This window comes from Scleropages formosus, chromosome 11 (genome assembly GCF_900964775.1).
Source record: "Scleropages formosus chromosome 11, fSclFor1.1, whole genome shotgun sequence".
Classification (NCBI taxonomy): Eukaryota; Metazoa; Chordata; class Actinopteri; order Osteoglossiformes; family Osteoglossidae; genus Scleropages; species Scleropages formosus.
Window position 1 is genome coordinate 27939028 of NC_041816.1, and position 114601 is coordinate 28053628.

The 114601-nt window shown below is 42.3% G+C and overlaps 9 protein-coding genes across 13 annotated transcripts; 6 read left to right on the forward strand and 3 right to left on the reverse strand.

Moving 5' to 3' along the window:
* Nucleotides 1-1634: 1634 nt before the first annotated feature.
* On the reverse strand, nucleotides 1635-7577 carry LOC108930616 (N6-adenosine-methyltransferase subunit METTL3). Its single transcript, XM_029255973.1, has 11 exons — nucleotides 7475-7577; nucleotides 6995-7176; nucleotides 6362-6835; nucleotides 4976-5151; nucleotides 4504-4717; nucleotides 3602-3789; nucleotides 3347-3385; nucleotides 3072-3180; nucleotides 2722-2787; nucleotides 2326-2438; nucleotides 1635-1903 (listed from the first exon to the last, which is right to left on the reverse strand). The coding sequence occupies exons 1-11, from the start codon at nucleotides 7575-7577 to the stop codon at nucleotides 1792-1794; spliced, it is 1776 nt and encodes a 591-aa protein (XP_029111806.1). The 3' UTR covers nucleotides 1635-1791.
* Nucleotides 7578-8419: 842 nt separating this feature from the next.
* LOC108930618 (tetratricopeptide repeat protein 5-like) lies at nucleotides 8420-13248 on the forward strand. Of its 2 annotated transcripts, none has more exons than XM_029255997.1 (10): nucleotides 8420-8478; nucleotides 9745-9877; nucleotides 10030-10241; nucleotides 10462-10612; nucleotides 10895-10986; nucleotides 11201-11257; nucleotides 11469-11615; nucleotides 12260-12474; nucleotides 12668-12812; nucleotides 13042-13248. In XM_029255997.1, exons 2-10 carry the CDS (start codon nucleotides 9841-9843, stop codon nucleotides 13159-13161), a joined length of 1176 nt encoding a protein of 391 aa, XP_029111830.1. In that variant the 5' UTR covers nucleotides 8420-8478; nucleotides 9745-9840; the 3' UTR covers nucleotides 13162-13248. The 2 variants fall into 2 exon arrangements, with proteins under 2 accessions (XP_029111830.1, XP_018601487.2); XM_018745971.2 differs by having other exon boundaries at nucleotides 8426-8544.
* An 855-nt stretch (nucleotides 13249-14103) lies between these two features.
* On the reverse strand, nucleotides 14104-16149 carry LOC114911848 (E3 ubiquitin-protein ligase CCNB1IP1-like). Its single transcript, XM_029256021.1, has 5 exons — nucleotides 16083-16149; nucleotides 15144-15442; nucleotides 14859-15005; nucleotides 14599-14761; nucleotides 14104-14267 (listed from the first exon to the last, which is right to left on the reverse strand). The coding sequence occupies exons 2-5, from the start codon at nucleotides 15438-15440 to the stop codon at nucleotides 14104-14106; spliced, it is 771 nt and encodes a 256-aa protein (XP_029111854.1). The 5' UTR covers nucleotides 15441-15442; nucleotides 16083-16149.
* A 3340-nt stretch (nucleotides 16150-19489) lies between these two features.
* LOC114911839 (Y+L amino acid transporter 2-like) lies at nucleotides 19490-32494 on the forward strand. The gene is made up of 10 exons (XM_029255987.1): nucleotides 19490-19664; nucleotides 22798-23422; nucleotides 27978-28103; nucleotides 28754-28898; nucleotides 30665-30788; nucleotides 30915-31018; nucleotides 31312-31408; nucleotides 31707-31856; nucleotides 31997-32180; nucleotides 32359-32494. The coding sequence occupies exons 2-10, from the start codon at nucleotides 22921-22923 to the stop codon at nucleotides 32433-32435; spliced, it is 1509 nt and encodes a 502-aa protein (XP_029111820.1). The 5' UTR covers nucleotides 19490-19664; nucleotides 22798-22920; the 3' UTR covers nucleotides 32436-32494.
* A 483-nt stretch (nucleotides 32495-32977) lies between these two features.
* LOC108930624 (mitochondrial inner membrane protein OXA1L-like) lies at nucleotides 32978-39762 on the reverse strand. Its single transcript, XM_029256087.1, has 10 exons — nucleotides 39574-39762; nucleotides 39084-39206; nucleotides 38067-38364; nucleotides 35488-35631; nucleotides 35074-35159; nucleotides 34704-34868; nucleotides 34234-34338; nucleotides 33969-34131; nucleotides 33455-33535; nucleotides 32978-33288 (listed from the first exon to the last, which is right to left on the reverse strand). Exons 1-10 carry the CDS (start codon nucleotides 39760-39762, stop codon nucleotides 33149-33151), a joined length of 1494 nt encoding a protein of 497 aa, XP_029111920.1. The 3' UTR covers nucleotides 32978-33148.
* A 3059-nt stretch (nucleotides 39763-42821) lies between these two features.
* On the forward strand, nucleotides 42822-46446 carry LOC108930609 (butyrophilin subfamily 3 member A2-like). 2 transcript variants are annotated; one of them, XM_029256017.1, is made up of 6 exons: nucleotides 42822-42863; nucleotides 44206-44277; nucleotides 44561-44635; nucleotides 44717-45067; nucleotides 45190-45471; nucleotides 45576-46446. In XM_029256017.1, the coding sequence occupies exons 2-6, from the start codon at nucleotides 44265-44267 to the stop codon at nucleotides 45707-45709; spliced, it is 855 nt and encodes a 284-aa protein (XP_029111850.1). In that variant the 5' UTR covers nucleotides 42822-42863; nucleotides 44206-44264; the 3' UTR covers nucleotides 45710-46446. The 2 variants fall into 2 exon arrangements, with proteins under 2 accessions (XP_029111850.1, XP_029111851.1); XM_029256018.1 differs by lacking the exon at nucleotides 44206-44277 and having other exon boundaries at nucleotides 42824-42863.
* An 805-nt stretch (nucleotides 46447-47251) lies between these two features.
* LOC114911866 (E3 ubiquitin-protein ligase TRIM39-like) lies at nucleotides 47252-48799 on the forward strand. The gene is made up of 2 exons (XM_029256089.1): nucleotides 47252-47267; nucleotides 48198-48799. Exons 1-2 carry the CDS (start codon nucleotides 47252-47254, stop codon nucleotides 48731-48733), a joined length of 552 nt encoding a protein of 183 aa, XP_029111922.1. The 3' UTR covers nucleotides 48734-48799.
* Nucleotides 48800-57211: 8412 nt separating this feature from the next.
* On the forward strand, nucleotides 57212-72678 carry LOC108919205 (butyrophilin subfamily 1 member A1-like). Its single transcript, XM_029255988.1, has 10 exons — nucleotides 57212-57254; nucleotides 60370-60517; nucleotides 61438-61534; nucleotides 63616-63690; nucleotides 63788-64138; nucleotides 64266-64547; nucleotides 65007-65132; nucleotides 65878-65898; nucleotides 71501-71527; nucleotides 72035-72678. The coding sequence occupies exons 3-10, from the start codon at nucleotides 61459-61461 to the stop codon at nucleotides 72577-72579; spliced, it is 1503 nt and encodes a 500-aa protein (XP_029111821.1). The 5' UTR covers nucleotides 57212-57254; nucleotides 60370-60517; nucleotides 61438-61458; the 3' UTR covers nucleotides 72580-72678.
* A 16766-nt stretch (nucleotides 72679-89444) lies between these two features.
* LOC114911837 (butyrophilin subfamily 1 member A1-like) lies at nucleotides 89445-101159 on the forward strand. Of its 3 annotated transcripts, XM_029255983.1 has the most exons (12): nucleotides 89445-89460; nucleotides 89689-89809; nucleotides 90727-90823; nucleotides 93117-93191; nucleotides 93273-93623; nucleotides 93823-94104; nucleotides 94544-94669; nucleotides 95398-95418; nucleotides 95719-95739; nucleotides 98513-98533; nucleotides 99523-99549; nucleotides 100345-101159. In XM_029255983.1, exons 3-12 carry the CDS (start codon nucleotides 90748-90750, stop codon nucleotides 100878-100880), a joined length of 1536 nt encoding a protein of 511 aa, XP_029111816.1. In that variant the 5' UTR covers nucleotides 89445-89460; nucleotides 89689-89809; nucleotides 90727-90747; the 3' UTR covers nucleotides 100881-101159. The 3 variants fall into 3 exon arrangements, with proteins under 3 accessions (XP_029111816.1, XP_029111818.1, XP_029111817.1); XM_029255984.1 differs by lacking the exon at nucleotides 89445-89460 and having other exon boundaries at nucleotides 89491-89809; nucleotides 90703-90823; XM_029255985.1 differs by lacking the exons at nucleotides 89445-89460; nucleotides 90727-90823 and having other exon boundaries at nucleotides 89490-89809.
* Nucleotides 101160-114601: the final 13442 nt, after the last annotated feature.

Below are 114601 nucleotides of genomic sequence, written 5' to 3' on the forward strand. Positions count from 1 at the left end.
ACTGTAGTTACTTTTACCAGAATGGCATTTCTTTAATGCCTTGTGCTGCCTCAATTCTTTGTGGCATGGATTCCACAAGATGTTGGAAACATTCGTTTGATATTCTGGTCCATGTTGCACCACGCAATTTCTGCTATACCACATCCCAAAGGTGTTCTATTTAATTCAAAGCCGGTGACTGGGAAGGCCACTGAAGAACACTGAACTCATTGTCATGTTCGTGAAACCAGTTTGAGATAATTTACTTGCTGGAAGTAGCTATTAGAAGATGGGTAAATTGTAGCCATAAAGGGATGCACATGGTCAGCAAAAGATTCATTCAGGTAAGCTGTGGCATTCAAGCAATAACTTATTGGTATTAACTGGCCCAAAGCGTGCCAAGAAAACATTCCCCACACCATTACACCACCACCACTGGCCTGGATTGTTGACACAAGTGAGGTTGGGTCCATGGATTCATGTTGCTGATGCCAAATTCTGACCCTACCATCTGTGTGCCTCAGCAGAAATCGAGATCCATCAGACCAAGCTACATTTTTCCAGTTTTCAGTTTCAACTTCAGTTTCGGTGAGCCTGTGCCCACTGCAGTTCTTGGCTGACAGGAGTGGAAGCTGATGTGGTCTTCTGCTGTTGTAGCCCATCCAACTCAAGGTTTGACATTTTGTGGATTCTGAGATGCATTTCTGCTCATCACAGTTCTAAAGAGTGGTTATCTGTGTTACCATAAGCTTTCTGTCAGTTTGAACCAGTCTGGCCATTCTTTCCTGACCTCTCTCATCAACAAGGTGTTTCTATCCATAAAACTGCTGCTTACTGGATGTTTTTTGTTTTTCACACCATTCTAAGTAAACTCTACAGACTGTTGGGCATGAAAATCCCAGGAGATCAACAGTTACAGAAATACTCCAACCAGCCCAGCTGGCATCAGCAATAACACCATGGTCAAAACCACTGAGATCACAATTTTTCCTCTTTCTGGTGTTGGATATGAACATTAACTGAAGCTCTTGATCTGTATCCACAAGATTTTATGTATTGCGCTGCTGCCACATGACTGGCTGCATAGATAATTGCATGAATAAGCAGGTGTAATAAGGTTCCCACCTTAGTGTTTCAGTAACATTCAATGGATACACCAATAAGCAAAAGCTTGGTGCACTTAGTATCTGTGAATATTATGCTGGACACATAAAGAAGTTCATTGGCTATATTAGCTATATCATAAATTACATTACTGTGGACCATAGCAACAAATGTGAGTACTGCACTTCTTAGCCACAGTCTAGTGGTATTGTTGAGTCTTTTACAGTAATCTTACACAGAACAATTGTACCAGTTGACCTCTAAGAGCTGGTTTGTTACTCAAATTCACACAGGAATCATATCATTCATGATTTACAGAATATTTTTGACTATCAATCCAATGAAAAATAAGAGGAAAACCAAATATATAAATAACTGAAAAAGGGAACAGAAAACCAGTGATGATCCCAAAATCCTGAGTATGTAAAACTTCGTAAACCTTCATGTAGTAAAGTACATGAATGTGTATTTTTACAAACACATGTACTATATATGTATGTTCTAAATAATGTACTCATGATCACAATCACGAAAAGTCACATTTTGCAGCACAGCTTGTTTTATTAAAAATGTATTTCTTATGTACAAAAAAAGTCATTGAACGTGACACTTTTGTGTTCCGCTCCATGCCATGAATCAGTGGATCAGTCCAACTGGTCTTTGAGCAGGTCCACACCTGGCTTGAGATAGGTTGTCCACAGATAGAGTCTACATGTTCTTGGGTTTGGAGATGACCCCATCAGGGTAGCGCTTTTTAAAACGCGCAACCACCTCCGGGTCCAATAGATGGATTCCATCAAGTTGATTTCCTAGGGTCACCCTGGGGTAAAGGAACCAAGAGTTCACAGATTAGAATGAGGCACACAGACTTCGATGAGCCAACACATGTACACATGAAAGGAAGCCGGAACACCCTGGAGGAAAACCACACGGACATGGGGAGAATATGCACACTTCACACAGAGTGAGCTGAAGTAAAATCTATAACTGAACAATCCACACACTGTGAGGCAACAGGGCTACCCACTGCACCACCATGCTGTACCACAGTGCAAAAACATGAGCTTCACTTTAGCTGGTGGCTCTAAATTGCCCATAGTGTGTGCATGAGTGGCTACTCAGCAATGGACTGGCATCCCATCCATTTCCTGGCAGCCATGATTCTGGGATAGGCACCAGACCACTGAAACCCTCTCCCTGAAAAGCAAAAGACCACCTGACTGATGTACACTAGTTCCTCACCAGTTGGGCTGCAGGTTGTGAGGGCGGCCAAACAGCTCAATCTTCCTTGTTCCCGGGGAGAGGCGCTCAATCATCCCATAAATCTCATCTGGCTTGTGGCTAGTGGAACGCACCTGGGAGGGATGGTGAGGCAACTGAAGTTATGGCTCTCCTTCTGATTACTGCTTTTTATACATCACTGCTTGCTTCTTTCTTTGTAAAAATTATATGTCAGATTGAAATGAAATCTTGGATTAGAAACTAACTTAGTGATGAAAAGTGAGTTACATATATAATTGACATTATAAATCTTACAAAAGCACAGTGTGCCTGGAACAAATTAACTACAATTCATTAGACTCCTTACAAAAGACTAATTAAATATCAAATATTCCAAGCATAAACATGACCCCTGACCTCTGCCACTATTACATCACAGTCAAGCCCCCTGTTGAAACCTTGAGGGTTCCCCTTGACTCCCACCTGGGAAGGAAAAAATAGAGCTGGTCACAGCACTCAGTGAGATACAGCCTTTATAAACAACACAGGTATGAGTACTTGTTCTATCCTGTCGCCGAACACAAACATGGAACAAAGTGCTCAATCAGAACACAAAAAAGTACAATAAAACCTGCACAACAGGTATTATGAGAGTGCTAGCCAAGTGAGAGCTGCCCGTTCAATGAAATTCCTGGTATGGGGATGAACTTGTCCTAGTTTCTCTTTCTCTCTCTCTAACACACACACACAGACACACACGCACGCACCAGGCAGTGCTCCTTGCCGTGATTGAGCCAGTGCCCAGTTCTCCCAGTACGAATTATTCTTTGCAGCTGATTTGTTTTCACCCAGATTATCTCATCAACACGCTCATATCTGAAAACGAGGAGGAGCAGTAGAGACAGTATTTCATTATTTAAAATAAAAAAAATAAAAAATAAAAAAAACATGTATGCATGTGTAAAGACTACATTCAAAGTGCATATATCCAAAAAATTCTACACATTCAGGAACTCCCTGATGTGAATGTAGAAACTCTTACCCCCACAAGCTGAGGCACTCCCTTCCCAGCTCCATAGCTCTGAGACAGAAAAAATACACAATTTGCAGTCCAGGATTTAGTCACTGTTATGCCTTCAGTTGACCATGGATCTCATGCTGGACACAAATACATGACAACTACCTGAATCTGAAGTTCACAGATATTTTTATTTCATTATTGGACAGCTTTATAATATCAGTGTTACACCATTACACAACTGAATATTTATTCGAATAGCTAAAATGAAGTACATACCTGCCAGTCACCCACAGGAAAAGGAATCCATCATCTTGTAGGATTGGAATGTTGAGCTTCCTCATCTCGTCGTCAGTCAGAGTCCCGTAGGGCAGCTCCATGTGAATGTCCCACGGGGGATCAGCCATCACCACTGCAAACTTCCCTAGGATGGACACGTCCAAGTAGCGGATATCGCAGCAGATCCACTGAAAGACAAAAGTATTACAGGTCATCCATCAGTTTACAGCTGGATGCTTCACAGATAAGAGTTTTTCTGCCGATGTTACGTGGAAGTCTAATTCAGTGGCCCATGCTTTTACCATGGCTCTAAAATTTGAAATTTGCCTTTAACTTAAGAATACATGTATCTAAGAAAAATGTACTTGGGTATACAACCATTTCAATTCCTCCTTTTATTGTACAGATCAAACTTGTCACAGTATACAGGGTGAGATATGAACAGAAAACGCTGATTTTGTGGCTTTGAGATCACGCAGGTATCAGCAATCACCTTATTTATGCTGCATTTACAGAAACTCACATTTTCGTTAAAACCTTATAAACCACTGGAAAGAATAAGTTCCAAAAGAGGTATTACAAATAAATCATCAAAAACGAGAAACACAGTGGGTACACTTGTAAATTTAACTGGGAACAAGAGTTGGTTAATTACTCAAAAAGTTCACAATGCAAATGTGTCATTAAGCTCATAATCAGTTCCAAATGTAGTTACTTATGTAACGTGCACCAGCAAAAACTGTGTTTTTGACCTAATCGACTGATTTGGTACAGTAGCTCTAGTCACGAAAAATGTGAAAAATTTCTCAAAAAAGTTTGTTACTTCAAAGTTCGTAAGTAGAGGATCCACTATAACATTACATATTAACTATATTTATGACATTTTTAATCAACTCCCTCACCTGTGAAGGAAACAGTTTGCCCACGTTACTGTCTGCATCCCCAGAGTGCAGTCCCAGCTCAGTGGCGCCCGCCTGTGGCCCCAAGGGGCCCGTCTCCACCTCCGGTGGGCAGTCTATTTCATAGTGGACGTACTTGCAGGTATCCATGTGGAAGCAGGTGTTGAGGAAGGAACAATCACCCAGACTCTCATCGGTGTGCTTGTTGATGATGCGCCTGCAGTGAGACCACATAACGAACATCAGCACATACAGAAGTACATTATGAGCACATCAGCAACAGGAAACCCAAATCAACAGACTAATGACAGGTCACAAAGATCCCATGATATACGATTATCAAGAGAAAATGCAATACAGGTATTGCACTGAGTATTAGTTCCCTGTACCTGTTTCATCAGGAGGGACAAACAAACCAACCCAAGAGAGCCACCTATCACACAACTGAGCCATTAATGCAGTTCTAAAAACTGACCGGAAATGCAATTTTGTGCACGGCTGGGGAGTGTCTCCGGAGCGAACGCACTCCTCCTTGGTTCCATGATCACAGAACTCTTGGACCTGGGCTCGCCCACGGGAGCGGAACTTCTCAACTATGGACTGCTCCTTGGCTGAGCTCATGTTCAACAGCTCCAGGATCTCCCTGCTCACCTGTAATGTAGGAGAGAGAACAATTTCACAATCGGCGTTCCTCAATTACAGCAGCAAAACGTGCTCAGAGAGAATAAAGACTCGGGGGGGAATCAGGGAGCTTTCTCCACACATATAATGGGGACACAACACAGTGAACTGGAGGTTGTGGACAACATGCATTTTTATTTTCATTCAGTTTAAACATACCAGGGGCATCCTGTCTCATGTCTGCAGTATAAAGGAACACTGAGACAGCGCACTCTATAGGCTATTGATGAAAAGAGAATATGTCACAGAGTAATTTTTCAGTTGATTTTAGCTTTATGGGATGTTAACAGTGAATTTACTGTTAATTAACAGTAAATTGTTTTACATTTAATTTTAATTTACATTATGAGAAAATTGTTTTACATTTATTAATTTAGCTGAGGATTTTCTCCAAAGTGACTAGTTGTACCATCTGCTACTTACTCATTTATACAGCTGGGAATGTTTTACTGAAACAGTTTAGGGTAAGTACCTTACTGAAGGGTAAAACATTCCCAGCTGTAGGTGGGACTCGAACCTGTGACCTTCACCTCCAAAGGCAGCAGCACTAACACTATCAGCTACCGCCCTGTACGTAACCTGTGTGTAAGTTTAATGATTAAGGTTTATTGCCAACCTTTTGCTCACTGTGACGTACTTGGTGAACTTATGAACAATTGCCGGTTACACACAAAGAATTCCTAACTGGAAGAGATATAACTGGACAGGGAAAAGTGGTAGAGAACCTGGTTCAGCCTGCTAACAACTGAAGCTTGGGAGAAAGTTCAACTTTCCAGGCACAAGGTCAAAGCAACGCTGGAATGGCTCAAAGCCCTCATTTCAGTCCTATCAATAATCTGTGACAATATTTGAAAGCTGCCGCCGACAAGCATCATCCAACCAACCACACCTGCCTGGAACAATGGAACCAAATCACTCCAGAAGAGTGTACACAGGTGGTCCATAATTACATCAAAAGACAGAACTGCTATTGCTGGAAAAAATGACAGTGATTGTAAATATTTTTGAGTGTCAGCATTTTGAAATTTTCAGTTCATTGTACAATTTGCAATTGAGTAAAATTAGAGAACTGGTTAAGGGTCTGAATACTTTTGCAAGACACTTGTTCTACCCACTGGAACAAAAAAAAAAAATCCCCCCACTCTCTGTTTGCTTTGCTGTCCTCCTTCCCTTTCAATACCTTCTTACTCTGCTGTTCCTTAGTGGACTGCTGGTTCAGGAGAAACTCAATTTCCATGTCCAGGTGTGATGTCTGTCCTTTACTCATCCTGCCTTTTTTCTCTGTCCCACCTCCTCCACCAGCTTTCCAATCAGAAGGGCCTCCAAGCTGGGATGAGGAGGCGGCAGCCAGTGAAATGGAGGAGGGCGTAGAGGGCGAGGAAGAGGTCTGTATAGATGGGGATGAGCCCGACGCTCGTTTGTGGTGGGCCTGGTCCTCAGCTTTCCTCTTAACTCCAGTCCTCTGAGCTGGAGCTCCGCCTCCAATCATGGCCCAGATTTTGGTGTGGTCCACAGAGGTGACAAGGGTGGAGGAGGGGATGGAAGAAGAAGAGGTAGAGGGAACGAGTGACGGCTGGCGAACTTCGATCAGCTCCTGGGCGGAGAACTTGAGCAGCAGGCTATGAATGCAGCTGTGAGAAACCGGGGCATCAGACTGATGGGGAACAAGAAAGATGGATGGAAATGAAGTGGAAGAGCAACAGGAAGAGAGACAAATGTTGAATGCAAAAAGATACAAAAACTACTCTCTCTAATGTGACTGATCTCATATTGTACATCCAACCACCCCTCAATCTCTCACACACACACTCACAGTGCTGAGCTGGCTTGTGATGGTGATCGAATCAGTAGGCAGTGAAAGGCTCAGCTCAGACAAGTAGCCCAGGAGCCTCCTTTCCAGTTCGGGATCAGGGGGTCGCTCTGCCTGGGCGGGGGTTTGCAGGGCTGGCCCTGGACTGTCGCTGCGTGCCGCACCCCCCTCAGCTACCCCAACCTCTGCAGGTACACGGAAAAAGAATGGTGACTCCAGAGCAGCCCTAATGACATTTAAAGTATATTTACTCCACTGAAAAGGGTTAGTTTCTCCCACCCTACAAACACCACTTTGGTATCGAAGCACAACGGATCCAGCAGGTGGCACAGTGGTTGGATCACAGGTCCTTCGAAATTGGGTTCATGTATCACCTTCAGTTGTAGTACCCTTGATCAAGCCACTTGCAAAAATTATGCAGATGTATATGGGTACAATAATTTATAGTAGTATGCAAAAACTTTGCAGTGCGGGATCTGGTACCTGAGACCAGCTGTGTGGGGTCTTTGCGTCTCCGCTGTAGTCTTTCCCGCAGGGAGTCCAGCTGCTTCTTGTGCGCCTGTATGTTGCTCCATGTGTCCGACATGCCACACACACACACACACACACACACACACACACACACACACACACACAGTCTCTGTGCGACTCCCTGCTGCCTCCGCCGGTTCACTGACTCAGGCTACTGCACGCGCACAGCACAACCCAACCAAGCTTCTCCTCTTGCTCCGTACTGGGAGAACACCTGAATGCATGCAGGTAAAATTTAACCAAGTTCAGTTGTATATTTTATCCTGCTTTGAACTTTGTTCTGGTCTCAACACTACCGAGGGTGCAGAAAAATGATAGAGAAGTCAGAAGTCTAGCGAGGGATGTCTCGAGCCCGGCGTCTTCTTGTCTCGAAAAGCCTCACTTCCGGTTCCGGTTCAGCTCCGAGCAACGGCTTTTTTTTCCTTTTTATTGCTCTAAATGTTATGTGATAATTCTGACAGATTGTATCTTTATCAGAATATGTATATTGAGACTTTGGTATGATAAATACACTCAACGGATTTGTTGACATTTTTGCAATTTCGTTGAAGTTATGTTTTGTTGGCCGCATTAAAAAATCTTGATTGTTTACTTTAGTATATTGGACATATATTGAATATGTATTTCTTTCTTTGTGATTAAGACACAAATATGTGCTTTCTTTCTCTCGGAGTCAAAAGTCGAAAATGCCTTTATTGTTCCTCCACTCCTATAGATGTCTCGCTCAACTTTGGGTTGTGCAAGTTGTTCAACGTCAATGCAGGGCACGTCGAGAGACCGGAACCACAAGTTAATGTCGTGATTTTATTGGCTGAACTTTTCACGCGACGTAGCATTTGATTGGACTACCGTACGGTCGAGCCAATGAGCGGTGAGGAAATGGGAGGTTCCGGTGTACGAGCCCCGACTGGGCTGTATTTGCATTCGCCTTTTAGCTGCGACTGTCAGTGTGCCCTGTAAATATGGCAGATATCGGCAGGGAAAGCGAGCCGGCTGATAAAGATGACTTACAAATCTTGAAGGTATTTAGAAATTAGGCCGGTATGAAATTGAACGCGGGTTGCAGGCTGTGCATTTCCTTCATACAGGTGCCGGTGGCGTGGTCGTCTGCTGTTGTTGTTCGCCGCCTCACTCACTCACTCACTCACTCACACACACACACACACACACACACACACACACACACACACACACACACACAGTTCTGCCTTTCATGTTGGCTTCTGTCTGGAAAAGAAAATAAATAAATGTCACTCTCCGGCCGAATTCGCAGATGATGGTCATGTTAGATGACTAAATGGACCTGAACCCATGTTGGACTGTTGAGTCTCACTACTCCAGGGCTCTTTCTACCTGGGACCTGTGTGTCCTCCTTGTCCACAGCCCCGTGCCCGTCCCTACTGGGACACTGGACAGGAACACCCAGGTCCTCACGGCAGGAAAAAAAAAAAAAGCTACACTGTAGTGAGACTTAGCTACAGCTGATCTGTGAGTTCAGGGTGAATTCTGTCCATCTCTGTACTTATTGTCTTTCTGTGCTCTGTTGCAGGTCTGCTGTATAACTCACCCCCCCCCCCCCCCCCCCCCCCCCCCCCCCGCTTGAATGTATGTGAACCCCTTGTGTCCTTTAGTTTTACCATGAAACGGTTATTTAATGACAATCAGTGTTTCTCATGTGACATAATAATAGGTGTGTCATGACCAATTTCCGTATGTTGCTTTACAGGAAATCGTGTATGTAGTAGAATCACACAAGTAGTGCAGGTGTAACAATAAGTGAAGCCCAAGTTGAACTAGTTAAACTAAGTGGGTAAGTAGAGTCAGGGGTGTGAATCATAATCATGTATTCAATCCATGAGTTTATTTCAAGATGTTATACAATAATGACCATCCATATAGGGTTCACATACTTTCAAGTGGTACTGTGTGTTCTGTTCTAGACCAGCTTTTTCTGTGTATTAATGATCAGTGTTGCATATTATTATTTTCTGTCCACTCAGTGTTGGATTCATGGTCTGTAACATTAAATTATTTTTTTGTTTTTAGCTGAAACCTTATCCCAAGGTGACTTGCATTGTTAGATTTGAATACTAAGCTACTTGCAAAATGTGGCCATTTAAACAGCTGGTTGTTCGTGGTGTATCTGCTCACGGTCAGTGCCGTTATCGAGAGTAATGCAGCAGGAGGTAGAATTTGAATTTTAACCCTTTTCTGTTTTCCAGGAGCTCGTAGACAAACTGTACTGGTTCCGGGACCACTATTTCGAAACGCACGGTGTGGAAGAGGCTGGGAAGAAGCACAGTGATGTGACCACTGAAATGGAAAAGACACTAAAACAGCTAGAGGAGAAAGAAGGTGAGACAGCGAGAAGGTTTTATTCTCTAATACTTTTTCTGAAATTCGCTGCTCTTATTATAACGTTCAGTTTGAAGTTTGAGATGGAGTATTACCTGGTCCCTGTCTTTCATCCTGGAGTATTGCACAATGACGTGTTCTTTTTACCCCAGAGCAGTACCGGCACAGTGCCCAGTTCCTGCTCCTGCGAGGCCGCTGCCTAACAGCAGCTTCTGGATTTAGTGCAGCCGCCGAGGAGAGCCTCTCTCGGGCTGTGAAGCTGGAACCAGGTCTGGTGGAAGCCTGGAATTGTCTGGGGGAACAATACTGGAGGAAGGGGGACTTGGCAGCTGCAAAGACCTGCTTCACTGGGGCCTTGCAGCAGGTCAGTGTGGGAAAAGGGGAGGGAGAGAGAGGCAGCAGGAGGAAACAAAACTGAGGCTGATTGAAAGTAAAAAATGAGGTCATAATTCTCAAGTATGGACATTTTGCATCCTTTGTTATATGCGAGAGTGAGACTTGAGTTGTCAAGTGGGATATAAAATGAAATGTGAATGTAAATGAGTTAAATGTACTCTCTACTCCTCTTTTTCTTGTCGCTGCAGTGTAAGAACAAGGTGTCACTCCGCAGCCTGTCCATGGTACTGAGGCAACTGCCAGCAGGGGATGCACAGGAGCAGGTTCAACGGGTGCTGGAGAGTGTGGATATGGCACGGCAGGCAGTGCAGATGGATGTCACTGATGGAACATCTTGGTGTGAGTTGGGCTGCAGTGGGGCTAGTTAGCGGGAGGCTGATTGAACATCTATTTATCAAAAAAGGTTGACTTGGGAGGGAGTGATTCAAGTACTTAATGAATTCTGTTAATAATCCATTTGTGATTTTAAGATCTGGTTTGTTTCCCTGGTTGATTGTGTGACCTATAATGCAGCCCAGGATTAAAGAGATGCAGGATATATGATGTGAGAGGAAAAATGAGTGTGGAACAGCTATTCTGGTGAGGAATACCTTGTCTCATGCGAGAGTTTTGTGTTTGCAGATATTCTGGGCAACGCCTACATCTCCCTGTTTTTCACCAGTGGCCAGAACCCCCAAATGTCGCAGCAGGCCCTCAGTGCTTATGCACAGGCTGTGAGTTACCGATTACACACGCACACACACTCGGGTTCACTACTAATAATATCAACCCACGTGTATCGGACAAATGTATGAACGCATTCACACTGTTACCCTTGGTTTTTTGGTTTCAGTTCAAGTATTTTCTGACACCGTATATTAAACTCGAGAGTACAACGATAAAGTGAAATGAGTGCAGAGAGTAGAGACTGCTTCTGTCTTGCTGTAGGAGAAGGTGGACAGCACGGCCTCATGTAACCCTGATCTGCACTTCAACAGAGCCACGGTAAAACTTTCTCTCATCAGTTAAGAGTGAGCAGCCCTCATTTTTCCCCACATGTGCTTATGAAGTTATTGCAGTGAACGCAACCAGGTTATGGTTGATATTTGTCTTGACCCTTTTATGTTCATCAGTCATGATGTCTTTATTGCAATGAGCAGTAAATTTACATAGTCCTTCCGTCAGTAATGATCATCTTTCTTTGTTTACCTTTTAGCTCTTCCAGTATGAGGAGATGTTTGGGTCGGCATTAGCTGGTTTCAGTCGAGCGGCAGTTCTGGACCCTGCCTGGGAGGAACCTCCTGAAAGAGAAAGGCAGCTTTTGGACTACTTGGAGCGAGTCACTGCCCTCATTGAGAACAAGGCAAGCTGGGAGAAAGGGGGTATCTCTGACATTAACATACTGTACTGTGATAGGCAAATATTTTGATGTGTTAGAATGACTGTTGTCTGCTGTCATGTCAGTCTCATTACCTCTGGGATTTTCAGTCTTTTTGGACTGTTCAATTAGCGTACAGTAACTGTTCTAGTCTTTGAGGGTGAATTTACATCTGGCTTTCAGAATAAGAATGAGTTTTATTGGCCAAGTGTGCTGACGGACACAAGGAATTTGCTGTGGTTCTAGGTGCCTCCAGTATTTACAGACAAACAGTAGCTGACACAGAATTACAGAATAAGTAAATAACATATTTACAGAGTGTACAAACATGAGAGTATAAAAAGTATAAATACAAAAAGTAAATAAGACTTAAATTACTGTAATAATAAATAAATGTATTACAGTACATTACTATAATAAATTCGCTGTAAAACGTACATTAGAATTCCTTATGTGCAGAAATGTAGAATCATCGGTTGTGTGGTAGTAAAGACATTTAATTTGAGAGTGAGGCAGTGACTTTCTTTAGGTAGACCTTGAACACAGTGTCAAAGGCTTCAGAACTGAATTATATATGAAGAATTCAGTTTGAGTTTTTTTTTTTTTTGTTTTGTTCCTGTCTTCCTCAGGGTAAGGTGAAGGCACGCAGACTGAGGACCATGCTAGCGTCACTCAACATGTCAGCGCTAGGGCCCTGCTCCTCTCCGCAGTACCGCTCCCCAACAGGCCGTATCGGCAGCCTGGAGCCCAGGAGTCTGTCAGCCCTCTCTCATGGCCACAATGCTGGGGTGGCTGCGCTGGGAAAGGTGGTCTTCAGCCTGGCCTCTGAGGGCCGCATGGCCTTGTGAGTCCTTTGTCTATTTTTTTTGACCGAGTGCACAGAAGATTGGAGTCTCTACATTCTGCATACCTTTGATACTTGATATGTAGTTCAGAGCAAAGTAAATTAATCTGTGTGAAAAATTCCTTACAGTACAGGTGTGAACACAGGTCAGTTTAGGGTGACTAAGGGTGTGGCCCCTCCCTCTCTCCCCCAGTACGTTCGGGATGGTGGACAGCGAAGAGACTTGCTGTGTTGTCATGGTCTACAACACTGCAGACAGCTGGGGGACACTGATTGGTGATTCAGTGGTCGTCCCTGAGCCCCAGGTCAAACGGCACAGTGTCAGCCACAAAGACCAGGTCAGTGGCTGCTGTCTTACTATAAACCAGTGCAGATGGAAAATTGTATATATCTGTGCGTTTGGTTGGACACATCAGTCTTGGATCAGTTCAAATGAAGGTACACTAGGTTACTGGGTGCCTAGTATTTACCGTAAAACATTTATTCTTGGACTTGATTCTATATCCAGCCTGGATGCTTTTGAGAAACTCCGATGTTCTGATGTAACACCTCGCTTTTCCTCTTCAGTCTTTTGATTTTCGCAGTATACGTGTGGATTCACCACTGCTGCTCATCGTCAATGGCAAGGTACAGGCAGCAAAGAGCCAAACGGCTGCCTCTGTCAGCTACCGGCCGCAGAGCGAGTAAGGACTGGGGAGGAGTGAAAGACACACTTCGGCGAGCAGCTGCCTGGTATGAGAGATACAGAGACCACGCTAGACTGGGGCAGAGTGGGGGGAGAATTTGGTGTAAATATTATTATGAGTTACCTCTGTTTCTGTATTCGTTATAAAATGTCATTTTGTAAATACACATTTTTTTTTATTTTGTTGAAATGTGTGTTAAAATGTTGTTTTTGTAAAAATAAATACATAAAAAATAAATTAGTTTTGAGTTTATACAGAAGAAAATTGTGTTTCCCTTTTTCAGAATTTTAAGTGAGAAATGTGATATTTGGTTAACATCAAAAACAGACCACATACTGGTCAACTGTTTACTCTTGAGGTATGAATTTTGAATTATTGTGCAGAAAAGTGTGCATTTTTTTGTAGTAATTCTACACAAGATAAAACATTTAAGCAGCAAAGTCAAAAGCAACTTTAAACACTATTTCCTCAAAATGTAAAGTCTCCATTACATACAAACCACAAGGTGCACGCATCCCATTTCAGTGGGTTTCATTAACACTACAAGTGCGATGAACCTCAAATTATCGTTCAGCATTTGTAATTACTGCAATCATTTTGACCATATTTTTACACCACATATTTTAACTTTCACTGTTTTCATCTTACTAGTACACTACACCAAATAGAGTAAAGAGAACATGCCACAAAATCAGAAGACTAATGTGAACAGTACAGGTATGTCTTACTCCTAACAGCATTCAACCTCTTAAAACTGGATAGGATGTGGAAACTAAGTAACACTCAGTCACTGACTCAGGAATACATAATGGTTATTCAACAATCCTATGTAAATGTTGATCTTGGCTGTACCATTCATATGTGCGCTCTCCTTGTTAATCTGTCTGTCTGCTGTCTAAAGTGTGTTGTTGTGACTTCACTGTGCTACAAGCAGGCAACTCGTTCAGTGCTTCCTCACAAAAGTACGGCTGCGATCTCTACATGGGGAGCCAAACTGGAAGAAGTTCTTGGATAAGTCGGGGTCCAGCGCAGAGAAAATCCTCTCCCCTTCAGTTCCTACACCCAGGAACTGTGGACTGTTCCAGGGTGAATGCTGTGCCCCCAGACCTGTGGGACAATAAACAGAATTGCGTTATGGATATTGTAATCTAAGTACTATTTTGCAGAGACTCGGTTCTTTCATTCTGAAAATGACATGCTAGGGTTGGGCTCCTTTATACTTTCATGAGGAGCACTGTGTTTAAGGCTCTTAAAGTGGAGATACACAAATTGTGGACAAAAAACTATAATGGTCACCTCATGTAACACAATTTCTTCATTGCCTGTTAGTAAAAGTGAAAATCAACCCTTTAATCCTGTCATTTAATTAGACTGTGCAAGCAATTACTTTTTTAAAGGTTAATCTCCCTTAATTCCTGTAATATCTCTTCTTGCTGACCTGTGCCAAATTCAAGAGGCCCCTGTCTGCTTCCCTCTCTCTCCCCCAGCATATTTCTCAGTCGAAGAGAGTCATAGAGGCCCTGCAGTTTCTGGTACTGTCTGTTCCTCTCCATCAGCCTCTCTGACACCTCACTGTACTTCCTCTTGTATTCTTCCATCACCTGGAAGATGTGGTAGCTGAAATGGCCTGATTTATATTGGAAGAGAGCAATAAAAACAGTTCAGGAGACAGCACATTGGTGCAGAGATGCAGAGCACCTTCTTCAGCGAGGAGATCTCTTCCCTCATGGCACTTAGCTCCAGCTCCCTGCTCTGGTTCTGCTGAGTCAGCAACTTCTCAGCCTGCTTCAGCTGACCCTCTGCTCGGGACAAGCTGTACTCCTGGAACAGCCGCTCCTGGTGCACCTGGGAGATAGGGCAGACATGGCCACCATGTTTCTCCAACATACAAAGTCTTTGTCTGACCACATGTATGCACCTTGAGTGTGAAAAAAACAAACAATGAAACACACACAGGCAACTGTTAAATCCAGAATGCCACACCTGGTATGTCCAGAATGCAAGGGCACGAGCACTAATGTCCAGCACGGTCTCGGGCCGCAGGCCAGCCAGGACCATAGCTTTGTACTCCTCAGAGGGCGACAACTCAGTGCGTACAATATCCAGTTTCCCAGAGAGTGCAGACGAACAGGCAGGACAGATGGCGGGTGAGCGACTGAACTCCGCTGATCCATGCTGGTCGCAGAATGCGTGCGAACATGCGGTCACCCATGCGAAGCCACTCAGCTTTGTCCGACATTTCGGAAAGTTGCACAGGAGGAAGTCCTCATAGAGAGACATGGCTGGCAGCAAGAAAATAGTAAACATACAAAAACGTTTGTCTTTTCGTATCTAAAAGCGGAAAAGATGCCATTTACAACTTGTTTTTCATTTTCTGAAAAATCTAAATTTTATTATAAAGTTGGTGATTGAGACTTTTGATTATTTGTATTTCAGTTGGAATTCTACTAAACTTGTCTATCTTGCCATATTGCATAACATTTGATTGTGCTGGAAACAATCTACTTAGTTGTAACACTAAAACACGAAAACAGGCATGATGGACTTCCACCTGTAGAGTGTAAATTTTCTTAGTCACTTTCATATCATTATCTAGCAAGAAGTAGTATTTATAAAGCACAGCTTTCTTGATAAGGGTTTTGATAGATAGCCAGAGAGGAAAATATCAACAGTCCTTAATATGTGGTTTAAAGGGATGTTAAATAACTAGTTTTATATTATTCTCTGTAGGATATTAGTGGTGATAGTTTGTTTTTTTTTTTCTTCTTCTTCACACTCGTCTTATGGTCACCTTTGATCTTTTGTTATCGCAAGTTTCCCAAACTGCAAAGTCCCATGTCTCAAAACGTTTTCTTCCTTTATCATTTTATATTCAATGTAGCAAATTATTACTAAACCCGAACTAATTGTTGAATATTTTACCTGTTTTATATCAAATTAATCTTTGATATTACAAACACTTTCGCTGACGACTTTTAGACTTCCAACGCTTTTCAGACCGGAAGTAGAGGAGGATCTGTAATCTGATTGGTAGGCTCTTTGGTAGGTATGGCTCGTTAACAGGACAAACTTCCGGCATCGATGGTGCGGTATTCCGCCATAATAGGAGTTCGATTCTCAGTTTAACATCGGCAGTGGTGCGACTGTCTGTCACGCGCATATTCTGATTTTAGTGCAAAAGATTTAAGTTTTGATCACCAAAAACTCCCTTTTACCTGCACCAAATACTTATATCTGCCACTAAAAGTCACGTAACAAGGCATTCATTTCAGCCGTGTTGATGAAGTCGATGTGTACAATCTCAGATCTGAAGTTTTCAACTCTGTTCTATAAACATCCTTCCTGCTTGAACGATCATTCACCGAATAATTCATTTTTTTCTCGTCAATGATTGGCGCCGTAGTTTAAAATGTTCTCTCCAGAACTGGACAGGAAAATAATGCAATAAATATCCAAATCAGCCATATTTGTACTTGGCTGAATAGCTACCTTGTTTTGTTTAATTTTGAAATAAGTTTCTGTAGGCAGAGACGACATGTTTTAATAGTCTTTACACTTTTTATGCTTTTATTCCTTTAAACTTAATAATTATGAATATGAAAAGATGCATATTTTATTTAAACTTCCTGGAATGGTTAGTTCTTGGCTATAATAAAGTGTATATATAATAATGTTTAATTATATATATTAATTATATAATAATGTTTAATTATAAGAAACAGACGTTAAAAGGAGATCCAAAAAAGGTCAGGCGATGCAACACAAACGATTTTTGCCAGGTCGTAATTATTTTCACTGTGGATTTAAGAACTCTATGGTTGTGGGATCGAATCCACTCCTTGCTGTTGTTGTTACTCTTTATACAACTTATCTGCTCAAGGTAACTGACATCGATTAAATAAAACAGTGTACAATAAGACACCCATTTATTCCCACTGTATCAATCATCAACATGTTACATGGTAAGTACTACCTGAGCACGCGCAACACCGCGGTATGGGACTGGACCCGAAACCGTTCACACTGCAGGGCTGTAGCCCCAGCCAGGACATGATTCACATTGCTGCCCAACACCACTGAACCGGACAATAAGTCCTTTTCTCGCACACTTTTGGGATCAAAACCCCCGACGTTTATACACACAGGCGCCCAGCGCGGGATTGGAACCTGTAACTACAGGAATTATTGTTAAATACGCTGTTGCAGCAGGTATTGGAGTCTTTAAATACCATGTCCGAGATGATTTCCGACTGCTCTTTCCGCTCAATAGTTCAAAGAGCTGCGGTTCGGCTGAAACAGTGCTCACAGCTCTCCTTCGTGGCTCTGTGGGGGGTATGGTAGGAGGAGGCACGTGTGGAAATTAGTACTAAATTCATCATGTAAAATTAAAAATTGTGTTAATCGTAGTGATAATAGACCAGCCGAATACCCCTTACAGAATCATGTGCTGGGCAGTTATACACACACTGTCTGAAGCTGGCTGTGTGTCCCCCTCCAACCTTGTACCCTGTATTGCCGGGTTGGGCTCGGGAGGGGACACACCCAGGACGGGATGCCAGTCTATCGCAAGGCACCCCAAGCGGGACTCGAACCCCAGACTCAGGAAAGAGCAGGACCCAGTCCAACCCACTACACCACCGCACCCCCCTGGGCTGTTATAATACACCTACTTATTGCAATAATGACAATTGAAACCATTAATATTTCGCGTCTGGTCAGATTTTATTTTATAGCTTCCCATGTTATGTCCTGTTATCATTAATAATTAATCAATAATTATATTATGTATTATTTCATTAAGAAAGATGGCCGAGCTCGATCATGGTCTGTATTATGTCAAAAGTTGGTGCAGTAGTGTTTCCTTAATTGACAGAGACTTTATTTTATTTATTTTTAATAGAATTTTCAAGACTAAATTTGACGATACAGGTTCCAATCACGTTCCGCGCTGGGCGCCTGTGTGTATAAACGTCGGGGGATCGTCAAACGACAGATACTTCAGGATAGGCCCCTGGCCACCACAACCCTATAATCACCAACAGTTATTGATAACAGATGGACAATACACTTAAAGTAACATACTGCACAAAACTGTTATTAAGTTTCTTTAGTCTAATTAATGAAATACATTTACTCATTCAGCTCAAGCCTTTGTTCAAGGCAACTTACAAAGCAATACCCGTGTATCTGTACCACACTACTTACACTTAAATATATTTACCTGTTTATAGAACTAGGTGCTTTTTTTCTGCATCAATTTAAGTTATGAAGCCGGGTTGAAAATTTGACTACTACCGCCTGCTGCCCGATGCACACGTTACCTACAGACATCTTTGTTATATTACAGTCATATAGAGACTGAAGAACATAAAAGTTACATTTCTATCGTTGTCAAAAAATATACACACAATTTATGTTAAGTAACATTTATATTTTGTATAAAATTAATCATGTCAGTCTCTTCTGCATGAACAGTTGTTGTGTTAAGTGCCACTGAGTGGAAGTCAACCACATAAAAGTGTCTCCAGAAAGTCTCTCCTCCACTTGTGTCCTTAGTGTTGAAAGGGGTGTGTCCATTGTCTCCATGACTGAGTCCATCCATCTGGTTGCTGATTTTCCTCTTTCTCCTTTCCTTCAACTTTCTCAAGCATTAGTCTTTCCAGAAAGTCTGATCTTCACATGACAAGTACAATACCGCAGTCTTATCGTTTGTACTTGTAGTGAGAGTTCTGAGTTCATTTGATCAAGTTGATGTGCTTATTTTCCAGGGTGTCCACGGTATCCTTAAAAGTCCCCTCCACTCCAGCACCACAGTTTGAAGGAGTCTCTGCTTTGTGAAGTCTAACTTCAAAATTGCACAAGACCACCAGACTTGAATGTTAACATATCATCATGCAGACCCTTGAAAGGCTGTGTACGTTCCAGTACGTTCTGGGTCAAGGGATCCTCTCTGTGCAGTGGTACACTTGGCTCACCAGAGACCACCATGCATGGAGTTCTTTGTTTGTCACCATTGTGTCAACCGTTGTTATCGTATCATAATGTAAGGTTAAGGTTTGACATTAACGTTATAATATAAAAATAAGGATAGAAACTTGCAGCAGAGAGCGGGACAAAGTGAGACACTCGTGGCCGCCGTGAATGTCGAAGTCTGCGCTCCGATGACTCATGGAGACACGAGAGGAGAATGAAAGGATGACCGCAGTGTCTCGTGCGACCTGTTCATCGCACCCTGGAGAAAAACACCAGTTTGATCAGCTGATCAGAGCGCACTTAAGGCAAAGGGAGCGCGAGGGAGGCAGAGGGAAAAAAAAGAGGCAGATGGGCGGAACCGGAGCGCATTGCAGCGCAGCGCAGCGCCTCGAGCGCGGAAACACGAGCCTTGCCCCGAGACACACACTACTTCACGGCACACACACACACACACACACACACACAGCGATGAAACGGTGAGGGATCAATAAGAACACCTATAAGAAGTCAGTCCTGTGGAACTTCTCAAAGGTAACTCGTCCTTCCTTTATTTAAGTAAATACTACAGGAGCGGAGTATTAAGCAAAAACCATGATGAGTTTGTGTTATTATTAGTCATTTTGTCGGGTGTTCAGTGAAGGTAACATTTTTGGGAGTGCATGTAAGTTATGTAAATTTAAATACTGTGTGTGTAAAACTAGGAGCATTTTATATTCAATTGTCACCGTTTATTCGAACGTATTCACAGGCAGGGCTTTACACTGTTTACCGCGGCGTAATACCGCATTTCGTCAAGTCAAGATCAGCTCAATCACAATGTTTTCTTCCTTATTGTGTGTGTTAGTCACACTTCCTTTCAGCGAAAAGGAAACCCAGTGCCATCTTTTCTTTTTGAAAATTAAATGAAATTGAGGTGGGGGGGGGTAGCTGGGGGTGTAAACGTGGGTTCGAATCCCACCTGCTGCTGTAGTGCCCTTCATTAAGGTACTAACCCTTAGCTGCTTTTTTAGAAACAGCAAGGAGTTTGGTAAACAAGGCTGAGACTGTAAGTCACTTTGGAGAAGTATCAGTGAATACAGTGTCATGAATAACAGCAAGATACATCAATGGCTTTATGCATTTTTTTAATTCAAAATAAAAATAAGAACTTTTGATGTTATTTGGTCTTTTAGAAAGTAGAACAGGTTCAATGGCTCGAACTGGTCCCATCAGCTTTCCATGGTATCATCTAGAGAACTTATCTTTTTTCTTTGAACCTTGGATCCCAAGAGCCTCCCAAGTGCCCTTTTTCAACCTCATATGGTTTTGTGTGTGTGTGTGTGTGTGTGTGTGTGTGTGTGTGTGTGTGTGTGTGCTGTTTTTTTTCTCATTGTGTGTCTTCACATGTTCAATTGTGTATTCTTCCAGCATTCTCTTGCTTCCTGCATCTTCACACGCCTGTCTGTTTGAGCTCTACTTCTGCTTTCCCCCTCCCTGTCTTCCCTAAATTTGAGGAAAGGCAGCAGAAGGTCTCTCTGTATGTGCTCTTTATTTTCTGGTTTCTGATCAGTCATCTTAGTTGGTGGGGTGTCAGTTTTCACTTGCTGTCAGTTGGCATTGATCATTTCAGCCGCTGTTAAAATAGACCCACACACATCTATAGAGCCACAAGTGTCACTGGATGACAGAGTAGCTCCTTTCAGCACTGGATCCCTTATGAGCATTTTCTGAAAACTCTGCTCTCTGTGATGTTCTCATGGTCATTTGGCAGCACAGCCAGGAGGTACAGTGAGTCCATCTGATGCCTTGCAGTTCTCAGGCCATCAGGTCAAATGTGGGTTGAGGACAAGCTCAGTTCCTGCACAATTTGCATCTTCTCCTTGTAATTGTGCAGTTCCCTCCCACAGTCCAAAGACATGTGCTTCAGGTGAATTGGGCAATTTAAATTGTCTTTAGAGCCTGTGGGTGTTTGTGTGTGTGTGTGTGTGTGTGTGTGTGCGTGTGCGCATTACACTGCTCTGCTCTATAAATGGGTGAATGATTATAGGAAGTTTTTATATATGCCTAGTGTAGTATATTGCCTTGGACAAAGGTGACAGCTAAATAGTTACGTTGAATAATAACTACATTGCTTCTTCAGAAAAGTATCTGCTTTTCCCACAAAAGAAATTTGATGCCATTCTGTTTCAGTGGCTTTACTGTGTTTTACTCAAGTACTTCTACTCATTCTCACAGTATTCCTGTCTTAGTGCTTTATGCTGCGCTGTGTTAACGGAGACCACCTCCTGTGGAGATAACTTGTTTCTAGAACTATCCCTTTCAGTCAGGCACAGACAGGTGTTTTTCATCGTTCCTGATCCAGAGGAAGGTTATTAAAAATTCAGAATCGCTAAACTCATATGGAAGTGGCATAGAAGGCAGAAGCATGTGACCACATTAAGCAATTTTGTGACACGTGGGTCACCCACTCTAGTGTCAGCAGAATAAATGACCACTTCACATGCAACAGTGTAGTGCTAAGCATTCTTACTGTGTGTGTGACAAATAGAGGAAAACGTGTGTCTGCATCATCACACTTAGGCTGAAGAATAAACCGGGAATAGACTAAATGACCAAATTTATGCATCCACTGGCATTGAGCAACCAGGTGAATATGACTTGAGTCATCATCCTCATCAAATCTGAAGCCTTTATTCTAAGCATGTTATGGGATAGTTCTTGTAAAAATTCTTTACTCTGTAGGGCACTAGAGCGGGATGCCCTCAGAACTGGATCACTAACTCTGTGACACTTAGAGTTAGTGTCTATAACCATTTTGTCCCCTATTTGTCTCGTAACAGGTTTTCTGAATGTGCCCCAGCGTTACACACTACAAATCTGAAAAGTGACACTTTAAGAAATTTGCCCCAGTTTGCCTAATTTGCCCCTTCCTCACCTTTCCGTTCTTATTCCATCTCTCTGCATACTGTATGTACACTGTCTGTTTACTCATTTAATGGGCTCTTTGCTAATGGACCTTAAACAGCCATTAATAAAAAGTGAGGACAAATCATTCATTTGTGTGTGCACTATGTGCCAGTGAAAGAGTTTAATTCATAGCTCACCTGTGCCTCACGCAAACCGAGCAGGGCAGATAAAATGTGTTTGTGTGTGGGAGAGCTGTTCTGTGAGCGTTACACGAGCAACATTATACCTCATTGTACATACACACATAGACTCAAAGCTATTATTGTGCATCTTTTTACTAAATTCAAATTATTTTTTCACATATTGTACTCTTGGAAGGATGGGTGATACATTTGCCCACACAGTGGCACAGAGATAATTTCTTGTTGTAAATTTCTTCATTTATTCACCTTTTTCTTCAAAGTGACTTACAGCATTAAGCTGCTTGTTGTTTTTTTACCCCATTTATACAGCTGGGCAATTTTACTGGAGCTATTTGGGTACTTTGCTCAAGGATGCTACAGCACTAGGTGGGATGTGAAGCTGAAACCTTTGGATTTAAAGGCATTAGCGCTAACAACTATGCTACCTGATATCCCTTTGAAAGGACAAAATGTAAATATGAATATTTGACCAGTGAAATGCAGAATTTCTCATAACCTGTAAAAATGCACTCGGAAATGTTCAGTGAATTCTGTCAATCATCTCACTAATGAGAAGTGTCTTTCTTTCTCACAAGATGTCGCCATGATCCCTGGACTGTAGAACCGTGGAGATTAGTTTGCGTGAAACACATCTTTCTAAACTCACAGACGCATCGTCAGATTACACTGAAACACACAGAGACACAGAAGCAGGCCCAATGGCATCCTACACCTCCACCCCTAGCCAGGATCCTGCCTCGCAGGGAACTAATGGTGCAGTGGCACTGAAGGCTGGTGGCTCCGAGGAATCCATGAAGCTGAAGAAGGAGATCTCCCTCCTCAATGGAGTGTGCCTAATCGTGGGCAACATGATCGGCTCCGGCATATTTGTGTCCCCGAAGGGTGTCCTCATGTACAGTGCATCCTACGGGCTGTCGCTGGTGGTGTGGGCCATTGGGGGCGTGTTCTCCGTGTTCGGGGCTCTCTGCTACGCCGAGCTCGGCACCACAATCACCAAGTCGGGCGCCAGCTACGCCTACATCCTGGAGGCATTCGGCGGCTTCCTGGCCTTCATCCGGCTGTGGACTTCTCTACTGATAATTGAGCCCACCAGTCAGGCCGTCATCGCCATCACCTTCTCCAACTACATGGTGCAGCCCATCTTCCCCACCTGCATTGCACCCTACATTGCCAACCGTCTGCTGGCTGCCGCATGCATCTGTGAGTAAGGGGTGCAGATAAGAGTAACGACGGGACTCTTGCACTTTAAGTACACTGACTGATACTGTACACTTATTCACCATAATCTGGTCCTAATTTGACCTGAAAACAGAGAAAAAAAGACAATGATATTGAAATAATGAAATTACTTATTGCTTTATTTCTAATGTTTGTTCCAAGTACATCCCAAATTCACCCAAAAATCACTCTAAATGATGCCTAATATTGTAAGCAGTAGAACAAATTAAAATAGATCAAATAACATTTTAAAACAACAGTATATGTAAAATAAATAAATAATAGCATAAATTAATAAGGTAAACTTACCATGATAGTGCGTGTCAACTGGTGTAACGAAGACAAAGGCTCTAAGTCACATTTAAATTGAATAAGCAGAAAATTAAAGCATAATGGTGCAAAGCAGAGAATGCAAACATAAACAGCTGAGTTTGCAAGGTAGACTGTAGAGTGCTAGACCTGAACTGAGAGAGTGGGTACACAGTTCCCACAATGCAGTGCGTCTCAGTCTTTCTCACACCGCCACTTGGTGTAGTTTTCAAATGCTGTCTCAGCTGTGCTTTACCATATGCTGTAGGTCTGGACCCGACGTCACAAATACATAAACATCCAGACTGACTGAGTGGTATTAATCACAGACCGGACCAGTAAAATACCACATTTCGGGAAACGAAATAACGACGGATGAGTGCACTGTTATTACCTACTAAATTATATTTTTTCTTTGATGAGTTTCTCACCTGGTTGGGTTTGTTGGTCAAAAAACAAGAAAACTGTCATACTTGATTTTCCCACTGTAGAATAAGCAGTTAACTGAGGTGGAAAACAGTGTGAAAGGGCGAAGGCAAAGAATAAGGAGGGCAGAGATATCGCGTCCAGATTCTAGACCCTGGGGCACGTGCTCGTCCTGTGGCAGAGAGAGAGAGGGAAAAAGAGAACTTGCAGACGTCATCAGAGTGCCGGGGATGCAGAACGAAGAATATGGACTTCTCAGCAAGATTTCTCGCGTGCACTGATTAACTGCGCACTGAGGAACATGGAGTGCTGATAGCAGTGAGATAAAGTCCACTGTGGAATTAAAACTTCGACCTTTGCATTTATCATTAATGAAAGCCCTGAATGGGATTTTTAGCGGGAAACAACACAAACAGTAGGACGAACAGAAAAGGTTCCCAGTACTGTACTTTTAAACCCTCTGTCAGTTTTTATAGTGCCCCCTGTAGGCGAGGTGTGGAACTCGACTCACCGTCCAAACCAGAATTTCACGGTGTTTTATACAGATTTTCGCTTGATTGCTTTCCAGGAGTCACAGTTAATGTACTTCTCTATGTGTGTGAACAAATACTGGTAAAAGCAGCAAGGAGATAAGGTTAGGTGTACGGCTTGTAAATGGGTGTGTGGGCCTTAGTGACGCCAGATGTCTTCAAGGGTAAAGATTGCTTCCTTAGTGTTATTTGGACATCAAATATCCAGCGAATCGATAACACAGAGAATATTGTGTCATTGCAGAATCACTCAGAATGGCATATTGTTCCATACACTTTAATCATAGTACGTACAACGTCACGTTGTATTGCACATCATTTACTAAGCCACATATTTAAGATAGTTTGGGTGGCATGATGGCACAGTGAGCATTGCTGTTGTTTCACAGTGCCTGGGTGGTGTGAGAGGATGTGGGTTCGATCCCCACTCAGTCTGTCTGGAGCTTGTATGTTCTCCTAATGCCTCTGTGGATTTTCTGCAGGTGCTCTGGTTTCCTCCCCCAGACTAAAGACATGCTGTTCAGGTTTCCCTATGGTATATGAGTGACAGAGAGGGTGTGTTCCCCAGTGTAAGTAGTGTATCTAGCTGTGTAAGTGACCTTGGTGAATAAGGTGTGTGGGTGGATAACACCACATAATATCCATTGGAAGACCCTTTTGAGAAAAGTGTCTGCTAAATAAATAAATTTATTATAGCGTTCTTTCCAGCAGTTTGACTAAGAGAGTGTAACAAAGGCTTAGGGAAAGCCAGAGAGAAACATGGAGCAGGTTGTGGAGGAGGGGTAACTGCTAATCCTGTTGAAAAGGGAAAAAGTGAAGGCAACCCACAGCCCACCCTCCTGGGGACGCGAACACTACGCATTTAGGGAACAATGTCAGTGTTTTGTAAGCACTTTCTGGTGCAGTCAGGTGGTTCTTCATAAACCCACTGTCTGGTCAGCAGTTCAGTGGATCTGACAGTACGGAAAATGAGGGCAAATGTGTCATCCTGGGGAAGATCAATTTATCCATATACATATAATGTCTATATTACATATCTATTACATACATATATATATGTGTACTATTTCACAGATTAACAGATTAATGTACTAATTAATGTACTGTTAATAGGTATAATTTGAATACCCTCAAGGGAATCCCTAATACTGTTTTATGGATTATTCTACAGATTAAGGACATTATTTATACTAAGAATTACAGAAAAGCCTACATTTTATGATCGAAGGCATCATTCTGCGTCTGTAATTATGCCATGAACCCTTTAGATCCCGGAGAGTGAGCAATATCATTTTAATGTCTCTTCCAAATCATACCGGGAATCATTGCTGGAATTTAACAGCTTGGGAAATATGATTATATTTTATGATTCCTGTAATAACTTGTATTGGAGCGTTCTGAATTTGAAGCGTTGTTTAGATTCCCCGAGCATAAAATGGCGAAACAGTTCTGCGGAAAACACATTTATGTTAAGGAGAAAGAGGATCTCCTTAATTTTACAATATTATTCAACATATCGTAATATACATTTATACACACATATGTACTGCGTTGTACTGTAACTCTCATAAAGTACAAGTAGATCATACCATACAGCATGGTGTACGGTACATAATACCACACACCACTTGACTGCACATCATCCCATCTTTGTTCCACACGGTCGTCAGGAGAGCAGGTGTGTGTTTTCCTGGTCAAATCGAGGAGTTACACTAAACTCATCTCCTTCATACCTTTTTCCCTCCAGTATTTATTGCCTGTGCTGAACCCCGGCATCTGTAAAACCTTTTTTTAATGCATGAAGTTGCCATGTCAATGAGCTTTAGGAAGAGCCTCTGATCACCTTGCGATTACTGCCTGCATGGTTTGAAAGGGCAGCGGTGCAATTACCGCGGTAAGGCTCAGTGGAACAGTGACAGCTGGTATTAATGGCTCCTGACATCAGCGGAAGTGTTCTTGAGGACACGGTCTTTGCAATTGTGCCTTTCCCAGTTAGTGTGCAGTAAATACCGTACCCACTTTGTAGGGTACCGGCCAGAACTGAGTAAACTTTCTCCCTTTACTCCACTCACTCGCTCTGTTTCTGCTCCTCTCGGCTCTGTCCGTCTCACAAAAACAGCAGGCAGAAATGCTGCCGTCAGCAGACCTACTTCCTCAAGATTCCCACAGTCCACTGTACTTTACTCCACACAACACTGTGAACCACATGCAGGATAATAATGTATGTGACACACGGTAACTGCTCTCAGTCGTACAGCGCAGTGCACAGAGTTATACAGTAAGTGCTAGATGACACTTTATAACTTACCGTACGTACTGCTGTATGTGCTGTCTGCGCTCTACACTAACACACTTCAGTGCTCAGAAAAAAACACACACACACACACACACACACACACACACACACACACAGACGGCGCCGATCCCCACCATGTGAGTGGGATCCAGGGGTGTCTGGATTATTTACCCTTCCGAGGACTGCAGGGGGGGTTTGACCACAGTGGCCTCTTCACTGAACAGGGGGTCATAATAAGGCAGGGAGGTAGTGCTGTGCTATTTTGTGTAGGAGACCTGATTTAAACTGAGAAACTGTGATGGACGTTGGGTGTGAAAGCTAAAGAAGGAGTAGAAGACATGATAATGTACCTCTGTTTCGCTATAAAACTGGGAAAAGGTGCAGAAAGGAAAACGACTGGATAATAATCAGTGGTACGATTACTTGTTTAGTAAAACTGTTGGAAAATTATCCACCTATAAAAAGGGTCTGCAACTTTAATAAACAGCGGTGCGCCTTTTAACTTTTTAGGGTTTTTTTACTCATAAAATATCTAGCTATACAACTCAGAAAATGTGTAAAACTAAAAAAACCTGAACAATAAACAGGAGTAGTACTAATTTAGTTTTTTTAGTAAATTATCTAGTTATAAAACTGAGAAAAAGTGCACAGCTAAAAAACTGAGTGATATGTATTTTACTAAAAATACGGGTTAAATACCCACCCAAAGGTATAATAGCAGGACCTGTGTTCTATGTACCTGAAACTTTTTTGTCTGAAGTCTAACTCTTTAACTGCAAGGTCTTACTGTTTGAGAAAATTGAGTGAGTGAGTGAGTGTGTGTGTGTGTGTGTGTGTGTGTGTGTGTGTGGTAGGGAAAGTCACTGGAATGTGCTGCCAGGAGAAGGCAGTCCCACACGTGTCAGTGCCATGCATGACACAGTTTGTACACATGTACACCTCCCTGTACACTGACGCGGCACCATGTCCACTGCAGGCCTGCTGACCTTTGTGAACTGCGCCTATGTGAAGTGGGGGACACGCGTCCAGGACTTCTTCACCTACGCGAAGGTCATTGCCCTCATTGCAGTCATCATTGCTGGGCTCGTCAGGATCTTCCAAGGTACGGTCCGGTCGCCACGGTCAGACGGTCACGGTCAGATCCACGGAGCTGCTTACTGCCACACACACACCCTAAGTGGCAGAGACACTGTGGAAATAAGTCTTACAGGTCTTCTTATGACAACCACCCACCCACCTGGGCCAAAATAGAAAATGATAAAAGGAAAAACTAATTGTGCTTTATGATAGGTAATAAATATATTTTTCTTTTTTATTATTGGAATGAAAACAGTTCATGTGAATAATACAGTGCTTCTTGAAAGTATGTGAAGCCCATAGGAATGGTCATTATTCTTGAATAAAATATTAAACTTATAAAATCTAAATCTTAAAGGTATAAAATGAATAAATGACTATTATTCACACCCCTGATTCTTCGTTTAACCTGTTCAACTTGGGCTTCACTTATTTTTACACCTGCACTGCTTTTGTGTTACTACTACACACTCGATTTCCTCTAAAGTAACACATAGAATTGATCATTACACACCTATTACGTCACACATGAGAAAGACTGTATCCCATTAAATACTCATTTCGTGGTAAAACTAAGGTACACAAAGGGTTCACATACTCTTGGTCAACACTGTGTCTTAATGTTTCTAAAAGTCACTTATTTTCTCGGCGTCTCCCCTGTACCTTATGTTTCAGGTCAGACGCAGAATTTCGAGGGCATGTTTGAGGGCTCGTCGCGGGACCCCGGCGATGTGGCTCTGGCCCTCTACTCTGCTCTCTTCTCCTACTCAGGCTGGGACACCCTGAATTTTGTCACAGAAGAGATCAAGAACCCCGAGAGGTGTGTGATGACCCTGTGCTCTGAGCACTGGGGGAACTGGGGATCAATGGAAGGAGGTCAAGGGTTCGAGGAGGAGCCAAGGGGACTGTGTCCCTGTGTCCAAGTGGAATTAAATGAACAGATCCAAGTAGAGGGTGTGACAGCGGGTGGAGCAAAAAGAGCTGAGAGCTTTGGCAGTTTACATTCAGACGCAAGTGACGTGCGCATCTCTTTTCTTGGGAAATCTTCTATTGTTTGCAAGCATCATATTATGCTCACACTCAGATATTTTTTATATCTCATTTTATACATATTATAAATAACGTTATATGCTATAACATTATTACTCACAGCGCCAGGGTGTTGTAAGAGAGCGGGGTTCGATCCCCTCTCAGTTCGTGGGGTGTTTGCGGATTTGCCCTTTGTCCATGTTGGTTTCCTCCAGGTGCTCTGGTTTCCTCCCACAGTCCAAAGACATGCAGTTCAGGTTGATTGGTGAATCTAAACTGCCCTTAATGAGTGACTGTGCAATGGACTGGTGTCCAATCCAAGGTGCTCCCACACTCAGCCTTACACCCACTGCTTCCAAGATAGGCTCCGGTTCGCTGTGACCCCAATCAGGTCAAAGTAGTTATTGAAAGTGGATGGAGAAATATTAGATATTATTTTATAAAATTTATGTAACGGGTATTTGGGGTGCGGTGGCGCAGTGGGTTGGACCACAGTCCTGCTCTCCAGTGGGTCTGGGGTTCGAGTCCTGCTTGGGGTGCCTTGCGATGGACTGGCGTCCTGTCCTGGGTGTGTCCCCTCCCCCTCCGGCCTTACACCCTGTGTTACCAGGTAGGCTCCGGTTCCCCGCAACCCCGTATGGGACAAGCGGTTCTGAAAATGTGTATGTGTGTGTGTGTGTGAGGGGTACCCTGTAATATGCCGCCAAGTCATGCCCAATGATTCTGGGATAGGTGCTGCAACCCTGATGGATAAGTGGTTAACAAAAGTTTATTTTACAACGGAGAAATGTGCAACTATAAATGAGTGATTAAACACTCATTCCTCAACTTAGGAGCACAGCTGGACATTAATTTTGTTCATAGCTCATTTTGTTTGTAACACTGGTGTCAGTTTTACATGTCACAATCTGCAAAATTTTAATAATCCAGATGTACCTTGATTTATTTACAGATCATGTTCTGTAAAAATCTTGGAAACAGCTGAAATAAGTAAAAAACTAAAATAAGTTTTCATTGTCAGCAACATTAACATTAAAACTAATTCGGAAGGACTGAAAATAAAAAAAAATGTAATTTAGGTTATAAATCAATTTGGAAATCAAAACTGAAAATACAGAAACTGGTTACATTTGTGTATCTCAAAAAATTGAAACACCGCTGACTTTGGCTGTGGGTCATGTGTTCAAAAGCATTTTGGGTTCCGGCATGTTCCACATGAACTTCTTTTTCAAGATGAACTCGACCCTCTAGCAGCTTCTGGGTCAGGACTCACAGCAGGTCCTCATGGCTGCTGGAGCTCTGTATGGTTCACAGAATAACTTCCATTAATTGGAGGCCTCCTTGCCCTTCAAGTTCTGGGTGTTGTTACTGTAAAATTAATTAAATAAAGCCGTGAAGCACGGATGTTGAACATGAGCCAACACACCCCGTGGCTCTCAAGGACTGGTACTGCTCAACCCTGCTCTAAGTGCTGACATACGGTGTATCCATTACCCTCTGGTGTGTGTGCTGTGTGTTGTGTGTGTGGTGTGTGTGTGTGGTGTGTGTGATCTGCAGGAACCTGCCCCTGGCCATTGCCATTTCCATGCCAATAGTGACCGTGATCTACATTCTGACCAATGTGGCTTATTACACAGTTCTCGACATCCCTGCCATTCTGGACAGCGACGCTGTGGCCGTGGTAAGATGAATATCCTCATTACTCTCCATTCTTACAGATACATGTTTTAGGTACTTGTCTTTTGTGGAATGCGCTTTTGATCTCAGCGCTTGAATGCTCACATGGTGTCCGTGCCGTGTGTGGCAGACTTTTGCAGATCAGGTGTTTGGGGTATTGAACTGGACCATCCCGCTCGCTGTCGCCCTCTCCTGCTTTGGAGGACTCAATGCGTCCATCCTGGCTGCCTCACGGTGGGAATCTAGATACACCCAAATTTTCTTTGCTCTTCCTCTTCATCATCATCTTCATAATAATGTCATCAAGAGCATGGTGGACAGTCGGAGGGTCACTGAAATCATGAACTTAGGAAGAAGGGATTGGTTGCCCCCAGTATTGAAGCAAACCTGTGTAGATCTCCATTATAGACCCTTTGTTCCCTTAATTCGTATCAAACAGTTGCACCATTGACTGGACTGGTCCACAGACTGCACCTCCACTGATTGCGTGTCTGGTGGTCACGATGTTGTTGCTCCAACCCCAACAGGTTGTTCTTCGTGGGCTCCAGGGAGGGCCATCTCCCCGACTCTCTGTGCATGATCCACGTCCACCGCTTCACCCCCATTCCCGCCTTGCTCTTCAACGTTAGTCCTCACCTCAGTCTACCTCATGCATTGCCATTATGTGTGTGCGTGTTTGTGTGCGTGCCTGGGAAAGTGAACCTGTATACTGACAGAACCGCTCTACTGTAAAGGCGGTGGTATAACCATGTTTTTGGTGAAGGCTCTGCTAGCCAGATGTGTGTCATTGTTCATGCATGTAGTGTGTTCCTGAGTGAACGAATCACGTAATGTGGTGTTATTAAGCCATATGGCTCTAATGTGGACATTATTAATTAATATTAATAAATAATATTATTAATCCTACATTGTTTTTGGCTAGGGGGCCATGGCTTTGATTTACCTGTGTGTGGAGGACATCTTCAAACTCATTAATTACTACAGCTTCAGCTACTGGTTCTTCGTGGGGTTGTCCATCCTGGGTCAACTTTACCTGCGCTGGAAAGAGCCTGATCGAACCCGCCCGCTGAAGGTAGAACACTGTGGATTTACATTTACTCTTTGCAAGCATTTCAGCTTCAGTAGCAGGCAACTGAATGATCTCCAACAGCACTGTGGAATTTCAGCCAAGGTTTCTCTCTCGGAACACTAACGCGTCTCGATCTTTTCCAGCTTAGCATCTTCTTCCCAGTGGTCTTCTGTCTCTTAACCGTGTTCCTGGTGGTGGTGCCACTCTACAGTGACACCATTAACTCCCTGATTGGCATCGCCATTGCCCTTTCGGGAGTGCCCGTTTACTTTTTGTGCTGCAATACACCTGCCCAGCGGAGGCCCCTGTGGCTTCGCAAAGCCATCGGTGAGATTTTTACCGCACCCAAACAATAATGTTACCAATATTGAACACAGCAACCTGCTTTACAACGTAACTGCATCATGCTGTTCAACTTATATAATTTTTTTTTTTTTTTTTTTTATAAATGATTAACATAATTTATCCTTTTTTCCCCTCCCACATTTCACATTGGCATGTTCAGCCTCTTCAGCTCTGCTTGTTCAGAAGGTCTGCTATTCCGTATTGACGGAGATGGACGTTGACGACAAACACCAATAACGCTGTGAAACAGAGACCTTTGATCGACATTAACCAGATGCTGACAGGAGGAACAATCCCACTCATCCGCAGAAAGACAGACTTAAGCGTAATGCAGCATCAAGACTGACACTGGAGCCAATCTGATCATCACATGACCATAAAGACAGGATGACTCCTGAGCGCAGCAATGGGGGATGTCCTTTCAGAGAAGCATCGCCACATTGACAATCCGCTAGTGATGAAAATAAGTTGGTTATTTATATATAAAGTCAAAAACATACATCTAGGTCTAATCTGTCAAGTAGCAGTGGAGAGAATGTTAATTCCGTATGGGTAAAAATATGTCTTCTTTGTATACATAGTTATTAAAACACACTGCTCTCGCACAACTCAACCCCGGCTAAGCCGTGATTGGCTGAAGAGTTCCGGATCTGAGGAGTATAACAGTTCGAATGGCACAGAAGGATGTTGTCAAAGGAAATTAAAGGTTTGGGGATGTGGGGAATAAAATTCAAACATGGAAAGGGAGACAAAAATTCCAAACAGGATGTTGTTTAATAGAGATTACATTAATTATACATCTGCACCCCAACCCAAACAGGAGGTCACACATAAACTCCCTCCATCGGGAGTGAAACATCCAGAGAAGCAGCACAGATCAGGTTACTCCTGATCCCTTCATCTAAAACTATATATACAGCTTGATCACCCAGATTCTCACTCCTTTCCGTTTATCCAATCGTTTCCTCCCATGGCTTCTTCTTGCTGCCTGTGGTCTCTAACCGTGACTTGGGACTGGCTGCTTTTACTGTTGTGCTGGATGCTGCCATCTGCTGCAAGGGATTGTGGGTGAAGGTCTGTCTCAAGGGACCTAGGAAAGAGCAGTGAAATCAAATGGAATTAAAGTACTTAGACATACAACCACCTAAACATACACCATGACAACAGGAAGACAGGTATGGAATAGAAACAGTCACATGTGTACCAACGCAACCAAATGGAGTTTAAAAAAAAAACCTCAAGTGCCTCTCTCGTACCTTTGGCTGCAAGGTCCAGATGGTTCTTTATTCGATTTTCTCTCTCCTCGAGCTGCTGGGCCAGCTGAGCATTTTTCCAGCCTAATATTAACATGGAGGGGCACAGAGAGGAAGGACAGAGACCATTAGCATGTGAAGGAAGTGATGACCAGTGTGACAGTGTGAGGTCACCTCATGCGTACTTTATTTATCGGACTCTTTTCTCCAAAACGACTAAAAATATTAAGCTACTTACAGCTATTGACCCATTCATATAGCTAGAGCTTTAGGGTAAGTACCTTGATCTAGGGCACTACAGTTGAAGGTGGGATTCGAACTTGCAACCTTTGGGTCCACATGCAGCAGCACTACTACACTACCAACTGTTTCTGCACTGAAGAGTTAACAGCTACACAGAAACAATAGTTCCTTCAATTCTGCCCACCCCACTTTGAAACCTGCCCCCCCCCCATTTCCTTCATCGGCCCCTGTGAACCCATCTTCAGATCTCCACTGGTCACCAAGGGGAACGTACCAGTCTTAATGCTCTTGATGAAGCCTTCGTTCTTTGGCAGGGCAGAAGAGGGGTGCTTAATGCGCTCAGGGATATTCAGCTTCCTACGGACTGCAGGGTGCCTTAGCAAGGCCACCTGGCCCAGCGAGAAGAGGTTAGAGGTCAACCAGTAGGTAAACACTGCCTGCAGGGAGAGAGACAGGACTTGAGGTCAGCAATGAATCGTACACAACCAACAAAGAACCAACGTTCAAAACAGACCAGGAACTCCAAATCGCTTTCTGACCGTAGGGAAGTTAATGGTGAGGGGCAGGATGATGAAGGGCATGATCCTGAACACTGTCTTCATTGCCCGCAGGTTGGGGTTGTCCACTCCTGACTCGGCCCCAAGCTAAAAGACAGGAAGAGAGGGTATGTTAATACCTCGAAACACGGGTAGCCTCTACTATATGTAATTATACTTATTGTCCTTTATTTGCTCAGCAAAATATGAGGGGTAAAATAATCCTAGTTTCTGCTGTGATTAATTATCATTCACAAGGAACTTTGTTATTTTCACTGTGTTCTCTTTGCATTAAAACTGATCAAATTTACAGCCACAAACCAATAAAGATATGTTCATGCGTTAAAGAGCTAGTGGAAAACAACGCCAACTCAGACAAGCACCAAGAAGTGGAGCAGAAAGAAGGGAATGAAACAGGACAGTTCTGAGAGGATAGAGGAAAACACTGCAGTGGTGTGTAGGGGAGGCTGCACCTCGAGAATGGCGAACATGGTCCCTGTCACAGCCAGCGGCAGGATATAAAAAGGATCAGCTGCGGTGAGGTCCGGAAACCACCATATCCCGCCGCTTTGCATGCTGGGAACTGGGAGGTAAGCCATCTTCCTGAGGGCGATGAAGAAGGAGATGAAGACAGGGGCCTGGAAGACAGAAGCACTGAAAGTTACAGCTGTGCATTCAATACAAAAACAGCAAGAGTGCTAATATTTCATAATATTTCTGTTTTATATTACATTTGCACATGTTTATCAATCATATAGCAGTAGATGGTAAGTGATGGGCACAGAAACAGGAGGAGCAGATGTGACTCTGGGTAAAGAAAAATTTAATGGAGAAGAAGCAGACCTGCACCAAGGGGACGAGAAACCCGCGGAGAGGATTCACATCGTGCTTCCTCTGGAAGAGCATCATTTCTGAGTAGGACTTGGAGACTGAGGGGGACAGCAATAAAACCACCACATGACAAAAGGTTCACGAGAGGGAATATCAGGTGAGAAGTTTAAACAAGCAAAGGATTTAAGATTCTTTTAAAATCAAACTATGAGTAATTAATATATAGGCCAGATCAAAACACTGGTATGATCATAGCGATCAGTGCTATTCAATTTCAAAGAGAGCGAGTCAAATATTGCTCAGAGGAAAAACTGACAGAAAGTGTGGTTATTTTTACATTTAAAAAAAAAATAAAAAAATTCCAGCAGTAAATAGGCCGGAGGTTGCACTTGAAGGCCCCAAAAAATATGAAGGCAGGGGACTAACACTCAAATTTGTTCCCGCTCATCTTGGCCTCGTTCATGCGGTTGCTCAGCTTGGTCATCTCAGGAAGGACATTGTTGAGCTTCGCCGCCTCTCTCTGGCCCTTCACGATCACCGGGAACACGGCACACCTGGCCAGAATCGTACCTGTGGACGGGAGCAGGGAGACCACGGGGGTGTAAAGTGGGTTTTCTGCCGCTATTACATACACTGCGATAAGTAGCACAGCATTTCCTGTATGAACTCTAGGGCCAGTAAAGCAGCAGAACCCATTTTAACCACATTCCAACTGAGTCCTAACAGCGGATCTACAGCAGGTGTCCTGAGAGCAGCTGTGGAACTGAAATCGCCAAAGCGTTAAAGATGGAAAAATCCATAATGTATTTTATGCTAATATTGTGTGCTCTTCTCCACACACGCACACACGCACTCCCTGAACGGCTTGTCCCACACAGGGTCACGGGGAGGCGTAAGGCTGGAGGGGACACACCCAGGACGGGACGCCAGTCTGTCGCAAGGCACCCCAAGCGGGACTCAAACCCCAGACCCACCAGAGAGCAGGACCTGGTCCAACCCACTGCACCACCACGCCCCCCATTGCTCTTCTCCACCATTATACAAACACTAAGGACTAACATACTGTAAAAGAAGAATAAATTTAATCCCACTGTGATATGTAGCTTCATTCTACACAACTCTTAAATGGCTACTGGTTTCGATGCACTTTACCTCACTTTTTACTGGGCCATGGAGAAATGCAATTTCTTTTTTTTTGCAGGCCAGAAATGCAGAGAATTCAATATTTCACCACCACTGACCCCTTAGGATACCCACAGGGGTCTTTTTTGACCGTTAATGGTCATTTCTCTCTGCAAGACCTTGGGTCATCCTGAACTGAGTCACTTTGGAGAAGACACACACTGTCTGAACCGCTTGTCCCATACGGGGTCGCGGGGAGCCGGAGCCTACCCAGCAACACAGGGCATAAGGCTGGAGGGGGAGGGGACACACCCAGGACGAGATGCCAGTCCATCGCAAGGCACCCCAAGCGGGACTTGAACCCCAGACCCCCCAGAGAGCAGGACCCAGTCCAACCCACTGCGCCACCGCACCCCCCTCATTGGAGAAGAGCGTTTGCTAAATGATGGTACATGTATTTAGGTCTTCGATCACAAACACGTTTGGGTACCTTCTCCAGTGAGACACACATAATACAACGCTGTCAAAACTGTGAGCTGTGTGTGCATTTCCCCAAGAGCTCAACCCCGACATGACTCCACCAAGAATAAAGAACCTTGAAGACTCTCTCGATGCTGCTATCTTTACTCAACTTCAGACCTTCTTCCAAGACTCAGGCATGTGAAGCACTGCAAGGGCCTAGTTTACACTGTTGGTGACCATGATTTAAAATGTTAGTGAGACAAAGTGCTCCTTTTGCAATTCCTGCTCTCGGCCTTGTTGACATCTCTTCTGGAACTGTTCATTAACATAGACAGCCTAGAAGGACCCGTGCAGATTTTTCAATGAGCACCTGTGTAATCAGTTTTCGTATTATTATTTACAGATGTCACTTTGTTGCCATGACAACGACAGGATGAGAGATGAAGAATACTGATTGACTGATTTTTTTTTTTTTTTTTTACTTGGAGAATTTCACTTTCAGAAAGGTAAATTAAGTAAATTCCAGTCCAGTATGTACCCAAACTGGCCTTGCGCCCTGTGCCTCCAGAATGGGCTCCACACCACCACGAACCCAGACCTGGACAAGCACTTACTGAAGTATCAGAAAGGACAAGTAAAATCAGTGTGATCGCAGTGATGTCAAATGTTATATCGATATTATGTTGACCTCCAGTAACTCAGCTGGGTTCTTCTTTCCAAGTTTTAGTGTAATCTCTGTTTCTTTTCCCTTGTAAGAAATTTGTTCCAGTTTTATCTGTCTCTTCTGTTTCTCTGGCATTTCCTTCTTTCTTACAGTTTATGTGGGAAACTGATAACAGTTAGAGCTGCTACCATCTGATGTGAAGGTCACTGGTTCGAATCTCACCAACTGCTGTTGTACCCTAGATCAAGGTGCACACACACACACACACACTGACTGAAACTGCTTTCCCCAAGCGGGGTCACAGCAAGCTGGAGCCTAACCCGGCAGCAGAGGGCGTAAGGCTGGAGGGAGAGGGGACGGCAATCTGTCGCAAGGCACCCCAAGCGGGACTTGAATCCCAGACCCACCAGAGAACAGGGACAGGCCAAACCCGCTGCACCACCATACCCCCCCGAGATCAAGGTACCCTAAATTGGTACAGTAAAATTACCCCGCTGTATAAATGGGGAAGTAAACTGCAGGTTACTCAATACTTTCACTGCTTTAAGTAAGTGTGGGCAAAATGAATAAATGTACATGTTTGTATTGCTGGGAATTAATGGAAAAGTAAACAATGCCAGTCAGAGCTAAGAGTTCATATAGTACTTCTCTGAGGGCGAGAGGCACTCAGTGTCAGTGTGCATTACCTGACACACACACACACACGCACACGCACACGCACGCACTTCTGCCATGGCCCTCCTCCACCACATCTCACCAGCCACGATAGCCCCCCACCAGGGCAAACCGATGTCCACGTGCAGGAACTCGAGGATGTTCTGAATTAGCCCCACGGGAGTGTAGCTCCCCAAGCCCAGCTCTGCGAGGCTCAGCTCCGGACCCCCTCCCTGCAGCACGTCCAGGGCCGTGGGCGCTGTGTCCGCCGCCTGCTCTAGAACCGGCTGCGTGATGATGGGGGCTGTGTCAGGCAGCAGGTTCGGAGAGGCGCTGGAGTCAGCTATGGGGGAGGGTGTGTCCAGCGTTGTGGCTGCTGTGGGTACAGGTTCAACTGTGACCTGAAGTACAAAAAAAAAAAAAAAAAACTATTGTGCAGTTTTACAGTTATTAAATCTCCGCTGTGCTACAGGTACAATTAGAAACAATCCCTAAACAAATTAACGATCCAGTCACACTTTTCCCAGGATGTCTACAGGGTGGCGCAGCAGTGAGAGACACAACCCTGCAAAGTCCCCAGTCCTGCTGCAGTACCCATAATTTGTTCACTTACCCAGAACTGATGCAGTAAAAATTACCCAGTTGTATAAACAGGTAAATAACTAACTACTTAGTGTACAAACCGAAAGTTGAAACTCATTCTGGAGGGGAAGTATCAGTTAAACACTTGAATAAAAATAATAATACATGAATAGGACACATGACACTCAGGCAATAGTCACTGTGGACAATGGTGTCAAATAAAAATACTAATTTAAATAATAATTTAACTTCCAAAATTAACCAAAAATTACTTGGGAGAACTTTTGTTTTGGCTGAATATTTATTATAGCTGGATATTAACTCTGAAGCACGGTTTACAATTCACAGCAGTTATGAGGGAAGTTTCAGTGAGCAGATTTGAACCTATGACTTTTTCTGGTCCATAGCAGACTGATGATAATAATAATAATAATAATAATAATAATAATAATAATAATCAATAGTTAGTTAATACTAAGAATCTGTTGATGTATTGGACTGTGATAACAACAATTATTTCCCTCTTTCCCCAACACACCTGCGAGCTGCTGTGTCTCACTGACACGACACTGACCACCCACAGCTGCCCGTGGGGGTGTCGTCCAGGCGACGGACATGTGACGAAACCCCGATTTACTCTGGCAGGACACAGCAGCCACCTCTGAAACAAAAGCACATGACTCAAGGTAACAAAGAGAGATCATTTTAAACAAGATTATATGTTAGAATACAACCATACTGTTCCACTGAAACTAGGGTGGAAAATAAACATGAATCCTGCCGTGCGCACAATGGCCAGCAGATGGCGCAGTAGTTAGAGCTGTTGTTGTCCGGTACCGTAATCTGACTGTTTCTTGCTACTCTCTGGTCGTACAACTGACCAGGGCACTAAGCCTCGACTACTGCGGTAAAGCAGACCGTACCGTACAACGGTAAATGACGTGTGAAAAGGAGCAACTGACGCGAACACAACCACCGGCGGACAAACCAGCCAATCAATGTTGAATGTCACGACACACAAGACTCACGCGGAAAGTTGCCTGTGGAAAGGAGAACAAAGAACTATCCTCGTTCCCGAAATCGAGACACAGCAAAGTGACACGCACCAGTCTGCGGGTATCCGAAAGTCGCTGCGCACTAGAGACGCTTCTCTCCGCCTTTCTCAGCAGACATTTGGCCAGCGAGCCCGCAGAGCACCAGCCTCTCAGCGCCGCCATCTTGGGTCGAAGGAGGGCGGAGCTGTGAAAGACCGTAGGGTATGGATCGGGTGGCGAGTCAAACTTCGCCGCGCTCTCGTTTCGTAATTCATTTAATTTTGTGTCATTTGTACTACAGTTCGTCTGTGTTTATCTCACGCCTTCCTCCAAGGCGATTTACAACAGTGGGACTTTTAAAGTCACTTTATACGTACAAACTTAGGATGATTTACCCGTTTATTCAGGACGGTATTCTTACTATATCAATTCAGGGTCAGTGAATGTGTTCATTACATTAACAGGAAGAAACACTTAGTTCCGGACGCATGATTCTAAGTACACTTAGTTATTTTCCACCAGGAAAAAAATGTTTATCAGCCTATAGGGTGTAAGTTGACAAAGGTTGCTTAATTGTCATTGGTTAATTCTTAATTGAAGCGGGAATTGTTATAGGCTGCAGTTAGGAGCTTTTGCGCACGGGAGCAGAAAGGGTTCCACAGCCAGAAGTGAGATTGTGACACGAGCTGCTTCCCTTAATAAACTTTTATTTGTGCGCTCAGTGTTCTGCCGTGTTTCCGTAAAACCTCCACAGAACAGTCTACCTTCCTTTCGGACACCACTGGATAAAACTTTATCCAAATGTTGACAATTCCTAATCACCTTCCTAGTAATATTATATATATATTTAAATATACTGTATGGACATTTGCTTTACATAGTAGCTGCGTGAAGATGTATCTGTTGTGTAATAGATGTGATCTCAATGCTATAGAGCATAGACATTTCCACATTACGTGAACTTAAAAGATCATGGGTGAAGTGAGTCCAGAAGGAGTGAGTTTTAAGATGCTTTTTAACTGTGGACAGCGATTCAACAGTTTTTAATGAAGGGGGTCATTCCATCACATCGGAGCCAGAACCGAGAACCTTTGTATGTTTGTTTTTGGACCTTTTGTACTTGGCACCACCAAGTGAACATATGTGGAAGAGAGCGTAGCAGTCTGGTTGGGGTGTAGCAATTGATCAAGTCTTGTAGATATCTGGGAGCAGTTCTATTGATGCATTTGTTAACAATAACCAGGGTCTTAAATTTGATCCGGACAGCTGTAGGAAACCAGTGCAGAGATCAGAGATACAAGTAGAGGAGATACATGGGAACGCTTCGGCAAGTCAAACTCATCTCGTGCAGCAGCAGCAGCAGCAGCATTCTGTATTGGCTGTAGAGGTTTGATGGCAGTAGCTAGGAGGCCAACCAGGAGAGAGTCCCAGTATCGAGATGGGATGTCGCCATGACTTAGTCAAGTACTTGGGCAGACTCTGTTGTGAGAAAAGGGCAGATCCTGTGGATGTTATGCTCAGGGAGCATGTCTCCTGTCCATAAGGTCTGTGGTTCAATCCTGGGAAAGTTAAGTATAGAACACATGCTTCCCTCACTGCCCGTGGCTCCAGCACTGAGGTGTGTGTGTGTAAAAACAAGTGTTTTGCTGGACTTCTGTTATTTATTTATTTTATCACATTTAGTGTAGATTAGTTTGTTGTGTGGGTGCATGTTGTTTTTTAATTCTGCATATGTACTTTATCATTCACCTACTCCACTAAAACAACAATAGGGGAGACGTATTGCGAAAAGGGAATCACCCAAGAACAGTAGGTAAGGTGTATGGTAACACCCTTGGAACAGGCCGGGGGCCACCTCTCTTAAGCAGTGAATGTTACCAGGTAAGTTCCTTTTAATTATTTCTTATGTATGGTTTTAAGCCTTGGGGTATGTTTTTAGTGTTTTAAAGTTCTGTCATGTGGTTTTTATGTTAGCTGGTCTTACTGATTTTTGTTTTATTATTGGCATGGCAGTTTTTAGGATTAATTTATTTATTGAATAAAGATCGGAAATGATGAATGGAGAGATGTATTCCTGTTGAGTTGGACAGTGTGTGGAGCCAGACACCTTTGGTGGGCTGGTGATCCATTGTGATCTGTAAAAAAAAAAAAATTTTTGCTGGACTTCTGAATTACCAGGAGTCCAGCAAAACGCTTTACTCAGTCAACACACTCACACATCACAGAGTGACATAAACACAGTTTATTAACACAATAAGACATTAAAGAAAAGTCCTCATTCTGGCAAAAGTACAAACAGTGACAATGACTGCTGGAAAATGGAACTCAATAAACTTTCTTTCCCAGTTGTAAATAAAAAGAGTGCAAGTCCATGTGAAGACAAAGAGGTGAGACGTGGACCCCCTGGAGACACCTTCTTGGACAGGAAACACAGGAGGAGGTCAAGACTTAAGTTCTTTCTCTTCCAGCTCCAGGAGACATGAGCTCTGGGTTCTGCTGCCGCTCCTCACTGTAAATCCGTGTCCTCATCATTGACAAATGGCACTTTTCTACAATAAATCATAATCCCGACTAACTGCTCATCGGATTCAGCAATAAAGTCAATGATCAACTTCCCTTTGTTGTCTCTTTGTCTCACACTGTCGTAACTGTCCCGTCCACGCCCACAACTCAACCGACAGCACCTGACTCCGGTCCAGCACCTGACTAACTCCCTACTCCTACCCTTTAAAGACACTCCGCAGCTCCCAGACCCTTGCGGAATCTCGTCAGGGAGGGATAACTGTCCTTCCTCATGACGCTTCATTCACAAGCCTCGTTAGCGCTCAGTTCACGTCCTCCGGTTTTTGACTCTTCGCTTCGTTTCCCGACCACGTCCACGGATCCCCGTTCCTGTCCTGTTCGCCGCTCGACCGACCCTTCGTCCGTCCCCGACACTGAGAACTTGCCTCATCCCTCGTCTCCGGACGAACAACGCTGCTGAGTCCAGCCATCCCGGCTCCCCATGTAACATGTTTCGCGTGACAGTAACACAGTTTTTCCCCAAAGTCCCGCAAAATTATCTTTCAATACATCAATATTTATTATAGGAATTGCAGAGTCACACTCAAAGCTCGTTACTTTTCAGCCTTCTGTCATATTTCACTTATATTTGGCAATATTTCAAGATATGACTTCACAGCTCGCTCTTCTGCTTATCAGTATTTTAAACTGGTTTGCTCAGAAACAATTTAAAAGAGAAAGTAAAACTTATGGAAACGCGGAACACCGAGTGACATGAAGAGGTATGTTTCTCTGTGTAAATCTAAATGCACACCTGTATAACTTCAATAATTACACTCATAAATATTGATATTCGCTTAATATTGTCATCAATAACTGTATACCGCTTAACAGATTTTTTACTTCGAAACACACACACACAGTTTCTGAACCGCTTGTCCCATACGGGGTCGCGGGGAACCGGAGCCTACCCGGCCACCCAGGGCGTGAGGGGGAAGGGGACACACCCAGGACGGGACGCCAGTCCGTCGCAAGGCACCCCAAGCGGGACTCGAACCCCAAACCCCCCCGGAGAGCAAGACTGTGGTCCAACCCACTGCACCACCGTACCCCATCTTGAGAGGAAACAGTGAGAATAAATTTAAGTTTTGCTCTTCTGTCAGGAGATAATACCCCTAATAAGAGTAACTCAAGACAGACACGAACCATTGTACCAAACACACATGTTGTGTCCACAACCTGCTAAATGGAAATTAACAACTATTTACAGTGTAGTTCCTCACCGCTCTCACTGGGGGCGCCACTGAGTAACGTGAGTTTCTTCAGTACAGGCACTTAAAATCTTGTTTAGTTTTCAGCCCCACTGTCATTTATATAATTATATGTATGTTGTTCCTGAACTCTGCTAACTAGTACTATACTGTATGTGTCAACATTATCATTATTATCCCAATAAATGACAAGACATTTAACACGTAACAGTTTTACGCAAGGGGGCGTGGTGGTGCAGTCCTGCTCTCCAGTGGGTCTGGGGTTTGAGTCCTGCGTGAGGTGCCTTGCGACGGGCTGGTGTCCCGTCCTGGGTGTGTCCCCTCCCCCTCCAGTCTTATTCCCTGTGTTGGTGGGTTAGGCTCTGGCTCCCCATGACTCTGTAGGGGACAAACAGTTCAGATGGTGTGTGTGTGTGTGTGTGTGTTTTACACAATACTGATGACATCCACTGCTTTTTTTTGTAAAACACATATACACTATGAGAGGGGGTGTGGTGGTGCAGTGGGTTGGGCCCGGTCCTGCTCCCCAGTGGGTCTGGGGTTTGAGTCCCGCTTGGGGTGCCGTGCAACAGACTGGCATCCTGTCCTGCCTGTGTCCCGTCCCCCTCCAGCCTTGCACCTTGTGTTGCCGGGTTAGGTTCCGGCTCCCCACGACCCCGTATGGGACAAGTGGTTTCAGACTCTGTGTGTATGTGTGATATACACTAAGGGGTCTCTTGAGTCTTTTTCGTCTTTTCTGATCTCCAGCTTCATGTAGATTTAATTCAAATGTTTACCTTGATAGACTTGAATTCTGCTTTGACACCTGAAAATAAAATCTCTTTGTGTCACTGACTTGTATCTGGTGTTTCAGTGTCACTCTGATATATATGTGAGATACTGTATGGCCTGGAAAACAATATATAAAGGATAATGAATGAATCGGGTAAGAACATCTGGCGACATTCTAGAAACTAGACTGGTATAACACTGAGCTTCAGTATAAAGCACCTTCACAAAGTACAATAGTTACTACAGTAAATCAGTCATGTTAATATTAGTTATTTTTGTTCTCACACTGATGTCTTCAGACACCCAACCAGCTATGACAAATATTTCTTTATTAATGCACTTGTTCCATATTTCAAATCTGTATGACAATTCATTTTACATTGATGACCTGTGAAAATTCTCATAACTGGTGGTTTCTGTATACCTGTTTCTTCCAGTGATGAACATCAGTTGGTCTCAGTGTCTCTGTTTCATCCTCCTGCTTCTTCAACTCACCACTGTCTCCACACAGGGTACATATTCTCCCGAAAAAGAGTTTCAATCATACTGTGTATCATACTGAATAAATTCTCAGTGTGTGTTGTTCTTCGCAGAGAGTTTTGAGGTTCTTGGTCCAGCTGATCCTGTAGCTGCTGTAGCTGGTGAAGACGTTGTTCTGCCCTGTTACCTCAAACCCAACATCAGTGCTGTTGACCTGAGTATCGAATGGCTCAGAGTTCATACCGAAGACCCAGTTGTACATCTTTACCAGGATCATGAGGACAGAAATGAGAAGCAGATCCCATCTTACAGGGGAAGGACATCACTGTTCCCTGAGGAACTGAGGAAAGGAAACACTTCACTGAAAGTTAAAAATGTGCGAGGATCTGACAATGGAGAGTATAAATGTTTTATTCAGGCTGGGGACTGGTATGATGATTCTTCCATTAATGTTCATATTAAAGGTGAGAAATTAAAGTTTTGTATTTATTGATTTATTTAACTCTTTTACAGTATTTCAACCAATTTCAGTCAATTTTTTCTTCATTTTAATTGAATTTTTGTTTTTGCCACACTGTATCTGTAGCTGTAGGAACCCATCCAGTGATCTCCATCGAGGGATATAAAGAAGGAGGGATCAGTCTGGTGTGTGAATCTAAAGGTTGGTACCCTCAGCCTCAAGTGGTCTGGATGGACAGTGAAGGACACGGTCTCCCTGCTGGACACACAGAGACACACACAGACAGTATGGATCTCTTCACCGTGAGACGACGTGTTATTGTGCAGGAGAGAGAGACCAACAGGTTCACCTGTCGAATTCTACAGCAGCAGATAAATGAAATGAAAGAGACAATAACTGACATCCCTGGTGAGTTACAATATTTTTATTTACTTGTAATGACAGATGAATTCTACTTTCAAGTTCTAACATCAAAGTCTGTTACGATTAATGACAAATGTTTTGTGTTCCAGGTGAGATGTTCCACCGTGCTCATCCCTGGAAGGTGGCCTTTGCTGTGTTCTTCTCCCTGGGAGTTCCTGCTATCATCATATTGGCTGTTTTAATTCCTCGCTATATAAAACAGCAAAGAGAAAAAAGTATTTAACATATTTCTGTTAAAAGAGTTATTTAGAGAAATAACAGAACTCTGTGATGGTGTTTTTTAATCCATGTTTCATTCACACTAACACTGATGTTCATACATTTATAGGGCTCCTCACCAAACGACTGGGTAAGTAACACTTACTTGTATCTTTGTGTTTGTGTTTGTTAAACAAGTGTAAAACCAAAATCATGAGACTGAACTGCACCTGATAGGTTAATATGCAATTATTAGCATAAAGGCACAATGTCACAAAAACTGTATTTGAAAAAGTAAAATAGAAAAATTAAAACAGTTCAGAATTGGTAAAATATAATTTTTTTTTTTTTTTTACTGATATTAACCCTGTTTTTTGTAGGAATGAAATATTTCCCTTTGAACTGAATTTTTTGCAGTTGGAGGACAAAAGTAAAAAGAAACTATAGAACAAACACATACAGCGAGAAAACAGTGTGAATTCAGAATACAACAACTGAAAAACAACAGGGTGCACAAATATAAACAACTCTGTAAATAACAGGTGGAATCAACAGAATCCAGTTAGAAACAATTTTTATACGATGAAAAGCCACTTCCCTTCAGTGAGCCCCTCTCCTGGGCACGGTCATGGTGGTCCAGAGCTTATCCTTTGGACAGAAGTACACCCTTGACAGGGCACTACTCCACTGCAGGGTATCCACACACACTCACAGGAAGGACAATTCAATGTCACCAGTTCACCTGAGCTGCATGTGTTTGGACTGTGTGAGGAAACCAGAGCACCTGGAGGAAACCCACAGAAACATAGAGAGAACATAAATGGGGGAAAAATGATGTGTTCCTGGAATTTCTGGAAATGCACAAATATTTTTACAACTCCCCTCCAAGCACTTAGAGAAAGTCTCAAGAAAGAATAATCAAAACATTAGGCTGGTCAGATATTAAACATGGTCAAGAAGGAAATTAAGAAAGACTAAAACAGGGCAGGAATTCTTTCCTACTAAACTACTTTACAGTAAGTAAATTGTTATTCAGAACAATAAAACAAACAAATACATGTTTATAGAGCCCTTAAGAGATCAGGGGAGAAATGAGTCCAAAAGAGAGTCCAAAAGTGGTCCATGTTGAGAGCACTCTTAAATGTGGAGAAACGTGAACAAGCAAACATTAAAAAAGGAAAACATTTATCAAATTTGTAATAAAATGATTTGAAAAACAATAAAAAATTAAGAAGAGTTTATCATACTGTGTGTTGTTAAGTCTATTTTATTGGCTCATGACTTCTACATCATAGGGGAAAAGTTTTCTTCCAGCACCAGAAAAAAGTACAGCACAAGTAGTCCGTCTGTATAGTGAACATGTGCAACTTTTCTAAATCCGCCATATCAAAAATCTATGAACCGGGAGTCTGTATATCTGTATTTCTCATAACATAATTCATCTTACAGTGTTGTTTAAATATTTCAATATGAAGAAAGTCATATAAACTTAATAATTTCAATGGATTTCTTTGGTTTTTCTTTTTTTAATCTGTTTTTTTTCCCCCCATGTCCAGCTGTAAAAAACATGTTCGTGAGAGCTGGTAAGTAGAGTGGAGCTGAATTGATCCCACAGAAGTGAGTTTGGTTCTTCTGTATGAGACTCTGTCCTGTAAGAATGGACACGAAAGACATTGAGACAAGTCCAGACTGACTGCAGTATCTGCTGTGCCACTAATTCCATGTGTCTCATTTTTATTTCTCTCTCTACAGAACTTGTAAAGGCACAAAGATACGCAGGTGAGTTTCTTCTGCTTCTTCTCCCCATTGCAGCTCTTCTCTTATTTTAAGGGCACAAAGTCATAAATGTGTCTCCACAACCTTTGCATCTTGGACCAGTTTATTTATACAGCATTTGAAGGAGAAACAGGTGTGTTGAGAGCAGGTCGGTGTGACCAGAGCAGATTATATAATTATCATAATAATAATTTTTTACTTCAGTTTTGACTTAATTTAACTAATTTTATTGTATTCAGTAATATTAAGTCAAAACAACTTTTGAAACATAAATTCTCTAACACTCTTTTCTCAAAGGTATACATATTAATTGTTACAATTTCTTACAAAACATCCAAAACATCTGTTACCAAATAATATTAATTAATTCACTCATTCTCGCTAATGGCTTGTTCTGATCGCCGATCGCGCACACACACACACACACACACACACACACACACACACACACACATTTTCAGAACCGCTTGTCCCATACGGGGTCACGGGGAACCGGAGCCTACCCAGCAACACAGGGCGTAAGGCCGGAGGGGGAGGGGACACACCCAGGACAGGACGCCAGTCCGCCGCAAGGCACCCCAAGCGGGACTCGAACCCCAGACCCACCGGACAGCAGGACCGTGGTCCAACCCACTGCGCCACCGCACCCCCTTAATAATATATAATAACGTTTAAAAAGTGTTATTTTTTATCACATTGTGAAATATAATAATTGACCACATCTCCGTCCTCCACAGTTGATGTGACTCTGGACCCTGATACAGCAAACCCCTGGCTCATCTTGTCTGAGGACAGGAAACAAGTGAGATGTGGAGTCATATGGCAGGATCTCCCTGACAACCCAGAGAGGTTTACATACTGGGAAAGTGTCCTGGGAAAAGAGGGTTTTTCTTCAGGGAAACATTACTGGGAGGTAGAGGTTGGGGACAAGACTGACTGGGATTTAGGAGTGGCCAGAGAGTCCATCAACAGGAAGGGAGAAATTACACCGAATCTTAAAAATGGTTTCTGGTCTCTCAGTCTGTCCTGTGGGAATGAGTATAAGGCTCTCACTGACCCCCCTGTGTCCCTCCCCCTGAGTGTGAAGCCCCAGAAGGTGGGGGTGTTTGTGGACTATGAGGAGGGTCAGGTCTCCTTTTACAGAATGGAGGACAAGTCTCATCTCTACACTTTCACTGGATATGAATTCACTGAGAAACTCTATCCATACTTCTGGTCAGGCTTCCAGAGCTCAGCCCCACTCATCATATCTCCTGTCAGTGACACAGACTGAAGAAACAGACTTTTGTTTTTAATGTTTACATCATGATGTCATATTCTGATTTACTTTCCCTTCTCACGCTCATTCAGGGTTTGTAATTAATCCATCTAAACACATCTTTTGTACATTGTGATGCTTTTAAATAAATATTGTTTAACAGCAATTCTGCGTTTTAAAATTCCAACATGTGGAAGTAAACAGAATCATCATGTCATGCAAAATTGAATAATTTCCAAACTGATATCAGCATTAAAAGTAAGGAGTCTCTTCAACACGTTTACATTTATTTATTAATTTATCAGACACTGACTTTTCTCAAAGCGACGTACATCTCTTATAGAAAATGCAATTTATTCATTACAACAGAGACACACTTACTAAGATGCAGATGTGATTCTAACTAAAGTACAGTTTTGTCCAGCCTCTGACTTTCTCTGGAAGCTTGAGTTGATAGCTGTCTGTCGATTTGCGTTTAGACGCGCACTGAGGACAGAATATATACGTTTTTGTTATACTTGTATTACAGGTATTGTGCTACACTCACTGTAGGAAGGTGATCAGGAATCGTCGATTCGGATACAATTTGAATTTGCAGCTACTCGTGTGATGAACATTGTTTCATGGTGGAAAGTAACTTGAATGCCTACTGTTGTCTTCCTTCTCATGAAAGTACAGTTTTTATTTGTAAAACTAAAACAATACAAAAAGCAACACTAATACTTACGTTAATACATATCTTTAAATAACAAATATCCATAAATACACCTAAATAATATCTACACTATTAACATAACGTAAATATTACATTCACGCTAGTATTATTTACTAAAAACGTAAACGCAACTTACAAGCGATGCTTTCCAAGGTAGAAACAAAGAGGGAAGTCACTGAAATTGCAGGCTGACCGCATGACACACGTCGACTGAAGACACTTCCTGCTTCTTAAACTATAGCTATGCTTGTGTCACGTGGCCCATCCATCCAATGAAGTAACAGCAAGAAAAAACGTGAAGAATAACGTTATTCTCCAAAATGACCACTAGGTGGCAGAAACCCAAAACACACACACACACACACACACACACACACACACACACACACACACATTTTCAGAACCGCTTGTCCCATACGGGGTCACGGGGAACCGGAGCCAACCCGGTAACACAGGGCGTAAGGCCGGAGGGGGAAGGGGACACACCCAGGACGGGACGCCAGTCTGTCGCAAGGCACCCCAAGTGGGACTCAAACCCCAGACCCACTAGAGAGCAGGACCTGGTCCAACCCCCTGTACAATATATACTACAATATATACTGAGTAAAACTAATGGAAATTACCATAATTCAAAGAAAAATGTTCCACTTACTTTTATTATGTTTGCTGCGGGAGACAGTAAAAAGGGCAACAAAATGCAGTCGCTGTGCCGGGAGACAGTTCCACTCCAGGCCACACGGTGGCGCCAAACAGAACAGACTGTTAGTGGAACTGAGGTTTTGTGGTTTCCTGTAAAATCCGCCGAGGAAGAAACAGGAAGCTGAGACCGCGCTCGCGCAGAGAAAGTGTGTTTCATAATATTATAAAACCCTTTTTGCACCATTTCCCCACTTCGTGTGTAGCCTTCTGGTAACATTTAGTTAGTTGGAGACCCGAAGAGCATCATTTCTGTGTCCTGTAACAGGAGTGGGCGTGACTCCGTGAGTTCGTTTAATCGCGTCTGGTTGGTTGTTTGTTTTGGTCATTCATTGTGCATTATTTTGTGTTAGAGGCGCGTCGTTGCTGTTCGTGGTGTTTCTGGTAGTTGTAGTTGTTTGCTACCTCTTTTCCCGTCGCGCATTCGTGTCGTGTAGCTGTGCAAGTTGATAGGTATCAAATCTATCATAATCGGTTGTGTGTTTGTGTAGCGTTGCGTGGCACTGTAATTTTGTTTAAGTAGTATTTAGTGGTTTGTTAAGACGACTATTGTCCGGATCATTTCTGTGTCCCGTAGCGGGACTGGGCGTGACTCCGTCCGTGAGTTCGATTAATCGCGTCTGGTTGGTTGTTCGTTTTGGTCGCCATTGTTGGTGTAATTTCGGTTTCGATTAGGAACTCAGCTGATGGGCAGTAGCGCAGTTTAAATAGCAGCTGGTGACACGTAGCGGCAGTGGTTGTGGTAGCCTCTTGGTGTGAAGACTTGGGGTGCAAAGACAAGGGAGTCTACCAAGGCAAGGAAGGCCACCGTTACAGTTGTCCTCAAAGGGGGAACATGCATTCAGCATGTTGTCTATCAAAGTCTTCTATGCTAAGCGAGCTATGTGATTTCGCCGTTGCTGGAGACTGGGCGCTCTCGCTGCTGCAATCTGGTTTATCCTCACCTGTCAAACCTTCCATCTTGCTTCACTTTCTCTATGGGACTCTGGAACTGCCAGTCTGCTGTGAGAAAAGCTGACTTCATACCAGCCTGTGCCTCCCATCTCTCACCTCTAACTGGAACCTGTGTCATCCCAGACAACTCAGCTACACCTGCTGCAGCCCTTGCCATTAACTACTACTCCTCTCACGCCTCTCATTCCTCTGGCAGAGGTGGAGGCAGAGGCCTGCTTATCTCTCCCCGGTGGGAATACTCTATTCTTCCTCTTCACTTGCATGATCTGTTCTCCTTTGAATGGCATGCTGTCTCTATCACTGCTCCAATCACTCTTGTTGTGGTTGTCCTTTATTGCTCTCCTGGCCTTCTTGGCTGCTTCTTGGATGACCTTGACATCTTGTTGAGCCCTCTGCCTGGGGACAACTCTCCACTGATTCTCCTGGGTGACTTCAACCTGCATGTCGATGACATTCATGCAAGCGGCCTTCTGCTGCTCCTACAGTCCTTTGATCTCTCCCTGTCCCAATCCCCTGCTACTCACAAAGCGGGCAACTGTCTTGACTTTCTATTTTCCTGCAACTGTGGCTGTCCTGCCCTCTCTGTCACTCCGCTGCATGTTTCTGACCACTTCTTCATTTTCTTTCAACCCTCCCTCACCACTAACTCTTCGCCTCTTCCTGCACCCGTTGTCACCTTTTGCCGCAACTTAAAATCTCTCACCTTCTTGCTTTGCTTCTGCCACTCTGTCCACTCTCCCTTCTGCTCCACAATTCTCAGGTCTATCTACAGATGATGCCACTAACACTTTCCTCTCTGCTCTGTCTTCCACCCTTGACTCTCTGTCCTCTGCCTTCTAGACCAGCATGCCCCATTACTACCCCATGGCTGTCTGATACGTTACGTGCTAACAGGACCAAACTGCAGGCTGCAGAGCGAAGATGGTGTAAATCCAAAACTCCATGGGACCTGGATGCTTACCAGTCACTCTGAGCTGCTTTTCAGTCTGCTGTCTCTTCAACTGAAACCTCCTCCTTCCACAACAAAATACAGCCTGCATCCAAAAACCACACAGACTCTCATCCCTTCTGTGTCTCCCGCCACCTCCTCCTCCTCCTTCTCTCACTGCTGAAGACTTTGCTTTGTTTTTCAGAGACAAAGTCAAAGCGATCACTGATAAATTCTCACCATTAACCTGCCCGGGTCTGAAGGAGTCTGAAAACCCACCTTTTCCAGATCCACTTCGCCCAAGATCTCTCCAGCTCATCTATGGCGTAACTGTCCTCGCATCATAACTCCAGAAGCATCCCCAGATACAACCTTTATTCAGCCATTATTCTGGTGTTGTACTGCTCATTTGTGTATCTTATATTTATTAAAAAAAAAAAAAAACAATATTGGTGGGAGGGTATCGGGATTTGTCTATCCTCTGTTTTATGCACCTACTCGAACGATGAACCTCGGTGCAGCAAGTGGTAGGGAACGAACTAGGTTTGCTTGAGACTTTCATGTCTGCAGCTATGTCTCCTTCTCTTAATGTAATGCATAAATTGTACTTTTGCTGAGATGTACATTGCTTTGGATAAAAGCGTCTGCTAAATGAATAAATGTAAGTCATTGGAAAATCAATTGTTTCCTGGTGAACACGATAGGAAGTTGGAACAAAGTGAAGATAGACTTTCTGTATATAATAATATATTGTAATATTTGGGTGTTTTTGTTCGGTTTTAATTCTCATCTGGTGATAAACACACACCTAGCCTATTCCAATTTATCTGCCACGCGGTTTCCTGTGCTGTAGTAGTTCTGACTTATGGGTTTGCGATTGTGGTGAAATAAATACTGCACTGAGACCAGTAGGAAAATGTGTAACACATTTTTTAAAACAGTAACTTTGAATATTTGCTAATTTTTAGGCTTTAACGACACTTTGAGTAACTTAATGTGGTTCCCTTACCTGCGGTGGCAACAAGTAAAGTAAACATATGGGGAATTTCACAGTGAACTTCACCTTATAGTGCTGTAAAATTCCTGTGACTCTTACACTAGTGACGGTACATGTTGCAGGTGGTGAATATAGCAGCTCTGTGGGATCTGATTTCTATAGGACTTTTGAAAGATTTTTTTTTAATTATTCAGGGCTATAAATTCTACTCTTTTTATATCACTTACTGTATCAAAGCATGTTCCTAAATACTCTTTGTCACTAGTTGGCTCACTTGTTTGCTTCCTTGGTCATCAAAAACTTGTGAATTACAGTCACGTGTTAATGAAGGAACTGAACATTTAGTGTAATAAAGATGCCCGAATGTGGTCATTTACTCACAGTGTCGTTTTGACACAGAAATGTATGATTGTATGCTCTTATATGCCTCATTGTGTTTAATTTTCCACGTGCAGGTAATTGAAAACATGGTGTTTCTACTAAATGTGTTGCTGATGATAACTAGATGCAAAGAAGTTGTAGTCTAGTTGATATGAAAACGCTTGTTGTTTAGTGAGTGAGGAACATTCTGTTTTGAAAAGTTTTGTAGCAGTGAGCAAAGAACCTGTAGAAAGCAAGTAAACAACCTAGTAGCCGATGAAATGTATACCATGAACAAGTGACACATTGAACATGCATGAAATTTGTTAGTTTTTCTAGATGAGCTCACAGACTCTGTAACATCATATGTCAGTTTCTGCGAGGATATGTGCATCCTTACCAGGACTCGTTTAACATTCAACAGTGACAAACCGTGGTTCACTGCAAAACTCAGACAGCTTCGTCAGGCCAAAGAAGACGCCTACAAGAACGGGGACGGAGTCTTGTATAAACAGGCCAAAAACACACTGGCAAAGGAGATCAGAGTGGCTAAGAGAAACTACTCTGAAAAGCTGAAGAAACAGTTTTCAGCCAACGATCCTGCATCAGTGTGGAAAGGCCTGAACGACATCACAAATTACAAGACACCACCCCCCAGCTCCGTGTCAACTCAACAACTAGCCGATGATTTGAATGAGTTTTATTGCAGGTTTGATAAACCCTCTCTCTCACCCATTCAGACCCTCTCTCCGTGAATCAATTAACACCTCCAGTAACCCCCACCTTCCCCTCTCCTGCATCTTTGATCTGTGAAGAGGAGGTGCGTCGGGTCTTCGTCAAACAGAAGATAAGGAAAGCACCAGGTCCAGATGGTGTCTTACCGGCTTGCCTAAAAACCTGTGCTGACCAGCTGGCCCCTATCTTCACAAAGATCTTCAACAGATCACTGGAGATGTGCGAAGTTCCTTCCTGCTTCTAATGCTCCACCATCATCCCCATCCCAAAGAAACCCTAAATCACAGGACTTAATGACTACAGACCTGTCGCCTTAACGACTGTGGTCATGAAGTCACTTGAAAAACTGGTGTTGGCCTCCCTGAAAGACATCACTGGACCCTTGCTGGACCCCCTGCAGTTTGCTTACCGAGCAAACAGGTCTGTGGATGATGCAGTCAACCTGGGACTGCACTACATCCTGCAACATCTGGAGAAACCAGGGACTTATGCGAAAATCCTGTTCGTGGACTTCAGCTCAGCCTTCAACACCATCATCCCACACCTCCTCCTGTCCAAATTAACCCAACTCTCTGTGCCCACCCCCATCCCCAGTTGGTGGATCACCAACTTTCTGACAGACAGGCAGCAGATAGTGACGCTGGGAAAATGTTCATCCAATACTCGCACGATCAGTACTGGCGCCCCCCAGGGATGTGTGCTCTCCCCACTGCTCTTCTCCCTGTACACCAACGACTGCACCGCTAAAGACCCCTCTGTCAAACTCCTGAAGTTTGCAGATGACACCACACTCATTGGCCTCATCCGGGATGGTGACGAGTCTGCTTACAAACAGGAGATCCAAGAGCTGGCTGTCTGGTGCAGTCATAACAACCTGGAGCTGAACACGCTCAGAACAGTGGAGATGATCGTAGAAACACCCCAGCATTATCCCCACTCACCATCATGAACAGCACTGTGGCAACAGTGGAGTCATTCAGGTTCCTGGGCACCACCATCTCACAGGACCTGAAGTGGGAGCCCCACATAGACTCTATTGTGAAGAAGGCCCAGCAGAGGTTGTACTTCCTTTGCCAGTTGAGGAAGTTCAACCTGCCACAGGAGCAATTCTACTCTGCAGTCATCGAGTCTGTCCTCTGCACCTCTGTAACTGTCTGGTTCGGCTCAGCTACGAAGTCAGACATCAGAAGACTACAGCGGATAGTTCGGACTGCTGGAACAATCATCGGCACATCCTTCTCAGCTCTCCAAGAACTGCACTCGTCTAGAGTTAGTAAAAGGGCTAGAAAAATCATTCTACACCCCTCACATCCAGGCCACTTCCTATTCGAACCCTTGCCGTCTGGCTGGCGCTACAGAGCACTGAGCACCAGGACAGCCCGGCATAAGAAAAGTTTCTTTCCTCAGGCCATCTACCTCATGAACACCTAAATCTCTCCCCTAGAGAGTAAACCAGTGTAATACATAATGCTATTTATTTATATTTATAACTTTTTATCACATTATATCTCATCTCACACTCCCTTGCATTTGTAGCTAGTGACTATTTTTGTATATAATTGGGTACTGTATATTTTTATATATTATTCATCCCCTATTCACATACTCTATCTTCTCATCTGTCTTGTCACTGTCATTCTGTCTGTGCTGTGGAAGTTCCTGACACCAAGACAAATTCCTTGTATGTGCGAACATACTTGGCAATAAAGCTCGTTCTGATTCTGATTCTGTTGTCGGATGTGGCTCCGAACCGCTTCATTCTCTCCAGTGCCAGTAAAAGATCCGCACTGTCTGCTTCTTCTCCTTCTCCGCCACTCAGTAAGTCCCTTCAAAGTGCCCCATTAAAGTGCAGCCCATTTTGATCAGAGAGGAAACTCAACTGGTCACGCAGCTCCACAAGGTCTTGCTCCAGAACATCCGTGTTCCTGTTGCTGAGGATCAAACCGATAAATCAGCGCTACGGTCGAACCCCATCGATCCCAATCACACAGCCAACAGAATGGGGGGGGTGGGAGGTGTGATCCTTCCCTTTACCAGAGGTGTGTTGGGGGCTCATCCTCACGTACCACACTGTACTCAACTCGTACCTGTACTGGTACTTGTACCTGTACTGGTACTTGTACCGGTACCCCACTCACAGCCGCCATCCACGAAAGTGCTTCAGTTCTACATCTCTCCTGCCCCACCCATTCCATGTCCTTAAATAGCAGTTAACATGTCCTCTCCACCTGCACACCTTTATTATTCATACAGTCACCAGGGGTCCAGGAAACACACTTTGACTTTCTTAACACAATGAGACATTAAAGCGAAGTCCGCTTTCTGGCAAAAGTACAGTGACAATGACAGCTGGAAAAGGGGGGGGGGGGGAACGACAAAATTTTTTAAATTGTAAATAAAAAGAGTGTGGGGAGCATGGTGGCACAGCGGGTTGGAGCGGGTCCTGCTCTCTGGTGGGTCTGGGGTTTGAGTCCTGCTTGGGGTGCCTTGCGATGGACTGGTATCCTGTCCTGGATGTGTCCCCCTCACCCCCCAGCCCTTCACCCTGTGTTGCTGGGTTAGGCTCGGGCTCCCCGTGACCCTGTATGGGACCAGCGTTTCAGACAATGTGTGTAAAAAGAGTGTAAGTCCATGTGAAGACAAAGAGGTGAGATGTGAACCCTGGAGACACCTTCTTGGACAGAAAACAGAGAATGAGACAGAGGAGGAGGTCAAGACTGAAGTTCTTTCTCTTCCAGCTCCAGGAGATATGAGCTCTGGGTTCTGCTGCTGCTCCTTACTGTAGATCCGTGTCCTCATCATTGACAAATAGCTCTTTTCTACAAAAAATCATAATTCCAACAAACTGCTCATCAGATTCAGTAATAAAGTCAATGATTAACTTCCCTTTGTTTGGTGTCTCTTTGTCTCACAATCGTAACACAGTTTTCCCCCCAAAGTCCTGCAATATTATCTTTTAATACATTAATATTTATTATAGGAACTACAATAACACTGATCAAAGCTCATTACTTTTCAACCTTCTGTCATATTTCACTTATATTTGGCAATATTTCAATTTATGACTTAACAGCTCCCTCTTCTGCTCAAAAACATCTTAAAAATGAAAGTAAAACCTGTGGAAACACGGAACACTGAGTGACACGAACAGGTATGTTTCTCTGTGTAAAATGAACCGCTGTTTAATTTTATTAATTCCATAATAAATACTATTTATATTTGCTTAATATTACCATTAATAACTGTACACCGCTTAACAGATTTTATACTTCGAATCTTTTTTTATTTCTGGGAAATAAGTCAGGTGGAGTAAAACATGGTAAGGACCGCAGCTGTGAGTGTGGATCACGGACCTGAAACAATGTTTATTAACACTTCATATAATATATATATGATAATTATAATTAATTTTTATTATAACACATAAGGCAATGAGAGGAAACAGTGAGAATAAATTGAAGTTTTGCTCTTCTGCCAGGAGATAATACCCTAATAAGAATAACTCCAGACAGACATGAACCATGGTACCAGACACACAACGTTCTGTCCACAACCTAAATGGAAATTAACAACTATTTACGGTGTAGTTCCCCACAGCTCTCACTGGGGGCGCCACTGAGTAACGTGAGTTTCTTCAGTACAGGCACTTGAAATCATGTTCAGTTTTCAGCCCCACAGTCATTTATATAACTGTATTTATGTTTTTCATGAACTGAAGTCTTACTTCCTCATTTCAACAATCAAAAACTTTAAAACTGTAGTCTTCTGGTTTGATTTTAGCAGACCATCTCCTATCCTCCAACTAACTCAACTTTAACTTTTTTTTTTACATTTGATAGGTTAGGGTGATATTAAATGATTAGAACAGCAACAACCAGTATCAATAACTTTAAAAGCCTTTTTTATTTTAAATTTTGAAATGTTCAGCTTTTCAAGTTTAAAAAAAAGTTTTAAAATACAAAAGTCGTTAAAAAATAAGTTTCAACTTTTAAACTTTTCAAGGTTAAAAAGTTTTCAGTTTTTAGTTCCTCCTCAAAACTTTGCATTTAAAATGGTCACATCTGCAAAAATGTTGAATGCGTTTTGTGGTAAAAAAAAAAATAGCCTGTTAAACATTGTTACCCCATTATACCCAAGTTTTAGTGACCTTTTTCTTCTTCCTTTTCTGCTTTTCCAACTTTTGGATTTCACATCTGAGGGGAGGGGGGAACAGGGGAATAGGGCAGCAGCAGAGCAGGTTTGGCCTGTGTCTGCTCTCCAGTGGGTCTGGGTTTCAAGTCCTGCTTGGGGTGCCTTGCAACAGAATGACATCCTGTCCTGGTTGCATCCCCTCTGGGTTAGGCTCCAGCCTGGTGCCACCCTGCTTGGGACAAGCAATTTCAGATTGTGTGTTTTTCACCTCTGTGTTAAACTCATTTACTTTATTAGTCCATCATTCACACTGAACATGAATCACACACACTGGGTCAGATTTAGCTGCAGATGTTTTTTTTTTTCATTTAATTTGCTGTCCAAGCCTGACAAACAAACAAGCAAAAAACACTAAAACAAAATATGCACTGTAAATTAAAAGTTAATGAAAGTACAACACACATAAATATACATATAAAGGGTAGCATCTGTTGTAATTTGGGCATCTATCTGCAAGCACTATAATAATGTAGAGAAAAGGAAAAAAGACAGTTACCATATCAGTGTGGGGGGGCACAGTGGTACAGTGGGTTGGCCCGGGTCCTGCTCTCCAGTGGGTCTGGGCTTCGAGTCCCACTAGGGGTGCCTTGCGATGGAGTGGCGTCCTGTCCTGGGTGTGTCTCCTCCCCCTCTAGCCTTACGCCTTGAGTTGCTGGGTTAGGCTCCAGCTCTCCGCGATCCCGTATGGGATAAGCGGCTCAGAAAATGTGTGTATGTGTGTGTGTGTGTGTGTGTGTGTGTGTGTGTGTGTGTATATGTATCACTGTGTTAATGTCTTCAAAAACATTAAAATGAGGAAGAAATGGTTTATGGAAGAAAACACAGAACCTGTTACACCCTAGTGATTGTGTTTTGTGGAATCTTGTTAAGTATATTTAATTGACAATTTTATCTAAATAGCTTATTTCTATTTATTGATTTGTTCAGCAGAGGAGGGTGCAGTGACACAGTGGGTTTGGCCTGTGTCTGCTTTCTCGGGTGGGTCTGGGGTTTGAGTTCCACTTGGGGTGTGTTGTGACAGACTGGCGTCCCGTTCTGGTGGGTCCCGTGGGTCCCCTCCCCCTCAAGCCTTGCACCCTGTGGTGCCAGGTTAGGCTGTGGCTCACCGCAACCCTCCTTGGGATAAGTGGTTTCAGCCAATGTGTGTGTGTGTGTGTGTGTGTGTCTGTGTGTCTGTGTGTGATTTGTATAGCAGATTACTGTTACCGGGGTAATTCAGGGTCATTACCTTCATCTAGATTAATATAAGCAGGAATGCCACTCAAAATAAGGAACTTTAGATTAGAAGCCTCAGTGCCCCATAATATTGCTGTGAAAGATAATTAACTGCAATGCCCCTCCCCCCCCCCCCCCTTTGTCTCATACTGTAGGGGGAACAAGTGGTAATGTAGTGTAGTAGTTAGAGGTGTTTCCTTCAGCCCCAATGACCACAGGTTCAAGTCTTATCTCCAGCTGTAGTACCTTTGAATAACCTTCTTACCCTGGTTTGCTTCAGTAAAGCCACCCAGCTGTATAAATAGGTAAATAATTGTAAGTCATTGTGCAGAAAAACATCAGATAAATGTAAAGAAAAGAGCAGAAAGGAACAGTAATCTTCACTCAAAGAGTTTTGTTTTATTCTTAAATGAATCAAGATTATTTTTTATCTGTCCTTCCCCTGCATTTGTTGGAATGTAGTTTAACCAGTAATTCTTTCATTTGGAAATGAAAGTAAAAACAGTGAAAAGTTGTCCATATTGTAAAGAGCAGAAAAGGTCTCTGGAACACAACAGAACTTTGCTAAGAAGAGAAGATCAAACATGCAGGACTGTGGACTTCAGTAGTAAGAAGAGGTTAAAATAAAATATTCACGTAATTTTCTCACTCTACAAAGGTAGTCCGTATTTATACTTTTCTTTGAATTTCTTCATTCTGGTATCATGTGTTTGTTGTGCCATTTATTGTATTTTAAAATGTTTATCTTGTGATTTAACTCTTAATGTAAATTCACTCTTTCTTCCCAGTATAATTATTTCTTGCATTTATGAAGTTGGATGAGAAAAAACAAACAGAACAGAGTGTCCTTGTGTCCTCAGCCTCATCATGCTGTCCACCCTGTGAAGGGTCTCCAAGTGACTCACTAACAGATATCCAGCTCTGCAAGGTGTGACTGAGTAAGAAACAGTGGAACAACAAACAGGACCCAAGTAAAACCATCTGGCAGCGTTCAGCATTATCATACAGGTAAAACACTGTGGGTCTCAGGACTTAAAGTGTCTCATCCACTGTGATCTTGTCAGTAAATTGTGGTTCTTCTGTCCATTTAGGAAAATAAATATGTGTAATGAAATTTGTAAGAATGCAGAAATTAATCTGTATTTGTGCACAAGCAGAATCTATTCTTTTTTCTTGAAGAACTACATCCTTTGAATACACTCAGATCAGGCTTTACAACATTTACAGTTTACCTCATGTTTTATGGCATGGCCGTACTATTTTATAGCATTTTGAAAAAGAAAGCAAACTTCTCAAAGTTGAGATCAACTCACATGAAAGGCTATGCATGATCTACATAGATTTTATGCTTATAAATGAAATTCATGAAAAATAAATTAATGTAGAATATGTGGTTTTACAGGGCATCCCATAATTTATAAATTACCTGCACAAAAATGCATAGTATACAGATGTGTGATTTATAGTAAAACATTTCTGCATCTTTACTCTGGTTGACTTTTTGTCACTGTGATCCTGAGCTGATATTGTGAATTTTCTGGAACGGGGTTCATGTAGTTAATTCACTGTCTCTGCGTGATCAGAAGTGCTATTAGACTGGAAAGTTTTGTCTGATTAATTTGTCTGAGGGGGCCGTGGTGGTGTGGTGGTGCAATGGGTTGAACGGGGTCTTGCTCTCTAGTGGGTCTGGGGTTTGAGTCCCACTTGGGGTGCCTTGTGATGGAGTGGTGTCCTGTCCTGGGTGTGTCCCCTCCCCCTCCAGCCTTATTCCTTGAGATGCTGGGTTAGGCTCCAGTTCCCTGCAATCCTGTATGGGACAAGTGGTTCAGACAATGTGTGTGTGTGTGTGTGTGTATGTAATTTGTCTGACTTAAATAACACAAGTGAGTTTGATCATATTGTAAACTCTCCTGTCCTCCTCTTCATAGAGAATTCATGATCTCCAGTGAATGATCATTGCCTTATGTTTCACTGTCACTTTGAGACACATCCAGTTCTGCAGGTCACCTGGAATGACTGGACCAGGTAAGAACACCTGTGAGCACTGTGGAGTTCAGAGTAAAGAGTGTCTGCTGTAAAGTGACCAGGTCAGATTATCTGATCTGAGACCTCAGTCCCTCAGGCAACCAAGTAGTTAAGGCAATATCTTCTGTATGTACAGTGGGTGCCTGACTTACAAACTTCAACCCATGCAGTTTTGTTGGAAGTATTGATTTTTTCATGATGAGAGCTTGATTACCAGTTTGAACTGCACGCCAAAGCTTCACGCAACACGATGACGGACAGCCACTGAGAGCAGTAACCGTAAGAATCTTATGTTGATGAGTCTTATGAGAGCAAGGGTCAAAGAAAAGGAGAATCCTAACACTAACCACAAGGAAAGGCAGGGTGTCTCCATGAGATTCTGTGACCATTGCTGGCGGACCTCCTTCTTTCAATGTTGTAATGAGGTGCACGGGTGAGGCATGTATTTGCAATTGACAAAAATAACCCCCACCCCCGTCGTCATCTGGGGTACTGTCCCCAGAGGTTGTGACAGCTGCAGAGTACCTGGTATGTCATGAAGCAGCAGTAAAGGTGCTGATACCATTCAGCAACACCTACCTGTGTAAAGCTGGGTTTTCAGCCGTGACAGCGCTCAGAACTAAAGACAGAACCACATCGATTCTTGAGGGTGACTGACGTGTTGCCTTGTCTAAAATTTCTCCATCCATTGAGCACGTTATTCACAAGCAACAGCAACAATCCTCACACTGACTGAGTGGCTTCTCTAAGTAGTTATGAAAAATCTCTGCAGTCCCTTATTCTGTTGTTTACTTTTTTGTTATTTTGCCAGAAATAACATTTCTTTTTATGTCTCTTTTAAAAGTAATGGTTGAGTGGAGAGAGTAGCTTTTGTTATCATGAATAATGTTTTCATTGACAAATTCTATATATTGGAAATTACTAGTTATTATTATTTATCGCTAAAAAATTCCTACCCCTATTATTATTGAGCAATTTAGGGACTAGTAGAAATAACTTTTAAAAATAAACATACAGGCTGTTTTTGAAACACGTTAGTTTTGTTTTATGCTGAGAAAAAATTCAGGCAATGTGACAACAGTACCAACTAATATGTTTTTGTTAATAAAACTAAGTTTGACAACAAGAACCTTTGTTAAGATTGAGGCAAAAGCTCAAGACAGTAAATATCATGATCTGTGTAGGGGGAGCTTCGGATTTTCTTCTCGGCACTGAGGGTCCTTGGAGGAATAAAGCTTGAGAACAACTGCTGTACTTTAAGTGACACTTTTTTTGTAAAGCAGCTTATGTTTATTTACTGATCTCTACAGAAGGGTTTCTTTCTGCACTCATTCAGAATGCAACTCAAAACTCAACGATTTTCAGATCAGAGTTCCTAACCCTGATTGTACACTGTGCAGTACTATGTGTACCATGGTACAGTGTACCAGTTATGAAGGTAGTGCTGACAGTCCGGTCCTCCTCTTCCTAAAGATTTTTCAGACTTCAAATAAAAGTCATTTAGTTCGAACTCACTGAGTCAGAAACCTCACTATGTATAGTCTTACATTCTTTATGGAATTGACACTGATCAGTTTCAGCAGGGTTTTTAAATGAACGGATGTAATGATTTGTTCACTATAATTTTTTTGTTCCATTCAGACATCAGTGATGTGAACAGGATCCTGCTCAACCTGTATTAAACTATGATCTGAGTGAGAAAATAGCAGTAATTTGGTTCTTTTATTCAGTAGTTCATTAGGCTGATCATATTTCAGTAACTGAAAAAGTTTGATTTTCCCAAAATTAACCAGCAAAAGTGTTCCTTTACTGTAGTTTTTTTTTTCTATTTGCATCTTTACATTTGTCTTGACAGACTTGAATTGTGCTTTGACACCTGAAAGTAAAATCTCTTTGTGTCACTGATTCATGTGTCTGGTGTTTCAGTGTCACTCTGACATACATGTCAGATGCTGTGTGGCCTGCAAAACAAAATATCTGAAGAATAATGAAAGAAATAGACTAGAAGACCTGGGACTATTATAAGAGCAGACTAGTAGAACACTGAGCCTCACTGGTTTCTATATACCTGTTTCTTCCAGTGATGAACATCAGTGTCTCTGAGTGTCTCTGTTTGATCCTCCTGCTTCTCCAACAGACCACTGTCTCCACACTGGGTAATAATAATAACAATAATAGTAATAATAATAATAATAACTCAGTCACATTGTCTCTGGAACTCAGTAAATTCTCAGTATGTGCTGTTCTTCACAGAGAGGTTTGAGGTTCTTGGTCCAGCTCAGCCTGTAGTTGCTGTAGCTGGTGAAGATGTTGTTCTGCCATGTTACCTCAAACCCAACATCAGTGCTGTGGACCTGCATGTCGAGTGGTTCAGAGTTCAGATCAATAGCCCACTTGTACATCTTTACCGGGATCATGAGGAAAGAAATGAGAATCAAGTTCCATCCTACAGGGGAAGGACATCAATGTTCCCTGAGGAACTGAGGAACGGAAACACATCATTGAAAGTGAAAAATGTGCGAGGATCTGACAATGGAGAGTATAAATGTCTTGTCCAGTCGGGGAAATTTTATGATGATTCTTCCATTCAAGTTTATATTAAAGGTGAACATTTAAAATTTTGTATTCTTTGATTATTTAACAGTTTTATGATATTTCAAACAATTTCAATAAATTTTTGCTTTATTTTAAGAACGTTTTTGGTTTAGCCACATTATTTCTATTTCTGTAGCTGTAGGAACCCATCCAGTGATCTCCAATGAGGGATACAAAGAAGGAGGGATCAGTCTGGTGTGTGAATCTAAAGGCTGGTACCCTCAGCCTCAAGTGGTCTGGATGGACAGTGAAGGACACAGTCTCCCTGCTGGACACACAGAGACACACACAGACAGTATGGACCTCTTCACCGTGAGACGACGCATTATTGTACAGGAGACAGAAACCAATAGGTTCACCTGTCGAGTTCAACAGCAACAGATAAATGAAATGAAAGAGACAAAAACTAACATCCCTGGTGAGTCACAGATATTCAGTATAAACAAAGAGGGGCATGGTGGGTTCAGTCGGTGCCCGCTGTGTAGACGGTCTGGGGTTGAAGTTCCGCTTGTGGCAAACTGGTATCCCGCCTGGGGTGTGTCCCCCTTGGCCACCGCGGTCCTGCTCAGCACCAGCTCGATGGAGGCACAGCATAACACATGTTTAAATCACTGTGAATAATGAACAGGTTCCAGTCTCACTGATTTTTTTGTATCATCCTGATTTGTGCCTTGATCCATCTGTATGAAAGTTTTCCCACACTGATGATAGTTTCCTCAAGACCAGATTTGGAGTACTTATTTACTAGTTTCTTCTGGTTAAATAAAAATTAAGTCTGCAGGTTCTGCAGTGATGAAATTGCTTGTTTTAATCTTTAATTACTGGAAGGTGCAAATCTGTTATCATTATGTAAAATGAATTATTTGTTGTTTTCCAGGTGAGATGTTCCATCGTGCCCATCCCTGGAAGGTGACCTTTGCTGTCATCTTCAGTCTGTCTGTTGTTGGTATTATTGGATGCACAATTTTGATTCACCGTTTTGTAAAACTGCGGAAAAAGAGAGGTATTTTAGCAAGTTACTGTTCACATTTATGGTTTTATTCATGTTAAAAAAAAGTTAAAAAACATAGTTGAAAAGCAGTATTATGTGAAAGTGATTTTATATCATAGCCCACAGGAGTAATTATATGGTATGAGTTTAATTCACTAGTTAGAGTCACTTGTCAAGGGGGTGCGGTGGTGCACTGGGTTGGACCGCAGTCCTGCTCTCCAGTGGGTCTGGGGTTCGAGTCCCGCTGGGGGTGTCTTGCGACGGACTGGCGTCCCGTCCTGGGTGTGTCCCCCTCCCCCTCCGGTCTTACGCCCTGTGTTGCCGGGTTAGGCTCCGGTTCCCCGTGACCCCGTATGGGACAAGTGTGTGTGTGTGAGTGAGTCACTTGTTTTGGGTTATTTATTATTAGCAACTATAACATTCAATATCATGTCCAAAGAATATTTAAACATTTTTTCAACCATGAGTTCTAAGCTCAATCTGAATAAAAAATTCAGTGTTTAAAATATAGTTGCACAGTAACTGGTTTTTGAATTGTACTTTTTCAGGTATTTACAATATTCACTTGTAGTTTAAATAACTGATCACTTGCCACCACAGCTGAAGGATGAGATAATATGATAAAATCTTAAAAGTCACATCCAAATACTTAAATGCAGTGTGTGACTGTAATGTTTCATGAGACTGACCTCATAAAATAATTTCATTTATTTCTCTTCACACTGACTAATTACAATATTTACTTTTTTATCCACAGCTCAGCTCAAAGAACAATATGGTAAGTAACACAGTTCTATGAAAGTGATGTATGAAAATGTTGCAATTTCATTTCTTTAGCATATTTGACTGACAGAATTACAGTGTATAATGTGGTACCACAGTCAGATGACCTGTAGAAATGACCATGTTGAAGTCAGTGTTGGATGCAGGTTAATTCAGCAACAGTTTCCTTCTATGTTCGGATTTTCACATTTGCAAAAAAACGAATGTATCCTTTTTCTCTCAAGGTATTTTTATGTTCTGTATAATATTTCCTGTATCACTGATGATCCCTTTTCCATAGTAAGAATCTAAAGATTATACTGTTTGTAAAGTGATTTTGATAATTAAATCCAGTCACTGAGCAAGAAACTATAGTGTTTTCACTGCTGGATCATAAACTGTTTGTTCCTACTGGTCTGAAAGATCAACAACATGTCACCATAGCAAGAGTTTGAGGTTTTTAACTGCAGCTTATTATTAGCTTTAAGTTTAGCGTTACTGTCATGTAATTATACACAGAGGCACATCAGACACAATATTTTTACTTGCACAGTTTCAGAGAATATATGCAGAAAAACATTTTATAGATTTAACATTCATTGCCTCCCTTACAGAGGGGCAGTGCGGTGGCGCAGTGGGTTTGGCTGGGTCCTGCCCTCTGGCGGGTCTGGGGTTTCAGTCCTGCTTGGGGTGCCTTGTGGTGGACTGGTGTCCTGTCCTGGGTGTGTCCCCTCCAACCCTGTGCCCTGTGTTGCTGAGTTAGGCTCTGGCTTGCTGTGACCCTGCTTGGGGCAAGCAGCCTTAGCAACTGTGTGTGTGTGTGTGTGTGTGTGTGTGTGTGTGTGTGTGTGTGTGTGTGTGTGTCACTTGCTATGATTTTTACACCTGTGTCTCACAGACCAGTTCACAGTAATGGTTGTGGCCTTTGGTCCCAAATAGGTTGGACATCCCTGGTTTATGTATTTTTGATGCTTCCACATTCCAGAGATGTGTGTTTAGGTGAACTGCTGACTATAAACTGACCCTAGTTTTTACCGTACTTTTTGTGCTCATCACATGCAGGTTGTAAAAACATGATTTTTTTTATCAGAGGCTAATGAACACCTGCAAAAATTTATATTTGTTCATTTTTATCCCCTCCTGGGGTCTTGCAAAGCAGCACGGCTTCATGGGACCACAGGGAAGATTCCTGGCAAGAACAGGAGCTGCGTTCTATTCAGTATTTGAGCACAAAGTACAGCAGTCAGTAGTTCTATGTGGGAGTGAACGAGTGCGGACCTGGTCCTGGACAACAGTCTTGGACTTATTATGAGGTTTCTTTCTCATGATCCTGTTTGCCAGAGTTCCCCTTCTACTCACACACACACACACACACTGTCTGAAACTGCTTGTCTCACGGGGGGATGAGGTGAGCTGGAGCCTAACCCAGCAACGCAGGGCGCAAGGCTGGAGGGGGAGGGGACACACCCAGGACGGGATGCCAGTCCATCATAAGGCACCCTAAGCAGGACTCAAACCTCAGACCCACCAGAGAGAAGGACATGGCCAAACTTACTGCGCTACCACACCCCCTCCCCTTGTGCTGTGTTATATAAATCATAATGATATATAAAAAGTTAACATGCATTAATGCTATGGTTCTATGTTGTGCTTTTACTTTGTTTTTTTTCCTCTAATATCACACTGTTTCAACACTGGAAAGTGTTGCTTTATAGATCAGCTAATGATCCTGTTTGCTGAAATTTCCCTTGTACTGTATTATATAAATCATAATGATATATTAACAGTTAATATGCATTAATGTTAGTTTGCTAGGTTGTGTAATATGATTTTTTCTGCTTTTACTAATATCACACAGTTTTTATGTGTGAAAGTGTTTCTGTTGAAACTCTTTATAGATCAGCTCAAAGTGTGATTTGATGTTAGAGACACTACATTAAAGTCATCTTAAACAAAAATGTCAGCTAAATATGAAATAATTTACACCACTGTAGAGTGTCAAAATATATAATTAATGTATAGAACGGAGGGGCGCGGTGGCGCAGTGGGTTGGGCTGGGTCCTCTTTTCTGGTGGGTCTGGGGTTTGAGTCCTGCTTGGGGTGCCTTGTGATGGACTGGTATCCCGTGCTGGGTGGGTCCCCTACGCCCTGAGTTGCCGGGTTAGGCTCCGGTTCCCTGCGACCCTGTAGGGCACAAGCAGTTCTGAAAATGTGTGTGTGTGTGTGTGTGTGTGTGTGTGTGTGTGTGTGTGTGTGTGTGTGTGTGTGTGGTGTTAAGAAAAAACTGTTCAGTTTATATTTATGATGCAACAGGTGGTCAACAGGGTTCATGAACGTAAATACCACAGTAAATTATATTGCTGGCATGAACAAAACACACTTAAAAAAAATTTTATACAATGAAAAATCTGATAGATTAAAATCTTTTGCTCCCAGTGTTTCAGACATGGTTAAAGTGTAAGAAGATATTATGATAAAATGTAAAAGCTCACACACCTATTTATGTGCAGTGTGTGACTGTACTGTTTTGTGACACTAACTTCATTGCATAATTTCATTAATCTTACAAACCCCATTTCCAGAAAAGTTGGGACACTTTCAAAAAACGCAACAAAAACTAAAAACTGTAATTTGTTCAATCACTTAAACTTTTACTTAACTGATAAAAGTACAAAGAATAGATTTTCAGTGTTTTCACTGATGAACTTAATTCTATTTGTTAAATATAAACAAATTTAGAAACTGATGCCTGCAACACACTCAAAAAAAGTTGGGCTGCTTGGGTGTCGGTTTGAATCCAGCTCAGTCTGTGTGGAGTGTTTATGTTTTCCCATTTCTGTGTTGGATTCTTCCCTCAGTCTGATAGTGTGCAATTCAATTGAATTGATGAGTCTATAATTGTGTGTGTGTGTGTGTGTGTGAGAGAGAGAGTGAGTGAGTGAGTGAGTGAGTGAGTGAGTGAGTGAGTGAGTGTTTGTAGTTCCAGGAAAGGCGCTTAATGAAAGTTAGTGAGTGAACAGATAGATGGATGATCACACAGTTCTTGTTCAGTGAAATACAGGTGGTTCTGGACTTATGAAAAGGTTTTGTTCTGATGACCCTGTTGTTACCTGAAAATCCTCTTGTTCTATATTGTATAAACCATAAGGATATGTGAGCAGTTAATATATAAATGTTACATTGTGCAACAGGGCTTTGCTATGTTTTTTACTAACATCATGTGTCATGTTATAATAACAGTAATACACACACACACATTTCCAGAACCACTCGTCCCATACGGGGTCACGAGGAACCGGAGCCTAACCCGGCAACTCAGGGCATAAGGCCGAAGGGACACACCCAGGACGGGATGCCAGTCCGTCGCAAGGCACCCCAAGCGGGACTCGAACCCTAGACTCACTGAAGAGCAGGACTGTGGTCCAACCCACTGCGCTACTGCACCCCCAATAACAGTAATATTACAATAATAATTGCTGCTAAAAATGAACACTGACTGAGCCCCAAACAATAACAACTATTGGTGTTTGGGATTTGAAAATAATATAATAAGGAGGGATGACTGTTGTAAGTCACATGTGTTGTAACTCAAGAATTACCTGTAAGGTGATGGAATCGTACACAGTAGGGGGTGTACTGATCAACAACACAGACCTGTAAGTTCATGAAGTTAAGAGTTCAAGTGTCAGAAAGGTCTTTTACTGCAGTAACTGTAAGAAAGTTACTTTACCTGACAAAGTCCAGTAAAATACCCCAATGTATACATGCCTAAAAATAGTCTTAACATCAGGTGAGATAAAACCATTTTGATGAAGATGGGAGGCAGATAATAGTTATTTAGGTTATATGCTTTATTATATCTATAAATGAATTTATACAAGAAATGAGATGAGCTCCTGTACAACATCTTGGTGATTGTTTCCTCTGTCTCTGTTTAAACTGACACATCTGTTCTCTACAGATCAGCTTGAAGTGTAATTAATGTAGTGTCTCTAACACTGTAGGTCGTCTTGGACAAAGACATCAGCTAAATATAAAAAAATACACCATCATATTATGTCAAAACAGGGAGGTGTGGTGGTGCAGTGGGTTTGGCTTGTGCCTGTTCTCCGGTGAGTCTGGAGTTTGAGTCTCGCTTGGGGTGCCTTGCATCCCATCCTGGGTGTGTCCCCTCCCCCTCCAGTCTTATGCCTTATGTTGCTGGGTTAGGCTTCGGTTCGCTGTGACCCCGCTCAGGACAAGCAGTTTCAGACTCTGTGTGTGTGTGTGTGTGTGTATTTTCCGCTAACTGATCTGCTTGACTGTGAGAAAATATTCCACATGGTGCCATATCTAACCTATCTGGTTTCCCATATCAAGAGCTTCCTGTGTGTAATTAACAGAGTAACGTCATCATCCCACATTCAGAACGTCTGTTAACATACAACATAGATTTTCCTAGGATTTGCACTTGTATAATTTTCACAAAATACTCCCAAGAAGGTGAAGTCATTGGAGAATTGTTTCCGGGACACGATTGTAGGAAAGTTGGACGAAAGTGAAAATACAAACACACACACATATTGACTGAAACAGTGACCGTGCTTAGGACAAGTGGTTTCAGTCAATGTGTGTGTGTGTGTGTGTGTGTGTGTGTGTGTGTGTTTGTGTGAGAGAGAGAGAGAGTGAGAGGGAGAGACTATAACAGCAAAACACACCTTTCAAAAGCAAAATTATCTGGGTATGGAAACAATATAAAAAAAAAAACATGTCAGAAATATGGAAAAAATATGCAAAAATAATTGATTCCTTTTAATTTGTGTTGGAGATGAGGAAGGAGCTTTTCAGAGTCATAAGCTGAACAATAAATATGACAGTAATAGTAAATGGTTCCTGTTTGTATATTTTATCAGTCCATGAAATGGGCGTAAATAAATAAATGTAAACATAAATGTAATGTCACAATTAATAATGGAAAAGTAAAAATACCACTACAATAGGACTTTTGAGTTTATGAGTAAAACAAGGTAACAGTACATGTAGTGAGAAAGAAATGTATCATCACCTCCTGTACAGCTGTAGTTACTGTTAGTAGAAGTAGAACAGAGATGGCACTACTGTACCTGCAGAAACTGAAGAGCATCACATACTGTCCATACTGTATTTTACTGTGTTTGTACTTTAACAAAAGAAGGAGTCACAAAAAGTCCGTAATATGGACGTTTATGGAGTCCATCCTGATTAAAGTGACTGAAAGGGTTGTTTCTGTCAGAATCAGAGCCCAAGAACTATAAACTGTACCTGTAAATTAAACTGATTTTGTATTTTTTTATATTTCATTTTAGTATGTTAAAAAAATCATTTTTCAAAAGTTATATAAAATGAATGATTTCAATGGACTCATGTACTTTTTCTAGTTGTATTTTCCATGTTCAGCTGTAGTAAACATGTTTGTGAGAGCTGGTAAGTAGAGTGGAGCTGAATTGATCCCACAGAACTGAGTTTGGTTCTTCTTATACTCTATGTGACACTGTATGAGACTCTGTCCTGTAAGAATGGACACGAAAGACACTGAGACAAGTCCAGACTGACTGCAGTATCTGATTCTGTGTGTCTCATTTTTATTTCTCTCTCTACAGAACTTCTGAAGGCACAAAGATACGCAGGTGAGTTTCTTCTGCTTCTTCTCCCCATTGCAGCTCTTCTCTTATTTTAAGGACACAAAGCCATAAATGTGACTCCACAACCTTTGCATCTTGGACCAATTTATTTATACAGCATTTGAAGGAGAAACAGGTGGGTTGAGAGCAGTTCGGTGTGACCAGAGCAGATTATATAATTATCATAATAATCATTTTTTACTTAATTTAACTCATTTTACTGTGTTCAGTAATATTAAGTCAAAACAACTTTTGAAACATAAATGCTCTAAGTCTTTTCTCAAAGGTATACATATTAATTATTCCAATTTCTTACAAAACATCTGTTATCAGAAATAATATAAATTAATTCACTCATTCTCGCTAACGGCTTGTTCTGATCGCCAGTGCACGCGCACACACACACACACAGAGCGCCCTTTGTTGCCCGTAATAATATAAAAAAAACTTTTTAAATGTTATTATAATCACATTGTGAAACATAATAATTGACCACCTCTCTGTCCTCCACAGTTGATGTGACTCTGGACCCTGATACAGCACATCCTAAACTTGTCCTGTCTGAGGACAGGAAACAAGTGAGATATGGAGACACATGGCAGGATCTCCCTGACAACCCAGAGAGGTTTAAATACCAGAAAAGCGTCCTGGGAAAAGAGGGGTTTTCTTCAGGGAGACGTTACTGGGAGGTGCAGGTTGGGGACAAGACTTACTGGAGACTAGGAGTGGCCAAAGAGTCCATCAACAGGAAGGGAAAAATTAAACTGAATCCTAATAATGGTATCTGGGCTCTCAGACTGATGGAAAATAAGTTCAAGGCTCTCACTGACCCCCGCGTGTCCCTCCCCCTGAGTGTGGAGCCCCAGAAGGTGGGGGTGTTTGTGGACTATGAGGAGGGTCAGGTCTCCTTTTACAGTGTGGAGGATAAGTCTCATATCTACACTTTCACTGGATATAAATTCACAGAGAAACTCTATCCGTACTTCAGCCCAGGCTTCTGGTACTGCAGTGAGAACTCAGCCCCACTGATCATATCTCCTGTCAGTGATACAGACTGAAGAAACTCATTTTAGCTTTTAATGTTGAGGTCATGATGCCATATTATATTCTGGTTTAATCTCCCATCTTACCCTCATTCAGGTTTGTAATTTCTCCACCTAAACACATCTTTTGTACATTGCGTTGCTTTTAAATAAATATTGTTTAACAGCAATTCTGTGTTTTAAAGTTCCATCATGTGGAAGTAAACAGAATCATCATCATGTCATGCAAAATTCAATAATTTCCAAACTGATATCAATATTAAAATTCATCAGTCTCTTCAACACGTTTACATTTATTAATTTATCAGACACTGACTTTTCTCAAAGCGACGTACATAGAAAATGCAATTTGTTCATTACATGATTAACAGAGACACTTAGATGCAGATGTGTGATTCTAAACTTTTATCTAAGTACACTACAGAGTTACACTTCAACGCAAATCGACAAATAAAATAGCTAACAAGCTTCCAGAGAAAGTCAGAGGCTGGACTAAAGTTGAATGCCTTTACTGTTGCCTTCCTTCTTCTCATGATTAAGTACAGTGTGAGTCTTTTTTGTAAAGCTAAAAACAATACAAAACAAAAGCAACATTACTAAACGTTAACTACATATCTTTAAATATCCAGAAATACACCTAAATAATCATGTCTACACTATTAACATAACGTAAATATTACATTCACGCTACTATAATTTACTAAAAACGTATAGGCAACTAGGGGGTGCGGTGGCGCAGTGGCGCAGTGGGTTGGACCGCAGTCCTGCTCTCCGGTGGGTCTGGGGTTCAAGTCCCGCTTGGGGTGTCTTGTGATGGACTGGCGTCCCGTCCTGGGTGTGTCCCCTTCCCCCTCCGGTCTTACGCCCTGTGTTACCGGGTAGGCTCCGGTTCCCCCGTGACCCCGGTATGGGATGAGCGGTTCTGAAAATGTGTGTGTGTGTGTGTGTGTGTGTGTGTGTGTGTGTTTAAAGGCAACTTACAAGCGATGCTTTCCAAGGCACAAACAAGGAAAGAAGGCACTAGAGCTTCGAGCCGACCGCACGGAAAACATCAACTGGAGACACTTCGTGATTCTTAAACTATATCTATGCTCCCGTCACGTGGCCCATCCATCCAATAATGTAACAGTACGGAATAACGTTTTTCTCCTAAATGACCACTAGGTGGCAGAAACCCAAAACAAACCTAGAAATATCTCACAGAACAGTACAATATATATACACACACACACACATTTTCTGAACCACTTGTCCCATACACGGTGGTGGGGAACCGGAGCCTAACCCGGCAACACAGGGCGTAAGGCCGGAGGGGGAGGGGACACACCCAGGACGGGACGCCAGTCCGTCGCAAGGCACCCCAAGTGGGACTCAAACCCCAGACCCACTAGAGAGCAGGACCTGGTCCAACCCCCTGTACAATATATACTACAATATATACTGAGTAAAACTAATGGAAATTACCATAATTCAAAGAAAAATGTTCCACTTTTATTATGCTTGCTGTGGGAGACAGTAAAAAGGGCAACAAAATGCAGTCGCTTGCCGGGAGACAGTTCCACTCCAGGCCACACGGTGGCGCCAAACAGAACAGACTGTTAGTGGAACTATGTTTTTGTGGTTTCCTGTAAAATTCGCCGAGGAAGAAACAGGAAGTTGAAACCGCGCTCGCGCACAGAAAGTGTGTTTCATAATATTACAAAACCCTTTTTGCACCATTTCCCACTTCGTGTGTAGCCTCCTGGTAACATTTAGTTAGTTGGAGACCCGAGGAGGATCATTTCTGTGTCCTGTAACAGGAGTGGGCGTGACTCCGTGAGTTCGTTTAATCGCGTCTGGTTGGTTGTTTGTTTTGGTCATTCATTGGGCATTGTTTTGCGTTAGAGGTGCGTCGTTGCTGTTCGTGGTGTTTCTGGTAGTTGTAGTTGTTTGCTACCTCTTTCCCGTCGCGCATTCGTCTCGTGTAGCTGTGCAAGTTGATAGGTATCATAATGATAATCGGTTGTTTGTGTAGCGGTGCGTGACACCGTAATTTTGTTTAAGTAGTATTTAGTGGTTTGTTAAGACGACTCTCCGGATCATTTCTGTGTCCCGTAGCGGGACTGGGCGTGACTCCGAGGGTTCGATTAATCGTGTCTGGTTGGTTGTTTTTGTCGCCATTTTTGGTGTAGTTTCGGTTTCGATTAGGAAGTCAGCTGATAGGCAGTAGCCCAGTTTAAATAGCAGCTGGTGACACGTAGCGGCAGCGGTTGTGGTAGCCTCTTGGTGTGAAGACTTGGGGTGCAAAGACAAGGGAGTCTACCAAGGCAAGGAAGGCTACCGTTACAGTTGTTCTCAAAGGGGGAACATGCATCCAACATCATGTCGTCCATAAAGTCTTCTACGCTAAGCAAACCATGCAATTTCACCACTGCCGGAGACTGGGTGCTCTCGCTGCTGCAGTCTGGTTTATCCTCCCCTGTCAAACCTTCTGTCTTGCTTCACTTTCTCTATGGGACTCTGGAACTACCAGTCAGCTGTGAGAAAAGCTGACTTCATACCAGCCTGTGCCTCCCATCTCCCACCTCTAACTGAAACCTGGTCACCCCAGACAACTCAGCCCCACCTGCAGCACTTGCCATTAACTACTCCTTCTCTCACGCCTCTCATTCCTCTGGCAGAGGTGGACGCACAGGCCTGCTCATCTCTCCCCGGTGGGAATATTCTGTTCTCTCTCTTCACCTGCATGATCTGTCTTCCTTTGAATGGCATGCTGTCTCTATCACTGCCCCAATCACTCTTGTTGTGGTTGTCCTTTGTCGCTCTCTTAGCCGCTTCCTGGATGACCTTGACATCTTGTTGAGCTCTCTGCCAGGGGACAACTCTCTGCTGATTCTCCTGGGTGACTTCAACCTGCATGTCGATGACATTTATGCAAGCGGCCTTCTGCTGCTCCTACAGTCCTTTGATCTCTCCCTGTCCCAATCCCCTGCTACTCACAAAGCGGGCAACTGTCTTGACTTCATATTTTCCCGCAACTGTGGCTGTCCTGCCCTCTCTGTCACTCCGCTGCATGTTTCTGACCACTTCTTCATTTTCTTTCAACTCTCCGTCACCACTAACTCTCCATCACTTTTTTAAGTAACAGTGTAGCTCCCTTACATGTGATGGCAGCAAGTAAAGTAAACAAAGGGGAAATTTCACAGTGAACTTCACCTTACACACACACTTTCTGAACCGTTTGTCCCATATGGGGTCACGGGGAACCAGAGCTTACCCGGCAACACAGGGTGTAAGGCCGGACGGGGAGGGGACACCAGTCTGTCACAAGGCACTCCAAGCAGGACTCGAACCCCAGACCCACTGGAGAGCAGGACCCGGTCCAACCCACTGCGCCGCCGCACCCTCTCCTTCACCTTATAGTGCTGTAAAATACTTGTGACTCCTGATGGTACCTGTTGTAGGTGGTGAATGTAGCAGCTCTATGGTATCTTATTTCTACAAGACTTTTGAAAGATTTTTTTTTAATTATTCAGGGCTATAAATTATACTTTTTCTATCACTTACTGTATCAAAGCGTGTTCCTAAATACTCTTTGTCACTAGTTGGCTCATTTGTTTGCTTCGTTGGTCATCAAAAACTCGAGCATTACAGTCACGTGTTAATGAAGGAACTGAACATTTAGTGTAATAAAGACACCCAAATGTGGTCATTTACTCGCAGTGTCATTTTGACACAGAAATGTTATTTGCTCGGTGGAGGAAAAGTTGAAACATTTATGATTGTATGTTCTTATACACCTCATTGTATGTTTAATTTTCCATGTGCAGTTAATTGAAGACACAGGGTGTTGCTACAAAATGTTGCTGATGGCAATTAGATGCAAAGAAGTTGTAGTCTAGTTGATATGGAAACGCTCGTTGTTTAGTTGGGAAGGAATGTTCTGTTTTGAAAGTTTTGTAGCAGTGAGTAAAGAACCTGTAGAAAGCAAGTAAACAACCTAGTAGCCGATGAAATGTATACCATGAACAAGTGACACGTTGAACATGCATGAAGTTTGTTATAAATTATGAGTGTTTGTTTTTCGGCAAGACTCCCTGATCTCTGTTGCGAGTGAGAGACTCTCCCTTCGACCCAAGTAAAGGACACCACGAGTGAACCTTACTCCTGTCTTTTTTATTATGTTGGATGGTGCAAATTTCTTACACACCTCATACCAACCACTGTTTGAATTTCTCAGATGGAACCTATCCACCCAGCAGCAGAGGATTCTTTGCTCACCCTGAAGTTGGGAAAAATGAAATCGGAGAGCGAAGAACAGGACTGCGCTGCAATGGGAGGCGTTGCTGATCTAGAACTGAACAAAGTCACTTGTCACAAGCTGTGGGGGGGGCACAGTGCACTCGATGGACATGTAAACCCAAAGTCAGAGGTGGGTAAACTCTGCAGTGTTAAAGGCGAACCATCCGCTGAGACCGTAGTCAATACAGAATTGGTTGATTAAGATCTACGTGTTTTTCAAGTATCTGATGAACACATTGCCTGTTTGACAAAGTATACCATGGAGAAAGAGTCCAACACAGGAGTTCTGCAGACTGAAGGAAAGACTGAGGAGCTTGGTGGACACCCTGGTGGTTTAAGTAATATTTTATGTGTGCCAGGCAACCATCTGGAGCATCCAAAGCTTGACAGGGAGGGTACCACCCTGGAGATCATTAAGAACAATAAAGGAGGCCCTAAATTGTGTACAGAAGGCTACTTGTACACTAAGAAGAGCTCAAAAAATACAGAAATATGTTAGGAATGTTCTCAGAGGAATGCATTTTCTTGCAAAGGGTGCGCTATTACAGATCTGGAGGTAAAGCAACTACTTTGTCACTGTGAGCATAACCACGACCCAGATCCTAAGAAGATTGAAGCAGCCAAGGTCAAGAACACCATAAAAAGTCGCTTTGACCAACAGGGTCAGAACAGCACATATTGTTGAAAATGCCATATGTCAGCAGCAACTTGAAGTTCGTTGTGCCATCGGTAGACTTGACTCTTGAAGCGTAATGTTAGACATCTACAGAAAGGAGCACTGCCAAAAGACCCAACATCACTGCGAGAATTGGAGCATATCAATGGTGAATGGAAAACTACAGGAGCTCCAGAATTTATGACAATGAACCTAAGTCAACAGAGAGAATTAGTGTTGGCAACCAACCAGGCACTTAAACATTTAGCTTTCAGTACCACATGGTTTATGGATAGGACTTTTGCAACAGCTCCAAGACGGTTCCAGCAATTACACAGCCCAAGGGGAACTTGGATAATATCTGCTGCAACAAGTGTGTACACATTTCTGGCTATGAGGTTACAGTCAGTCTATGAAGAACTGCTCAGGGCAATCTTAGGTAAATGTGATCATCTTGGATTCACTTCAGATTCCACCAGTGTGATGAGCAATTTAGAACGTGCAATGATCAATGCTGTTTCTACAGTTCTGGCAGCACACGTTTCATCTCGTGGTTGTTTCAATCATCTGACGTGAAGTACACGGAGAAAGGTGCAAAGCTTAGGACTGACTGTTGCATTCAGCAGTGATGATCGAGTGAAATGCTTTTGTGGAATGTTAGATGGTCTGGCTTTTCTATCTATAGACGATGTAGCGAAAGGGATGGACTATCTGATGGAGAATAAACCTGATGTTGAAGGAGTGGAAGGCTTGCTGAAGTATTTCAGTAGCACCCCTGTGTTTGGCACTTGCTGTCGCATCCAGCCTCCAGCTCTTCCTGATACAATACCACCAGACAGTGCAGTAATACTCTCAAACACCAGGAAACAACTGGGAATTAATCATCTAACATTTTAAATAGATTGAGAAACCAAAGAAAATGCATTAACTTTAAAACTAGAGATACCTAACACAAGGCATTGGGGATAGGACCACTGTACATCTTTCAGTGCCCCGTAATATTGTTGCGAAAGATAGTTAACTGCACTGATTCTGTCTGAAAGAATCCTCCCCAGCAAATGATTCTGTAACACAACAGGTTTGTGGTAAGAAGAGAAGAGACTTGCCAACATTATTTATTTTGTTGTTTTCCAGTACTAGACAGTGTCAGTTACCCCTTACAGAGTCCACATGAATTCCAAGTGAGACCACAATCAACCTGTCCTTCACGTCGTTCCTCACTATCCATCTATTCAGCATATTAGTGATGCCTGATGATGCTGAGGTCCTCTACCCCCCCACGTCAGTGTAGGACTGCTGACACAGATGTAGATGTAGGAGATGTGAACCCCTCCCCTGCACTCAGTTCAATGATGAGGACCAACACAGTGCCCGGTCAGGTGGACAGTCTCCCAGTGGCTTTTCTGTCCACAAACAGGGTAACATTTTTCTTCCTACTCCAAGTTTAGTGCAATTACTATAAAATCATAATTGCAACCTTTTAAAAACCTTTATAATGCTTACATGTCCCTTTACATAACAAAATGGGCAGTGCAGGTTCGGGACAGTTTATCCTGCACTGAATGTCTCTCACAGTCAGAATGTTTTGAAGGCACTTCAGTTGAAATCTTAAACATGGGGTTTCTGGCCTCTTAGCTGAAAGCTCATTCTCATCAATGGGTTTTTTTTCCTCCAACTCTAAAATTCTTTTGTAAATGTTAGTAAAGTTAGTGCTCCCCGAATAGAGAGCTTAAAGTCCACAAATTTCTTTGATATCAAGGGCAGAGAAACACAATAGAGATGACAGGGTTCTAATGGCATTGTGAAAAGAACCAGATTGTTTATACTATTTCGAAGTCCAAAAGTTACAGAACACAATATAAAACATAACTGCATATTAAAATTAGGATGAGGACTGTACATTTTTTTTTGTCTCCCAGTTCAAAGTTTTTGCCACACCCCAGTAGATCAGACAAGCATAGCTGCAAGAAATCAAGGGGAAGCATAAAGAAGCTCTACCACCCAAACCACTCACAGAATCTTGCATAGATAACTGTTTAACCTGTGTTTGCTCCTGCTCCACCGGATCTGGTCTACACTGGATTTCACCTGGATTTCAGATTCACCTCACGGAACCAGAACTCGGCTTTGACCCAGACCAACACTTCAACTATGGCTATTCTTCACCACCTTCTCCAAACAGCCACCTCCCCAATTCTCTTCAATAAATCCTACAAACAATTGGTTCCAACCTCTTGTCTCCCCTCATCCTTTGTGTGTGACAGAACATTCTGCCATACAGAGGCCTTTTCCTTTATTTAATGAAATCCCCAGATATGATAGCGAAATCATTAAATCAGTGAGACAATCTTACCTTATAAATTTAAACACACCCATTTTTAACTGAGAACTTTAGAATTTAAAGATGGAATCTTATTAGCTTGATTATTTTTTTTACTCCGACCGTTTGTAGTAAGTGTTCAGAGTAAGTGCACTTCCCAGATCACGGTGTTTTGGTCAAGAGTACACCACAGTATTGGGACCGAACCAAGGACCTTCAGAGTTATTGGGTTTGATGATTTAATATTTCAATTCTGCTTCTCTGGACACACAGTGATGACATGTGGAGACTTTGCTTTACAGTGTTCACAGTTTTTATTCATAAGTCTGGAGCCACCAAAAAACAACTTTCTGTCCTTAAAGATTTAGTTCATTCTCACAGAGGTCTTCAGTCAGTGCTGTCACTAGGTGGTGTTTTACCCTGTTTGGGGAAGTAAATGCATTTGCATTCTGTCCAGGGAATGGAGCCCATTCACTCCTTTTAGTCCTTTGAGCTCCGTCAGTGTCCTCTTTCTTCTTCTAAGAGTTTCTTGTGGTGCTCTGCACCATTTATAGATCTTCTCAGGGTCTGCTGTTGGTGGTATGCATGTGTCACATCAGTGTATAGACTCATAAGCAGCACAACTATCTGCACCAGTCTGTCTCTTGGACTTGGTTTCCTTAATTTTAACTGATACCAATAATGTTCCAGGAGTGAAAAACTTGTCTTGGTCATCATAAGAACTTTGAGAGCTTAACCCTTCACCCCCTGCAGCTTCACACATCTGAGTTTTCCACTGAGATCTTCCATGTCTGGACACAATTGCAGTGTGAGAGAGGGGCCTGTAAGGGAGCGGTCAATGCCGATGTTTCCTGCCTCTCAGTGTTAGTACTGTAATTCTGGCACACGGTGTGCATGTTGGTGTTTGCAACACTGTCATTTCATTCTCTTTCTCTCAAACCCACATGGGGGATGTAGAAAAACTCCACACAAACTTAAGCTACATCTGAACCCACATGTCAGATGCTGTGAGGCAGCAGCAACACCCGTAATCATAAGTTCAATATTTGAAAAGGACTATGAACAAAGTCACATTCGCCCAATGCATAATTCAATTATAGGTAAATTGTCATGTTGCTGGATGGGAAAGAGCAAGGGACTCAAGTGCAGTGCTCAAAGAGGTTAGGCAAAAGAGTAGTCAAAGGACAGACAAGGGCCATGTGAGGAGCAAATGTCATCAAAAAGGAGTATGCAGAATCGTAGTCTAAAGCCCGGAGAGCTGCCGTTTCTCTGGGAAAAGGTTCCACAAGGAAGAGCTTCCGGGACGTCCTTGTTTTTCTGTGTTCCCCTGATGATCTGCAGGTGACGCTGATGAAGCAGCGGGCGTGACAACATGGGACTGGTAAAATAGTAAAAATGTCAGTTTACGAGTGAACCTGTGGTAAACGCAACTTAATCTGTAATTGTAAAGCTAAATTCCAGAAGGATGAGGAATATCTGTTAATCAGTGTAAATTGTTATGTTGATCAGTATTTTACTTGTTTGTGCCTCCTAAATTGCTGAGCGTGAAGGTCAGTAATTGCAGCAAATATTTTTGGAGGTTAATGATTTCATTACGGTGATTTATCTATTATATTTACTATGAAGGCTGTACCTCGGTGTACCCAGGATAGTGTTATGACAAATGTTCACCTATGATAATGTTAAAATAAGTGCTTTACTATTAATTCTGTGAGTTTCTTGCCTCTTACTGTAATTTACTACTGAATGTAACTTTTGAGCAGTTTGCACATTTTCCTAGGTTTAATATTAAAGCTGAATGGTATAACCTAAAATTTAATATAATGTAAAAGTTATACTGACGACATGTTAATCTACTCTTTGCATGTGTTGTTATCTTAGTCTACCACCGCATGTCATTGTGGGTGCGGATGAACTCCACACACACTCCAAAAAAACTAGTTACAGTATATTTTGCTCTGATGTTGTGTATCTAATTTTCTAACTATTCACAACTTAGGAAACGAGTTCTGTGTTCTTTCAATGTCAGCTTTAGCAATGGAATATCATTTAGATTTGTAAGTTATACAACATTCAGTGAGGTTCAGTAGTTACAGACCTCATATTTAATCCAGTGTTAGTGTCTAATGTTGGTGTCTTAGGTTGAACCACTGTCCACCTGCTCGTGATTCATAACATTAAAAAGTTTCATTTGAATCAAATTTAGTACTCCAGCACTTCAATGTTTTATCATAATACTTCAGTTGAACTTTACATTTATTTTTCAGTAAAAGCTTTTTCTAAAGAGACAATTGTTTAGTCATCAGCTCACTTACACTGCTAAATACACTACACTGAATGTAAAGCAACAAAACACACACTATGGGTCATTTACAGTCACCAGTTGACCTGAAACACACTCCTTTGGACCTGGAGGAAACCCTCATGAACAAAGGGAGAAGATACACACTCCACACAGACGGAGCTGTGATAAAACCCGTATTAAATAGCACAGCCCAGCAACACCAGTGCTCCCCACTATGCCACCCAGACCAGAGACCTGCAGCAAAACAAAATATAGAAAATGTTGAGAGTCAACAAATTGACAATGAACAAACTATAGTAGAAAACAAAACTTGAATAGAAACCTATCAAATTAAAAATAAGACACAAGGCAAAATTTTTACCTTCGTGACTGATCTCAGTCTCCTGCCTGATCTCTTCTAAACCATCTGATAGCTCAAGGAAATAAGAGATAGCAGCACGACCACGCCGCCAGAGGATAAACTCAAGGATGATTTATTATCTGCACTGAGTCCAGGTGACCCACAGTATATTGGTATTGTCAAATGTAATGTTTACTCCCTGTGAAATGGGTGCATTGTGTGTTTTTGATATTATTGAAGGAAGACATTAACATACATGGTGTGTGTCCCTGCTAGCATCCCCAGACTGTGTGTGTTATTGGATCGCATTAGTAATAGATATGTGTTGTGCACGGAAACTCAACATAAGTCAATGATGAGGTATGTGTAGTTGTGTTGGTAAAGGGCTCTGTAATTTTTTCTTGCTTTTGATGCCAGTTTTCCATCACACTGTCTGAAAATGATCACCTTCAGGCATATTGATGAAGCAAGAGAACGGATGACATATTGAACAATTTGAGCATTTTGATGCTACAATCAGCGTAAGTGACATGAAAGTGTCCATCTTTACGAAGTGTCATGGGAAATAAGACATCAGCTTCAGATTCTTGTGTGGCTGAAGGAGTGAAGCTGCACAGAAAAGGCTGTTAACAGAGGACACACTGATGCTTAGGGAAGCTATGAAAATATAGCTGTTCCAATGAAGACAGAAACTGAGTGGCTCTTTAAAAGTAAATGTCACGCCACCACCAGGGGGCGGAGTAGCTGATGCTCAGTTAAGCACTGTTTAAAGATGAGATTCCCAAGACTAATTAGGCACTACAGCAACCGTTATAAAACACTTTATTTTACACACTTTATTTTTATTGTCGGATTGTCCATACCAGGCTGTATCCAGGCTACAGTTGGTAGAAAATACTGCTGCGAGAATTGTCATTAGAACTAGGAAGTACAACCATATAACACCGGTACTTAAATCGTTACGTTTGCTCCCGGTCGCATTTAGAGTTAATTATAAAATTCTACTTTTGACCTATAAGGCAGTACATGGCATTGCTCCTGCTTACCTTTGTGAGATTATTGATTCTTATATCCTAGGACGAAATCTTTGTTCATTGCATACAGGTTACCTTAAAGTACCTGTGATCAATAAGACCTCAGTAGGAGGTTGCGCCTTTAGTTATAGAGCACCTAAACTGTGGAATAGTCTATCGGTTACTCTCAGAAATGCTCTGTCTGTTTCTGTTTTCAAATCCCGACTAAAGACTTACATGTTCACTCAGGCATTCCACCTCAAAATGTAATTCCACTTGCCTTGGTTGTTTTTATTGCCTTTATAGATACACATATTAAATTGACTCAAGTTACAGATTACTAACCCTGTTCTTTCTTCTTGTTGAGCACTCCCTCACTACATAAGGCTCAAGGAGGCCATTCAGTGGTGACAGACAAATTCCATGCCAGCTGAATATGATGACCAACTACCATGATGAACAAGACATTCCATGCTGAGCTGGGGATTCAAGATACCACACACACACACACACACACACTTTCAGAACTGCTTGTCCCATACGGGGTCACAGGGAACCGGAGCCTACCCGGTAACACAGGGCATAAGGCCAGAGAGGGAGGGGACACACCCAGGACAGGACGCCAGTCCGCCGCAAGGCACCCCAAGCAGGACTCGAACCCCAGACCCACTGAAGAGCAGGACCTGGTCCAACCCACTGCACCACCGCATACCCCTGCTCAAGATACCACTTAGCAACAATATCATAATTACTTGTTAACTGGCTTAGAATTGCTACTTAATCTAGAATACCCAGGAGGGGTGGGCAACCACTGGCCCTTGGACCCCCAGAGGTTTTATTTTCTCCCTCAGCTTTCAACTGGTTTTTTTTTTTTTTTCCTTTCCCTGCAGGGGGTTGTGGTGGTGCAGTGATGCAGCAGGGTTGCTCTGTGTCTCCTCTCTAGTGGGTCTGGGGTTTAAATCCCACTTGGGGTGCTTTGTGATGGACTGGTGTCCCATCGTGGCTGTGTCTCCTCCCTCTCCAGCCTCATACCCTGTGTTGCCAGGTTAGGCTCCAGTTCGCCATGCCCTTGCTTGGGACAAGCAGTTTCAGATGCTGTGTGTTCCTTTCCTCCGTGGGTAGCAGGAAAAGTCTAGCTTGGTAAAAGTACTATATTATGGTAGTAATTAGTCAACTGTCTTCTTTGTTTCTTACCCGATGTATTTGTTTTTATTGTCTTATGCCTGTGTTAAAGCGCTCTGTGTTACTGCGTGAGAAGAGCGCTCCATCAAAATAAATTGAATTGAATTGAATTTATTTACAACTATTGGACATACACACACAGAAAACACAGGAAACTGCGTTACACACCTCCTACCGCAAATGTCATACACAGTAACCCCAACAAGAATGCTAGAAGAAGTGGAGAACTTGGCAGTATTGCAGATATGAAAGGTGGAGCGGACACTGACGTTAGAGTATGGATCGGCAAGGTGAGGGTAGCTTTCCTTCAGCTGAAGAACATCTGGAGATCAACTGACCTGAAAATCAACACTAACCTACTTTCAGCATCACACATCAAGCCCTCACCTGGAACCCACAAGGAAAGAGAAATTGAGGCCGACCAGAAAACAACTTGCACTGTGACACAGAGGCAAACATGAAGGAGATGGGATACACCTGGAGACAAATTGAGAGACTGGCTCAGGACCGGGATGCCTGAAGAGCTCTTGTCGGCGGCCTATGCCCCAGTTGGGGCCAAAGAAGAAGATTATGACGATGAACCCAAACCAGTGACAGAGCCCCACAGAGTAACTGTAAGTAGTCCGACAATCCTTTCCAATACACACAGTTCTTCTGTTGTCGGATGTGGCTCCGAACCGCTTCATTCTCTCCAGTGCCAGTAAAGATCCGCACTGTCTGCTTCTCCTCCTTCTCCGCCACTCAGTAATCCCTTCAAAGTGCCCCATTAAAGTGCAGCCCATTTTGATCAGAGAGGAAACTCAACTGGTCACGCAGCTCCACACGGTCTTTCTCCAAAACAATCCGTGTTCCTGTTGCTGAGGACCAAACCGATACATCAGCGCTACGCTCGAACCCCATCGATCCCAATCACACAGCCAACAGAATGGGGGGGGGGTGGGAGGTGTGATCCTTCCCTTTACCAGAGGTGTGTTGGGGGCTCATCCTCACGTACCACACTGTACTCAACTCGTACCTGTACTGGTACTTGTACCTGTACTTGTACTTGTACCGGTACTCCACTCACAGCCACCATCCACGAAAGTGCTTCAGTTCTACATCTCTCCTGCCCCACCCATTCCATGTCCTTAAATAGCAGTTAACATGTCCTCTCCACCTGCACACCTTTATTATTCATACAGTCACCAGGGGTCCAGGAAACACACTTTGACTTTCTTAACACAATAAGACATTAAAGCGAAATCTGCTTTCTGGCAAAAGTACAGTGACAATGACAGCTGGAAAAGGGGGGGGGGGGGAAACGACAAAATTTTTTAAATTGTAAATAAAAAGAGTGTGGGGAGCATGGTGGCACAGCGGGTTGGACCGGGTCCTGCTCTCTGGTGGGTCTGGGGTTTGAGTCCTGCTTGGGGTGCCTTGCGATGGACTGGTATCCTGTCCTGGATGTGTCCCCCTCACCCCCCAGCCCTTCACCCTGTGTTGCTGGGTTAGGCTCGGGCTCCCCGTGACCCTGTATGGGACCAGCGTTTCAGACAATGTGTGTAAAAAGAGTGTAAGTCCATGTGAAGACAAAGAGGTGAGATGTGAACCCTGGAGACACCTTCTTGGACAGAAAACAGAGAATGAGACAGAGGAGGAGGTCAAGACTGAAGTTCTTTCTCTTCCAGCTCCAGGAGATATGAGCTCTGGGTTCTGCTGCTGCTCCTTACTGTAGATCCGTGTCCTCATCATTGACAAATAGCTCTTTTCTACAAAAAATCATAATTCCAACAAACTGCTCATCAGATTCAGTAATAAAGTCAATGATTAACTTCCCTTTGTTTGGTGTCTCTTTGTCTCACAATCGTAACACAGTTTTCCCCCCAAAGTCCTGCAATATTATCTTTTAATACATTAATATTTATTATAGGAACTACAATCACACTGATCAAAGCTCATTACTTTTCAACCTTCTGTCATATTTCACTTATATTTGGCAATATTTCAATTTATGACTTAACAGCTCCCTCTTCTGCTCAAAAACATCTTAAAAATGAAAGTAAAACCTGTGGAAACGCGGAACACTGAGTGACAGGAACAGGTATGTTTCTCTCTGTAAAATGAACCGCTGTTTAATTTTATTAATTCCATAATAAATAGTATTTATATTTGCTTAATATTACCATTAATAACTGTACACCGCTTAACAGATTTTATAATTTGAATCTTTTTTTATTTCTGGGAAATAAGTCAGGTGGAGTAAAACATGGTAAGGACCGCAGCTGTGAGTGTGGATCACGGACCTGAAACAATGTTTATTAACACTTTATATAATATATATGATAATTATACACACACACATTTTCAGAACCGCTTGTCCCATACGGGGTCACAGGGAACCAGAGCCTACCCGGTAACACGGGGCGTAAGGCCGGAGGGGGAGGGGACACACCCAGGACAGGACACCAGTCCGCCGCAAGGCACTCCAAGCGGGACTCGAACCCCAAACCCCCCGGAGAGCAGGACTGTGGTCCAACCCACTGCACCACCGTACCCCATCTTGAGAGGAAACAGTGAGAATAAATTGAAGTTTTGCTCTTCTGCCAGGAGATAATACCCTAATAAGAATAACTCCAGACAGACGTGAACCATGGTACCAGACACACAACGTTCTGTCCACAACCTAAATGGAAATTAACAACTATTTACGGTGTAGTTCCCCACAGCTCTCACTGGGGGCGCCACTGAGTAACGTGAGTTTCTTCAGTACAGGCACTTAAAATCATGTTCAGTTTTCCGCCCCACAGTCATTTATATAACTGTATTTATGTTTTTCCTGAACTGAAGTCTTACTTCCTCATTTCAACAATCAAAAACTTTAAAGCTGTAGTCCTCTGGTTTGATTTTAGCAGACCATCTCCTATCCTCCAACTAACTCAACTTTAACTTTTTTTTTTACATTTGGTAGGTTAGGGTGATATTAAATGATTAGCACAGCAACAACCAGTATCAATAACTTTAAAAGCCTTTTTTATTTTAAATTTTGAAATGTTCAGCTTTTCAAGTTTAAAAAAAAGTTTTAAAATACAAAAGTCCTTGAAAAATAAGTTTTAACTTTTAAACTTTTCAAGGTTAAAAAGTTTTCAGTTTTTAGTTCCTCCTCAAAACTTTACATTTAAACTGGTCATATCTGCAAAAATGTTGAATGCATTCTGTGGTAAAAAAAAATAGCCTGTTAAACATTGTTACCCCATTATACCCAAGTTTTAGTGACCTTTTTCTTCTCCCTTTTCTGCTTTTCCAGCTTTTGGATTTCACATCTGAGAGCAGCAGCAGAGCAGCAGCAGAGCAGGTTTGGCCTGCGTTTGCTCTCCAGTGGGTCTGGGCTTCGAGTCCCACTGGGGTGCCTTGCGATGGAGTGGCGTCCCGTCCTGGGTGTGTCTCCTCCCCCTCTAGCCTTACGCCTTGAGTTGCTGGGTTAGGCTCCAGCTCTCCGCGATCCCGTATGGGATAAGCGGCTCAGAAAATGTGTGTATGTGTGTGTGTGTGTCTGTGTGTGTGTGTGTATGTATCACTGTGTTAATGTCTTCAAAAACATTAAAATGAGGAAGAAATGGTTTATAGAAGAAAACACAGAACCTGTTACACCCTAGTGATTGCGTTTTGTGGAATCTTATTAAGTATATTTAATTGACAATTTTATCTAAATAGCTTATTTCTATTTATTGATTGTTCAGCAGAGGAGGGGTGCAGTGACACAGTGGGTTTGGCCTGTGTCTGCTCTCTTGGGTGGGTCTGGGGTTTGAGTCCCACTTGGGGTGCGTTGTGACAGACTGGCGTCCCGTTCTGGTGGGTCCCGTGGGTCCCCTCCCCCTCAAGCCTTGCACCGTGTGGTGCCAGGTTAGGCTGTGGCTCACCGCAACCCTCCTTGGGATAAGTGGTTTCAGCCAATGTGTGTGTCTGTGTGTGATTTGTATAGCAGGCTACTGTTACCGGGGTAATTCAGGGTCATTACCTTCATCTAGATTCATATAAGCAGGAATGCCTCTCAAAATAAGGAACTTTAGATTAGAAGCCTCAGTGCCCCATAATATTGCTGTGAAAGATAATTAACTGCAATGTACCCCCCCCACGGTGGGTCTGGGGTTCGAGTCCCGCTTGGGGTGCCTTGTGATAGACTGGCATCCCGTTCTGGGTGTGTCCCGTCCTGGGTGTGTCTCCTCCGGCCTTACGCCCTGTGTTACCGGGTAGGCTCCGGTTCCCCGTGACCCCGTATGGGACAAGCGGTTCAGAAAATGTGTGTGTGTGTGTGTCATACTGTAGTGGGGACAGGTGGTAGTGCAGTGGTTAGAGGTGTTTCCTTCAGCCCCAATGACCACAAGTTCAAGTCTTATCTCCAGCTGTAGTACCTTTGAGTAACCTTCTTACCCTGGTTTGCTTCAGTAAAGCCACCCAGCTGTATAAATAGGTAAATAATTGTAAGTCATTGTGCAGAAAAACATCAGATAAATGTAAAGAAAACAGCAGAAAGGAACAGTAATCTTCACTCAAAGAGTTTTGTTTTATTCTTAAATGAATCAAGATTAATCTTTATCAGTCCTTCCCCTGCGTTTGCTGTAATGTAGTTTAACCAGTAATTCTCTCATTTGGAAATGAAAGTAAAAACAGTGAACAGTTGTCCATATTGTAAAAAGCAGAAAAGGTCTCTGGAACACAACAGAACTTTAGTAAGAAGAGAAGATCAAACATGCAGGACTGTGGACTTCAGTGGTAAAAGAGGTTAAAAATAAAATATTCACGTAATTTTCTCACTCTACAAAGGTAGTCCCTATTTATATTTTTCTTTGAATTTTTTCATTCTGGTACCATGTGTTTCTTGTACCATTTATTGTATTTTAAAATGTTTATCTTGTGATTTAAGTCTTAATGTAAATTCACTCTTTCTTGCCGATATAATTATTTCTTGCATTATGAAGTTGGATGAGAAAAAACAAACAGAACAGAGTGTCCTTGTGTCCTCAGCCTCATCATACTGTTCACCCTGTGAAGGGTCTCCAAGTGACTCACTAACAGACATCCAGCTCTGCAAGGTGTGACTGAGTAAGAAACAGTGGAACAACAGACAGGAACCATTTAAGACCATCTGGCAGCGTTCAGCACTATCATACAGGTAAAACATTGTGGATCTCAGGGCTGAAAGTGTCTCATCCACTGTGATCTTGTCAGTAAATTGTGGTTCTTCTGTCCATTTAGGAAAATAAATACACGTGTAATGAAATTTGTAAGAATGCAGAAATTAATCTTTATTTGTGCACAAGCAGAATCTATTAGTTCTTGTCTCATGAAGAACTACATCCTTTAAATACACCCAGATCAGGCTTTACAATATTTACAGTTTACCTCATGTGTTATGGCATGGCCATTCTATAGCATTTTGAAAGAGAAAACAAACTTCTCAAAGTTGAGATCAACTGACATGAAAGGCTATGTATGATTTACATAGATTTTATGCTTATAAATGAAATTTATGAAAAATAAATTAATGTAGAATATGTGGTTTCACAGGGCATCCCATAATTTATAAATTACCTGCACAAAAATGCATAGTATACAGATGTGTGATTTATAGTAAAACATTTCTGCATCTTTACTTTGGTTGACTTTTTGTCACTGTGATCCTGAGCTGATATTGTGAATTTTCTGGAACGGGGTTCATGTAGTTAATTCACTGTCTCTGTGTGATCAGAAGTGCTATCAGATCAGAAAGTTTTGTCTGATTAATTTGTTTGAGGGGGCTGTGGTGGTGTGGTGGTGCAATGGGTTGAACGGGGTCTTGCTCTCTAGTGGGTCTGGGGTTTGAGTCCCACTTGGGGTGCCTTGCAATGGAGTGGTGTCCTGTCCTGGGTGTGTCCCCTCCCCCTCCAGCCTTATGCTTTGAGATGCTGGGTTAGGCTCCAGTTCCCTGCAATCCTGTATGGGAGAAGCAGTTCAGACAATGTGTGTGTGTGTGTGTATGTAATTTGTCTGACTTAAATAACACAAGTGAGTTTGATCATATTGTAGACTCTCCTGTCCTCCTCTTCATAGAGAATTCATGATCTCCAGTGAATGATCATTGCCTTATGTTTCACTGTCACTTTGAGACACATCCAGTTCTGCAGGTCACCTGGAATGACTGGACCAGGTAAGAACACCTGTGAGCACTGTGGAGTTCAGAGTAAAGAGTGTCTGCTGTAAAGTGACCAGGTCAGATTATCTGATGTGAGACCTCAGTCCCTCAGGCAACCAAGCAGTCAAGGCAATATCTTCTGTATGTACAGTGGGTGCCTGACTTACAGACTTTTTAGTTACAAACTTTAACCCTTGCAGTTTTGTTGGAAGTATTGATTTTTTCATGATGAGAGCTTGATTACCAGTTTGAACTGCACGCCAAAGCTTCACCCAACATGATGACAGACAACCACTGAGAGCAGTAACCTTAAGAGACTTATGTTGATGAGTCTTATAAGAGCAAGGAACAAAGAAAAGGAGAACCCTAACACTAACCGCAAGGAAAGGCAAGGTGTCTCCATGAGATTCCGTGACCATTGCTGGTGGACCTCCTTCTTTCAATGTTTTCATGAGGCGCACGGGTGAGGCATGTATTTGCATGACAAAAATAACCCCCTCCCCCATCGTCATCTGGGGTATTGTCCCCAGAGGTTGTGACAGCTGCAGAGTACCTGGTATGTCATGAAGCAGCAGTAAAGGTGCTGATACCATTCAGCAACACCTACCCGTGTGAAGCTGGGTTTTCAGCCGTGACAGCGCTCAGAACTAAAGACAGAACCACACCGACTCTTGAGGATGACTGACGTGTTGCCTTGTCTAAAATTTCTCCATGCATTGAGCACGTTATTCACAAGCAACAGCAACAATCCTCACACTGACTGAGTGGCTTCTCTAAGTTATGAAAAATCTCTGCAGTCCCTTATTCTGTTGTTTACTTTTTTGTTATTTTGCCAGAAATAACATTTCTTTTTATGTCTCTTTTAAAAGTAATGGTTGAGTGGAGTGAGTAGCTTTTGTTATCATGAATAATGTTTTCATTGACAAATTCTATATATTGGAAATTACTAGTTATTATTATTTATCGCTAAAAAATTCCTACCCCTATTATCATTGAGCAACTTAGGGACTAGTAGAAATAACTTTTAAAAATAAACATGCAAGCTGTTTTTGAAACACATGTTAGTTTTGTTTTATGCTGAGAAAAAATTCAGGCAATGTGACAACAGTACCAACTAATATGTTTTTGTTAATAAAACTAAGTTTGACAACAAAAACTTTTGTTAAGATTGAGGCAAAAGCTCAAGACAGTAAATATCATGATCTGTGTAGGGGGAGCTTCGGATTTTCTTCTCGGCACTGAGGGTCCTTGGAGGAATAAAGCTTGAGAACAACTTCTGTACTTTAAGTGACACTTTTTTTGTAAAGCAGCTTACATTTATTTACTGATCTCTACAGAAGGGTTTCTTCCTGGACTCATTCAGAATGCAACTCAAAACTCAACAATTTTCAGATCAGAGTTCCCAACCCTAATTGTACACTGTGCAGTACTATGTGTACCATGGTACAGTGTACCAGTTATGAAGGTAGTGTTGATAGTTCTGTCCTCCTCTTCCTAAAGATTTTTCAGACTTCAAATAAAAGTCATTAAAGTCAAAAGTCAGTTCGAACTTACTGAGTCAGAAACCTCACTATGTCTTACATTCTTTATGGAATTGACACTGATCAGTTTCAGCAGGGTTTTTAAATGAATGGATGTAATGATTTGTTTACTATAATTTTTTTGTTCCATTCAGACATCAGTGATGTGAACAGGATCCTGCTCAACCTGTATTAAACTATGATCTGAGTGAGAAAATAGCAGTAATTTGGTTCTTCTATTCCGTTGTTCATTAGCCTGATCATATTTCAGTAGCTGAAAAAGTTTTATTTTCACAAAATTAACCAGCAAAAGTGTTCCTTTACTGTAGTTTTTTTTTTTCCATTTGAATTTCTACATTTGTCTTGACAGACTTGAATTGTGCTTTGACTCCTGAAAGTAAAATCTCTTTGTGCCACTGATTCATGTGTCTGATGTTTCAGTGTCACTCTGACATACATGTCAGATGTTGTGTGGCCTGCAAAACAAAATATCTGAAGAATAATGAAAGAAATAGACTAGAAAACCTGGGACTATTATAAGAGCAGACTGGGAGAACACTGAGCCTCACTGTAAAGCAGCTTCACAAAGTATAACAGTTACTATAGTAAATCAGTCTGGTCATTACTGGTAATTTTTGTACTAGTACATTGAGTCCTTCAGTTAATCAAATGATTTCTTAAATTGATATACTTAATCCGTAGTCAGATTCTCTATGTAAAATCATTTTACATTGATGGTGTGCATATACTCTCCTAATTGGCAGTTTCTATATATCTGTTTCTTCCAGTGATGAAGATCAGTTGGTCTGAGTGTCTCTGTTTCATCCTCCTTCTTCTCCAACTCACCACTGTCTCCACACTGGGTACATATTCTCCCGAAAAAGAGTTTCAATCATACTGTGTATCATACTGAATAAATTCTCAGTGTGTGTTTTTCTTCACAGAGAGGTTTGAGGTTCTTGGTCCAGCTCAGCCTGTAGTTGCTGTAGCTGGTGAAGATGTTGTTCTGCCCTGTTACCTCAAACCCAACATCAGTGCTGTGGATCTCCGTATCGAGTGGTTCAGAGTTCATACCGAAGACCCACTTGTACATCTTTACCGGGATCATGAGGACAGAAATGAGAACCAACTTCCATCCTACAGGGGAAGGACATTGCTGTTTCCTGAGGAACTGAAGAAGGGAAACACTTCATTAAAACTCTTTGAAATCAAAGGCTCTGACAATGGGCGATATAAATGTTTTGTTCAGTCTGATGAGTGGTTTGAAGAGTCTTCCATTTATCTAAATATTCAAGGTAAGAATTTTGACACTTACTACATTCAGATTATTATTTTTTGCAGGGGTTAAATTTATCCATTCATGTATTTCCAAGGAATGAATATTGTTTTCCTTCATGAAGTTTCATGAATCTACAAAAAGTTATTGAAAAAGTAATTTCTCAAGCTGTCTTTAAAGCAGTTTTTACTTAGTGTTTCACATGACAAGTCTTGTAGCTGTAGGAACTCATCCAGTGATCTCCAATGAGGGATATAAAGAAGGAGGGATCAGTCTGGTGTGTGAATCTAAAGGCTGGTACCCTCAGCCTCAAGTGCTCTGGATGGACAGTGAAGGACACAACCTCACAGCTGGACCAACTGAAACAGAAAGAGACAGTATGGACCTCTTCACTGTGAGACAACGTGTTATTGTACAAGAGACAGAGACCAACAGGTTCACCTGTCGAGTTCAACAGCAACAGTTAAATGAAATAAAAGAGACAAAAAGTAACATCCCTGGTGAGTCACAGATATTTAGTATAAACAAAGAGGGGCATGGTGGGTTCAGTCGGTGCCCGCTGTGTAGAGGGTCTGGGGTTGAAGTTCCACTTGTGGCAAACTGGTATCCCGCCTGGGGTGTGTCTCCCTTGGCCACCGCGGTCCTGCTTGGCACCAGCTCGATGTTTAAATCACTGTGAATAATGAACAGGTTCCAGTCTCACTGATTTTTTTGTATTGTCCTGATTTGTGCCTTGATCCGTCTGTATGAAAGTTTTCCCACACTGATGATAGTTTCCTCAAGACCAAATTTGGAGAACTTATTTACTAGTTTCTTCTGGTTAAATAAAAATTAAGTCTGCAGGTTCTGCACTGATTAAATTGTCTATAACAGTCTTTAATTACCAGAAGGTGCAAATCTGTAATCATTATGTGAAATGAATTATTTGTTGTTTTCCAGGTGAGATGTTCCATCGTGCCCATCCCTGGAAGGTGACCTTTGCTGTCATCTTCAGTCTGTCTGCTGTTGGTATTATTGGATGCACAGTTTTGATTCACCGTTTTGTAAAACTGCGGAAAAAGAGAGGTATTTTAGCAAGTTACTGTTCACATTTATGGTTTTATTCATGTTAAAAAAAAGTAAAAAAACATAGTTGAAAAGCAGTATTATGTGAAAGTGATTTTATATCATAGCCCACAGGAGTCATTATATGGTATGAGTTTAATTCACTAGTTAGAGTCACTTGTTTTGGGTTATTTATTATTAGCAACTTTAACATTCAATATCATGTCCAAAGAATATTTAAAAATTTTTTCAGCCATGAGTTTTAAGCTCAATCTGGATAAAAAATTCAGTGTTTAAAATGTAGTTGCACAGTAACTGGTTGCTGAATTTCACTTTTTCAGGTATTTACAATATTCACTTGAAGTTTAAATAACTGGGTGTGGTGGTGCAGTGGGTTGGACCGGGTCCTGCTCTCCAGTGGGTCTGGGGTTCGAGTCCCGCTGGGGTGCCTTGCAACAGACTGGTGTCCCATTGTGGGTGTGTCCCCTCCCCCTCCAGCCTTACGCCCTGTGTTGCTGGGTTAGGCTCCAATTCCCCGTATGGGACAAGCGGTTCAGAAAATGTGTGTGTTTGTTTAACTGATCACTTGCCACTACAGCTGAAGGATGAGATAATATGATAAAATCTTAAAAAACAAATACTTATATGCAGTGTTTGACTGTAATGTTTCATGAGACTGATCTCATGACATAATTTCATTTATTTCTCTTCATACTGAATAATTACAATATTTACTCTTACATCTACAGCTCAGCTCCAAGAACAGTATGGTAAGTAATACAGTATGAAGGTGATGTATGAAATGTTGGAAAATTACATATTTAAAACATATATACAAAAGGAAAATTAGTAACAATTTATAAACAAACACTTTAGACATTCCATATAACACTAACTGCGATTTTTATACCCGTGTCTGTAGAACCAGTTGACAATAATTATTGTGGCCCTTTCCCAAAAAAGACTGGACACACCTGTTTTTTGTTTGGTATTTTAGATTATCTTATTAGATCATTTAATTCATCTGTGTTTTCACTGACTAATTACAATTTTTACTCTTTTATCCACAGCTCAGTTCAAAGAACAGCAAGGTAAGTAATACAGTTGTATGAAAGTGGTGTATAAAAATGTTGCAATTTCATTTCTTTAACATATTTGACTGACAGAATTACAGGGTATAACGTGGTACCACAGTCAGATGACCTGTAGAAATGACCATGTTGAAGTCAGTGTTGGACGCAGGTTCATTCAGCAGCAGTTTCCTTCTATGTTCGGATTTTCACATTTGCAAAAAAACGAATGTATCCATTTTCTCTCAAGGTATTTTTATGTTCTGTATAATATTTCCTGTATCACTGATGATCCCTTTTCCATAGTGAGAATCTAAAGATTATACAGTTTGTAAAGTGATTTTGATAATTAAATCCAGTCGCTGAGCAAGTAACTGTAGTGTTTTCACTGCTGGATCATAAACTTTTCGTTCCTACTGGTCTGAAAGATCAATAATAACATCTTAAAACATTAACTGCACATAAAATATTCAATAACAACTTTGATTGAATGACATATTTTCCTGCAACGATATTTTGCTGTAAATATCAGAAAACAATAGTGAGTTGGATATATGCTTAAGTCAACATCTGTATGAAGATGGGAATTTCCTTCCTCCTTCAACTATTACAGACTCTGTTACAGAAAATATTTAATTCTGTAGTTCTGTTCTATTACTGTTTCAGATTCCTTCCAGTAAAGGAATCAAACTGCAGAATTGTTGTTTAGTTAAATTCAGCAGAAATTTGTCACCATAGCAAGAGCTTGAAATTTTAACTGCAGGTTATTATTAAGTTTCAGTTTAGGGTTATTGTCATTATACACAGAGGCACAACAGACACAATGTTTTACTTGCACAGTTTCAGATGTAAAATATGTAGAAAAACACTTTAGACATTTAACATTCACTGTGTCCCTTACAGAGGGGCACGATGGCACAGCGGGTGTGGCTGGGTCCTGCCCTCTGGCGGGTCTGGGGTTTCAGTCCTGCTTGGGGTGCCTTGTGGTGGGCTGGTGTCCTGTCCTGGGTGTGTCCCCTCACCCTCCAGCCCTGCACCCTGTGTTGCTGAGTTAGGCTCTGGCTTGCTGTGACCCTGCTTAGGACAAGCAGTCTCAGCATGTGTGTGTGTGTGTGTGTGAGAGTGAGAGAGTGAGTGTGTGTTTGTAGTTCCAGGAAAGGCGCTTAATGAAAGTTAGTGAGTGAACAGATAGATGGATGATCACACAGTTCTTGTTCAGTGAAATACAGGTGGTTCTGGACTTATGAAAAGGTTTTGTTCTGATGACCCTGTTGTTACCTGAAAATCCTCTTGTTCTATATTGTATAAACCATAAGAATATGTGAGCAGTTAATATATAAATGTTACATTGCGCAACAGGGCTTTGTTATGTTTTTTTACTAATATCACACATTTGTCATGTTATAATAACAGTGATATTGCAATAATAATTGCTGCTAAAAATGAACACTGACTGAGCCCCAAACAATAACAACTATTGGTGTTTGGGATTTGAAAATAATATAATAAGGAGGGATGACTGTTGTAAGTCACATGTGTTGTAACTCAAGAATTACCTGTAAGGTGATGGAATCGTACACAGTAGGGGGTGTACTGATCAACAACACAGACCTGTAAGTTCATGAAGTTAAGAGTTCAAGTGTCAGAAAGGTCTTTTACTGCAGTAACTGTAAGAAAGTTACTTTACCTGACAAAGTCCAGTAAAATACCCCAATGTATACATGCCTGAAAATAGAGTCTTAACATCAGGTGAGATAAAACCATTTTGATGAAGATGGGAGGCAGATAATAGTTTTTTACGTTATATGCTTTATTATATCTATAAATGAATTTATACAAGAAATGAGATGAGCTCCTGTACAACATCTTGGTGATTGTTTCCTCTGTCTCTGTTTAAACTGACACATCTGTTCTCTACAGATCAGCTTGAAGTGCGATTAATGTAGTGTCTCTAACACTGTAGGTCGTCTTGGACAAAGACATCAGCTAAATATAAAAAAATACACCATTATATTATGTCAAAGCACGGAGGTGTGGTGGTGCAGTGGGTTTGGCTTGTGCCTGTTCTCCGGTGAGTCTGGAGTTTGAGTCTCGCTTGGGGTGCCTTGCATCCCATCCTGGGTGTGTCCCCTCCCCCTCCAGCCTTATGCCTTATGTTGCTGGGTTAGGCTCCGGTTCGCTGTGACCCCGCTCGGGACAAGCAGTTTCAGACTGTGTGTGTGTGTGTGTGTATTTTCCGCTAACTGATCTGCTTGACTGTGAGAAAATATTCCACATGGTGCCATATCTAACCTATCTGGTTTCCCATATCAAGAGCTTCCTGTGCATAATTAACAGAGTAACGTCATCATCCCACATTCAGAACGTCTGTTAACATACAACATAGATTTTCCTAGGATTTGGACTTGTATAATTTTCACAAAATACTCCCAAGAAGGTGAAGTCATTGGAGAATTGTTTCCGGGACACGATTGTAGGAAAGTTGGATGAAAGTGAAAATACACACACACACACATATTGACTGAAACCGTGACCGTGCTTAGGACAAGTGCTTTCAGTCAATGTGTGTGTGTGTGTGTGTGTATTGTGTCAAAACATGAACCTACTGTAGAATGACACAAAAATACAAATATTCTGATATAGTAAATGTGCATAAATGGCAAAAAGGAGGAAACAGAATGAGACTCATTTATTCACAAGTGAGAGAATGAAAGAGTCAGCAGATCCACTGAACTACATCTGTCATTTTTTTCAAATCCATCTTTTATTTACACTGATGTTCTTCTGTCTACAGAACTGATCAACAGTGAACTGAGTAAGTAAGAGGACTTGTGTTTCTGTTTGTGCCTTTGAGTGTGTGTGTGTGTGTTTATGTAAATATGAAACTATAACAGCAAAACACACCTTTCAAAAGCACAATTGTCTGGGTACGCAAACAATATTAAAAAAAAAAACATGTCAGAAATATGGAAAAATAATTGATTCCCTTTTACTTTGTGTTGGAGATGAGGAAGGAGCTTTTCAGAGTCATAAGCTGAACAATAAATATGACAGTAATAGTAAATGGTTCCTGTTTGTATATTTTATCAGTCCATGAAATGGGCGTAAATAAATAAATGTAAACATAAATGTAATGTCACAATTAATAATGGAAAAGTAAAAATACCACTACAATAGAACTTTTGAGTTTATGAGTAAAACAAGGTAACAGTACATGTAGTGAGAAAGAAATGTATCATCACCTCCTGTACAGCTGTAGTTACTGTTAGTAGAGCAGAGATGGTACTACTGTACCTGCAGAAACTGAAGAGCATCACATACTGTCCATACTGTATTTTACTGTGTTTGTACTTTAACAAAAGAAGGAGTCACAAAAAGTCCGTAATATAACAGTTTATGGAATCCATTCTGAGTGAAGTGACTGTGAAAGGTTTGTTTCTGTCATAATCAGAGCCCAAGAACTATAAACTGTACCTGTAAATTAAACTGATTTTGTATTTTTTTTTATATTTCATTTTAGTATGTTAAAAAAAAATCATTTTTGAAAAGTTATATAAAATGAATGATTTCAATGGACTCATGTACTTTTTCTAGTTGTATTTTCCATGTTCAGCTGTAGTAAACATGTTTGTGAGTGCTGGTAAGTAGAGTGGAGCTGAATTCATCCCACAGAAGTGAGTTTGGTTCTTCTTATACTGTATGTGACTCTGTCCTGTAAGAATGGACACGAAAGACACTGAGACAAGTCCAGACTGACTGCAGTATCTGATTCTGTGTGTCTCATTTTTATTTCTCTCTCTACAGAACTTCTGAAGGCACAAAGATACGCAGGTGAGTTTCTTCTGCTTCTTCTCCCCATTGCAGCTCTTCTCTTATTTTAAGGACACAAAGCCATAAATGTGACTCCACAACCTTTACATCTTGGACCAGTTTATTTATACAGTGTTTCAAGGAGAAACAGGTGTGTTGAGAGCAGTTCGGTGTGACCAGAGCAGATTATATAATTATCACAATAATAATTTTTTACTTCATTTTTGACTTAATTTAACTCATTTTACTGTGTTCATTAATATTAAGTCAAAACAACTTTTGAAACATAAATTCTCTAACACTCTTTTCTCAGAGGTATACATATTAATTGTTACAATTTCTTAGAAAACATCCAAAACATCTATTATCACACACACACACACACACACACACACACACACACACACACACACACACACTATCAGAACCGCTTGTCCCATACGGGGTCACGGGGAACCGGAGCCTACCCGGCAACACAGGGCGTAAGGCCGGAGGGGGAAGGGACACACCCAGGACGGGACGCCAGTCCATCACAAGGCACCCCAAGCGGGACTCGAACCCCAGACCCACCGGAGAGTAGGACTGCGGTCCAACCCACTGCGCCACCGCACCCCCTATCTGTTATCAAACAATATTAATTAATTCACTCATTCTCGCTAACGGCTTGTTCTGGTCGCCAGTGCACGCGCACACACACACACACACACACAGAGCGCCCTTTGTTGCCCGTAATAATATATAATAACGTTTAAAAAGTGTTATTTTTTTTGTCACATTTCGAAATATAATAATTGAGCACCTCTCCGTCCTCCACAGTTGATGTGACTCTGGACCCTGATACAGCACATCCTGAACTCGTCCTGTCTGAGGACAGGAAACAAGTGAGATATGGAGACACAAGGCAGAATCACCCTGACAAACCAGAGAGGTTTAAATACTGGGAAAGTGTCCTGGGAAAAGAGGGTTTTTCTTCAGGGAGACGTTACTGGGAGGTGGAGGTTGGGGACAAGACTGACTGGACTTTAGGAGTGGTCAGAGAGTCCATCAACAGGAAGGGGTATTTTCCATTGAATCCTAGTAGTGGCCTCTGGGTTCTCAGTCTGTCCAGTGGGAATGATTACAAGGCTTTCACTGACCCCTCTGTGTCCCTCCCCCTGAGTGTGAAGCCCCAGAAGTTGGGGGTGTTTGTGGACTATGAGGAGGGTCAGGTCTCCTTTTACAGTGTGGAGGACAAGTCTCATATCTATACTTTCACTGGATATAAATTCACCGAGAAACTCTATCCATATTTCTGGCTAGGCTTCTGGAACTCAGCCCCACTGACCATATCTCCTGTTGTTTACACAGACTGAAAAAATTGATTTTAGCTTTTAAATGTTCAGATCATGCTGTTATATTCTGATTTAATTCCCATTCGGGGTTTGGAATATCTCCATCGAAACATGCCTTTTGTTTTGTACATTCAACATTGCGTTGCTTTTAAATAAATATTGTTTAACAGCAATTATGTGTTTTAAAGTTCCAACATGTGGAAATAAAGAGAATCACGTCATGCAAAATTCAGTAACTTCCAAACTAATATGAACATTAACAAGCCTGTTCAATATATTTGCATGTTGTATCCGAATCGACGATTCCTGATCACCTTACTATTGTATTATCTTCCTTGATCCTCATGAAAGTAGTCTTTTTTGTAAAACTAGAATACAAAAGTAATACTAAACGTTAATTACATATCTTTAAATACAAATATCCATAAATACACCTAAATAATGTCTACACTATTAACATAACGTAAATATTACATTCACACTGCTATAATTTACTAAAAAAGGTAAACGCAACTTACAAGCGATGCTTTCCAAGATAGAAACAAGGAGAGAAGACACTGAAATTGCGAGTTGACCGCATGGCACAAATCGATTGAAGACGCTTCCTGCTCCTTAAATTTATCTATGCTCCCGTCACGTGGCCCATCCATCCAATAATGTAACAGTACGAAATAACGTAAAGAATAACGTTTTTCTCCTAAATGACCACGAGGTGGCAGAAACCCAAAACAAATCTAGAAATATCTCACAGAACAGTACAATATATATATATATATATATATATATATATATACTATATTCTATTGGATATATTCTGAGTAAAACTAATGGAAATTACCATAATTCAAAGAAAAATGTTCCACTTACTTTTATTATGTTTGCTGTGGGAGACAGTAAAAAGGGCAACAAAATGCAGTCGCTTGCAGGGAGACAGTTCCACTCCAGGCCACATGGTGGCGCCAAACAGCACAGACTGTAAGTGGAACTGAGGTTTTGTGGTTTCCTGTAAAATCCGCCGAGGAAGAAAGAGGAAGCTGAGACCGCGCTCGCGCACAGAAAGTGTGTTTCATAATATTGTAAAACCCTTTTTGTACCATTTTCCACTTCGTGTGCAGCCTCCTAGTAACATTTAGTTAGTTGGAGACCCGAGGAGGATCATTTCTGTGTCCTGTAACAGGAGTGGGCGTGACTCCGTGAGTTCGTTTAATCGCGTCTGGTTGGTTGTTTGTTTTGGTCGCCATTGGTGTAGTTTCGATTAGGAATCTCCGCCCCGATTTCTTAAATTGCGTTGAAGCCGTCGACTCTGTTCATTGTACATTGTTTTGCGTTAGAGGCGCGTCGTTGCTGTTCGTGGTGCTTCTGGTAATTGTAGTTGTTTGCTACCTCTTTTCCCGTCGCGCATTCGTGTCGTGTAGCTGTGCAGGTTGATAGATATCATAATCGGTTGTGTGTTTGTGTAGCGTTGCGTGACACTGTAGTTTTGTTTGTTAAGTAGTATTTAGTGGTTTATAAGACGACTTTCTCCGGATCATTTCTGTGTCCCGTAGCGGGACTGGGCGTGACGCCGTCCGTGAGTTCGATTGATCGTGTCTGGTTGGTTGTTCGTTTTGGTCGCCATTGTTGGTGTAGTTTCGGTTTCGATTAGGAAGTCAGCTGCTAGGCAGTAGCCCAGTTGAAATAGCAGCTGGTGACACGTAGCGGCAACGGTTGTGGCAGCTCCTTGGTAGACTCCCTTGTCTTTGCACAGACAAGAGTCTACCAAGGAAGGCCACTGTTACAGTTGTTCTCAAGGGGGGAACATGCGTCCAACATGTCGTCCATAAAGTCTTCTACGCTAAGCGAGCCATGCGATTTCGCCGCTGCCGGAGACTGGGCGCTCTCGCTGCTGCAGCCTGGTTTTTATCCTCACCTGTCAAACCTTCCATCTTGCTTCACTTTCTCTATGGGACTCTGGAACTTCCGGTCAGCTGTGAGAAAAACTGACTTCATACCAGCCTGTGCCTCCCATCTCTCACCTCTAACTGAAACCTGGTCACCCCAGACAACTCAGCCACACCTGCAGCGCTTGCCATGAACTACTACTCCTCTCACGCCTCTCATTCCTCTGGCAGAGGTGGAGGCACAGGCCTGCTTATCTCTCCCCGGTGGGAATATTCTGTTCTCTCTCTTCACCTGAATGATCTGTCTTCCTTTGAATGGCATGCTGTCTCTATCACTGCCCCAATCACTCTTGTTGTGGTTGTCCTTTGTCGGTCTCTTAGCCGCTTCCTGGATGACCTTGACATCTTGTTGAGCTCTCTGCCAGGGGACAACTCTCCGCTGATTCTCCTGGGTGACTTCAACCTGCATGTCAACGACATTCATGGAAGCGGCCTTGTGCTGCTCCTACAGTCCTTTGATCTCTCCCTGTCCCAATCCCCTGCTACTCACAAAGCGGGCAACTGTCTTGACTTCATATTTTGCTGCAACTGTGGCTGTCCTGCCCTCTCTGTCACTCTGCTGCATGTTTCTGACCACTTCTTCATTTTCTTTCAACCCTCCCTCACCACTAACTCTTCATCTCTTCCTGCACCCGTTGTCACCTTTTGCCGCAACTTAAAATCTCTCAACTTCTTGCTTTGCCTCTGCTACTCTGGTCGCTCTCCTTTCTGCTCCACAATTCTCAGATCTATCTACAGATGATGCCACTAACACTTTCCTCTCTGCTCTGTCTTCCACCCTTAACTCTCTGTCCTCTGCCTTCTAGACCAGCATGCCCCATTGCTACCCCATGGCTGTCTGATACGTTACGTGCTAACAGGACCAAACTGCAGGCTGCAGAGCGAAGATGGTGTAAATCCAAAACTCCATGGGACCTGGATGCTTACCAGTCACTCTGAGCTGCTTTTCAGTCTGCTGTCTCTTCAACTGAAACCTCCTCCTTCCACAACAAAATACAGCCTGCATCCAAAAACCACACAGACTCTCATCCCTTCTGTGTCTCCCACCACCTCCTCCTCCTCCTCATCCTTCTTTCACTGCTGAGGACTTTGCTTTGTTTTTCAGAGACAAAGTCAAAGCAATCACTGATAAATTCTCACCATTAACCTGCCTGGGTCTGAAAGAGTCTGAAAACCCACCTTTTTCAGATCCACTTCGCCCAAGATCTCTCCAGCTCATCTATGGTGCAACTGTCCTTACATCATAACTCCAGAAGCATCCCCAAATACAACCTTTATTCAGCCATTATTCTGGTGTTGTACTGCTCATTTGTGTATCTTATGATATTTAAAAAAAAAAAAAAAAAAAAATTAGTGGGAGGGTATCGGGATTTGTCTATCCTGTGTCGTATGCACCTACTCGAACGATGAACTGTGGTGCAGCAAGTGGTAGGGAACAAACTAGGTTTGCTTGAGACTTTCATCTCTGCAGCTATGTCTCCTTCTCTTAATATAATGCATAAATTGTACTTTTGCTGAGATGTACATTGCTTTGGACAAAAGCGTCTGCTAAATGAATAAATGTAAGTCATTGGAAAATCAATTTTTCCTGGTGAACACGATAGGAAGTTGGAACAAAGTGAAGATATACTTTCTGTATATAATAATATATTATAATATTTGGGTGTTTTTGTTCGGTTTTAATTCTCATCTGGTGATAAACACACACCTAGCCTATTCCAATTTATCAGCCACGCGGTTTCCTGTGCTGTAGTAGCTGACTTATGGGTTTGTGATTGTGGTGAAATAAATACACATTTTCCTACTGGTCTCAGTGCAATAACAACACATTTTTTAAAACAGTAACTTTAAATATTTGCTCCTTTTAGGCCTTAGTGACACTTTTTTTTTTTTTTTTTTTAAAGTAACTGAATGTGGCTCCCTTACATGCGATGGCAACAAGTAAAGTAAACATAAGGGGAATTTCACAGTCAACTTCACCTTATAGTGCTGTAAAATTCCTGTGACTCTTACACTAGTGACGGTACATGTTGCAGGTGGTGAATATAGCAGCTCTGGGGATCTGATTTCTACAGGACTTTTGAAAGATTTTTTTTTTTAATTATTCAGGGCTATAAATTCTACTCTTTTTATATCACTTACTGTATCAAAGCATGTTCCTAAATACTCTTTGTCACTAGTTGGCTCACTTGTTTGCTTCGTTGGTCATCAAAAACTCGAGCATTACAGTCACGTGTTAATGAAGGAACTGAACATTTAGTGTAATAAAGATGCCCGAATGTGGTCATTTACTCACAGTGTCGTTTTGACACAGAAATGTATGATTGTATGCTCTTATATGCCTCATTGTGTTTAATTTTCCACGTGCAGGTAATTGAAGACGGTGTTTCTACTAAATGTGTTGCTCATGGTAACTAGATGCAAAGAAGTTGTAGTCTAGTTGATATGGAAACGCTTGTTGTTTAGTTGGTGAGGAACATTCTGTTTTGAAAAGTTTTGTAGCAGTGAGCAAAGAACCTGTAGAAAGCAAGTAAACAACCTAGTAGCCGATGAAATGTATACCATGAACAAGTGACACGTTGAACACGCATGAAGTTTGTTATAAATTTATAAGAGTTTTTGTTTTACGGAGAGACTCCCTGATCTCCATTGCGAGTGTGGGACTCTCCCTTCAACCCAAGTAAAGGACACCACGAGTGAACCTTACTCCTGTCTTTTTTTATTATGTTGGATGGTGCAAATTTCTTACACACCTTGTACCAATTTGTTTGAATTTCTCAGATGGCACCTCTCCCCTCAGTAGCAGAGGATTCTTTGCTCACCCTGAAGTTGGACAAAATGAAATCAGAGAGCGAAGAGCACGACTGCGTCGCAATGGGAGGCATTGTGGGTCTAGAACTGAACAAAGTCACTTGTCAGCAGCTGTGCGGGGGACACGGTGCACTCGATGGACATGTAAACCCAAAGTTAGAGGTGGATAGACTCTGCAGTATTAAAGCCGAATCGTCCCCTGAGGCTGCAGTCAGTACGGAATTGGTTGATTAAGCTCAACATGTTAAGTATGTGAACACGTTGCCTGTTTAACAAAGCATATCATGGAGAAAGAGTCCAACACAGGAGTTCTTCAGACTGAAGCGAAGATTGAGGAGCTTGGTACACACTGTGGTGGTTTGAGTAGTATTTTATATGTGCTAGGCAACCATCTGGAGCATCCAAAGCTTGACAGGGAGGGTACCACCGTGGAGATCATCAAGAACAATAAAGGAGGCCCTGAATTGTGTACAGAAGGCTTCTTATACATTAAGAAGAGTTCAAAAATAGACATATACATTGGGAATGTTCACAAAGGAATGGATTTTCTTGCGGAGGTTACGCCATTACAGATTTGGAGATAAAGCAACTACTTTCTGGGAAATGCCATTTGTAAGCAGCAACTCGAAGTTCGTTATGGCAGCAGTAGACTTGACTCCTGAAGCATAATGTTAGACGTCTACAGAAAGGAGCACTGCCAAAAGACCCAACATCACTGCGAGAATTGGAGCATATTGATGGTGAATGGAAAACTACAGGAGCTCCAGAATACCAGGATTTCCTCATTTATGACAATGGACCTAAGTCAACAGAGAGAATTATAGTGTTAGCAACCAACCAGGCACTTACACATACAGCTCGCAGTACCACATGGTTTATGGATAGGACTTTTGCAACAACTCCAAGACTGTTCCAGCAATTACACATCATCCAAGCTCCCCTTGGACTATCTGCTGCAACAAGTGTGTGCACTTTTCTGGCTATGGGGTTACAGTCAGTCTATGAAGAACTGCTCAGGGCAATCTTGGATAAATGTGATCATCTGGGATCCACTGCAGATTCCACCAATGTGATGAGCAATTTAGAACTTGCAATGATCAATGCTGTTTCTACAGTTCTGGGAGCGCACGTTTCATCTCGGGCTGTACATGGAGAAAGGTGCAAAGTTTAGGACTGACTATTGCATTCAGCAGTGATGATCGAGTGAAATGCTTTTGTAGAATGTTAGATGTCTGTCTGCCTTTTCTACCTATAGACGATGTGGCCGAAGGGATGGACTGTCTGATGAAGAATACACCTGATGTTGAAGGACTGCAAGGCTTGCTGAAGTATTTCAGTAGCACCTCTGTGTTTGGCACTTGCTGTCGCATCCAGCCTCCATCTCCTCCTGATGGAATACCACCAGACAGTGCAGTAATACTCTCAAACACCAGGAAACAACTGGGAATTAATCATCTAACATTTTAAATAGACTGAGAAACCAAAGAAAATGCATTAACTTTGTTTAAAACCAGAGATACCTGACACAAGGCATTGTGGGTAGAACCACTGTACACCTTTCAGTGCCCCATAATATTGTTGTGAAAGATAATTAACTGCACTGATTCTGTCTGGGGGGCGCGGTGGCGCAGTGGGTTGGACCAGGTCCTCCTCTTCAGTGGGTCTGGGGTTCAAGTCCTGCTTGGGATGGTTTGCGACGGACTGCTGTCCTGTCCTGGGTGTGTCCCCTCCCCCTCTGGCCTTATGCCCTGAGTTGCCGGGTAGGCTCCGGTTCCCCGCAACCCCGTATGGGACAAGCGGTTCTGAAAATGTGTGTGTGATTCTGTCTGAAAGAATCCTTTCTAGCAAATGATTCTGTAACACAACAGGTTTGTGGTAAGAAGAGAAGAGACTTGCCAACATTATTTATTTTGTTGTTTTCTAGTACCAGGCAGTGTCAGTTACCCCTTACAGAGTCCACATGAATTTCAAGTGAGACCACAGTCAAACTGTCCTTCACGTCGTTCCTCACCATCCATCTATTCAGTACATTAGTGATGCCTGATGATGTTGAGGTCCTCTGCCCCCCCCATGTCAGTGTAGGACTGCTGACACAGATGTAGATGTAGGAGATGTGAACCCCCCCCCCCCCCCCCGGCACTCAGTTCAGTGATGAGGACCAACACAGTGCCCAGTCAGGTGGACAGTCTCCCAGTGGCTTTTCTGTCCACAAACAGGGTAACATTTTTCTTCCTGCTCAACTTCAAGTTTAGTGCAATTACTATGAAATCATAATTGCAACCTTTTAAAAACTTTTATAATGCAAGGTTACATGTCCCTTTACATAACAAAATGGGCAGTGCAGTTTCTGGAAAGTTTGTCCTGCACAAAATGTCTCTCGCAGTCAGAATGTTTTGAAGGCACTTCAGTTGAAATCTTAAACATGGGGTTTCTGGCTTCTTGACTGAAAGCTCATTCTTATCAATGGGTTTTTTTTCCTCCAACTCTAAAATTCTTTTGTAAAACTTAGTAAAGCTAGTTCTCCCTGAATAGAGAGCTTAAAGTCCACAGTTGTCTTTGATATTGAGGGGAGAGAAACACAATAGAGATGACAGGGTTTAATGGCATTATGAAAAGAACCAGATCGTTTATACTATTTCGAAGTCCGAAAGGAACAGAACACAATATAAGACATAACTGCATATTAAAATTAGGATGAGGACTGTAAATTTTTTTGTCTCCCAGTTCAAAGTTTTTGCCACACCCCAGTAGATCAGACAAGCATAGCTGCAAGAAATTAAGGGGAAGCATAAAAGAAGCTCCACCACCCACACCACTCACAGAATCTTGCATAGATAACTGTTTAACCTGTGTTTGCTCCTGTTCCACCGGATCTGGTCTACACTGGATTTCACCTGGATTTCAGATTCACCTCACGGAACCAGAACTCGGCTTTGACCCAGACCAACACTTCAACTATGGCTATTCTTCACCACCTTCTCCAAACAGCCACCTCCCCGATTCTCTTCAATAAATCCTACAAACAATTGGTTCCAACCTCTTGTCACACTCGCCCAATGCATAATTCAGTTACAGGTAAATTGTCATGTTGCTGGATGGGAAAGAGCGAGGGACTCAAGTGCAGTGCTCAAAGGGGTTAGGCAAAAGAGTAGTCAAAGGACAGACAAGGGCCATGTGAGGAGCAAATGTCATCAAAAAGGAGTATGCAGAATCGTAGTCTAAAGCCCGGAGAGCTGCCGTTTCTCTGGGAAAAGGTTCCACAAGGAAGAACTTCTGGGACGTCCTTGTTTTTCTGTGTTCCCCTGATGATCTGCAGGTGACGCTGATGAAGCGCGGGCGTGACAACATGGGACTGGTAAAATAGTAAAAATATGTCAGTTTACGCGTGAACCTGTGGTAAACGCACCTTAATCTGTAATTGTAAAGCTGAATTCCAGAAAGATGAGGAATATCTGTTAATGAATGTAAATTGTTTGTTGATCAGTATTTTAGTTGTTTGTGCCTCCTAAATTACCGAGCGTGAAGGTCAGTAATTGCAGCACATATTTTTGGAGGTTAATGATTTCATTATGGTGACTTATCTATTTATGTTTACTATGAAGGCTGTACCTGGGTGTACCCAGGATAGTGTTATGACAAATGTTCACCTATGATAATGTTAAAATAAGTGCTTTACTATTAATTCTGTGAGTTTCTTGCCTCTTACTGTAATTTACTACTGAATGTAACTTCTGAGCAGTTTGCACATTTTCCTAGGTTCTATATTAAAGCTGAATAGTATAACCTAAAATTTAGTATAATGTAAAAGTTATATTGACAACATGTTAATCTACTCTTTGCACATGTTGTTTTTTTAGTCTACCAACACGTGTCACTGTGGGTGTGAATTAATTTTCTAACTGTTCACAAACTAGGGAACGAGTTCTGTGTTCTTTCTAACCAGAATATCAATGTCAGCTTTGGCAATGGAATATCATTTAGATTTCTAAGTTATACAGCATTCAGTGAGGTGCAGTTCACTAGTTATAGACCTCATACTTAAGCCAATGTTATTGTCTAATGTTGGTGTCGTAGGTGAACCACTGTCCACCTGCTCGTGATTCATAACATTAAAAAGTTTCATTTGAATCAAATTTAGTACTCCAGCACTTCAATGTTTTATCATAATACTTCAGTTGAACTTTACATTAATTTTTCAGTAAAAGCTTTTTCTAAAGAGACAATTGTTTAGTCATCAGCTGACTTACACTGCTAAATACACTACACTGAATGTAAAGCAACAAAACACACACTATGGGTCATTTACAGTCACCAGTTGACCTGAAACACATGCCTTTGGACCTGAAGGAAACCCTCATGAACAGAGGGAGAAGATACACACCCCACACAGGCTGAGCTGGGATCAAACCCATATCAAATCACACAGCCCAGCAACACCAGTGCTCCCCACTATGCCACCCAGACCAGAGACCTGCAGCAAAACAAAATAAAGCAAATGTTGAGAGTCAATAAATTGACAATGGACAAACTATTGTAGAAAACAAAACCTGAATAGAAACCTATGAAATTAAAAATAAGAGACAAGGCAAAATGTAGTTGTGTTGGACCTGCTGCTGCGAGTAAAGGAATCCATAATTTTTTTCTCATTTTTTAATGCAAGTTTTCCATCACACTGTCTGAAAATGACCACCTTCAGGCATATTGATGAAGCAAGAGAACGGATGACATATTGAACAATTTGAGCATTTTGATGCTACGATCAGCGTAAGTGACATGAAAGTGTCCATCTTTACGAAGTGTCATGGAAAATAAGACATCAGCTTCAGATTGTTGTGTGGTTGAAGGAGTGAAGCTGCACAGAAAAGGCTGTTAACAGAGGACACACTGACGCTTAGGGAAGCTATGAAAATATAGCTGTTCCAATGAAGACAGAAACTGAATGGCTCTTTAAAAGTAAATGTCACGCCACCACCAGGGGGCGGAGTAGCTGATGCTCAGTTAAGCACTGTTTAAAGATCAGATTCTCGAGACTAATCAGGCACCACGGCAACCTTTATCAAACACTTTATTTACAACTATTGGACACACACACACACAGAAAACAGAGGGGAAACTGCATCACACACCTCCCACCGCAAATATCATAGACAGTAACCCAAGCAAGAGCACTAGAAAAGGTGGAGAACTTGGCAGTATCGTAGATATGAAAGGTGGAGCGGACGCTGACATTGGAGTACGGATTGGCAAGGCGAGGGTAGCTTTCCTCCAACTGAAGAACATCAACACTAAGATCAGAGTCTTCAACATGATTGTGAAGCCTGTCCTACTTCATGGAGCGGAGACCTGGAGAACCACAGCCGCAACCATGAGGGGAATCGAGACATTCTTCAATACCTACCTCAGAAGGATTTTCCGGATTTGCTGGTCCGAAACCATTAGCAACAAATAACTTTGGCAGGAAACAAAACATCAACCAGTGGAAGACAAAATAGTCCAAAGACACTGGAGATGGATCGACCACACCCTTTGAAAATTTGCTTTCAGCATCACACGACAAGCCCTCACCTGAAACCCACAAGGAAAGAGAAATCAAGGCCGACCAGAAAACAGCTTGCTCTGCGACACAGAGGCAAACATGAAGGAGATGGGATACACCTGGCTACAACTGAAGAGACTGGTTCAGGAACGGGATGCCTGAAGAGCTCTCGTCGGCAGCCTAAATCACAAATTTACAGAAATTACAAAAAGTACTATTAGTGCAAAGTCACAAATTACAAAATTACAATTAGTGCAAAAATCCAAGAAACAAGGTTATATGCATATGTAAAGTGTGCAGTGGGCAATGTAAACATGGAAGTTGTACATGTGCAAAGTCCTGCAGAGGTAGATCGGGTCTATTTGCAGTTTGAAGGGGGTGTGTGTGTTTGTCTACGCAAGGTATGCGCAAGTAGTCTGTGGTCTCTAATGTTATTGGCGTTGTGTATGTGTGTGTAGGAGGGATGGGAGGTAGCTGACACCGCTCAGGTTCAGAGGGTGAACTGTGTCTGCTGTGATGGGTGGAGAGGCAGTGGATAGGTTTCATTCACAAGCCTGATGGCCTGTGGGTAAAAACTGTTTTTCAACCTTGAGCTTCTGGCTTTAACGCTCCTGTAGCGTCTGCCTGATGGTAAGGGTGTGAAAAGGCTGTACTGGGGATGACAATTGTCCTTCATGATGTTAATGGCTCTCCTGATGGTTCTGGCCTGGTATAGACTCTCTAGTGATGGTAAGGATGTTCCAGTGATTACTTGAGCAGCTTTCATCACTCGCTGCAGCGCTTTACGATCCTGTACTGTGCAGCTTCCAAACCACACTGTGATAGAGGTGGTGAGGATGCTCTCGATTGCACACCTATAGAAGCTTCTGAGGATTCGGCTTGGCATGCCAAATTTTATTATCCTTCTCAAGAAATGCAGACGCTGATGTGATTTCTTGACCAGATGTGTAGTGTTGTTAGACCAGGTGAGATCTTCAGTAATGTGAACACCCATGAATCTGAAGCTGCTCACCCTCTCCACCACTGTCTCACCAATATGCAGTGATGAGTGTTGTTCCCTCCTTCTCCGTGAATCGATTATCAACTCCTTGGTTTTGTTGACACTGAGGGAGAGATTGTTGTCATGGCACCACTCTACTAGGTCAGCCACTTCCCTCCTGTATGCCGACTCATCGCCTCCCATTATCAGTCCAATGACTGTCGTGTCATCAGCAAATTTGATGATGCTGGTGTTGTTCTGGGAGGCCACACAGTCATGAGTAAAGAGAGCGTAGAGCATGGGGCTCAGCACGCAGCCCTGCGGAGTTCCTGTGTTTATGGTTCTTGACCTGGATGTGTGGTTCCCAATTCGAATGGACTGGGGTCTGCCCATTAGAAAGTCCAGAACCCGGTTGCAGAGGGTGGGTGGCACACCGAGATTGTGAAGCTTGTTGATAAGCTTCGAAGGTATTACTGTGTTGAATGCTGAGTTGTAGTCAAAAAACAGTATTCGAACTGTTAACATGTCCTGTCCACCTGCACACCTTTATTCCTCATACTTTACTCAGTCAACACACTCACACAACCCGGAGTGACATAAGGACACTGTGAGTTTCTTAAAACAATAAGACATTAAAGCAAAGTCCCCATTCTGGCAAAAGTACAAACAGTGACAATGACTGCTAGAAAAGGGAACTCAATAAACTTTCTTTCCCAGCTGTAAATAAAAAGAGTATAAGTCCACGTGAAGTCAAAGGTGAGACGTGGACCCCTGGAGGCACCTTCTTGGACAGGAAACACAGAGAATGAGACAGAGGAGGAGGTCAAGACTGAAGTTCTTTCTCTTCCAGCTCCAGAAGACATGAGCTCTGGGTTCTGCTGCCGCTCCTCACTGTAAATCTGTGTCCTCATCATTGACAAATGGCTCTTTTCTACAATAAATCATAATTCCAACAATCTCCTCATTGGATTCAGTAATAAAGTCAATAATCAACTTCCCTTTGTTTGGTGTCTCTTTGTCTCACAATCGTAACACATTTTTCCCCCAAAGTCCCACAATATTATCTTTCAGTACATTAATTGTTATTATAGGAACTGCAGTCACACTGATCAAAATTCGTTACTTTTCAGCTTTCTGTCATATTTCACTATTTCACTTATTTTTGGCAACATTTCAATATATGACTTAACAGCTGCTCTTCTGCTCATAAACAATTTAAAGGCCAAAGTACAACTTGTGGAAACGTGGAACACCGAGTGACACGAACAGGTTTGTTTCTCCGTGTAAAACCTGTTTAATATAATTACACTCATAAATATTGATATTCGCTTAATATCGCCATCAATAACTGTACACCGCTTAACAGATTTTATACTTTGAATCTGTTTCTTTCTGAGAACCGAAATATGTACCCCAGAGATGGAGTAAAACACGGCAGGAGCACAGGTGTGAGTGCGGATCGCAGACATGAAGGCGGAACTGTAGTGTCCACAATGTTTATTAACACTTGATATATACTGTATACTGTAACGATCCGTGTTACTGTTCTGAGCGGGAAATATGTTTATTATAACTGGTTAGCGCTCGGTGGCGTATGAGGAATATAAGAGGGTGTTTTTGTCTGCCAAGGAGAAAGAGGAGAGAGCCTGAGGGCGTTAAGCAGGCTGGGAAGGCTGGCTTGGTGGTGCGCAGGTCCTTGAGGAAACGGGGTCCTCCGACCCGTAGCATTATTCCCCTGTGTGCCAGGGTTCTAATAAATCGCTCGACATGAACGCTGCATCTGCGTTCCTCTTTGCCCCATCCAAACCCATGGCGCTGCACGCCACAATATTATATTAAAATGCATAAGGCGATGAAAGGAAACTGAGAATAAAGAAAAGTTGTTCTTCTGTCAGGAGAACAAAGAGTAACTCCAGACAGACACGAACCATGGTACCAAACACACACTTTCTGTCCACAACCTGCAAAATGGAAATTAACTATTTACAATGTAGTTCCTCACAGCTCTCACTAGGGGCACCACTGAGTAACGTGAGTTTCTTCAGTACAGGCACTTAAAATCGTGTTCAGTTTTCAGTCCCACAGTCATTTATTTAACTGTATGTATGTTGTTTCTGAACTCTTCTAACTAGTACAATACTGTACGTATAAACATTATCATTATTATCCCAATAAATGACAAGACATTTAACATGTAACAGTTTTACACAATACTGATGACATCCGCTCTTTTTTATTTTCTTTTTTTTTTTTGTAAAACACATATACACTAAGAGAGGGGGTGCAGTGGTGCAATGGGTTGGGCCCGGTCCTGTTCTCCAGTGGGTCTGGGGTTCGAGTCCCACTTGGGGTACCTTGACAGACTTGAATTCTGCTTTGACACCTGAAAGTAAAATCTCTTTCTGTCACTGACTCTTATATGTGGTGTTTCAGTGTCACTCTGACATATATCTGAGATACTGTGTGCCCTGGAAAA

Bases quoted from the DNA above. Each gene is read 5' to 3' on its own strand.
- LOC108930616 (XM_029255973.1), bottom strand. From the start codon at position 7,577: ATGTCGGACACATGGAGCAACATACAGGCGCACAAGAAGCAGCTGGAC. The intron at 4,718-4,975 runs GTCAGTTTTTAG...GTCTCACTGCAG, and splicing joins TGCACAAAATTGCATTTCCG to GCGCATCATCAACAAGCACA. The intron at 1,904-2,325 runs GTGAGGAACTAG...CCTTTACCCCAG, and splicing joins CACAACCTGCAGCCCAACTG to GGTGACCCTAGGAAATCAAC.
- LOC108930618 (XM_018745971.2), top strand. From the start codon at position 8,485: ATGGCAGATATCGGCAGGGAAAGCGAGCCGGCTGATAAAGATGACTTA. The intron at 12,475-12,667 runs GTGAGTCCTTTG...TCTCTCCCCCAG, and splicing joins TCTGAGGGCCGCATGGCCTT to TACGTTCGGGATGGTGGACA. The intron at 12,813-13,041 runs GTCAGTGGCTGC...TTTCCTCTTCAG, and splicing joins GTGTCAGCCACAAAGACCAG to TCTTTTGATTTTCGCAGTAT.
- LOC114911848 (XM_029256021.1), bottom strand. From the start codon at position 15,440: ATGTCTCTCTATGAGGACTTCCTCCTGTGCAACTTTCCGAAATGTCGG. The intron at 15,006-15,143 runs GTGTGGCATTCT...CCTATCTCCCAG, and splicing joins TTGCATTCTGGACATACCAG to GTGCACCAGGAGCGGCTGTT. The intron at 14,268-14,598 runs GTCAGCAAGAAG...ATTGTCCCACAG, and splicing joins GCCTCTTGAATTTGGCACAG to GTCTGGGGGCACAGCATTCA.
- LOC114911839 (XM_029255987.1), top strand. From the start codon at position 22,921: ATGGCATCCTACACCTCCACCCCTAGCCAGGATCCTGCCTCGCAGGGA. The intron at 30,789-30,914 runs GTAAGATGAATA...CGTGTGTGGCAG, and splicing joins ACAGCGACGCTGTGGCCGTG to ACTTTTGCAGATCAGGTGTT. The intron at 31,019-31,311 runs GTGGGAATCTAG...CAACCCCAACAG, and splicing joins TCCATCCTGGCTGCCTCACG to GTTGTTCTTCGTGGGCTCCA.
- LOC108930624 (XM_029256087.1), bottom strand. From the start codon at position 39,762: ATGGCGGCGCTGAGAGGCTGGTGCTCTGCGGGCTCGCTGGCCAAATGT. The intron at 39,207-39,573 runs GTGAGTCTTGTG...CTTTTGTTTCAG, and splicing joins TTCCACAGGCAACTTTCCGC to AGGTGGCTGCTGTGTCCTGC. The intron at 38,365-39,083 runs GTGTGTTGGGGA...TTTGTACTTCAG, and splicing joins TGAGACACAGCAGCTCGCAG to GTCACAGTTGAACCTGTACC.
- LOC108930609 (XM_029256017.1), top strand. The intron at 45,068-45,189 runs GTGAGAAATTAA...CTGTATCTGTAG, and splicing joins CATTAATGTTCATATTAAAG to CTGTAGGAACCCATCCAGTG. The intron at 45,472-45,575 runs GTGAGTTACAAT...TTTGTGTTCCAG, and splicing joins GACAATAACTGACATCCCTG to GTGAGATGTTCCACCGTGCT.
- LOC108919205 (XM_029255988.1), top strand. From the start codon at position 61,459: ATGATCATTGCCTTATGTTTCACTGTCACTTTGAGACACATCCAGTTC. The intron at 65,133-65,877 runs GTATTTTAGCAA...TTTTATCCACAG, and splicing joins AAAACTGCGGAAAAAGAGAG to CTCAGCTCAAAGAACAATAT. The intron at 65,899-71,500 runs GTAAGTAACACA...CTCTCTCTACAG, and splicing joins TCAGCTCAAAGAACAATATG to AACTTCTGAAGGCACAAAGA.
- LOC114911837 (XM_029255983.1), top strand. From the start codon at position 90,748: ATGATCATTGCCTTATGTTTCACTGTCACTTTGAGACACATCCAGTTC. The intron at 93,624-93,822 runs GTAAGAATTTTG...CAAGTCTTGTAG, and splicing joins CATTTATCTAAATATTCAAG to CTGTAGGAACTCATCCAGTG. The intron at 94,670-95,397 runs GTATTTTAGCAA...TTACATCTACAG, and splicing joins AAAACTGCGGAAAAAGAGAG to CTCAGCTCCAAGAACAGTAT.